Raw genomic sequence first — 117718 nt, forward strand, 5'->3', positions numbered from 1 at the left:
TAAGATTCACTTAGAAATCATTCAGGGTGACCCTTATTTACACTGCTGTTGAGATTGCAACATACAAATTTACAAGAGTAACAAACAAAATCAGTTAGATAGTTAACATGGGACATACAAACATAGAATTCCCCAAAAAAATCAGTTAAAACACTCACAGGCAGGTTTTGGATGATTATTAAGTACATTCCTAAAGTGTCTAAGAGGTATGAGAGTGTTCACTTTTAGACCATGATTCTATTACACTGCTATTAAAAGCAGTCCCTCCAAAGGTTAGTCCTAGAATGAGGTACCTGGAGAACCAGGAGCAAGTTAAAAGCGAACCAAGGTTCCAGTGCAACATATTTGTTATGTATGATGGCAACCAGGACTTTATAGATACAGACATAAGTGCTTATTGTGTTTCTCGACGAGGGACGACCAATCAAGCTTATAGAGGATAAAATGGTGAGTGTTGCAGCTATCACCAGTAATAACCCTCAAGGCTGAATGGTAAACAGAATCTAAGTGCCTAAGTGTGGAGGGAGCAACATGTCTGTAGATTGCATCCTTGTAGTCCTAAGCAGGTACGAAAATTGTTTCAACAATCCTTCTCTTTCAAAGGAAAAAGCCAATCGTTTGTTGTAGTTTGCCAACAAGGTTCCTGACATTTAAATGTAAATTTGTCATCAAGCCAAATGTCAAGATACTTGTATTCTGTAGCCCTTTCGTTTTTTTAACTGTTGACAATAGAGACTTACTGTCCCCTACCAAATTCTACACCCTTGCATTGGTGCTGTAGACGCAGATAAGTGTAGTTCCACTTAAACATTTAATTTTTCTTCTGCCTCAAGCAAAGGGGATGGTCACACAAATAGCCAAACAAACTGAATGTAAACATAAATACATTATTTTGATATTGATTACTTATATATATGTATATGTATATATTATATATATTATATATATATATATATATATATATATAATTATAGCACTATAAATAAATAATGAGGATAGATTCTGGATCAGCACTTTGGCTATGGAGCAAGCATGTGGCTCTGTATATTCTCCTGCTTTTTTTGTCCTTTGCCAATCACTTACCTGAGTATTAGAGTTAACACAAAAGCATCCCCTTCAAATAGTGCATCAGTTGTGCAACAAAAGTTTAAAAGTGGTGCTAGTAAATAGTTAGGTTAAATAAATAGTTAAATTGTAGGCAATAATTCTCTGGTTGTTTTAGGTGATGATCAACAGTATAGTATGATGTGGTTTGTTGTAGGATTCTGGTGAGTATGGGTTGCTATAATTATCAGGTTATGCTGTAAATTATGTTGGTGTATGGTGTTGTAAAATGATCCATGTGGCCTTTTTAACTTTGAGCACCAAAAGTATCTGCACGGGTCTGCTCTGTCTTTATGTGAGGTCAAAACGGTGTGGTTTCTGTGTAAATTCCTAAATAATCTACTGCACTGGATGGAAAGAGGGGGGAATTGAATACACCATACACTAGTTTTAATTGAGATAAAGTGATGAACTTTGTTGTTGAATATGGTTACAGGGAGTTTTGGTTTGTTCCAAGTGGCTCTGATTCGCACCACGCACTGTTGTGACCATAGCAACGGCCGCTGAGGCTCATAGGTACCGTAGTTTTTAGAGCGCGATTGCATTATTCAGTCTGCGTGATGAAAACGGGATCCACCTGTACAATCCACGGAATGTTAGTATAGTATCACTATATGTCCATGATAGTAGGTCTACTATATTGACATGTGAATTCTGAGTGTAAAAACCGTGTACCAGTCTACAAACGGTCTACAATTTTCATAAGTATGTATATCTGTGGTGAATGACGAAAGACATTCAACTTTTAGAAAACATCTGAATAAATAACAGACATCCTTAAGAATTTTATGTAAATTAAACGTATAAATACAAATCAAAGCGACACTTTGAGTATGATTACAACTTTTAGGATGTGTTTACAGTGCTCACAGTGGACTTCCGATGTGTATTCTGAGACAGTATTGTAGAGGTAACAACGGTTCAGTAAATAGTGGGATTTAATTGAAAAATGAAAGGTCTCTGAGCGTCAATTGTATGCCGAAGGTTTAGTCTAAACCCCAGATGAAAACGCTTTGTGGAAAAATGAGACAACTTTAAATGTTGACATTTTATTAATGTAGTTTAGCAGATTCTTTGCATAAAGCAGAATGGTGTGCTTCATGCTGAATTATTGTTTAACAATACAATAATTCACATCAAGAGCAATTTGTGTTCATAAATCAATTTTTGTCACTAATGTTTGATATTCCGTCTCTCTCTTCATGTTCTACACAGCGCTCTCACTCCACAGACCGGTCATACACTGACGCCTGGTGGTGAGTATGGGGAACTGCAGTTTAATTTTACGAATGGAGACAAAAGCAGCAGGAAGAGTATTGTATTTATTTTGTTTTTGCAATCATCAAAAAACAAATGTGAAAATAAAGAACAGAATGCAATTGCTTGGATAAGAAAATGTTTGTGTTGGATTTTTAAATGCACTGGTAGTTTGACTGTAAATAAATGAGAGCAGTCACCCTGGTTACTCTCTTGTCCCGACAAGGTTCGGTAAAAACCTGGTCAGGGCTGAAACTGTATAACTGCTAGAAAAGCCCCGTGTAACTTCCACCCATGGACTTCACAAACTACTTCCTGCAACAAGATGACGACAGTGAGCATGACGCTACAGCTGTATTCCCCACATGGCGTCCAGCCTGAAATTGGTGTTTGTGTCCCCCACGCCAACCCTATGTGGATTGCCGGTGGTCACGAACGGGGTTTCCCATCAGCCCTGTGAACTCCTGAGCAGGGCAAACTGGACTTAGACCTTGCCAAACCGCGTTACGGTAAGTCACGTGGTTACCGGATTCGTAACAGTGCACCGAGAATTCTGGATAATGGTGTTTTTTTTGTTTTTTTTTACCTGGGAAAAGTCACGTGGACGCGACTTTACTTCCTTAAAGCTATAGCGTAACTGGCACCGTGAATAAGGTTCAGGGAGAGAGGGAGGGAGGGAGCCTATCTATACAGGTCAATGTGCAAGATAATTTCGTGTTATTTTGATAACATAATAAAATTGGAACGATACAGAGAAGATTAACCAAGTGAAAGGATGACACGCAAATTCGTGAAGCGCTCCTCATTTTGAAAAATAATTTTTTAACTTTGAAAAATTCATGATGTCTGGGGTGAAACATCACCCCCACGGCCGGGAAACAGTTTACACCCTGCTTTGTCGCCAATTTTATTTATTCATCTGCCAGCGCAAGAAAAAGGTAAATGGCCATCAAATGTTTTTATTTTCGCCTTAATCAATCCAATACATTATATTTCCCTCTTATCAACTGTAATATATATCAATTATTCGACGGTCACTATACGCGGCAGAAAACATTGGTGTCTGTTTTAAATAGAACGTCAATAAAACCACTAAAAACTGATCTTTTATGTCTGCACTGGATCTTGGCAGATTAAACACATAAATACTAATCAAAGCGACACTTTGAGTATGATTACAACTTTTAGGGTGTGTTTACAGTGCTCACAGTGGACTTAAACTGTGTATTCTGATAAAGGATTGTAGGGCATACAGCGGTAACAACGGTTCCATAAATAGTGGGATTTAATTGAAATGAAAGGTTTCAGGGCGTTAGTTGTATGCCGAATTGCACTGGACTCAGCCATGGACCTAATGGATATATTAGAAGATTTTTGGTCACACGTGTGTTATGGATGATTTGTGTCGGAGAAAAGAACAGAGACTCGGGCTCTGTCTTCGAATTATCATATTAAATGACACCGTGCATGTGGAGTGAGGCCAGTTTAAAAGCTGCTTAACAATGAAAATCGGCGTGAGAGAAAGTCGGTAAAACTCCAGAGAGTTAATCAATAAAGTCAGCCTTGTGACTACAACAAAACAGTCGGGGCTTCACTCTGATTTAGCTGTTATTACTCACAGTGGCCCTTTAGGCTGCTGATGTGCTGGACCTGACACACTGGACCCACAGCGCCACCTACACCCCTGTACACTCTGAGGTAAATAGTAAAATCAACACACTATACCGCAAATATAAAAGTGACTTCCGGTGGCACACCTCTAAATAAAAGTTCCAGTGTGGCCATGTGCTGTTTAGTTCAACGTGGTGCAACTGTATTTTCATTGAAAATGTAGAAATTGATGCACTATATCATGTAATGGAACATTCTATTATCTCCTATTAATTGTTTAATTTGTATTGAGGCATGTAAAAAAAAAATTAAACCAAATATTTTGGCTGTGAAAGACTTGATACAGTTTCATACAAGCAGTCTTCATTTGTTTTACTGATCTTCAACCTCCACCATCACTAATAAATAACATCCCATCATACACAGGATCAACATGAGGTCCCAGCTGATAGTTCAAGTCCAGAGTCCTGATGGAATGTGCAGACAGATACAGCTGCTCTTTATCCTGAACACAGCCTATGCTGTTTAGAGGCGCTCCAAAACATGCAGGTAGAGATGCCTCCACAACCTCCTGGATTTCTGGATCATTGCATCTCTGGATCACTTGATCACTAACAGATAGACCAAAGTTAGTGTCTGAACAGGTGCTGAACAGCACAGGACACTGTTCTCTCAAGAGGGCTCTGTTAGGCCCTGAAAAGCATTATAAAGCAGTGAATTCAGTTTCAGAGAAAGACTAAGTTTAAATTTATAAAGGTCTTGAATGAAATGAATGATTTTAGATGTAGTTTTTGATTTTCAGGAGAACGTAAAGGTCTATAAACAAGATTATGGTGTAACAGTGGATTGTGAAGTTATGATGTATTATTTTTATTTACTATCACTGCTAACCACAGTATCCAGAAAGGAAAAGTACAATTTAGTACAATTTCCCATCCGCTACGCCCAAGTTTTTTCTTACCTGAAGACAGCGAAGAAGTCGCAAGTACAATTTTCATTCAATTCAATCAGATATTTTTTTACAAACTTGAATTTTTGACTGACATATTGGTCAAACCTTGTAAAGTAAAGTGTTTTTACGGCACTTTGTGAAAAGATGAGTGATCGGTATTGTGCATGCACCGTATATCCACGGCTTCACAGAGCGGTAAGGGTTCGAGTCCGGCCCGAGGCCCTTTGCTGCATGTCATCCCCCGACCTCCCTGTCTCTCTCTCTCACTGTAGCTATCGTATTAAGTCAAAACTAGCCAAAAATAACTTAAAATTTTAATTTGTGCTGACTTCACTGGAGTGAGAAGTGACAATAAATGTCGGTGTATTAAAACACTATTCATGTCAAGAAGAAGAGCAACTGTGGGACATTGAACAACATGAAGTTTGAAGCCGCTTGAGAACATCATATAAGCTACATCTCATTGTCTATGTAAGTGGTGGGGAGAAAGAGAGGTGAGGGGGTTCTGCTGCTGTGTATTTGGTGTGGAGCAGAAGTTCAGCGGTTGTTATAAAACTGGAGAAAAGGTGTAGGGGTTGTTGCATAGCGAGGTCTTTGTAAATAATGTGCAAGCCAAATAAATGTCAGAAACACCTCTCAGTGATGTATAATATACCAGACGGTGTCAAATAAAAGGAAAAAGTATAAAATATTTTAGCAAAGTTGTTGTTAAACTGGACTGAGATCTGGTAACTGTGAAGGCCACAGCATATGATTCATCATCATATCCATCCTCATCAAAGATCAGTGTTCCTCTACTCAGTCTTCAGATTTTAATTTGTCAGTCTGTATGTTCACATATGTTGTTTCCAAGGTCAGAGATAAACTGTCACTGTCATATCTGTAAATCCTTTATCTACCAACAGAATGTAGTGTATGTAATGCACACTGTATGCATATGTGTGAATTTAATGTTTCTGTAAAGCATAAGAATAAGATGCTAAAGTGATGGTTCTGAGCAGTATTTGTGATGCACGTGTGATCAGCTTATGCAGCTGTCATTGTCGCCTCAGATTGAGGCTGCAGATTGGTCCAGCAGCAGCAACGCCAGCATCAGCCAACGCACCATGTGCCAAACATCTCCTGGTTACAGCAATAATTCAAACGTCCACTGCATTTACAGGAGCTTCAGCTGAGTGTATGTGTAGAACGACAAACAGCTGAGGGCAGATTATTGTACTTTTGGTGTAATTCATACAAGCTGATTATTATTCACATTAATAATTGCTCTCATATTTGTGTTGAGTTTTTATTGTTTTGACATTTGACCACTGACAGTATGACTGGTATGAGTAATCCATGTCATGTTGTTAGTATTGCAATTGCATGTTATTGCCCTCATGTTTACATGTCACATAACATCTGCATTATGTGACATGTACATAAATACATGACATAATCATAAATAATGAAGCTTTCAAACAAAGTGCAGACTGAACAATTTTCTTTATTTACAAATATTTTCATAGAAATTACATATTTACATATATATATATATATGGACTGGCAAAAATACAATAAAAATAAAATAATAAATAATGAAAAATAAAGATTAAAAAACAGTAAAAATGTCCTTCAGTCCCTGTTAGTCCTCCCTCCACTCTTCCACAGTCTTTCTGCTGACAGGCACACAGTAGGACACACCTGCTATGCAAGTGTGGCTGCCGGTGGGGTTTTCCTTCAGGCAGTGGCCCCTTGTCCGCCATACTCTTCTTGAAGGCTGTGGTCCAGGAAGAGGAGGGCGCTGTAGAGAAGAGGGGTTAGTACTGGGGTGAGAGGAGGACCAACAGCAACAGACAAGGGGCCAGGCTTCTTGTCGTCTGGAGGTGTAGGAGGAGGCAGACCCTTGCTAGAGGGCCCAGGTTGCTCCTTGGGGGGATCGAAGTGAAAAGCACCAAGAACAGCCCCTTTGCTGGGGGGAGAGGCTGGCCAGCAAAAGCTGGAACAGGGACGACACCACTTCCCTGCCCTCCTCCATTTTTTCTGGCATTGAAAGAACCTGGAACACACAGACCAACAGAGACTATTTTAGACTCTTCAGCTTTCATTAAAAGAGAAATCACAGTACAGATTACAACACACCAGCACAGCTTTATGTCAGACTCTTATCACTTGGACAGGGTCCTCTTGTTTAGCTCAAAGAGGTGGATGTTGGTCTGAGCCATCAACCTCGAGCTGGCCATCCTAACCCTGCCCATGTAGTTCTTGATTCAGACTGAAAGACTCTATCTTGTTGGCCATCAGTGGGGACTGAGAACTTGTTGGGAAATTAACATCAGCAGAGTAGTTTACTGCAGTCATATAGAAAATGAGAATAAGAGAGGTTCATGACTATGAATAAATGTCATGTAGTTATTATATTAATGCTACTAGTGCATGGAAACTTGCATTTGTCTTTTTGAAGCAGGCAGAATCTGTAACAGAGCAGAGGAGGAAATGAGATGAAGGTATTTGTGCTCAGTTCTCTCTGCATCATGTTCCCACAGATGTTCTGACATGTTTTACATGATTCCACTGCTTGAACAGCATGAGCATTGATAACGTGCCAAATCAAATATCTGTTAGCAGCTGACTTCAGAGCTGCTGGACTGTTCAATTACATATGTATGAATAACAAAAGCCATTTTTTTCCCGCCTCAACATGAAAAATGAATGTAAAAGCAGCAAATAGCATTAGCACTATGAACTGAACTTACAGTGGTATGTTAGCCACATATTTTTAGCCTTAAAAACGGTTTGAACATCATGAATGTTAGCTGGGTAACACAAAACAACGACAACCACTGTGTATCATGAATTCAATCAAGTAAAATTAAATTAAATAATAAAAAATTGACATTTTGATAATTAGAAAGCCCCAGATATAAGTACCGTATAACACTTCGGTTAACAAAGTTTGACTAATAAGTCAGCCAGAAACACGAGTTTGTACAAGTTTTTTTCCCAAATAGCTGATTAAAATGAAAGAATGTTGTACTTACGACTTCGGCGCTGTTTTCTCAATAGAAAAATCTTCGCCTTGACCGTGGGCGTCGCGGATGGCAAAATGGAACAAATCCGGCATTCCCATTGGATGGCAAAAGTTTGATTCTCGAAATTGGAACAAATCGAGCCATCTGATTGGCTGCCTGTTCCTTCGCTCCTTCCTTGTTGAGCAGTACACTGCAGAATGGATGAGGTCAGGCACTCACTTCCTGAGAGGATGCAGGAAGCTCGAGATATTTGTGTGGCTGCTCAGAATGGCGGCAGGCGTGAGCTCAGAGAATCACCGCCTCTGTCCTGAGTTCATGCGGCGGCTCTTTTGCTGCATATTCGCGTAGGATGGGGAGGACGTGTCTCGGCCAAGGAGGAGGAACACCATGCGCATCAGGGAGATGTCTCGGCACTGTCGCCGCCGCACGCATGGGGTGCAGGAGACCAAGTGTCTCATCAATGAGATGATGGAGACCTTCTTGGTGGACATGGGGGAATCCCACTGCTGGACATCTGGGCCACCGAGAGGAACCATGTGGCCTGTATCCAGGTATGGCTGCTTCTCCTCTGACCCTATGAAGTTATAGATTTTAGTCTAAAATATTTATTTGTCTCATCTCATCAAAGACTCCTGAACAACAGTTAACCTTCATCTCTGTACTAACTTCCTGCTTGTCACCACATCCAGGAGCCACCTGATGTACGTCTGTACACCAGGACAGGCCAGGTGACCAAGCGGTGGGTATGTCTGCCCATGTACCGCTGTGCCCGGTGGGCATTCCACCTGCACAGGTTCATCCCAGCTGAGAAGTCAGAACAAACACAACAAATGCTTGAGTGTAAAAGAGTGAAAAAGCTATCTGGGTCTCGCCCATTAAACTGCAGCACCAAACGCAAATCAGCCACAACATCAACACCACTCGGTGCAGAACCAGCAGAAATCTCTGTACAAGACCGCCTGGGGGAAAGTTTTACTCTTTCGGATTAACTGCAGTTTGGATAGCTCTAACATTTTTTCAGTGCTCTGCCCAAATCCTCTCCACCTCAAGCCTTGTTTTTATTTTTGAATCTGTTTATTGTATTTAGCTGAATGAATTATCATTATTGAACTGTATTATCCCTGTCAGTATTGTTCAGATGACATTCATGCCAACAAAGCTTACTGAGATGAAGAACTGAATTTAAATAGACTCCTCTGTTTGGACAGAGGAACAAAGGCTGAGGATTGAACTCCAGTCTTAAGGAACGGTGTGGATGGTTGTTTGATAACATAATGGAAAGCTCTGGAGGGAAACATGGAAGAGGCCATTGACGAGGGATCTGATGGATAGCAGCAGGATTATTTGGATCCCTCACAGCAGCTTCCACCACTGCCTCAGCCCCTGCCTGCCTCCCAGCGCCATGCTGCCAGCAGCTCTTCGGTTTGTACTGTTCAGACTTTGTGACAATGCATTCTACCATCAATCAGGTTGTTATTGTTTGATCCTAAAGTTATGAACTGATGTGTAATGTTTTATTTTCTGTTCATTACGGGACAGTGTTGGTCCTGACGGCTCTCCTGGACACCAACTCGTAACCCGTGTGGCCCAGAGTCTGGTGGAGCTCTGCACAGAGGGCTACATCACCCAGGCAGAGGTGGAGGAGATTGTGGGGCTCTGGGATGCCAGTCATAGAGACCATGGAATGGTACGTTTGCAGAAACCTGTCCCATTCGCTGTTTAGCTGTCACTATATTTTCTGTCTACTTTTCTGTCCTTTGTCTGGTTACAGCTGTATCGTGGGAACGGGCAGCAGACCTGCAATTTGGCCTAACGCCAGCCGGCTGGTGGAAGCAATCTTCATCCAGCTGTGTGTCTGCCATCCTGGCAGCAAGAGGGTGATGGGCTGCCTTATGATCCTGGTTCTTTGGGACTACATCATCTGAAACTAGGTAACCATGCACCTAGCCCTCAGAACCAGAACAACTCTTCAGTTGTTCTGGTTCTGGTTCATAAGCTGCTGCTGACACACCATCAGTGCCCAGTCCCCTGCCCACGCAGGCCTTTGTTAAGGCCCCAGAGCCCCTCTTTACAGTGAGGGAGAGGGCAGAGGAGAGTCAGCTCCCTACTGCCAGCACCCGCATCTGTACAAACCTGCCTCACTTGACCAGTTCATATCTCACCTCAAGAGGGGTCAGTCCGCTCTCACACTGTCAAGTGTTTAAAGCCCTCTTTATGACACCCACAAAACTTTTAAGAAAATTATATTTAAACCAGCCACAAGGGTGTGGCTATGGAGAACACAAGACACATTACATGTACTGATGTGTAAACACTATAATGCCATAGTATGTTCGCATTCTGTGTCAAATATGCACTACATTTGGACCGTCACATTCTTTTTTAGATTTTATATAGTTTATTGAGTTTTTAGAACAGACAGAGAACACTGAACACACACCACAGAAATGGCAGGTATGAGCAAATCACATATACCAAATGAGATAAGAAAAAGAAGAAAAGACACAGATAGATAGATAGATATTCTGTGTGTTGCAGAGCTCAACCTCTGTTTCAGTTGCTGCTCTTAAAATGTTCACTGTTTTTTTCTTCAAACACTTGCCTTTTATTGAGCTGACACTTCAATAAATTGTATTTTATAAACATGACTTTCTGTTTTCTTTCTTAATGCCACACATTATTCATGTTATACCACTAACCTTTTAAAACATGTACATGTAATAACATTTTAGCACATTAATTTAAATTTTACATTTGCACAAATGCAGTGGGTACAACGGTTTACACAGATCTATGGGCAGATGGGCCGCTACACCTGAAACATCGTTCAACTTTAAACTAGGAATGTGTACTGAACGGCCACAATCATGGTAAATACAAGCGACTGAGGGCTCCACGGGGGAGGCGACCATTTTTGTAAACCACATGCAAAGGCAAAAGCACTGTTGACTTGTCACAGCACCATATAAATTCAATCACAATGTTTTTGCCATCACAGACATCAAGACAGACCACACGTGGAACCACACCGAAAAATGGAGTGTGAGAATTTGAGCGTAACCCTTCAAATGAAGGGCTAACGTTAGCTAACGTTAGCTGGAAGTCAAGGAAGCTAACAAACGGAAGCTAATGCCAGCTAATCACCACTGTACTGCAGATAGATGTGTGCAGCCATAGCTAGTAGGAATGTGGATTTGCAGCGAGCTCACTAATCAAATGATCAAGCTGAAGTGAAGGCACTTTATTAGTAGTGCTATATTGCCACCCTTTAGCGTCAGTACTTTGTGGTTATAATGACTGGGTTTATCTGCATGGGTTAAACTGGGGTCAAAATAATTGTGGGGGTGGGGGGGGCAGATCATGTTCAGCAATGAACGTAAACACACGTATTGTTTGATCTCACACACGGTCAATCATTGATTACTGAGTGTCAACCGTAACTGTCGCTCCCGGTAACGTAGTTGTATGTTGAAGGGCGCGGACAGCAGCTTTATTTCCGGGGTCCAAGTCATGACGAGAGAGCACTTTTTTTTTTTTTTTTTTACCGCTCATGGTGCAGAAACAAGCGCCCGGTTCCGTCACGCCGCTGGATCCTTCACTGTTGCCCAAGACCGGCCCTGGTCAGAAGAAAGGAAAGAAGAAAAGATTCCGCGTTATTATTTCATCTCTTGGAGTTGGGCGAAGACCCGCCCCTGCGCCCCCTGTGATTGGATGAGGTAGCTCAGGCTATGCGAAAGTACTGATTAGCTAATCCTTTCCAGGCTGCCAAGCCACCAACCTGTAACGTTAACCTAGCCATGATGCCAACCACAAACCTGTCATGGCCAGGAGGAGAGCAATTCAGCCCCGGCAGCCCAGGTTGTTCCTGCTTGTTGTAGTTACTGGAGGTAAGTTAATGTGTAACGCCGAAGCAAAACGCTAGTGCAATATCAGTCAGTTGTTTGTTGTTGAGATTATACCACCCAGGTATTGTCAAACCGAATCGCACGTGCATAGCGAAACGCGTTAGCTTTGCAAAAAACAATACGGAGGAATTAAGCTAAATGCTAACTCAAGTGTCTAGGCCGTGCCAATACATGCATTAGAGCTGGACACAGGTGAAGTAGCTAATATTAATTCCACTTACAAACCGGACAGGAAACCTGCAAAGCCCCCAGCATCGCTGAATGGTTTCCCTGCTACGAGTCTGGACCAACACTGAATTATTGGTAAGTGCCATGAGTTGTCCTATGATGTAGCCCATATACATAAATATCTTGCTTATTTTGTAAGATATATATATATATTTACAAATGTTTCCATAGAAAATAAAATATTATATGATATAACATATGACTGATATAATAAAGAGTTATAAAAGTATGACATAATATGACTCAGATATTTCCCTCAGGATAGAGAGGGAACACTGGACTTGCTAAAATAATGTCAATGAAAATAGATTGTTAAAAATAAAGATTAAAAAATGTCCCTCTGGTCCTCTTGTCCTCTCTCTCCTCTTCATTTCCTCACTCCACAGCTCCACAGACTTTATGCGGATAGCCGCAAAAGTTTGGCACACCTGCGGCCAGTCTCGATTTGGCTGGCCACACTGCTCCAGTGCAACGCTCCCCCAGTTTCTCTGGCGTTGAAACAACCTGCAACACACAGACTAACACTGACTGTTTTAGACTCTTTGGCTTCCATTAAAAGAGAAATCACAGTCCAGATTACAACACAGCTTTATGTCAGACTCATACCACTTGGACAGGGTCCTCTTATTTAGCTTGAAGAGCTGAATGCTGGTCTGAGCCATCAACCTCTGGCTGGACAGCACTACCTCTTTAAAGGCCACGTAGTCCTGCAGGATGAGGTTCCACCGAGTCCTCATGATCCCTTTGGACCACGGACGGCAGAGCTGGCTGCAAATGGCATCCACCAGGCGGCTGGCGCTGGGCCATGTTGTAGGGCCCGAGTTCAGTCCGACAAGACAGCTGAAAGGTAATCGTAGAGAGCAGAGTGTGTTGTGATTAAATCCCTGTTTATCCAGAATCATATAAAATATTAACCATTTGTGTGAAATTTTGTTATAATTACTGTGTGAAGTGTTGAGTTATGGCTAATAAGTGTTTTGTGCGGTCACTGTGACCGTGACCGTGATTTTGACTTTTAACTATCAAAATCTAATCAGTTCGTCAAATTTGAAGAAATTCCCGCATGGTGTTACAATATTGCGTTCACAAGTCCAAAACCATGTTTGGTGAGGTCACCAGTCCTGAGTTGGCTAGTCCACTGTCTGCTCCTGCTCCCAAGCTGTCTAGCCTCCCCTCTGTTCCTGACCTAGAAGACCTAAAGCAGTCCCATTTCTGGGGGACTTGTCTGGCTATCGGTTGGAGCCCTTAGAAGGAAGCATGAGTAACAAAGGCATAGATTCCTCAAGCTGCCCAGCCAGCCCAAGCCTCAGCTTAAGGGTTGCTACCAGCCCAAGCACTAACCCCCAGGTTCCCAGCTACTAGCCCAAGCCTAAGTCCCAGGTTCCCACCTATCAGGCGGAGCCTCAGGTGCCCAGCTATCCAGAGCCTCCGCAGCCCAGCACCCCAATCGAGGCCACCTTCTGACCCACTGCAACCTGGTTCTGAGGACCTACATTTTCACCATGCACCGGGCCCTGAGATTCAGAACAAATCTCGAGTTGTTTGTGGTGAACCAGCTCATCCTTTCTCAATGGTGAGACTCTCTTCCTTATTTACAGTTTATTCACAGCTGACTCACTGATTATAACCTTCGCTATCTTCAAAAACTGCTGCTGACGCACCAACGTGACATATCTAATGTTCAACATTAACAGCTCTGTTCACTCTGCAGGCACAGCCACCCAGGAGAGGACCACACTGTCTGCCGTTGGAAATGGCTGTAGGAAAAGCAGGCGGAGGCTGAAAATAGGACTGGCCACAGACAGCAGAGAAAGGTGAGCAGGGAGAGGGTGAGCTACTGTTGTGTGGCAGTTTAAGGACAGAACCCACAGGAGTGGCTGGCTGGCTTCTTTGAACTGACCACTACATGGTCCTACTTGTATATAGTGTACATATTGTAAAGTTGGTTTGTTGCATGGACTTCTACTTCTACAACTAACCAACCAGAACTAATTTGACAGCAGTTTCATTGTGCACGTCCTGTTTTGCTGTTGTGTCTCTGAACAGTTTATATCTCACCTCAACAGTTGTCAATCCTCTCACACTGTCAAGTGTCTGAAGCCTTCTTTAGGACACCTACAAGACTTTTTAGAAAATTATATTAAAATCAGCTGTAAGGGTGCTGATATGCACAACACAGACACATTACATGAACTGGTTTGTAAACGCAATAATGCCACATTGTATGTGCATATTGGACACTTTGCTAAGATCAGAGATTCCCCTGGAGCTGAAGAAATGTAGAACACACTTAAAACACAAACTTACAACCAAATCCTTGTGCTAAAGAAATTTTGCCCTCTCTTTGGCTGTTTGATTTTCATATGTAGAAGTACAAGAATGCACACACATTAACAACATACAGGTTTGAATGGACAGCAGCTGTAAGAACAATCATATTGAAGTGATGTTTAGCTGACATGGCTCAACTACTAACACAATACCTTTAGTATTTGTTTCTTTTAAGGAAAAGGAATTTTGGTCGGAATTTCTTTTTTCATTATTTCATTTGTCAAGCAAGTTGAGTGTTTTTATATCCTAGTGAGGAATCTAAACCTGAATACACAATAATAGGGACTCACCATCTCGTGTGTGCCAAAGTTGAGGACCCCACAGGTTTTTGAGGGTTAAGACTTGGTTGCTAGGGATCAGGTTAGAATTATGTTTAGGTTAGGGTAAGGGGCAAGGGAATGCATTAGTTCAATGAGTTGCCCCCATGGGGATCTAGAAACGTGTGTATGTGTGTGCTCTGTGTATATTTTTCAGGTCAGTTGAGCTGTCTGATTCTTGTGTTTATTGATTCCTGGTTTCTTTATGATTGATGCATTGTTTGCCATAACGAAAATATTTTGTGTTTTATAAATGCTCTTATATTCGCTTAATCCATTACGTATTTTTATTTGATTGCAATCATTAGTGAAAAAGTCCCATTGCTCCATCAAAGCACTTTGGTTAGTGTTGGATGTTTTTACCCTCATAGGTGTGAATTTGGTAGACAGAAAAATGGGAACATCTGTCAACATAATGCAATACAGCTCAACAAAACCACAGAATACATCCTCCAAAATGATCACACAGTTGAATCAACATGTCTTTAACAGCAAAATTTCAACATGACTGTTGAATTAGACCGTATTAGTTTTAACTAGGTGTTCGTAATAAAATAACTGACTTTATGTGCTCTATAAGAACACACTACGCTCATTTATTTGATGGAACTAAGAAAAGCTGTTTCACCCTGATGGTAGAAACAGTGTTTGTAGCTAGAAGTCTACACTGATTAAGTCCACCCTGTGAAATTGAAAGCTGAAATGTCAGCCCTGTTGGCACTGTCAAATATACACTCTCAGATATTTGGACTTTTACATTCTGTGTCACCTTGATATCAACTTCTGTTTCTGTTGCTCTTCTTAAAATGGTCTGTTCACAATTACATTATTTATACACTGTTTTTCAAACACTTTCCTTTCATTGATCAGTGAGTTCACACTTGATTAAATAGCATTTACACCTCTTTCTTTTCTTCTTTTTTTTCATAATGGCTCACATTTGATTTGAATACAGTGGTCTGTTAGCAGGTGTCAGAGAGTAAGCTACATGGCATGGTGTAATTTTTAGCCTTGTGTAAAGCCGTAGCTAGTGGGAATGTGGAGTAATTGCAACTGCAACACTTGTAGTCAAATCAACAATTTCTACAGTGACCAGTGAGCTTACTAGCCAAATAATGTAGCTGTGTAGGTATCTGCATTACAGCTCATGGGTTAAAGCGAAATAAGAGGGAGTTCAGTCAATCTGTTTAAGTACATTGACTGGACTGTGCTCTTTTGCAACTTAGAGCAATACAATTTCACATATTTATGTCCTCAAATGAATTATGTTCAACTTGCTGTGTGTGTTGTTAGTTTTGTTAATTTGCACCAACCTTTTAATTAATTTAACACCATTTTACACCACAGTTCACTGAAATGCAGTCATTTATCTTATGACATACAGTAAATTATTATCTGTGATGTAAATTCAGTGAGTAGTTGTCCAGCTGTTGATGAATATTGAATTTCAAACTATGACATGGTTAGGTTCTTTTGTTTGTATTATGTGTGAAAGAATTCCACCACTTAGCAAAAAAAATATGTAGAAAAAAATGCCAGAATTTAGCACATGTATATTACAATACAAACGCGTGGCACATTTTTCGCACAAATGTTACAACTTTGAAATATTGATTTACCTGTCAGCCAGTGTATATCTGATATTATTCTCCTAAAAAATATTGCGTAAATATAACATTCGAGTTGAGCTGTTTTTTTGTGTTTATTTTGAGATTCGGTTATAATTCCAACACGTCCGCCAGTACTTGAAGGCATCACAGCTCCATCCCGTCTGGCCAATCAAAACGCTTATGAGAGGTCATGTGATAAACAAACTAGTAAATTACAATTGACTTGAGAGTTTGCCGATAGTCGGCCACTTCTCGATGTACAGTGACTCACAGCGGACAACTTTTTGCCTTTTGTTGGCGTTTGTTTTCTCAACGGAAATGCTTGTGGGTTTTTAAAGGAACTATTGAGCACAGTGTTGTTTGGTTACCGTGGCCATTATGTCAGTAACCCGCCGAGCAGGTGAGCTAAAAAAATCGTTTTTCTGGCAGTGCCAGCAAAGCAGTTTATGACCCAGGGTCGACTTTTTGCCGGGGTAGCAGCATCACTTTTCATTGTAAACTGTCCGAAAAAGAAATGTTGAGGTCGTGTAGTTTTCGTCGTTGTTAGAGTTTTGTAAATACCGTCCGTGCTTTTACTTTTGTTTTGGTCTCGATAATGCGTTCTTTTTTTAGTATTTTGTTTTATGAAGATGTATGACATTGTTTTGATGTATTGACAGATACTGTTATTTCTCAAATATAGCGTTTAAGCTAAGTTAGCTAAAAGCAAATCGTTCAACTTTACAACAGTTTTAATTGAGGAAAAAAAACAAACAAATCCTATCCTGACATAGTAGAGATCATTTAAAGACATTAAAGAACTTCCGTGGGAGTTGACAGTTATGCTTACTGTAAAGTCAATACTTAATATCAGACGAAGAATCTGTATAGATAAAAACGTTGACATTTCATGACATTAGATGCTGGTTTACATCATCATCATCATCATCATTCTGTCTTTCAGCCTTCCAGGGACCAGGGCTGTACCCCCTTTAAAGGGCGGCAGCTGCACTGGCTGCTGGGATGCTACGGAAGAGCAGCAGCAGTAGCGGTGGCAGTGGGACAAAGCACACCCAGGGTCTGCCACGACACCTCTCCAAAACCCTCACAGGATCTCTGTCAGCCGGATCCACCAAGACCTTGGATATGGGCCGCAGCTCGAAGAACCCCAACCCTCTGAGCAGCATGGGGCTATCGTCTCAGCTGGTGGGGGCACCAGGAGTGGACCCGGAGTATGTAATGCAGCTGGTGAATGATGTGCGGTGGTTCGCCGATGTGCTGCTCAACCTCAAGGATGCTTTCCAGTGTAAAGGTGAGTTCAGGGGTGCTGGAATGTGGGGGAGTTTATGGAGGGGCTCTGGGGGTCAGGGAAGTGGAACACAATAAAATGGCATACTTGAAAACAGAAAATCTATCTTTGGATACTTGTTATTCATAATCAGTGTTGCATATTCAGTGCAATCTAGGGGTTTTATTCTAGCAAAGTTTTCTAAATATATTTTTTTGTGTGTCATTTCCCAGTTGCCCACTTCTACTTCAGTTGGGAATGTTTCTTAGATATCCCAAAAAGACTTTGAACAAACCTCAGATAGTGGAGGGGAATGTGTTGCATTCAGGTGATGGTTGAGGGAGCAATATCCAAGCATGATAAGAGCATGAAAGTTAGACTTTTTTTGTTGTGTTTGAAAGAACATTAGTCTTCTATAATGCATTTCTTCTTCTCCTATTTGCTGACCATTTCTCTTGAAAGGAACCCTTGCTCTTTGTACTGAGGTATTGACATTAAAACCTGATGTTTACTGATGATACTATAGATAGTTGAAATTCTTTACCACCAAATTCCATCATAGATAAACTGGGAATGTACTGACAAGAAGTCATGTTGTGTTTGTTTGACCAGTGGCCCACAGGAATAATGAATAATGTGTAAACACACCTTAAGCATTTTAAACACTGTTAAATGAATGGTCTTACAAACAGTATGAACATTTTTCTTGACTCATAGGTAGTACATCACACCAATACTGTAATTGTTCTGCTTTGATGCCTTCTGTGCCAAAAACAAAACAAAAAATAGAGTTGCACTTATTGCACTAAGTGCTTTTAGATAAAATGTCCAGGAAGACTCCTTTTGATTTTGTTATGTTACAGATAAGTTTGTGGTTGTGACAGACGGCCAGAACCACCTGTGGAGTGTTAGTGCATAGTGTGATAACAGCTTTGCTGCTAACATACTGGAGTGCTTGCTGTGTTGTTAGTGTCTTAACAACCGCACTCAACCACACACTGCCACACATAAGTACACGTGTAGAGCAGACGCAGGTTACTGACTTGCTTTTTGTTTTTCTCACTTGGTTTTGATGGCTTGGCACTTGTTTGGAGACATGCACAAAACACTCTGCCCACACAAATGCACACACAGTGTTAAACAAGGCAGCATAGACACTGGTGATAACTTACTGTATTGTTATTGTGAGGTTTTTTCACTGCCAGTCAATCTGTGTGTTACTTGTTTTGATTGATTATAAAATGTGTTTAAAAATAAGGATCTCAACCCCCAAGAGCCCAAAGTGACATCATGACATTGCATGTTTTGCCCGATCAATTTACTGATCGATTTATCAACTTACTGTTTAAGCACTAATGTTATATGTTTGTCATGTATGATAGCAGTACAGTCCATTTTGTGAGCAGATCTGTGAATTTGCATTGTGGTGTCTGTTTTATTAATTAACTAAAGACATTTACTTCTCTGGAATTAATACAGTAAGACTGCCACGGTTGCAGCTCCTACTGCTCCTACTGTACTGCTAAAAGACACATACCTTCACACAAACGCACACACTGGGGTCCAACTGAAGCTCTGGCAGTGGGAGTGAGTTGTTTAGCAATTCCTCTGGCTGGAGGAGTGAGGCCTCTGTGAGTGAGCTTTGGCTTGCGTCATGCTGAGTGTTGTTCTGAGCCATCACAAAAACATTTGGGATATTTGCCTCCCTGTTTTACAACGGCTCTTATTCAGCAGGTGGGGATGAAATCATACCATATGACCCTATAATGTCACTCAGCTATTTGTCAGTTAGATTAGTGGTTTATTTTTGTTTTTGTTTTCTCTGAGACATTGACTTGTTGAAATAACTTGTGCAAGATGCTACTATAATGTGGTTTGCAGTCCAGTCAAAAGTAAATACTGAGTCATTTTCATTACTAACGGGTAACAAAGAGTGGTGGAAGATGGCCACAGTTTAAGTAAATGTGTTTTGTTAAGTCCTCCCGGCTTTAAATACACACTGATCCGAGACAGGCAATAACACCAAACAAGCAAACAGGGAACCAACACTTATATCATCTTTGAACTGAAAAGTGATTTAGAGGCCGACAGTTTGGAGCTTTTGACCATTTGTTCTTAACTTTTTAAGGAGGTTCCCGTTTCCAATATACTTTACATCCTGAGTCCTGTTGGTGTTCAGTCTGGTTCCTGTCTGCTGGCACTGGTACATTCCTGAAGATTGTCTCTTAAAGACAGACACTGATTATCACCTTAAAATGTTTTTCTTTAGCAGGGAGTTTTTTTATGGACATGTTCATGTGATCTTCATGTCCAAAGACACAGGTATTCACTTCCTTATAGAAAATATTTAAATAATCTCAATGTTTTTGGCGTTAAGCATTTGCTTGATTTACAGTAAAAAAACAAACAAACAAAAAAAAACATTCTACTTAATAGTGATTTGATCTGTCTCAGTATGGCTGCATCTTGTCGTGTGTGTGTGTGTGTGTGTGTGTGTGTGTGTGTGTGTGTGTGTGTGTGTGTGTGTGCGCACATCCATAATTAGATTGGATTGATGACTTGCCTATTTTTGTCTGAGGGGTCAGGGAGGTTACACAGTCTGGAAAAAGCCACAGTCAAAGGCCTGATTTTGAAATAAGGCTACATCTTTGTTTTATATGTGGTATCAGCACATTACATGCACAAACATAAGGAGCTATCCATTACAGTTTACTGCATAGTCCAAATTACTAACCTTAAAGGAATTTTAAAGTGTACTGTAAAATACAAATTCAAAAAAATTCAACTAAATAAGTGAGCAATGCTTTTTCTTTGCAAAGTAATATTTGATTAGTTTTTTTCACAAATGGATGGTAATCACAGGTGGAGGTGCATTAGAATTTATCATGTCATCATTTGTCACATCATCACAAAAGACACATACCTACACACACCTACACGTTTAACTTTTTTTGTATAGCACCCCTCTTACGTAGACATAGAATCAACATAATAATGTAAAATTAGATGAAATAATAAATAATTACATTGGGAAAAAAAAACAGCCCTTTGCTTGAAAAGACCAAATCCAGGTCTCAATGTAGCTGAGGGAAGCTGCAGAAACAAGGCAGTGAGGGAAATGGGGAGGAGGTTAGCGAGGCACATGCCAGCTCTCGTGTTGTTCTTTTCATACTTGGAAAGCCCTGTCACTGGAGCACTGTGAGAAACCGACATAATGCTTTTTTTGCTGATAGGCAAGCTCCTTGCTGAGATCTGGCAGGCTTGCAGAGAGGCAGGTTTGACTCGGTGTGTGTCACATAGCTTCTCATACAGAGAGGACTTTGTGGAGGCTTTAGCTGGGAAGATGCTTATTGTTCCTCCCAAGGGAACCTGCCAGTTTTTAGCTGGAGGCAGCGCATGCATGCAGCATGTTTGGCTGGTGGAAACCCACAGGGGAACTCCATCAGTGACTGTAAGCTTGGGTTAACAGACCCACTGCGTTCACACCCACAGCTTTACACCTTTAGATTCCCCAGGGTCAGATTGAGGTGTAGGTTTTCACTTTCTCTCATAATAGTCACAGCGCTTGCGGGAATCATTGCTCAACAATAGTCAAGCTGTCAAAGAATGTAACCCAGGAGAAGAATGTGAGGCTGTATGAGTTTTGACTGAGCAGGTGACCCCTGTCCCTACGTCCCTGTTGGTCTGAGACGATCTTTGTCCACTTACACGTGGCATCATCACACATCAGTAAACCTTACGCTGTCACTTCTGTACATCAGACTGAAATGAAAGAAAACCCATCATATGATTGTGCAACAAACCACTTAGCACATTCTTGTGGGATCAGTATCTAATTGTTGTTTACATTTAAGTCAAACATTATCTTAAGTTGGAATATCTCCAACTCCAGCACACTCATTGTGGCTTAAATTCCCATAATGTAAATATTAAAAGCATTTAATAGTCGTAATTGCACAGCACTTCAGGGCCAGTATAATAATAAAAGAAAAAAGAAATGCAATAAAAATGTCAGTATATTTTCCTCATCCTAAAGTTTTCATTTGAGTCTGTAGCAGAAGACAACTTGGTTAATAGTTTTAATCAGGATGAAAAAGGAGTCCTCTACACACAGCCGAGCTGCTGTCCCCCTCCCATCCCCCCACTCTCCTGCATACTCGGCATTCCTTTAGAACAAATGTTCACTTGTAGCTATAGTGCCTTCAATAGACTAATGGTAGGTGTGAGGCCGATTGACTATGAAAACTCTCCTAAAATAAATTCAGTTTGGATTTGTGGTCATATCTTTAAAAAAAAAAAAAAACCCTTAAACGATTATCTGCTCAAAGCTGTCTTTCATTTAGAAATGTCAGGCTAGGAAAATGGAAAAATGATTCCTGTTTCTATGGAATTCAAGGAAAATATCTCAGGGGAACAGCTGCAGTACTTGAAACAGATTAAACATGCCAGTGTAGTTTTATGAGTAAATACACTGACTGCATGTTCCCTGAGGGAATTACAACCTATGTGTGGTGGTCATCTGATGTAGGACTAAACTGTCACTTTCTTTTTTACAAAATGCCACTGTTGCACAAGCTCATATACTAATCACAAGTCCTGTTACTTCACCACATCTTTGTTTTGCTTTTATTTTGGTGACCACACAGGAACAAAACAGCAAATTTCCCCATAAAATGTCATTTTCTTTTTCCAAAATTTGTTTAAAAAATGTCCACATAGTTGCAAGTAGCTCAGTACTTTGCCTTTTATTATTAAGCCAAAAAAAAAAAGTCTAGGAATGTGTGTTGAGAAATGTGTGGTCGAAGTTATGGATACTGTACAGGCCAACAGGGCTGAACAGGGTGAGGTTTTAACTTTAAATGGAGATAGCTACCAGGACACCGACTGAAATTCTATTTCCTCAAGCGTTTCGTTGCTCAAGAAAGTCCAGGTTACTTTGTTTTTTCCTTTTAGCCACAGGTGGAAAAGAAAAACAAAAGTGTTTCATACCGACACTTTTACAGTTCCACTTCAGGGTAGAACAAACATCTCACAGCGTAGTTGTAGAGCATGAAGTTGAAAACTTATTTACTCAATGTATGGTGTACATTGTACAGCTTGTTTGACCACATATAAACTCGGGAACATGTTACTTCCCATTGTTCTACAGAAAATTTTCATACACTGTAGTGTTGTGAGACAAGACATCAAATGCCTGTAAAGGAGGAGGAACATGTCTAGCTGACTCAGTGGTCCATTTTTCAATATAAAAAAAAATGGTTTTCTTCAACAGTTGGTGTTATCATGACACTCTTATAAGATTTGGCTGTACTCTAGCTAAAATGCATTGTTCAGTGTTTCACAGTGTCAGTAAGTGTGTTGATTTTAGAAGGGCTGACTCCTCTTTTAGAGTAGTATAAGATAACAATGTTCGGAAACTGTTTGGTTGTAGTTTTACAGAGACTCATTTAGTTGTTTATTCATGGACTTGTTTTCCTCTCTGCTCAGGAGACTTTGAATTGCACTTGTATGGTAATTGGAAATGTTAGTTGCATTGAGCCAATTTAAAGAGACTGAATTTATGTCCTTTAATTGGCTTATTAGAGTTAATGTCAGAATTGACTTGCTTCTAACCTCATCATGCAGAATGAGGCCAATTTTCAGGTTTGAACCAGTTTAAAGTCCCAGTTTACTGGCCATAAAAGCCACCACTACCCTGTACAAAATATATCCAGCAATAGCTACCACAAATATCTACCACATCCCTTCTCACACAAGTGCCCCTGTGCCAACTGAAGTGGCCACTTGCGGGTGGTGCCTTCAATCAAGAGAAAAGCCGAATTCTAGCACATAATAGTTTAATGGCCTGCTGCTCTTAGGAGAAAGAAAGGAGAGATTTGTTGGGCAGTAACTTTCCCCTGTGATGCTGAAGGATGTTTTTGTGCAAGCTTGTGGTTGGGGTGTGTTTCCTGGGGTGGGATTTATGGTTATGGGCTCTAGATGTTTGTGTAGGAGATTGGTCATGGAGAGGGGTGGATTGGCCAGTGGAGCTCCTGCTAGCAGGGGGATGTCACTCGCTGGCGATTGGGCAGACCTGCTGAAATTTACAACTGTGCATCAGGCCTGTGCAGGATGGGGGCCGAGGCTTATGATCCTGTGTTGTGAGTCAGACTGTTGGATTTTTTTTTTTTTTTTTTTTTTTTTTGTAGAAAATCAAAAACAGTGTCTGCTCAGCTTTGAATTAAGAGACACAACAAAAACACACTTATGCCTGTCCCGACAAATCCTTAGATCCTTGATTCACGTGTCTGAAAGAATCATTTACCCTCGCCAAATACAGTTGTCTCTTACAAATTCCTATGCTGTATTAGGGGACATCATTAATTGAGGTAGGTGGAGATTTATTGCAAAACCTTGTGCTGCCAACCTCTTGAGGTGAAGTCATTCTCAGATGAGTATGTCTGGGTACTAGTGGAATAAAACTGGCTAACAATGCCAGCCTTTCTTTGTTCCTGGTAGCATTACAAATCATTTTTGAGTAATTTTTCAGGCCACACTGTCTGTTTCCAGCTTGTCAAATGTTAGGTTTTGCTGTTTTTCTTTGTCTTATATGCTTTATATGTTTTTTTTCTGATGTTTTATAAACAAATTGACTAATGGTGAAAATAATTGTAGTCCATTAAATGAATTAGTTAATTCTGTTTTGGAAAATGAAAACAAGAATACAAAGTAGATTTGCTTCTTAATGGTCTAAAAGTCTATGGTTTGGATTGAAATCTTTAAGTCGGGGTTAACATGTAGTGGCCTCTATTTCTTGTTTTCCTTTACTGGTTTTCCTCATCTCCTCGTGTAGCTGATTGACTGCGTTGATTCAGGAATGCCGTCTTGTTTTGCACCTGCTCTGAAGTCCCCAAAACATGTAATCAAGTGTTTGAAGAATTAGCCTTACTGTGAAGCCCAGACCCCACAGAGTGTAGTTCACTAATAGGCCAAGAGCAGGTAGCTGTTTATGGAGTGCCTGCTGTTTACTGTCTGTATGATGTCTGGGGCCTGCTCTGTCTCCAAACAAGGCATGGGAAAGACAGAGAGTCGCCCAGCAATGCAGCGTTTGTTTGGACAGAGGGGGAAATTAGTGTTTGGAGATGGAATCCTGACAAAACAATTCCACCTGTCGCAGATCAGGTTACAGTCAACTCTGCAATGCAAGCAGAGCCTGTTACAGTGAGTGTTTAATGTTTTCTAGCCTCGTGGTTTGTAATTGTAGAGAGTTGTGAATAATCCGAGCTTAGTTTATTTAGTCCGGGTTTCTCTTTTGGAAAAGGCAAAAAGTGTCAGTTTCCATTTGGTGCATTTGGGGTCATGACTGAGTCAGCACAGAGAGAAACGTGTCACCATCCAGGAATGAGGTAGACTGATACACATCTAAAAGAAATTCTGAAAATCATCTGCCTCTGTGGGTGTAAATCAGTCACCCTCCCTCCTTCTAGCAAAAAGAAGCGGGGGAGGGATGCTGCCAGAGAAATGTAGCCTCCTTGGCCTCTCCGTAAAGCCCTGCGGCTGTTTCCCAAGCAGCACTGTGTCACCAGAGCTGCTGAGGCTTGTTTCATGTCGAGCAGATCGCGTGTCCAGACAGGCCAGTTGATTGCCTGTTATCAGTGGGGGGAGCAGAGGCTGTAACCTCTGTCAGGCCACCTGAAGACTTGGATTAGATTGGTCCTTCTTTGCGCTAGACACACAATGAGCTTTGTTAGACACAATGGCACCCCGCACTCACACACAACAATCTACGGGGTGACATTCATTTAAAAGCCAAATGTTTGAGTTACTGTATTGTGCTAAAGGTGAGTCACCGCTTGAGTCACCTGCAAATTTTTGGCAAAGACATTGGTATTTGCAACATACTGTGCATACAGATTGACAGCAGACAAGTTTCTGATGAGGTTGGTTTCCATCATTTTCCTGGCCACTTGTGAAATTCATTGCAATTGACATTACTTGACGCTAATAACCTTTTGCAGCCACGTTTCAAGTTACAGGGGCTGAATATTGATGTTTTTGGGTGATGTTTGTCTTTAATGACCTTACTTAAAAACCATAGATATTATGTAAAGAACAAAGAGGCTCTTACATATACAGTTAAGAGAATCATTTCCCTTAGGAAATAGGGTAAAAAAAAATGCAATACAATATACTTTAGTGTTTGTTGCTTGAATTTTGATAGTTGTATGGGCTTTTTCTGTTTTTTTTTTGTTTTGTTTTTTTTGTTTTTTTGTTTTGTTTTTTTTAATCTGTGGAAATACTGAGCAACAGACAGATGAAAGTTCAAATGGTAATTGAATGAAAATGACACAGGCAGCACATACTGTGTGTAGAAGCATCCTACAAACAGTGCTGTACACTCATGAGCATTTCAACCTTTGTGCTATGGGCTTGTTGTAGTTACAGTACATCATGAAAGACCGATGGAAACCTCCACTGAAAGAAAGTAAACTCAGGAAGCCTGGTGACTTTTTAATTGTAAATTAAAGTTATCTGTACAGTTAGAGCTAAATCCACTTACCATAATTGTATTTTTAACACACGGCTGTCAGGAGTTGTGTGCTGCATCCCAGGTGAAACTCTGATGTAGAGCTGAATAGTCAATCGACAGAAAATTAATTAGAAATAAGCTTTTCCTTGTCTTACATTATAGATAACAGAATATCTTTGGGTTTTGGACAGTTGGGTAGTTCTCAGTGTAGTTTCAAGTTTAAGAGAAAAATTCATAGTTCAAGTTTGGTCATTTTATTTTTGTTATAATACTGTGTATTATTAGGTGGAAGTCAACTACTCAAACTATCTGTTTGTAGTTATTTTTTTTCCCTAAAAGGGAGGGAGGTCTTGATCTTGTAGAAAATAAATGAAGCAGACTGAGCGTGAAGCGTGGCTGGGACACCGGCTCATCCCACCACTGTAAAGAAAGACAAGGTGGCCTTGAGCTGCGTTGGTGTTGGCAGGGGGTCTTCCTTTAAACAATACGGCCCAGCTCTATGCTTCAGTGCTGTTATCTCTACCAAAACAATGGCATGGTCCCCACAATCAGCCACAAATTTCCAGTGCGCTTTTTGATGCCATTGTTGTGACAAAACCACTCACCACTGATTCTTACCAGCTTTCTCTCAGCTGTCTCACGCTGCACTGAGCACAGATCCCCTCACATAATTCAGAGGGCAACACTGGTGGCGATCAGTATGAGCTGTCACACAAAATTTGACCTTGTTTTGATAACTCTATTCCCATTGCTGATTGTTAAGTGGAATTCTTTTGTTAGAATTTTTTAATCTGGGGTTTTAGGGTGAAGAATTAACAATGATCTGAGTAGCCTAATTGACATCTGGAGGGTTCAGTCATGTGCACACTTGTATTTTGCAAAAAAAAGTAATCTACTTTTTAACCATCTGTTTTTACTATCTTTGAATAAAAAAACCTATTAAGGTTTACTTATTATAATTGTAATTGTAACAGTATAGTCTCAACTTTTTGGTTTGAAGTTTTTTGCCCTGGATCCAAATCTGACTCCAATTCAGCATCTGCTCATTTATGTCCTGATTCATTTTTATTTAGGAAATGAATACAGGATGAAGGCAGCCTATTTTCTCTGGCCCTTTTGAGGTGTGGTGTAAAATGTTGGTAGAGTACATGTAAAAAGCTCTGCTGTCATTAGTGTGGACATGGTCTTTGTTAGCTGAAGGTCACTGTCAGTGTATCATTAATTGAAATGGCTGGCTGATGTTTTTTTTTTTTTGTTTGTTTTTTTTTTGTGCCTCTCTATTACAGTGTTTTAACTCAGCACATTAGTGTGACAGCTGGCAGTGGGTGACAGTAAACAAAGGATACACCCACTACCAATCCATGAAAAAGAATACATGCCCTTTTTGGCTTCAACTCTGGTCCAGCAGATCGGCTCAGGACATCCTTCTGTCTTTGTTGCCACAACATCACAGCCATTGTTATTTCCTCACAATCTGTATCCCATTCGCCTCTCTGCAGAACAGATTAGTCTAATTAAATTCTTTTCTTTTCCAAGGAAAGGGAAATGGGTGATCTTAACCTAACCTACATTAATGCTGTGATTTCATAGCTTCACCCTCTGTCATGCTCCACTTTGTCATGCAAAGAGAAAATGCTCAGGTGTTCACCTCATTAGGACTAGCTCTCACATGCTAATGCATACACCACACACTTATCTTTGATAAAATCTTCAAACACCAGCTAGTGAGCTAACCAAAAATACCCCCGATGACCACAACTGAGAAGGAGGGTTAAAAGGAAGGGGAAGGTGCTTAATGAAGGCCCATTGTCAGCACCGGCAGGGTGGGTGACTTCAAAGTGTGTGTTGTGGGGTCAGGGACCTCTCGCCTTGGGGCAGGGGAGTAGGTGAGCCCTCTGCTCTACAGGATGCTTTTTTCTCGTCCTGAAGGGTGGAAGGTGGGGACAAGGATTGCTTAGCTTTTGACCAGCAAGATGGATGCTGTTATATTTGTGATATTTAAGTTTTGTCTATTTGTATGTTTGGAGAGTGTCCTCAAGAAACACCCTATGCCTATTTCTCCTGTCTTTCATGAAATAGCGTCACCTATGGCCTTGGTTTATGTGTCAACTCTGGATTATGTCTCTTCAGTTTTTTACACCAGCCAATTCAATTAGTGCATGTGTGTATGAAGCAGAGAGGGCAGCACACACACCCAGCCTCTCATTTTCATCCCCTCTGTAATTCCTTTTAACGTTCCAATAAATTCAGTCTCTCATCTCACCCTGCTGCCTGGTGGAATGGCCTTGATGAAAAACAGATGGCTTTTCTGTTTCCAGCCGGTGCCCTTGCTTCTTCCAAAACAGTGAGTAAGACATGAACTCACCTATTGTCTGGTGCCAACTTGCGGTGCCTCTGCTGATTATCCCGCATCAGACCCTGACACAGGCTGTCTTCCTGTTGACTGGAGACAATTCATCATGTCTCTGTTTGCATTTTCCTTCTTGTTGGCTTTTATTTTGCCCAAAGAGCTTAACTCTCTGTACAAGACATTGTGACACTGTTTTGGGAAGTGCTGCAGGGATTATCTTGAAAAAATTAATGTAGAGGAGCTTTGAAGTTGTGAAGAGGAGTACAGAGTCAGGAAAACCCTTGGTTAAATACAAAAAAAAAAATAGTAAATGTGGTACTATTCTTCACTCCTTTGCCTGGTTCTACAGGAACGGCATGCCTTTCATAGCAGAATTACTGAAAGTATCTGATATGGTCAAAAAACTAAAGGGAGAGGAGTGATCTGAATGCATTTTGTACATTCTTTTCCACTTCAAGTGTCATCTTCTGAAACCTCACTTGTAACGGAGAAAAATCCAAGATATTCCTCAACTTTTCTTGCGACTCACGCTGTCTGCCGCTGATTGCTGCAGGGAAATTATGATTGCATAATAGTTTCCATGTGTGCCACGTTAGTCGCCTCTAAAATTTAATTTCTTCATCTTTAGCACGACTGCCTTTTTCTCGTTATGCAGTTTACAAACTGTACTGTATACAGACACAGACCCAGCCTCTAGTATTTACTCGGTGCTTAAGCAGTAAGTAGTCAAATAAATATGACATTTAACTGTGTTTTAACTCTACCGGGACCACAGACTCAGAAATGTCGACAGGCACTGTGGCTGTTGTGTAGATAAAATCTGTGTCTGTTCATGTTAAGCCTCTCCTGTGACCACAAAAGCACAAAAAGCACGTAATCATTTCTGCACTCATCTTCACCTGTGTGGGGTTGTGATAACTGTGAGTGCGACATAGCATGTTTGTAATAATGCAGGCCTCTTCCGTTGTACACGGTGTCACTCTCTGCCTGGAGGAAGCAGAAAAGAAGTTGCATCACAGTAGTTTCATACAACTGAGTTTGTCACTGTCTCTCAACTACAACCGTCTCCGTCTTCCACAACGACACACACTGATAACACAAAACAGTGCATGTATTGTTTTTTGTTTGCCCTGTGCGGAATTGTCTAGATGAAACAAAAGGTGACAGCATGGTTTCATAGTTTCAAAATGACAGTGTTTGCCAAGTAATGTGTGTGGCAATGACGAAAGGAATGCCAAGAATCAATTTGACGCTGGCTAACCTGTGACTCAAAGCTCAGCGTGACGGTGGTGACTTTGACTAATAGATAAAAATGCATGAGTGCAACAACTGTCTATGGTAGTTGCGTTTCTGATTACTGAAGCTTTTGTCATGTCTTGATACTTATGACTTAACTCAAGTGACATTCTTGTGCTTTCTCTCCTTTTTTTTTTTTCTGTCCAGAAAATCTGGAAGGTCTTCAGCAAGTTGTGCAGGAACGTTTGGCAGAGTTACTCCGCGTCCTCAAGGCTGTTATTGGCAAACACCAGACCCTGAACTCTGTGGACATCCTGGGAGCGGCCGGCACGGTCATTGCCAAGGTCAAAGGTCAGTACTTCTTCACTAGCATGCACACAGACATATAGGTAAACACACGGGCGCCCAGATGATGCTCAAATGTCTTGGCACCAAATCTTGCTTTACTGGTTCAGGTTAAGGGTCTACGTCAGTCTTTCAAACCAGTGTGGGAAATACCTTGCAGGAATATTTTATTGATTTCTGCTTGGTTAGAGTTGGCTTGAAGATGTTTTTAAAAGGTCACTGTGTGAGAGGTTATTATTCCTTCAACAGCAGATCCATTTCCCTTCCCTTCAATGAATACAAACAAAAGGAATCTCAACTCATAGGTTGATCTGCTAGAAATGTGATCCACTGCAAGGGTAATTCTTCACTTGACTTGCATACAAGAATCTCTACAGCAGAGACTACATGGCTGTAATTTGCATTCCATATTTCAGCGGGTGCAGAGGCCCCTCGGCAGGCTGCTCGTCAGCCAAGCACATCCACGTTTCTTCATTCTTTTCCTCATGTCGCGAGGTGATGGTTGTCTGATGGCTCACCTGCCCTGTCTCAATATCTGAGTTGTGACCTACTCCTTAAGAATGCTTCAGAATGCATGTCGGCAATCTTCAGCCCACTGAGTGGTGCATTGACAATGTCTAGAATGCAAAAAGGAAACAAAGAGATCCAGTTTTAGATCAGCCAAAGGAATTATGGTTGAGACAAACTTAAATAACAAAGACCGTAATGTTAATTTATTTTTTGAACAAAGTCTTACCAATTTCTGAAGGTTCTTATCATTTATACACATTTAAATAGCATGTTGAAGACTGCAGTTTACTATGCGGTTCCTATAAATGTCATTTTTTATTATGAAGTAATAAAACAATACTTTTTGATATTACAAACAGTGATGTATATTAAACAATTATTTTGTCAATGTAGTTATGTGATTTATAAAATTCAGTTTCTGCTATCAATTACATTCATTCAGTTACAGCTGGCTGTCATATAATTTTCACCCAGGTGTCAAATTAACACATGAAATGTATTCTAATGAGGTCTGTGCAGTGAGGTTTTAAATTTGGGGAAAAGGAGAACACCTTTATCCAATCGGTGCTCGGTATCAGCTGAGGTGGAGTTCAGGTATTGAAATCAGTATTGCGAAGGAAAAAGTTGGATTGGTACTTCTCTAAATACAAAAATCACATCACTCAGTCAACGTTTTCCCCAATAAAGTGTATATGTGTAATGGGACATTATTACTTTCAGATAAGGGTATTATCAAGATATTTAGTATATTGCATCCTAAAATTTCCTGAAAATCTGCATAAATACCCTAACACATATGAAATGATGATGATGATGATGATGATGATGATGGGACAGTATGGTGCGGCAGTGGACCATTGTTCTTGTTCTATAAGGAAAGCTCTGTCCTTTAGTCCTGCTGTAAAAACACTGGTTGCGTACTGAATCCAGTTGACAAATGGAACCTTGGGAATTTGCCTGTCCACAAGGGGGTGCTTTACATCACCTCACTCCCTGGCTGGACTGTCCCTAATGGCTAGTAGGTAACACAGTACTGGGACAGCCAGAGAGCCAGAGGAAGACTGAAAAGGAGACTGAAAGAGGAATGAATCAGTGAGACGTCAGAGATGAAGACTCAAAGGTTTGGATGATAACAGGTCTTGAACGCCTCTCTGTCTTCAGAGTGTGTTGTCTTTTCATTCATGTTGCTCTTTGATGCTTGGTCATGACACTTGAGGCATTTGGACAGCTGCCAGATTTTACGGGGAAAAAAATCCCTCCCCCCCTCCTCCAAACACATGGTTGCCTAACCAGTTTCAAATACCATTTACTGTACATGTAGGTGTTATCCACTCAAGCTGTTTTCCTTCTGTTGTTCTTAATTTGACACAGTTGACACATTTCAATAAACCTCAAAATACCAAGAACATGTTCAGCCCCACTCAGCTGTATAATGCACAGGGTTTTGTTCTAGACAGAGACAACTACTGTTGTATCGCCCATCCTCCTTCTGTTTGTGTGTCATCAAAGATAAGATCTTTGCAAAGGCTCTCGTTGGCCCAAACCAGACACAGACGAGGTTTCTTTCCTGGTCACATTTTAAGGAAATGTTCGTTCTCCCCTCTTCTTACAGGAAAAACTGCACGGCACTGCAATAAAAGTGTCAACCTCCTCGACTTGATTGAAATTCTTTCCCTGCTCTCTGTCCCCCTTTGTCTGGAGAAGTGAACTAACAAAGTGTATTTGTTTACTGCAATCAATCTTGTATGTGCATGCAAAAGAGTTTTTCTTTCTCTATGCAGAAAAACATTGTAGGTTTATTTAATTGATCTTTTCTGCATTTTAATATTGTTTGTTTTTTTTAGTTTGCTACTAACAAACCTATAACATTTAAGTAGACTTTGATAATGGCCTATCACACCAGAAAAATCATGTAGTATAACAACAGAAAATGATCAGAACTTACTCGAGGTATTTTTCAGGGGTTAGTTGTCCCAGTTTTGGCTCAGCCGTGAGAAAACAATGGCCCCTGTACTTGAATGATGCAGTTTCCATATTTCAATTGTGACAAGGGGGGCAGAGCTCTGGAATCATTGTTATGAGACCCACAGGATGTCCTGAGGAAGAAGTCAGTGCAGAGTTGTACGCGAGCATTCAGGGCCAGGGAGGTGCATGGCAGGGAGGCTCGCACCACTGCATCTCCTCTCTTTTGGTGTCTCCCTGGAAAGTGGGGTTGCCTCCCCAACCCAGGATGCCATGACCTTTCTGCGTTTCTTCATAGGTGGGGAATTTACAATTACCCAGCCACCACTGATACGGATTGATTTTGCTCTCATGAAGAGAAAATGGAAGCACAAAAGCTAGAAAAGTAGTCTCGAAACTGGAACTGGTTAGTTTTTTTTTTTCTTTCCACCAACTGATTGATATTGTTGACATTTTCTAGTCTTATCTACAAGACAGTGGTGACAGGGAGAAAAGGTAAGTCAGCTGTCTATAATGTTACACGTCACAGAACTCAAGCTGTGTGAGTGTTTCCTGTTGTGGGGCAGATAGGAAGTAGTCGGATTTCACTGCCTGTGTCTTTGGTTCCTCTGACTACTTTCTGCAAATGTCCTCTTGCTGAGTAAACTGTTTTCTGACTAGGAAAGCGCCATGCACACATTTACAGAGATTTGTCGAGCTTCAGTGGCCTTATGGTTCTGAAATCGCCGGACGTCTTGCTTTCAATAGATCTCAAAGCAAAGGATGTGTACGGTTGATTGTGTATAATCAACATGAAAGATGACCAATGGAATTATACCTCATTGGAATGACGGAGAGAAAATTTGGGATTGTTTCTGAGTATTCCTTGAATATCCATCCTTGAAGATCCTTGAAGCTATTCCAGAAGACATTTTGGTAGGAAGACATACAGTTGTCATTGACTTAAACTACTTGCCTAACGGATGTGGTTTTTAAGCTGTTTTCATAGCCTTTGCTTTAAAACCCCTTGACCCTGTGTAACTGCCCAGGGGGGTTGCCTTTTGGTCTGTCATCGAGGAGCATGTTAACACTTGCTTGAAACAACTTTAGCCTTTGTAGAGATGATGAACCACTCACCACAGAAGTCAGACGGTTAAGTATGGTCTCAATTGATTGATAGCAGCAAAGACTGATTAAGGCTACAATATGGGGCAAATTAAATGCATTCAACTGCATATAATGCATTGTTGGAAGTTTGATAATTAAATGTAGCTTTTTGTTTCCCTTGCGTGACATTACTTTGCTCCATTGACCCTGTGTTTATGACATCTGTGGTTGAAACGTCATTGCCCACCAACATACAGGCCTAGTTGTGTAAATACCTTTGTTGAATGATTGAGTATACATAAACTGGTTTGTAATACTGTTTTATTCTGGTTGACAGTCTTGTGTACTTTATCACTCTCCACAGGCGTTAACTTCAAGGAAGTGAACCCTGAAAACAAAACGGCTATATTTGGCGAGATACACACATCCATTGACACTTTGGCTTTCACATTCGGCAATGTGTAAGTACAGTGTTTGTTTGCCTTTTCAACACTTCTAGTTTTTTTTATTATTGTTTTGTCTGACGGTCAAAAAAAGTGTTCTCGTCCTATATCTGTGTTTTGAGTCATTTCCTTTGTCTGAATAATCAGTTTGAGTAACACAATACTTAAGAGTTACATATCTGAGAGGCCCTCTTTACTGAATAGGTTGCAATTTTTACCAAAAAGACTGTACTTTTGACATACAGAGTTTCTGACTTCCTTATGGGAGATGTGGACAGCGGCACAGGGTTGGGGATCCCCCAGACCAGGAGAAGCAGGGTGAGACACCATCTTTCTTTTCCCAGCTTTCAATACAGCCTTCTTTTTTCAAAGCTTTATTTTGAAACATGACAGTTTTCAAAAGGGTGCACTTAAAGGAGCAATTTTACCATGCCTCCATTTTAAAAAAAAAAAAAAAAGCATCAAAGACTTGCTTTCTGTACTTAATTGGGGTGTTGAGAGCCCTGCTGCGTCTGATGTCTGACTTTGATTGTATGTCTGCTATTCCCTCCTTTTTAATCTAAAATGTCTTTTTCACAGTCTTATGACAACCTCTCTGTGGATCCTGAGGGATATGTTTCAGAGAAAAGTGACCTTGTGGGTAAGTGTTATTCACATTTTTTCTCAATTACCTCTGAGCAAAGTGGCTGTAAAATAAATTAATTCTGAAATGTAATAGCTATTAATGTTTTGTTTTGTTTTGTTTTTTTTTTTGTTTTTTTTACAAAACATGTAATGGTTGCTTTGTAGCCCAGGGCAGCCCGGAGTGTCAGTTTGCGAGTTAGCTGAGTGATTTAGGCTTTGGACTCTTGAATGCCTGAGGTAGACCCGCCCTAAACCTCTGCTTCCACCCCTGTTATTTCTGCTGCTTTTTTCATACTAGCTGCTCGTTTTCTCCCTCTCCGTCCACATATCTGACATTCCTTGCCTGTTAAGCTGTAGTTCCATCTGGGATGGGAAACACATGGGGCTTGTGTTGAATCAGATGGTGGGCTGCTGGGAGAGGTGTATCACAGTTTAACCAATAAAAACAAAATAATGCTGTTGGACTATTTTTGAAGATACCCAGCACTTTTACATCCTCCTACACTGTCAACTTCAATTACCTCAATGTTTTTTTTCTTTTGCCGCCCACACACATCTGTGCGGATAGTAGAACTGGGACACATCAGTCCAGTACTTGGCAATTTTGTCGATACCATGTGTTTCGATTCACCTTGTTTTGATATGTGTGTCTCCTCTGCTGACTCCACAGGCCCAGAGGTGCCGTTGTCACGGGAGGAGGAAGTTGACTTGACCCTGCTGAAGAATGACAGCGGGGTGGAGTCCGCTCTTCTCTACGCCAAGGCCTGGTCCAAGTATATCAAAGACCTTTTGGTCTGGATGGAGAAAAGAATGGCCATGGGTGAGACATTGAGACTATTGACAGTGCATAGGGTTGCAAACAGACGGTTACTGCATTCGGACATTACACTAGATATTATGAGGAATAACTTCTGAACTGTAATTTTGGGGTCAAAAATTCATCCCATCTCCTGTTGCCTTGCAGTTAAAATACAACAGTTATCTGTAAATTCATTTGACCCAGGGCTGAAGCAACACTTTGTAAAACCTTGAGTCATTATAAGCCTTGGCTTTAGCTGATTATAGTAACAGGCAGACTATGTAGCTTAACATGCCTGTAGAGTGTTGCAACTTAACTGGGCTCTCACATGCCCTGCTCACATGCATTCATTAAGAGTCCATAGTTATTTTACTGTCCCTGCTAAAACCATTTTCCTGTTTGCCTTGCTTCTTTATCTTGTTCAGTGTGATATATACTGTAATGCGTATAATGTAATCACCATAATGAGTTCCCATAATGCCTGAAGTTCATGAATGTGAATTTTGTGTTTATTTGGGGCCAACGTTGTGCAGTTAAGTAAAATACACTAAACGTGCTTGTATCCAAAAATAATAGTTGACAGTGATTAGAGACATTAATAATTTTTTTTCTTTTTCAGATATTGAATATGCTAAAAGTTATGCCAAAATGGCTGAGTCTGCAAAGACACTGGCCAGTCAACAGGTAACCAAAGAACAATATTGACTTCGTTGGTGTCATGCGATTCTTATATAATCGATACCTTTTATTAAAATAAGTATATACGATAAATTATAATGTAGACACCATTTCCTTTATTTCATTCATCCAAGGATTACATGCCATTCAGTGATATCTACGTTTCCACATTCAAGAAGGACATTGAATACAACCAGCTGCTTATTCAAACTGCAATGGCTCTTCAAACCAACAAATTCATACAGGTAAGAGTCAGAAGAAGAAGTAGACTATAGGCCACATAGGGCATCAAGAGTCTCAAAACATCTAATGTATAGCTCATTGGGAAAAACTGTTAGCACGGTTGCCTCCTGGCTAAGATGTAACACAATAAAAGGCGCAACCTCTACCATGATGAAGCTTCATTCAAATTAGTAATTTATTTCTTATACTACACATCTTTCTTATTCCTAGCCCATTATTTATCCTATCATTTCTAACCAGAAATTTGTCCACACCCAAAACCTGTAGCAACAGGGGTTGTCTTTCATCATTTGGAGTCTCTTGGCTTCCCTGAAAGCATTTAGTCGACAGAAATATTCTGTATTATTACCAACTGATCAGGACATATGCATTTCCAAGACAGTTAACATCCACGTTTTGTCCTTTGAGTAAAGCTTTCGAGAATACACTTGGTCAGAAAAAGGCTGTTTTGAAATACCTCATTGTGATTGTCGACCTTCCGTTCTCAGCCTCTTCTGGCTCGCAAGAATGAACTGGACAAGCTGAGGAAAGACATCAAGGAGCAGTGGCAGAGGGAACAAAAGAAAATGGTATGTAAAAAGTCCCTGTGTAGTTACATACCATTAGACTATTATTCTTTGTTGTGTATCCGAGTAATCAGCATTCCACAATAAATGTTGTAATGTTGTTAGCCAGTCAGGAGATTATCTGATACATAAATGTCAACATAGTTAAAATCATGCCAATCTGGCAAAAGAAAAAGAAATGAGACGTTTTTTTTTCGGCTTAACTCTTTTCTCTAAGAAATATTTGTTTAATGTACTAATGTATAATGATAGTTTCTCAGTGGCGTGGCTGTCACATGCAAGGTTCACCCAGAAAGGTGTGTCTGATTGTATTTTAGATAACTGTTGCACACTCATGTCACAATTTAATCACATGGTCTTATGTAGCTGATCTTTGTGGTTTTGGCAGCAAGAGGCAGATGCAACCTTGCGTAAGGCACGAGCCTTGAAGGCCCAGAGGAGAGAGGAGTACCAGAAAGCCCACTCATCTACCAACCGCTCCCAGGAAGAGCAGTCTAATAATACCGCTAACAAACAGCTGGAGAAGAAGAGGAGGCTGGAGGAGGAGGCTCTGCAGAAGGTAGGCAGGGAAGAAGATAAAGGCGGGAAAATGGTCGGTATCACTATCTGTCTTTACAGTACAACATTGCAGTTGAATTCATTCCTGCGCATGTATTTTCTCACACTGTTCTCCATGTCCATTATTTTGGTCAGGCGGAGGAGGCCCAGGACCAGTACCAGAGCTGTATGGCTGACGCAGGCGTCAGGAGGCTGGACATAGCTAACACGAAGAGCACCATCCTCACACAGATCCGAGAGATGGTCTTTCAGTGTGACCTCACACTCAAAGCTGTGAGTAGACAGTACATAATATTACACATCTAACAACCCAATGAACCTAGAAAGGAAATTGGATTTTCCAATAATATTTTATTTTATATAAATATTTTAAAGGTGCAGTGCATGATATAGTTGTAAGGGAATCAGTCGTCCCACAACCAGAAATAGAAACACAAGACTAAAACTTGCTATACTTTACTACAAGGTTTTCATATGATTTTAAATGATTTGTTTACATTATGTAAAGCAGCCCTGTATTTAAAATTGTCATGATTTAAGACACACACATTTTTGTAACTCTTTAAAGTTTTCCATGATGAATGTGAATGTACCTAAAATGTATATTTTCAAAAAATTGTAGTGTTGTGCCACTAGTCGAATGTGCTACTTGTACTAAGTGCTGTGCTTTTTCTAGAAGGTCAAGTTCAAAAATTGTTTCAATAATCTAATTTGAAGGCATATATAGGCTGAAAAAAGCATAGCAATGCTATATAATGGCATAACAAGCCATTCACTGTTGCTCAACTTCAGCACATATCTTTAAGATGGGAGTGGGTAACAATTGGATCCACAGAATGGATTTGAACTGATTTTAAATTGTCATTTAAGAAGAAGAATAGAAAGTACAGTACATGCAAGAATGCTATCTGCCTGTGTTTCTGTTTAAATCTATCTATTTACAATCATTTTAATGAGTCATTCACTCACTCACACCTTCAACCTTTAATCTGTCATCCTTCAGGTGACCGTGAACTGGTTTCAGATGCAGCAGGCGCAGACTGTGTCGCTCCCTCCCCACTACCAGGCCCAGAGTGACAGTGCCAAGTTGTACGAACCGGGTGAATGCTATGCTGAATTTGTCCGGAACCTGCCCAAAAATCTGCCCAAAGAGCGCCTGCACTCTGACTCCATCTCCTCTGACAACACCAGGTACCAAAGACTGTGGCTTTGAAACTGCTATGCAAAGCATGAAATTAACATTTCCAAGGTCAAGCGAGTTAAGCTCCTCAGTTTTGTGCAAGTGTTATGAAACCTGCTTGCTACACTCCGTTTACAGCAGTTTAAACACTTTGGTCATAGGGCAGATTGTTGCAAATGCAGCCATAATATAAGACAGTCCGTGTTGTCCGAGGTCACATATTTGTATCTGTTCAGCTGTTGTGTAGCTTTAGGTCATTTTGGATTAAAATTCAGTTTTAGAGAACAGTGTTTCTAAGTATCTTGAAGTTGCTCCCGCCCATTTACAAGTTACTTAGTTCTTCTTTCAGCAAAGGTAACAGTGAGTCAGAGGGAGAGGAAGCGAGAGAGAGGGAACCAAGGAGAGACAGAGTGCGTGTTGAATTTGTTGCCCTTCCTCAGGAAATATCTGTGGCGCAGGCTGAATGCAGCAGGGGAGATTGTGAGCGTGAGACTTTGGCTCTGGTTAAAGCTGTCCCTAAGACTCAGATTGTCAAAGCAGTATCAGCTACACACACACACACAGTACAACAGTATATTAGAGCACAGTATTACTACAGTAGTACTGTAGTATACAGATATCGGATACAAATTTGGTTCTAAATTCGTCATTCATAAAACTGTGCTCCATCTGTAAGTAGATTGCTTGTCGTCTTGGTGTTAGGTGTTGGCAAAACAGATTACACGCTAGAAAATAAAAGCCAAAAACCTCACTAGTGGAGTGAAGCAATGGCTGAGTCACTGGTGTTGATCAACGATCCTCTCAAACTGCAGCAGAAACACTGTGTAATATAATGATACTGATTTTCGAGGCAGTTGGGACGATAGAAATCTTGCTTAACAGTAAAATTCATCACATGTAACCATGAATGCTGACTTTGTATCCCCCAGGTTTGTGTTCAAAAGGTCAGTGGGCAGCACTCATTCCTCCCATGGCAACCTGTCGCAGGCATCTATCACCTCCTGTGATGTGCTGAGCGGAGACGAAGTGGATGTTCCCTTACACCGGCCAGCAAAGATCAGCGAGCGGAGGTCCAACAGTAGCACAGACATACAAGGTGCATATTCAGACATACATGAGTTTCAGTGAAGGTAGTCATGTGGCATGATCACAAGCCAAACAAGGAGAGCCTTGTGTTTGCGGGTGCTATGAATATCAGCAGACTTAAGAGAAGCTGCCTTTGATACCTACTTTTACAAAATGAGTAATAACATATATGCACAAGTATTTAAGCAAATTAAGTGATTCTTTTTCCAATATGGATATTTACTATTTAGGTACTGTTGCTGGATGTCACTGGTCTGTGGGTCAGATCAGCCTGCAAACCTGCCTGTCTCTTTATATGATTCTCTTAGGGACTTAACCTTTAAATCTGAGTCATGGAAATTTTCTCAGGATTAAAGTCAAAACAGTTCAAGTTGTGTGTTACTTACTCATCATAAGTCTGGAATATCTGTGTGACCACTCTTCTCTGACAATAACTGAAACACTTGCTAAGAATATCACTAAGCGGGTAGCTGACATATAGCTATATTCCTCTGTTTGTGTGTGACTGGTGGTCTGTATTTTTTTTTTTCTTGCAGCGCTGAGAAGTCAGGCCCCGCTGAGATCCTGGGCCTCCAGCAGTCAGGGAAGCCAGGGCGGGATGTGCAGTGACTCGGAGAGTGCCGGAGGCAGCAGCGAGTCGAGGTCCATGGACTCCCCCACCGCCAGTCCAGGTATGAGAATTTTACAACAATCTTTTCTTACAGTAGTTTAAAATAGTTTGCTCATGAAAATATTGAAACACTGAAAGAGGGGGGAAAGGACACAATATTTGTGCAGATGAGATCAAGAAATTATACTGGAAAAACACCCAAATCATATCAGCTTTGACTTTGATATCCAAATCACAACAAAGCTAAAGGAGGATGAAGTCGCTCATGAAAAGGTTTATATTAGTCTTTTGTGTAACTTCCTCATTGTACACCTGACCCACAAACTACTCGTCTCACACGCCTCTACAACTGAAACCACTTACCACACATGAAATATTCAACAGTAAATGTACACACATGTAAAGCATCATCATAGCTTATGTGTTCTTGGTAGAGCACTGCAATGTTGTCCTTGTGCAAGTCTACAGTAAAACTGTATATTAGTGCTCTTCACAATTATGTTGGTAGTTTTGTAAAAAATCATGACTTTACCTTATTTGTGAAGGTGACTTCAAGCGACGGCTGCCCAGGACTCCCTCTACCGGAACAATGTCGTCTGCTGATGACTTGGATGAGAGGGAGCCACCATCACCCTCAGACAATGGTTAGACGTGTGTGTGTGTGTGTGTGTGTGTGTGTGTGTGTGTGTGTGTGTGTGTGTGTGTGTTGTTGTTTTCATGATCATGTTTATGCGTAGCCATCTCCTCAGGAAGATGCATGCTAATGTGTGTACCAATTCTGGGCTTCTGTCTGCAGTAACACAGCCAGTCAGTGGGTCTATTTATGAGAAGTTGAGGAAGGAGGGGGCGGGGAAAAATAGTGAGAGATCACTGCACATCTTGCAAATATATAGCACTAATGTACACGCCTGACTCTGTGGTGAATTTCACACTCATCAAATGATTTTTTTCACTTGACAGAGCTCCACAGAAGGGGGTTGTGTTAGTTTTGGCATTTAGCCTCAGCTTACACTTCCTGTATCTATGCTGAACTCTTCCAACTGCAGTGCATGTTTTTATTTTCTCATTGTTAATTGAAGCAGCAGACCAGCTCTTTTATTTGACATTTGACACAACATTTTTCAAATTTACAGCAGAATTAAAATGTAATTGTGTGTGACGTACCAAAATAATAGCAACAGAATATGATCATTCAACTAACTATATGCCTTCTGAGATTGTGAAGGGGCCCTTACACCATTCCATTGTTAATTAAATCTTATCTGATGTGGCTAATTGTGTTAACAACTAGAAGCTAGAAAAAAAACTACTCCGAGCTACTGTTTGTATAATGACTTGACATTAACAAAGTCTCATCACTTCTCTAATTCCTGTCATAGAGCTTCAGTTTTTGTTACTCTGAACTAACGCTAGTCGCCCAACTGACAAGAACTCAGCATGAGGTTACCTGTCTATTTAGTTCCTTCATCAGCTGATCTGATTTTTAGGTCTGGCAGAGATGGTGACAGAGACTGCCAGTTCTCCGGGTCCTTTCCGAAATGCTCAGATGTCCAAAGCTGCTCAAACCCACAAGCTGAGAAAACTGCGAGCGCCTTCTAAATGCAGGGAGTGTGACAGTCTGGTCGTTTTCCATGGAGCTGAGTGTGAGGAGGTACAGTACATGTACTTTTTGTGCCACATGTTTATTTATTATAAATATGAGCAGATGATGAAACTTATTCAGTCACTAATCTTAAGTATTTGTCAATCAACCACTAAATATTTGGGTTATCTGACTGTCTCTGTCTTGTTTCCCTTACCAGTGCTCCCTGGCCTGCCATAAGAAGTGTCTAGAGACTCTTGCTATCCAGTGTGGCCATAAAAAGCTGCAAGGCAGACTACACCTGTTTGGTATTGACTTTACCCAAGCAGCAAAAAACAGCTCAGATGGTATCCCCTTTATCATCAAGAAGTGCACGTCTGAGATAGAGAGTCGAGCCCTCAACATCAAGGTAAATCCCATTTCTATTATGTTTAGTGGAGTTGTTTATATTTATCACCTGATATCTTGGTTTATCTCTGGTTAATCTTCTCTGTGTTTTTGTGTCATTGTAAATTGTACTAAATCTGTGTATCTGTTTTTTTCCCCACAGGGGATTTATCGTGTAAATGGAGCCAAATCACGTGTTGAGAAGCTCTGTCAAGCATTTGAAAATGGGAAGGACTTGGTTGAACTTTCTGAACTCTCACCTCACGACATCAGCAATGTCCTCAAACTCTACCTGAGACAGGTAGGTCTCCAATGCTGACTGAACAGTTGGAATGTTATTAAAATGTAGTCGGTCACTTACGTTAGTTTAGATGTAATGTCAGTATAAATGGTTAGGTATTTTGCTTTTGCAAAAGTTAAATTTGTCATTGTAAAGTGAGACTTTTCAGCAAAGCAGCAAATCAAAGATGCTTTTAGTCTTATTCCTTAATTTGATCTCAAACTTTGGATCTTGTTGGCCATCTTTTGGGTTTAATTCTTATGTATTTATACTTATTTTAAAAAAAAAAACAAAAAAAAAAAACATTCAGTCAGCATAAATGCACTGGTAATTTCTTAACACATTTTCCACTGCTAAGAGAACATCACTGTTCCCCTCAAACAGTTACCAGAGCCATTGATCCTGTATCGATACTACAACGACGTCATTGGCTTGTCCAAAGAGTGTCAGAGAGTGATAGTGGAGGAGGCTGATAAACGACAGACCACGCAGACAGAAGAGAAAGTCGGTCCAAGCATACAGCTCAACAGAGTCATTTTCAAGATCCGAGATCTGCTCCGCCAGTTGCCCACAGCCAACTATAGGACTCTGCGCTACCTTATAGCACACCTGAACAGGTAAGGGCTCTGAACAGAGACCTACGGCTAGTCCACTCTAAGGATTTCTGTCTTTTACTCTCTGCACACATACACTGATACACAAACTTCCCCAAAAGACACAGTTACGTGGACACTTCCTTATAGCACAGAGGAACTTTTCCAGAGAACATAAAAGTCATGCTCTATTTATAATGATATAATTTTTTTATTTCTTGTTGTTTTTTTTTTTTTGTTTTTTTTCTAGAGGGCGAGGGGATTCAAATCTGACACAACCACAGATATTTTTTAAAACAAATACTCTGTGCTTATGTCCTTTCAATAAATTAACTCTTCTCAAAATTACTGTCATTATTTGGTATTTGATGTTCTTATTCTTGATATTTTTGAATGCCTATTTTCACAATTTTAGAGATGACAGAAAAGTGTTATTGATTGTTGGCAGCTGTTTGAGGCAGGTCAACCTTTACAGATAAATATGTGTGTTATAAATGAAACTAATGATCCCTCTTTACTACCGCAGAGTGACAGAGCAGGCGGAAGAGAACAAGATGACTGCGAGTAACCTGGGCATTATCTTTGGCCCCACGCTGGTGAAGCCACGGCAGACAGATGCAGAGGTGTCCTTGTCCTCCCTGGTGGACTACCCCTACCAGGCCCTGATGGTGGAGCTGCTGGTGCGAAACTTCCAAACGGTGTTTGACGTCTCGACTCTGCCTGGCTCCGACATCGCCACCGCTGGCCAAGGGTCCCCCAGACTCACCCCTCAAGAGAAGCTGCAGCGGCTCAGCAGACACTCCACATCTCTGATGGACATCAAAGAGGTGAGGAGGGATTCAGGGTGTGGGTAATGCTGCTCTCACAGTTGTTAGTTGTGTTAGACTGTATGTGGAAGCAATTGTGTTTGCTAAGTAATAAATTTATAAAATGGAGAAGTGAATGAGACATAAACAGTTCTTGTCCTAGGTAACCATTTAATTGTCAATTTTTTTTAAGAAATCTGAAATTAATTACCTATATGATATGTTATGTTATGTAATAATGGACATCAGCGTAATTAAAATTCACTTCCTTAGCTAGAGATGGCTACATGATGTTCAGACAACTGTTTATTATGTCCCTCCAGAGTGCCAAAGCGTACAAAAGATACTCATCAGTGATCCCATCCTCACACATCCTGGACGAGGTGCAGGAGGTCCAGCCAGGAACAGACAGAACAGGGGTCTCGGTCGTGGATGGACTCAATGGGATCCAGACATCTAGTGGAGGAGATGTCCAGAGGTCAACCTTAGTGTTTGGCCGTCCCAGCACCACCATACCTCCCACTACCAACGTGGCACCAAAGGTCCAGCTACGCACGCAGCGCACCAGAAACGTGTCTCGGCCGATCAGCATGCCACTGGAACGTCTCCCCAACCCCGCTCAGATCAGCGAGAGGAATAATCGAAACACTGCTGCTAATGTTGCCGCAACCTCTTCTGACCGGGACGTCGTGGCCGAAACTATACAGGAGATTCCAGAACCAGAAAGGGCACGCCAGTGTGGCTCATCCAGAGTAAGCACCTACTACATCACGCCTTTCATTGACACACAGACAATGCAGAGGAGAACGTGGGACAGGAAGTACAAGCACTATGATGTTACACCCAGGACTGCTATGATTGTGGCCAACCTGCCGTCTGCCAGCTCTGGAGTGCAACCTATAAAGGCAACGGTGCCTGTCACTCTTAACCCAACTGTAACCACTGCCTCTGTGGTCTCAACCACATCTAGTTTGAGCACCGTATTCTCCACCAACCCCTACACGGTGTCGGTCAAGCCTGTCTGGACTTCTAAAAGGGAAAATGACACAGATAATTCAGTCAGTGAATCTAGCTGCTCACCAAACCTTCCACTAACACTCAGGGCACCGAGGACTCTGCAGCCTCCTCCTGGAACTTTCTACAAGCCCCCCGTTTCCATTAACAGCAGAGCTAGGACGCTACCAAACTGGACTACTACTGTTACGACCATTACCACCACCACCACCACCCCCTCCCTTGCCCCGATCAACCCTGGACACGTAGTCACCCCGTCCCCTGCCCTTACAAGCCCCCCACAGACACGGCTCCAGACGCAGGACTCCACCGACAGTGCCATTGACCCTGAGGGCTCGACCTCAGCTACCCTTTCACCCCCCCAGTCCCCACCCCCAAGCAGCCCTGACGACCTCAGCCCCAGTGAGACTAAACCCGTCTACCAAAGACTGCGACCTCGGCGGCTGCAGGAGCTTGAGCACAGAGAGGCTCATTTTGTCTGATGCCAAAAAAAAAAACAAACATATATCTGTAAATATTAATGTATCTGTGCCATAGTGTAAACTGGGGGAACATTTTTATCAATGAGCTGAGAGTGGGAAAATATAAAGGCCTGTGAAAATAAACCATGAAAGTGTTATACGTACTAATATATTCTATTTTACACATTGAAGTCGTAGTGTCAAGAAGACGAGAAGAGTGGGATCAACATGAATGTTTAGTCTCATGTTCTTAAATAACAAATATGTGAATAGTCTGTTTTTATGTCAAAGAAAATTTACCAACCACAAAATGGATTTCTGTCTGTAAAGAATTGTAAGCCTATCATTTTCTTTGTTGTTTGTTTTATTTGATTTGTTCCAAAATTATATTTTATTGTAATCACACAATGCACTTAATACAGGTTCAAATTCTAATGTTGCCTTTATCGTTAAAATTTGCTCAATTTTTGTATTTTATTCCACAAGGAGTAGATTGAAGTATTTTTAACATGAGGTTCTTTATTATAAAGAATTCAGCTTTTTTACCTTTTTGAATTTTCCATCGTAGCCTGTGATTGGTACATTTTTTCTCAGTATGTAAGCCTTATGTATCTGTTTACGTTTTTTATATCTATACTTACATACTGCATGTTCGTCACGGTAACTTTGTCTCATCGCAATATCGTGACTATACAGCAGAAAAATGACATGCAACAGTTGCAAATTGCTGCAAATTAAAAAATATATATAGTTTAAACTGTTACTTCTGCTCCAGTTGAGTGTTTTTTAACATCTCTCTGTTTGGTGCTTCATAGAACAAGAGTTATAGTTTAAACTTTTGATGTGTTTTCTTGAAGCCTTGTGTTTACATTGTTTGTGTTATTTATACTTACCAACAATTCCCTGTGCCTCTTCCCCATGTGTGTTTCACCCAAGTATCCAATCAGATTATCAGCTTTATTTTGCTGTATTGGACAAAATGGAGAAAGATGGAATGGTTTGAGGGCTGCAACTTGCAACGATTTTCTTGTTGAATTGTTTCGTCCATAAAATGTCAGATCGTGGTGAAAAAAAAAAAAATCATCACAATCTAAGTGAGCCCAAGGTCACACTAATTGATTATTCAACTCAGCTCTATTCTAGTGTTTGTTCAGTGCCTCAGAGAACCACGGTTATATCGGTTATATTTTGACAGATCCTTCTGTAGCCCTGTAGATGTACTGTAAGTTTACTTTCTTTGTATTATTTATGCTATGTGTTACACTGCAGCTTATAATGTATTTCTGTGTTTTGCTGTGTTTGTTAACGAAAACAACAAGGCAGCTACCTGAGCCGCCAGCACTCGTTGCACAGAGTTAAGCCTCGAATTCCCCTCCGTGTCAGAGTAAGCTGTGTCTGTTGTATGCATCGTTCACAGCAGGTTCATGTGGTTTTACAGTGCTTCTGTCAAGGCCTCACATTCTCCAAACCTAATGACCCGTGTCACCTGTTCCACCTTGTCGAGCTGCTCAGAGCGGTGACTCACCTCAGACGTGTGAGACACAAAACCTGCAAAACACCCCATCGTCTCTGAGTGTGGGTCAGCTCCTGCTGTGTTACAGATTCATAGTTGATTTATTTTGTGTGCGTTCGGCTGAAGACTCGCATGCAGAGTGACTCACAATGACTGCAGGTAAATCTTGCACATGGACAAACGTATGGCTGCTGTGTCGACACAAAACACTGCCCCCCACCCCCACCCCCCCCCACCCCACTCCAGGATAGCCTTTCTCTCCACCAGGATTCCACCCATCATCTCAGGCAGATATCCCCCTAATTCTACCTCAAAATGGATGACTGTTGTCTTTTTCTGCCTGCCCATGTTGAGCTGGGAGATTAGAGCAATCAGATTAGGAGTGCTGCTGACCTGCAGGCAGGAGGAGAGAGAGAGAGAGAGAGAGAGAGTGGGCAGCAAGGAGTCACACGGAGCTCTTCTACCTTGCTTAATGTTTTCCATTACTTCAGCTTGTTTGTGAACCTCTTTCTCCTAGATGTCGAACAACTTTTATATCATTCCATAAGAGGTAAGGATCTGAATTTACTCTTTTATACCTGTTGACAAAATTAGATTTGCTGGCAGAGCTGACAGTTACATGGTTGCTAATTACTCTTTCAGTAGATTCTAACATAATGTTATGACAGATCCTGGTGGGTTGTTTTCTTTTTTCATGTATCTTTTGCTCCCAGTTACTTAAACATGCAGCATTTTCGTTTTTCTTTTTTCTTTTTTCTTTTTTTTTTTTGTAATGAGGTACGTTGGCCACAAAATTTCTACACATTTCCATCAATCTTGCACAAGGAAGTCCCGTCGGGTGTAATCACCTTCTTACTGTTTGAGTAATAAGGTGATTTCAGAGAAGTCAGACACCTTAATGATAGCCTTTACTCTCCTGGTTTTGGTTTCACAGTCTGTGTCGTCTTGTTTTTCTAGACAAGTGTTTATGTCCCTGCATCCTCAGTCTGGCGGTCTGCAGTAATCTATTGGACATGTCACTCTGAACAAATTACACTTCATGTCTGACATTCTCTGAGGCCATCTGCACATAACCTGCAGATGTGATTGGCATTTGAGGTTCTTTATTTTTTTTAATTTATTTTTTCTTGAACTCCAAAATGAATTTTGTCTTTTGGAATAAGTCTGCATGATAGTGAATATACCAAATTGCATTTACCAAGCAGGTCTACAGTTTCATGTGTATACATAAACCAACTCATGTTTCTATGTTGATAATAACTAGTTTTAATAATGTTATAGGAAATTATATTTTCTTTTAGAGAAATTCCCTCCTTTCGTTAGTATGACTATACAATAACCTTTAAAGCTGGTAGTGTTTTTGCTTAGGAGCACTTCAGCAGGGTGTTTGCTTTCCAAAAAGTGGTCAGTCCAAGGATGTAGTCAAGTCCACCTTAAATAAATCCAAGTTATTCCTAAAGCCAGACACAGTCAAGTTTGACTAAATGTCAGGTCAAAGCCAAGACCAGGGCAAATCCAATCCATTTCAAGGCCAAGAATAAATGTCAGTGTCTGTCCTGTGGTAAAAACTTTGAGAAAGTTTTAAGAGAGATAAATAGATTTCTCTTTACTGTCCAACTTTTACATCCCGCAAAATCCTTTGTATTATGTCTCAGCACCATTACACTGTACATTTTACTACGCTCAAGTCCTTTTGGAGATGGAAAATAAACAAAATAATGGACAGTGCACCATTAACGACAAATTATGTTTTTGAAAATGCTTTGTAAAATCATGAAAAGTTAAAGTCTCATTTAAAATTGGCACAAAACTCCAAGACAGGTGATCTCAAAACAAGACTCAAGTACCATAGTCCTGGGTCTGTCTGACCGCCAGGCTCATTTATATTATCTAATTTGTCCAATGTCTATATAACAACTGTATTTCATCACTAATGGTGTTGTGTATCAGTAGGTTTGTCACAGTCTGATGACCCCGTCCAGGGGTTAAGGTGTGGAGCAATGAATACAGGCTCTCAAATCCGCCTGTTACTGTGGAAAAACTGGATTCTCCGCAAGAGACAGAAGGTACAATCATTTATGTGAATGAGGTTGGACAAAACCTTAGAATCTATTCAGCATAATGCAGTCCAATGCAATAACACCACGAACTACAATCGTCGACACCTCTCTGATAAACTCTAAGAACATAAAGTTTTGTAGGTTTATTTCTAGGACTGTTGTGCTGGAACTATTTTTCTTTTTTTCACTGACTTACACTTCACCTGCGTCTGTCCAGATCCGCTTCCTGGTGGAGATCTTCTGGCCAGTGTTGTTATTCATTGGTCTGGTGTGGCTGAGGAAGGCCAACCCACTGTACCAACAGCATGAATGTAAGAATAAATTCCCGACTAACAATTACCATAGCAATCTTTCATAGAAAGCGCACGTAAACCCTTTGGCTGTGTTGTCTGTTCCTTCAGGTCATTTCCCCAACAAGGCCATGCCCTCGGCAGGGATTCTGCCCTGGCTCCAGGGCATCTTCTGCAACGCCAACAACCCCTGCTTCAGATATTCAACCAGAGGAGAGTCTCCAGGAGTTGTCTCTAACTACAACAACTCAGTGTAAGCCTAATCATAGCACACTCAAACCCTGCAAACTGGACCCATTATCCAAACTTTCAGGATTTGGTTTCTCTGAGTGTTTACCTGAAATCTGCTTTATCTTTATTTGATTGCTCAGAAAACAGTCAGCCAATCAGAAAAGAGGCTCAGAACCTCTTCTCCTCTGATTGGCTTACGAACCTGTTGTTACTAGAGCTCCAGAGACAAGCCTGAGAAAGGAGATACAAAACTAAATTGAGATGGTTTTTGGGTCTTAAAACCACAAATATATCTTCTTATGGATCAACACTTCAAATAAGAAACCAGAAGAGTGTAAAATATGCGACCTTTAAATCTTTAAAACAAAAAAAATACAGGTTCACATTTCACACAACATTCTGTAGAATCTAGAATAACAAATTAAGTAAACTAATAAATTATTTTTGTTTTGTTTTTTTCCCCAGATTGGCACGGTTTTATGTTGATGTCCAGGAGCTTCTGCTCAGTGAGACAGAGGTCCAGCAGTATGGCCGTCTTTGGCATGAAATGTCATCCTTCTCAAACTTCATGGACACGTTACGTAACAACCCATCTCTGCTGTCAGGTAAGGGGAAAATGTGAGAAATGATTCAGACAGTGGCACTTCCCTTAGGAATAAAACAGTTGGCTCTTTATTTTTTCAACTCTAACATTAACCTGAATACAGTTGAGACAAAAGCAAGCCAGTTATAATATCAACAATAATTATTATGATAATTGTATTTATAGCATTTTTCAAGCTTCCCATTGCAGGGGATAGCATAAAAGACAACATAAAAGACAGTTAGTATAAAATCCACAAGGTAAAAACATTCAACGAGTAAAAATAAAAATAAAACCATGGATGGTTGTTATTTTCTGAACAAACTGTAAAATCAGAGCTGGAAATAATTTGAAAGGTCTCTTCTTAACCTTACTAGAGACATTGCCTACCAGACAATCGTAATGTTGGCATCCTGTTGTCTTTACATCCTCTTTTTGTTCATGTTTCATGGCCTCTTATTTCTATCAAAGCACTCCTCACTTTCACTTTTGTTTTTCAAATGCCGTCTGTCTCTCTCCTTGAGTATCATTTTTGTAAATTAATTTGTTCACATTCAGTGATTCAAAACCATTAGATTACACATTTTCACTGTTGTATTTAAACTGTATAAGACATTGTTCAGTTGCTTCAGTAACAGTTGCACTGTGATTATCTAGGATAAAGGTGCCCTATTCTAATTCCTCCTATTTTGATTAATTGCTCATATATTCACTTGGTCATTCATATACACAGGATTAATCATGACGCCACACATAAAAAGGTTATTCTTAATGTTACTTCAGTTGAGATTAACCTTAATGTTTTCCCCTTTAACAAATCCCTGCCAATCTGTCTTGCTGTGAATCATTTCCTCTGAGCAGTCCAGTGCTGGTCGGGTCAATACCGTTTTTAGTAGTTCTGACCTTTCACCATCTCTGCTTCTCATTTTCCATCTAGGCCGTGGGCTCAAGATAGGTGACATTCTGAAAGACGACGAGGTACTCACAGCCTTCCTGTTGCGAGACGCCAGCCTCTCGGACTCAATAGTCTACCAGCTCGTCAATGCAGAAATAAGACTAGAGCAGGTGCGTCTGCAGCCTAAATTGATATAAAGTTGTTTTCCCTCAGTGTAAAAACATAACCACATCTTCTAACTATTCTGTCTCTCTCCTTGAGTATAATTTCTGCAAATGAATTTCAGTTTTTTTCTTTCTCTTCCACCATCTCTAGTTTGCCTTTGGTATCCCAGACCTGCAGCTGAAACACATTGCGTGCAGTCAGGCCTTGCTGGAACGCTTCATCATCTTCCCCAGTCGAATGGGACTCCACGGGGTCCGCAATGCTATGTGTGCCCTCAGCCAGCAAAGGCTGCAGAAGATAGAGGATGTCCTCTACGCTAATCTGGATTTTTTCAAGATCTTCAAACTGGTTAGTGGCTTGTTTGAAATTACTTTTTTAATATTTTCTAAAATGCGTTAGCGGTATGTCATATCCAGTAATCCTCATCGCTTCCTGTTGTGTAGAGCTGGTGTTCCTTACATCCTTTCCTCCTTGTTCTAATCCCTTGGTGATGAATTTTTGTTTGCTTACCGTCACTGAAAATGAGAAACATTTTGTAAATGTGTGTTTTTCATTGACATGCTAGTCATGATTTCCACTGAAATCCTCTGGAAGGCTGTGCTTGTTGGAAAAAATTATGTCCCTCTTCCTGTCCTGACAGTGAAGGCCATGGCAGCTTCCAGTCCTCCTGCTGAATGGTTGTCTGTATTTCTTATTGTCCAAAATGCCATAAAAAAGAAATCACCACACAAATATACAGTTTCTTTTTTTTTGTTGATAAAGTTTGATTCAAAATAAACAAAAATGGCTCTGTTTGTGGAAATGAGGGAAGGTCTGTGGCACAAAAAAATCCATCCATTTACTAAAACCTGTTTTTTGTGCAGTGCAGCCACTCTGTTAATACTGTTGGCACTGAACCCTGAACAGTTGCAAATTTAGAAGAGTGCTTAACTAGAGGTAGCTGATGTAGGGAGAGACATTCCCAACTCCCCTTAATAGACCTGCACCTGGATCAGCAAAGTTGATATGCTGGTATAGTATCTGGATTTATATAGGATGTTGTACATGTAACAGTGCTATTTGTGTTATGTGAATTGTGGCATGATGATTAGTTCTATATAGAGTTGGTAGTTATTCCTGCTCTGCATGTGAGGCCAAGTGGCTGATACTAGTTTGCAGGTGACTCTGCCAAACCTGTTCACCCAGTCAGTGGCTTTATTAAAGGCTTAGAATAAACAATGGGATCTGTTTCAAACTGTTTACACATGTATTTACCAAAAGCAAGAAACATGGAGAGAATTTTTGTCTGAATGGCACAAGTCACTTTTTATCAGAACAAAAAGCCATTTTATTTGTTTTTTATTTGAATGTATTTGTAAAATCTATCAGCTTTTGGATAAATCTCAGAAAACTTTACATAAGAATAAAGAAAAAAAGTATCATTACAGCACCAAACTGTAGTATATTTAAACAATTTCTTTTGACACCCTCCATTTTCTTTACTACCTGTGTATGTTCAGGTTCAGCCAGAGTGAGTCAGGTGATTGGCTCAGGGAGCGGGCATGGCATTATCCCTCTTGGCCTGTTTTTCTAATGGGCTTAGCGAGGCCCCGCCCCCAGCCTGCGAAGTAGTCTGTAAGACCATGATGCTGTGTCTCATATAAATACATTACCAGCATGTGCCATGTGCCATGTGTCCAGCATTGCTGCATAGCTGCCAACACACCTGGTTATCTGATTGCTAGAAAACTTGACTGTAGGACTGTAGGGGGAGAAGTTTGAGTAGATGTTTGGACATGACATCCATAATTAAATAGCACTGAAGGGCAGATGGACTTGAACAGTTGTAGTTGTTAGATGAAAGACCCTTGATAAAGATAATGGATGTGGTATTTATGGACAAAAACAGGTTGGTTATTTAATTACCTTGGCTATAAAATCATCAAACTAATTTTGTCCATTTTGTTTGTTCATTTTATTATTTATAAATAAACATATATACAAACATCATCCCATCACCCACAAGAGGCTGATAAAGGAAATATGCTTTTAGGGCCTTTAAAGCAAAACAGATACAGTACTCAGCATCTTGAGTGCTTGAGGCTTGGATTGATGTTGTTATTCCTCCTCGTACATTTACTGTGCAAATGTACATATTGGAAACATTTTCGTTAAATGTTGGAGCAATATGACAAACAATCAGTTTCATGACACATATGTGTTTGTCTTAGTGGCACAGTAGCATCTTAGTGGTGATCTGTGCATTTAACCCATCAGCTCTATTAAGCTTAAAGCCCATTACCACAGTGACCTCTGCCTTGTAACAACTTTCCTCCCCTCATTACGCTCCTGACTCCCTTCTCCCATCAACCTCTCTACACCCTCCCTTCCTATTCCCTCGCTTTCTCTCTTTCCCCCCAGCACTGTACCGCCTCCCTCCTTCCTTCGTTCATTGAAATGCAGGCACGAGGAATGCGAGAGGAAGGATATCTCATGTGTTTTTCTTGGCATTCAGGGTTTCCGTAGCCCTCAGCACCCTGACCAGTCGTTTTCTAACACCTACTGCTAATGGTGTTTCAAGAAGATAAAGTCACTTAAGGAGGTTCAGGAATAAAGTTAGCGTGTTTCCATGTAAAATAATTGATGGATTTCAAGTTTGATACAGGTTCAGTAAAGCACCTCAGCTCCTTTATAAATACATGTTAGATACTTTATTTATCCCCAAGGGGAAATTCATGATGCAGATTGTGTGACAAAAAAACAAGGCAAAATAGATGTAGGTTGCTGGCTTTAATGACTTTAAAGTCTGCGTAGAGAAAGTGGGATGGGAAAAAATGTTTCCTCTTCTTAATAAAAAACATTACTTGGAAGTTTCCAATCATTTAAGGTTGTTGTTTAACTGGAAATGAATGTGTTTATCTGTCCAAGGTCATCACAGGACATGGAAAGTAGCAATGGTTTTACAAAAGAACGAATGGTGGTCTCATTTTATCTGTGTTCATCTTCATTTGCAAAACACTTGAATGTCAGTCACCTGACTGATGCCTCCTGTGACTTTGTATCCCCAGATGCCTCAGGTTATGGACAGTAGCTCCCAGGGGATTGACCTGCACTTCTGGGGTCAGGTTCTTAAGGCGGCGTCGGAGAAGACCCAAGTTGTAAGTGCTCCAAAGTCGATCAATTCCTTCCACTCCTGCTCCTGCTCCTCTCTTCTTCTCCTCAGTCCTGCAGGATCAGAGGCCCTGGTATTTTTAGCCCTGCAGGAAACTCGCCTCTTCCGCTACTCCCTGGTTGAGATTGTCTCACACAGGAGGCTGAGTGATGGCCTCAACAATGTTTGGTGTACATGTGTGTTAACAATCTACATGTGTACTCTCATATGTTTCTTTAAGCTCACGTGATATGCGTGTGAGAGTGTGTGCATGTGCGTTTGTGTCTGCGCACAATTGTATGTGTGTGTGCATGTGCATACAGATTGTGTCTCAGTTGGCATGTGCAAGTAGAGATGTGCATGTGCCTTTTTCACTCTATTAATTGAATGCATATTGAATACAAATAGGAAGTGGAATATAATTGAAGAGTATACAGTAGACATTGTGGAAAGAAGAGAATAGGAAAGAACAGATAGAATAGAAGAAAATAAAATAGAATAGAATTGAAATATACAGTAATAGAATAGAACAGAACAGATATGCAGAATAAATATTCTAGGAAAATATGATAGAACAGATAGATATTGTAGAGAAATAGAATAGAAAATAACAGAACAGATACTTTGTCATATAAAAACAATAATAAATAGAATAAAGACAAAAGAAAAATAGAGAGAAAAGTAACAACATACCACAACATAAGATAATAGAATGTATAGAATAGAATGGGTATTAAAGAGAAATATAAGGTGACATAAAATAGTATAGACACACACACACAGACAAATGCAGTTGAATGAGTGTTTCTGCACGTTCGCGCTGGGTCCCGGGGGGAGTGTATCCCATCATCACCTTAGCCGTGGGTGAGAGAGAGTAAGATAGGGGTGGGGCGTAGAGAGAGAGAGAGACAGAGAGACATTCCTGTGAGGTGACACATCCTGTAGGTGGGACCGTTGTATCACCGTGGTGACAGAAAGGCGAGCCAAACGCTCTCATTACCCACCTCTCCTTCCTTTCAGTTTAGTGGTGAGTTTGTGTGAAATAATAAATAAGAAAAGGGAGGAAAAGGGAGTGAGAGCGAAATAAATCCAGGGGTCTGTTTTAGCATGTGTGAGTGTACGTGTGCATGTTCACACGTAGTAGTTAGCTCTGAGTGGGGGACATAGAAGGGGGGGGGTTACAGAGCCAGGTGGATAAATAGGAAGGATTATGAACAAATATTCCTGGAAGAACTGAACTCCACCTAAAATCTGATCCCCTCTGATATCATCAGATTTGAAAGGGAAATTTCTCTGATTCAATTACATTCTAGGTTGATTTCATTATTGCCTGATTACATCTTTGGAGCACGGTGTTACTATCACATTATTGTTACAAATTATTGGACACCTCCTCCCTATATTTCTTCAGAAAGGAAAAGATACACACCGGGGAGAAATGCACTTGGATGAAGCTATTTTAGTTCCATCAATTGGAGGATATTTAGTCCACCCTCCAACTTTCCCCGTCATGTGAGGAGAGGCGTCCGTCCAACATGTTTGCTTATCTTTCAAGCTATTGTTTTCTAGCCAGGGTTTACACTATGAAATTCGCACGGTATAAATGAATGTGGTGAATATAAATATCCCTACCTTGTATATAATTATCTGATAAAAAGGTCAAATTGCTCAAAGCTAATTATTTATACTTCCTAGCAATACTCAACAGTCACTCATCCTGTTGGAGGCAGCATGAAATCTGGCTCTGCTTGGCATCTCTGATGACCAGATATGGGTCAAAGTGTAAGGGTGTGTGTGTGTGTGTGTGTGTGTGTGTGTGTGTGTGTGTGTGTGTGTGTGTGTGTGTGTGTGTGTGTGGGGTGTTGTGTGTGTGTGTGTGTGTGTGTGTGTCTGTCTACACTACATGAGACTTATGTCAAATAAATTTTGGGTGTAACTGAGCTAGTTTTAAAGTATTGTAGCACCTGTTGTTTTTGTGCTTCCACATCAGGGGGCAGGGACTCTCTCTATCACAGGATTACGTTTAAATGACATGATATTTTACTGTCACTATTTCTACAGTATAGTTCTGAGTAACTAAAACCCATTCATCCTGTAAATCTAGTAAACACAAGGAACTAGTTTAAGGGTCATTTCGATGCCAACTCACTGAGAATTGGGAGAGAAGATCACACCAGACTTTTTTATTGTTTTCTAATGGTGCTGGTTGATGATGTCAAAAATCATTCAGAAAAGTTTGAAATTGTAAAATAATACATGCATTGAGCTGAGGACCTCCACAACATGACACTATCCAGTGTGCAACAAACCATGTCAGTACGAGTTTTAGAGACAGAAATCCTTGAAGTCAGCACAGTACAAATACCTGAACTGAAACCACTGAATGTAAAATAACAGCCAATGAAAAGTCCAAAAAATGGTAAAAACAAATATTAAATGAAAAAGTTTTTTATACATCAGATATGAATATCAGCACTATCTAATAACAAAAGTTTCAAGTAAATTAAAATAATATATACAGTCAAAACATCTTAAAGTGGGTTTTTCAGCTAGATAAATTTAGATAGATTAGATATATATTTGGCAAGATCTGTGTCACTCAGGTTTAACTTCTGGAATTATATTAATACCACACAGAAGTGGAGATATTCATTTTTGAAAATTATGATAAAAAATTATTTATTTTGAATAATTTGATCACTGTCAAATATGTAGCAAGTGTGAAAAACCAGTGAAAAAGAAGCTGATGTCGACAACTGAGGAAATCTCTTCCAACCGTCCCTCTGTATCTCCTGTACAGCTGATGGAGCGGGACGGCTCTCAGGAGCTCCTGAAGGCAGTTTCCTCCCTCTTCCAAGCCGGGGGTCCCCCCTCCTTCACCAAGCTGATGTCCAGTGTGTCGAGCCTCTTCTGTGGATACCCCGAGGGAGGCGGCTCCAGGGTCCTGTCCTTCAACTGGTACGAGGACAACAACTACAAGGTGTTTCTGGGCGTCAATGGCACCAAGAATCAAAACTATGTCTATGATGACACTGCCAGTAAGTGAAGAGATTGAAATGTTCTTTTAATGTAGTATATTATATAGTATTAATAAGTTACAAACAATTTATAGTATACTGTTTTTGCTGCTAATATACAAGAAATAAATGCATTTAAAAAATATATAACACAAAATATGTGCTATTATACAAAACAGAGTTTGAGACAACACTCACCACAAGTTTGATTTACCCACACTTTTTCTAATCCATAGTTGCTTAAAAGCTGAGGTTCAAAATTCATTCTTGGCCTTGTAAACAGCAGCTGAGAAAACAACATTTCTCTATTAAGTAGCTTCTTTGGAGCTTTTGATCACATCAAATGATCTTCATCAGCAGAGGTGGGCCAGTAGTCATGGATGAGAAATGATGATGAGGCAGAAATTAATTAAACTGTGATTTTATTTTTAAAGCTCCTGTCATTTAAACTAATTAAACAAAAAGGAGCAAAAGGTTTTTCTAAAGATATAATACTTGAATAATTAATTTACGACTTCAGGGCAGTTCCTGCGTGTATCTCTTCCATTTTCACTGCGACTGTATTATGGCAATGGTCTCCAACAACAGCACAATCAAAAATGAATCACATTTAGTCTGTGTATGACATCTCTGAGTACAATTTTTTTTAATCACTTTTCTACACCACATATTTCAACACCCAGCTGGAATTAGTTTGCAGTATGAAACACAGCTGTGGTGTTACACATTCTCTTAAATCAAGCTTTTCATACTTTACTGTTGCCAATACTTCACTGTATTTATCATACTGTTCTTTTTAATTATTTAATTTACATTATCTGAACGTATCTGAATATAAATGAAATGGTGGGGGATATGAAAAAGTGTCTGTGTTCTCTGACTCAATCTATATGATGGCCCTGTATTTGTGTTTCTTTTCTTCTCTTCATTCTTTGTCTTCAAATTTATTTGCAATTTTTTCTGCCCGTAGCTCCCTTCTGCAACGCCCTCATGCAGACCCTGGAGTCCAACCCTGTCACAAAAATTGTGTGGAATTCAGTCAAGCCCCTGCTGATGGGAAAGATCCTGTACACCCCCGACTCCCCTGCCGTCCGCAAGATATTAAAGAGTGTAAGAGAGACCACCTCCAGCCCGACCCCTCACCTCTCTCACTCTCGACTCACTCTTTCGCTCCTTCCCCATTTCTTTCAACGCCCTCAGAATCTGTTTATATGCGTCCAAACCCCCACCCCTCTTTGGAATGAGCTGACTACCAAAGCAAAGGGGTTGAGGGGTGGGGGGCAATCTACTGCAGTGTGAGGAAAGAGAAGAGAAGAGGAGGGGAGGATTAAACAATAAATTGCAAGTGAGGCTGCAGCAATGGAAGGAAAAACAGAATATTTTGCATTCTGTCACGTCGTATTCATTGCTCCTCACAAAACAAATCTCAGCTGGGCTTCACAGATCTCATCTATGTCGTCTGTTCTCATAAAAAACAAAGCTCTTCATCACTCATCATAGACATTAATATTACTAGCAGAGAACAACGGTGCTATATGTCGCCTCTTCGTTGCTGGTGTACTAATCCGGCATAATTGAGAACTTTGTATCAGTGTGCTTTGACTTTAAATTGTGTTAATGTGTTTATCTGGTTTATTTGTGTGTGTCCAGGCCAACACAACCTTCGAGGAGCTAGAGAGGCTCCAGCACATGGCCAAGGCCTGGGAGGAGGTGGGACCTCAGCTGTGGGCTTTTTTCCACAACAGCGTCCAAATGAATATGATCAGGGTACGAAGCGTTACATTCTACAGATGCGCAAACACAGACATTGCATGTTCTCATACCCAGAGGAACTGCCAAGCTTTTTCACAATTTCATGCGTACCTAATTCAGCTTGAAAAGAAAAGCAAAAGAGGAACCGTCATCACTTTATATACAAAAGAAAAGGTGCCAACATCAATATTTGAAGGTGTTGTATAATCCGCATATCCAATGTGGGCTGAGTGCAATAAGCTTCGTTTCCAAGATGAACAACATCCCAAGCGACTAGGCGGAGGTGTTGATTTGTGAGTTTGTCTTGAAGTTTAATGACTTTGATGCAACTTTACAAAATCATATGACCTGAAAGTTTAGGAATTTAAGCACTTTGACCTAAAATGACTTCAGTTACAAGGCCTGAGACCACAGCACTACAAATTTTATTCTAAGAAAAGACAATACAGTATGTAGATTTTGATGAGATGACAGTAACAAAAAATTGTGTTTCTATGTCCCCTTGCTTCAAAAAATTACATGTACTGAGATATAACAATTCGATGACCCTGATGAACAACCTGACAATATGAATCTATATGGGTCACTTGTAGTGATGAACCTACTGAGAATTATCATAGAGCTTTATGTTAAGTTTCAGCTCATTGTTTAGCTGTCCGGCCACAACTTCACTGCTTTGGTTCAGTCTCACCGTGTCGTTCTCGGTCAGAACAGGCAGCTGTACACGACCTGCTCAACACCAAACAGCAGACAGACATGGTGACTGACAAGCTGGTGAACACAGTGGAGAATTTAGCGACTAAAGAGCCAGACATTGCCCTCAGGAGTTGGTAGAGACCAAAAACAGAGCTAAAAGAGAGTGAAAATTTAACTTACGGTAGATACTCTGATTAAGTCCACCATATCAGCTTAAAAGATTGCTATTTCCAAGTGGGCAAGATAATTATAAAAACAACACTTAAACAGCATATTTAATGCATTTTTTATTACATACAGTAACTCTACTTCTGTCCCCATCACTGCAGGACACTCTGAGAAACCCGACAGTGACGCACTTCATGGACGAGAGTCTTGAGGACACTGACTTCACCACCAAAGACATTCTCAACTTCCTGTACAATGGTCCTGAGGATCAGAGGCAGGCGGGGATGCCAAACTTTGACTGGAGGAACATTTTTAACATCACTGACCAGCTCATACGCATGTTCAACCAGTACGGAGAGGTAAGAAACCTATCCATCTCCATGCTTCACTCTCTTTGCTTCCCTGCCCCAGGCACTATATGCCAAATCTTGCGCATTCCCAGGACTGTGGTTTCAGCTTATTTGTGAGACCCACTCTCAGTTCTCCAGACAGGAGCATCAGTCTTCCAAGTCTGCCCTCATGAGATTGCAGCCAGGCCCCTTTGAAACATAGCAGGCCACTTAGCACGGCTATAGTGCCGCTCTCCCGTCCAGTGGGCTGAAAGGTGGGGAGAACAAGCCTGCTGTCACCCCCCACCCTTTCTTCCATTGTGGAGCCAGTGATAAAGTACAGAGTAGGTGGCAGTGAGTCACCCCCCCTATGAGCTCAATGCTGTTTTAGTGTATGGCTCTGCATTGAAAACAGACCCTTGCGCCCGTGGAAAATAAAATAGGGCAAATCACTCTATCCATCCTTCACGCCTTCCCTCTCTCCTCTGATTTAAAGGGGGGCAGGGGATGTGCTTTTGGAGAGAGCCCTATCAGTGCAGGCATCTCAATCTGTCCTTTGTTTCCAGGTTCAGTGCCAAGACCCTTCAGAGCCCCACAAACAAACCCAGGCGATTTAGCCAATTAGATATAGCTGTCTGTTAGCATTGGGTCATAGGTAGTTAGCATTGGGTTGTCTCACTCTGTCAGGGGCATGTTTCTCACACTGAAGTCCCACTGGAACATGTGTATCAGTGAGGATCTGTCTTCCCGGCCCATCTCTGAGTGAACATTATTGTGCTGTGAATGTATGGTCCCCTGAAGATGAATGGAAAGTGGTCTCTCGTCTTTCTTTGAGCACTCTCAGGGTATTATACAGTAATGTGAATGGAGACATTAGACACGGTGTATATAGAGGTGTGTGTGGGGGGGGGTAGAGAGCAGTGTGTTTGTGTTTGTATGCATGTATGTGTGTGTGGGATGGGAGTTTCACATGGCTTTTACGCGTTTTACAGAGAGAGAGAGAGTGTGTGTGTGTGTGTGTGTGTGTGTGTGTGTGTGTGTGTGTGTGTGTGTGTGTGTGTGTGTGTGTGTGTGTGAGAAAATTACAATGTGAGCTCCAGGGATGGGGTTGTGTGTTCAAATATGTGTGTGCACATTTATGCATGTATGTGTGCATGCATTTGCTTTCCTGTGTGTGTGTGTGTGTGTGTGTGTGTGTGTGTTTGTGTGCAGATTGAATATAGTAGCTATTTTCCCATGTCACAAGATCACTTCAGTGAAAGACATAATGAATGCTAATTCACACAACTACCCACACTCTGCTGATGGTGGATGTTGTACTGGATCCACTACAATAACATTTTGAGTTTTATTACAGACTCAAAATGATTTTTGACTTCTTACTGTACTTTAGTTTCTTTGTATTTATGTCAGTGTATTTTGTTTGTATCTATGTCCAGGATTTTGGTACTAATTACTGTGTCAGTACAATACAGGTATTTCCTCTAATATTAACTCAGTGTGTGTAAAATGTAAAGATTCATTCATTCATGTACATGTATTCTTGGTAATCATTAATTGTTTACTTTGATACATTATGATCACAAAAACACAAGCTGCCATACTAGAACTAAATAAAATGTAAATAGAAGTAGACTTAAATGATTATATGATTTTAAATAAGGGAATATCTGATTGTGGAATAAGTAAACAAGACTAAGGATCTGACCTCGTATTCAAGGTTGTATTTCAGTACTCGACAGGGTTTGATACTAAATGATAGAGACCACGTTACAGTCAGGACTGAAAAAGTACTGAGGTTCAACACACAGCTTTAGTAGTCAGTTGTTTCTAAATAGAGCAAATGCCACATGCACTTAATCCAGTGTACAATTAAATTGCACCTAAAGACTTACTCATTTAGACACACACACACACTGGTATAGTTACATGCACTTTGTATAGAATATAGCAGGATCCTATTTGTTCTTTGCTCACTCAGCGCCTCCAAGAACATCTCCGTTCAAAAGATGTGTATAACTAAGAATACATAAAACACACAAACAATCGCTGTGTGAATACTTACAATCTAAATGCTAAACCATATCTTCCCAGTTTCCCAATTCCTTTTGAAAGCTAAACCATCAAACCCACAGCACTCCTTTCTCCTCTGATTGTAGTGCATCACTCTGGATAAGTTTGTGGCCCACATAGATGAGTCCCAGATGACCCACCAGGCCTTGTACCTGCTGGAAGAGAACAAGTTCTGGGCTGGCGTGGTCTTCATGGACATGTACCCCTGGACCACAAGTGTACCGCCGCATGTCAAGTATAAGATCCGCATGGACATTGACGCGGTGGAGCGCACCAACAAGATCAAGGACAGGTCAGTGAGAGCCGATGTTTAGCTTTTTAGCCTTGTGACCCCTTATAATGAAGCTAAATGTCCACTTGTGCCTGTGATTTGTAGATTTCCACAGAAGGCTTTTCTCCTTTCATTTGAGTTCATGTTTGAAGCGTGAAAAGCAGCCAAAAACAGTTTTTTATTTCACAGGTTAAAAAAAGTACGTCATTTTTTATTTCCTATCCAGGTCCATCATCCTGTAAACCCTCAGATTTATCTTGCAACCACTTGAAGGGATCCTGATCCCCAATCCCTCGGGGGTGTAGTGCAAAGAAATATGATATAAATGTTTTATTAGCAAAGAAAAAGAGGTTAATCACAGGTACTTTCCAATACACTTCACTGCAGCTGACTGGTATTTTAACACACAGGGGATAACTAGGAACCAACCAGCAACTTCTAACTCTCAAACAACCCTGACAACCTGCCGTTCCAACATTTTTTTTATGTTGTTAGTGTCGTATTACTGAGGCAGTGTATATGGATTTGTCACATTCCTCAAAGGAGGAAAAGAAAGACCTCTCCAGCTGGCCCTATTGTGTTTTCCAGAAATTCTTGGTAGCTCTATATTAACTTGATACCTGCCCTTTCATCCTCCCATGTGAGGCTCTTACATGCATTTTGCTTTCCCTTTGATCTCCCATTCATAAACACACAGTTTGTCAATAGCCCTCGGGGTGAACAAGCACTTTCAGCTGTTTGCAGCGCACCAACAGGGTGTAATGGACCCAGTGGGAGCCCTGCCTCTACACAATTGAATAATCAGATTGTAAGAGGGCTTTGCTTTGGTCTTATCCGCTTAAATAAAAGCAGTGTACATGTGGAGTGTTTGCAGCTTTGGAGACTTTGGCTTTGTGATGTTTTATTATGACAATGTTTTGAATAGACAACAACAAAAATGCTTCAATAACTCCGTTGTATAAATTCTTATGTGGTGACAGTAAAATCCTCCAGACGCCTGTGTCGTTCACTCCTTGTGTCCTCCCTCAGGTACTGGGACCCCGGCCCCCGAGCAGACCCCATGGAGGACCAGAGGTACATCTGGGGGGGCTTTGCCTACCTCCAGGACATGATTGAACACGGCATCATCAAGCTTCACACAGGCAACGACTGGCCACTCGGGGTCTACATCCAGCAGATGCCCTATCCATGTTATGTAGACGACCTGTGAGTGAATCGGTCACTTGCATTGCAGTGGTTAATTACAATGACTTTCAAGGATTTAAAAAATATCAGCCCTAATGCTTTTCATCAGAATATATATTTCCGCACACCTAAATGTGTGATGGGTTTGTGAGAGGGCATCTACTACAACATATTTTGGTGTGAACAGTCTTCTATAATCCAATGAAATAGATAAACCAGAGGTAAACAAGACTATGTGCAGGGTTTTTCAATTATATTCAAGCCATGATGTTTTTAAAATTTCAAATTCATCAGCACTATTTCTTCCACCCTCTTCAGACTGAACCAAAACTGTATATGCTAATTTGTTTGTGTGGGTATTGGGTTGGGTGAATATCCAGGGCATATTTTCTGAGAAATGATCTTTTAATGTGAAGATATAATTTGTTTATAGACACTGACTTAATGATCAACTGCCTGACTGATTGACTGGTTGCTTGTGTGTGAGTGATTACATTTTCGTGTCATTCACTCAAAATGCCAGCGCAGTCGAGACGCACATCGGTGCATCCTGAAAGAAATTAAGCCTGTTGTGTGTTTCTTTTAGGCTCTTCACCAGCAGCTGAAATGAAAATCCTTTTTGAAGCCTCTACAAACTGAATATTAATGCTGAGGATAACAGCAGCACAGAATCAAACACAAGCTCTTCTCAAGGGGTTAATGAGTTCTCTCTGTCCTCCTCCAGCTTTATGATCACACTGAACCGCTGCTTCCCGATGTTCATGGTCCTGGCCTGGATCTACTCTGTGTCCATGACTGTGAAGAGCATTGTGCTGGAGAAAGAGCTGCGCCTCAAGGAGACCCTCAAAACCATGGGGGTCGAAAACAGTGCCATTTGGTACACGTGGTTCATCGACAGCTTCGTCGTGATGACTGTGAGCACTGCGCTGCTCACCTCCATCATCATGGTGAGAAAACAGGAGGAGTAGGATAGAGAGGCAGAGGAGGAAGAAGGAGGCAATGCTGACAGTAAAAATTAGGGTCAGGTTTTGTATGCAGGTCTGGAGTGTTCATATTTTCTGGTGTGCAATGGTGCCCTCTAGTGGATTATTTAAAACAACTCTATAAAACATTCAATGGTTGCATCGGCTCTGTGTGTGCATGTCCTCTCATTACACACCTCCTGTCTTTTTTTTTCCTGTCAGGGCGGGAAGGTGCTGAATTACAGCGACCCCGTCCTCGTCTTCTTCTTTCTGCTGACTTTCACCATCACCACCATCATGCAGTGTTTCCTCATGAGTGTGTTCTTCAACCAGGCCAACCTGGCAGCTGCCTGCAGCGGCATCATCTACTTCACCCTCTACCTGCCTCACATCCTCTGCTTTGCCTGGCAGGACCGCATCACAAAAAACATGAAGATGGCTGCTGTAGGTCCTCCTTTTTTTTTTTTTTTTTTCCTTTTTTAAAAACAGGCAAACACACAGATACTGTTTGAACACGAACAAGTGTATGCAAGTGTAAATACAAATAGAATTGCGTCTGTTAGAGGAATGTATATGTTAAGTTGTTTCTATCACAGACATTAATGAGCCTCATTGCTGGTGTATATGTAGATATTCTACACTATTTGTAAGTAAATTAAGATTCTGTCTGCAACCCTCTTGCGCCTTTAGAGCTTGTTGTCTCCAGTGGCCTTTGGCTTCGGGACAGAATACCTGTCACGGTACGAAGAGCAGGGTTTGGGTCTACAGTGGGACAACATCCGGACCAGCCCGTTAGAGAAGGACAGCTACTCCTTCCTCACCTCCATCTTCATGATGATGTTTGATGCCGTCCTATACGCTGTCCTGGCCTGGTATCTGGATAATGTCTTCCCAGGTTGGGCTGCTAATATACTGTGTGACAACGTTTCACGGGTTCTTAAGAGTTTCTTGCGATTTTATCTAATTTCTCCTCCACAGGACAGTACGGCATTGGTCAGCCATTCTACTTCCCATTCCAGCCCTCATACTGGCAAAGATCTGCACCCTCCCATGCAGAAATGGCTGATTCAGGTTAGTAGCGCTGCCTCTGATATAGCACATGCCCCTTACCTGTGTTTGTTTATTCTGAGTCATCGTGTGACTGGAGGGTTGCTGCTCCACTCAGATTGGCAACTAAAACCTGAGACAGAGAGGTGAAAATTGTTTTTATCCTTTGTTTCAAAACGAATACCTCCTAGAAAATGCAAATAATGTGCACTGATGACAAGTTATACTGGTTCTGAATCGAGGCCCCATAAGAAAAATACGCTCCCTTACACCTTTTTGCACTCACAGATCAGGAACGAAATCAGTGTCTTGGTAAAAGACAGTTTAGTCGGGAGCCTCTTGCCAGCACATGATCTGAAACCAAGTCCTATCTTTAAAGAATTGTCCTTTTCCCGATGATGTCATCTTTAAGATATATGGCCGTCTCCTCTGCCAAGATAAGACAATTAAGAGTGGACACGTGTACACCACACAGGAGGTGACAGGTAAACTCTACTATCTGTCACCTTCAGATCCTGAGAAACCTGAACCTGAGAAAATGGAGAAGGATGTAGAGAGCAGGGGCACACCGGAGACATACACCTGCAATGGCTCAGCCAGCAGGAAAGCCTGCAAGCACCAAAGAAAGAGGGACCAACTGGAGAGAGAGAAGGAGCTGCTGAGACGACAACAGGAAACTCCAAATCAGGAGGAGGAGTGTCATGACTCAGGGAAAGAAGGTGAGGACACAAATTCAGCACCACAGCCTCGGATTACCTGAAGCGTTAACTGAAAGGAGGACTGATCGGAGACTGACATCTGGATCTGCAGGACAGATAGAGAATAAGAGATGGGAATAGAGAGATGAGAGAACACTTGAGGGAAAAAGAAAGAGGCTGCATCCATACTAAAGATGAATAAGAAGTGTAACCGTCAAGTATGGCTTTGATTATTGATTTGATTGATGACATGATATTCCAGGGGTAAAATATTTTTTAAGCAGTTTTTGAAGCTTTCTTTCACACTGGTTGACATCTCACAAAACTATTCAAGAGTAAGTGTTCATTACTCTTTTTGTATCGGTTTTCCAACACAGGTCAGTTGTTCTTTGAGCCTGACCCAGTGAGCCTGGTGATGGGAGTGCAGATCCAGGACCTGGTGAAGGTGTTCGATGGACGCTCTCATCCAGCTGTCAACTGTCTCAACATCAATTTCTATGAGGGCCAGATCACGTCCTTCTTAGGACACAACGGGGCGGGAAAAACCACAACTATGTAAGTTGAAATCAGATTTCACAAATTCTGACTCTGATACATTTTTAAATGCAGGGAAGGTACACAGAGATGTTGTTTAAAGAAATCAGACTGAAACCATCTGAAAAGATGTTTTTGTTTCACAGCTTTTTCCACAGGTGTTGGAGAGCTACTGGCAATAATTTTCTTTTTGAACATGACAATCAGATCTCATTATACTCTTTTTAAACAGGCTATTTAAAAGCCTCACACTCAGATTGAATGTGGGTGGTGAATCTGAGATTTTGCCTGTGTCATGGATCTGATCCTTTTTTTTTCCAGGTCCATCCTGACTGGCCTCTTCCCTCCTACATCTGGCACAGCCTACATCAATGGAAGAGACATTAGGACTGACATGGACGTCATCCGTTCCTCTTTGGGGATGTGTCCCCAATACAACATCCTCTTCAAACAGTAAGTTACATTGCGGATATTCAAATCAGATCAGTGTGACTAAGTCACAAAAATTACTTGCACACATTTTTTCCAAACTTTAGCAACACAGCAAAATAGAATGAAAGAAGAAAGAGACACTATTTATTGTGAAGATTATAATTTATTTGTTAAGACTTAATAACTGACCTTTGAAAGTTTAGACTGTATTCAGCTGTGATAAAGTGAGGAACAGGCTTTGCTAAAATCAGTACACATTCTGTAAAAAACAAAAACAGTGGCTTTGACAGCAGTTAAAAGTTGAAAGCCAGATTTACGGATTTACTTCCCCATCCAAACTTTTGTGGCTTTTTTTTTTTTTTAAACATTCACATGGTGAAAAAACTGTCAAAACCTACAATGTCACACTCTTCCTCTGTAAAAGTCTTCATTACCGCTGCGCTGTTTTTGTTCCAGTCTCACAGTGGAAGAGCACATCCTGTTCTACTCACTGCTGAAGGGTCGGACTCAGGCGGAGGCAGAGAGGGAGGTCGAGGACATGCTGGTGGACCTGGGGCTGCCTCACAAGAGAGACGACGAGGCTCAGAACCTCTCAGGTCAACCTCTTGTTTCCCTGTGTGTGTACAAGAGAGATAATTGCATTTATTATTATATATATTTACAGTATGTTCCCATATTTTCATGTATTCATTATTGTACAGGTGGTATGCAGAGGAAACTGTCTGTTGCTATGGCATTTGTTGGAGGGTCAAAGGTCGTCATTCTGGATGAGCCCACCTCAGGAGTGGACCCCTATTCCAGGAGATCTATTTGGGACCTCCTACTGAAATACAGAACTGGTAAAAAAAACATTTTTGCCCTTAAGCTCCATGCTCCATCTTTCTAAATGCATATTTTACACCTGCAGGACACATCCCATCCCACGGTCCATGTTTTTACTGTTACACTAAAGACACTGAAGAATGAAACCAAATCTTTTGCATCTTCTTACGTCTCCTGAGGCACTTGAATTAAGTAGTGAAATGATCAAACGGAAAAATTCAGCTACACAGTTACAACAAAAGCAAAAAAATGTCATCAGAAAATCAATATGGCTCAGAATCTGTTGACAAAAGCACTTGAAAGCTGCGGTTAATTATATTTTTTTGACAATTAGAACAAATTGAAATTTCCCTTTGATTCAGCAAAAGAGCCTCATTGAAAGTTTCACCCCCTGTGCAGGCCGCACAGTGATTCTGTCCACCCATCACATGGACGAGGCCGACCTGCTGAGCGACCGCATCGCCATCATCTCCAAAGGACAGCTGCACTGTTGTGGATCCCCCCTCTTCCTCAAGAACTGTTTCGGAGTGGGTTTCTATCTGACACTGGTGCGCCGCATGAAGGACCTGAGGAAGAGGGAGGTGAGGTTTACCTTTTACACAAAATCAACCCACCTGCAGTGTTTTCTTTTCCCCCGCCTGTTCATTCTGCATGAGAAATTGTATCTGTTTCTAATACAGACACACAAAAGAGAACGCTTGCTTTTCTTCCACTGAGGAAAGGTTCACTTTCCTGGCAGGATTTTTTTTTTTTTTTGCCTTTGTTAAAGGTGCTCTTATTTCTGTCAGAATGACTGCGACTGTGCCTCCGACTGCTCCTGTTCCTGCTCCATATGTACCAGATACAAAGATCAGTCTCAGAACCAGTCCCAGCATCTAGACAGAGTACTAGATGGTAAGTCTACACTGTATATCTCTTTTACTGTAACTGCATACTGATGAGCTGCTCCTCTGTTTGCATGCATGTGTTCTCTTGCTTCTCTTTATTACTGAGGACCAAATTGAGATTTAGAGCTTGTGGGTGAAGGACATGTTGGAGAGTCCTCACTTCTTCAAAGGGCTGGTGTTCGGGTTAATGTTGAATTCAGGTTTAGGTTAAGCTTAGGATAAAGGTTGGGGTTAAGCATGTAGTTGGTTTCACTGATGAGGTATTTTTCAGGATCATTAATTATTCATGAGTAAATAAACAACACAGAAAGTTTAACACAGAAACTTGGCTAATCTAGGGTTAGCTTTAGGGGTTAGGGTTATCTGCCCAATTGCTAATAGTAAGAAGTTTAATTGAAAATTATTTTCAAGGCCCCAAGTCAATGAAGGTCCTGACAAACAAAGCAGTACACATGTGTGTGTGTGTGTGTGTGTGTGTGTCACCTGCAGGGATGTGTGTGTGTGCAATGAAGTTGTAAAAACAGCTACAGAAACAGTGTTTCTTTCTCACTACTTATAATTTAGTGGCGATATTGACCCAGGAGTCGTTTCCTCCTAATTCTGCCTGAGGACAAAGTGCTTGAGATGCAACACCATGAAGTTGTCTAAGCACAAATTGCTCATGCATTTTAGTGCTTGAATAATAGTGTTTGTTTTTTTGGGGCATAATAAGCAGTTTCCCTTCTTTTGCCGTTGCTTTGGTTTCACTTTATTCTTCAATGCCTCCTCCAAAAGTGATTTTCTGTCTTCTTCCCAGGGGATATAGACAGCATCACCAGCCTCATCCACCACCACGTCCCAGAGGCCAAACTGATTGAGACGATAGGACAGGAGCTGACCTATCTGCTCCCCAATAAAGGGTTCAAGCATCGGGCCTATGCCAGTCTGTTCAGGGAGCTGGAGGAGACTCTTGCTGACATGGGCCTCAGCAGCTTTGGCATCTCTGATACATCACTAGAGGAGGTGGGGACATCTCTCATTGCAGGGGTGGAGCAGTGAAAGTACATTTAGTAATTTTTTTTTACACTTCATTAGAGAGAGAAATATTTTACTTTTTTTTTTACTCCACTACATTTATCTAACAGCTGTACAGACTAGTTACTTCTCCAATTAAGATTTTCACATAAAAACATACAATAAGCTTTTAAAATTCAAAGTATTACGAAACATTAAGTCTCTGTTTGTCTTCTGACCTCTACAAAAAAGCAGTGCCGTGTATATATCAGTATTAACAATCAGTAATGTAATATTTTATCATATTATATCACAGTGGACTTCTTACTGCAGAACAACTACTTGTACTTTGCTGACTTAAAGTACGTTTTGTTGATAGAAGGATTTTAAATGCAGGACTCTGTGATGTAATGGAGTGTTTTGACACTGTTGTATTGTTACATTTACTTAAGTACAAGGTTTGAATACTTCTTCCACTGCTGCTAAATTGTTAATCAGTGTCGTATTTTATTTCTGCATTTGCTGCTTCTATCATGAATGTCCCATCAACCTTCAAGTGGTAAACACCCCAATTTTTTGCAAATTCTGCCATCATCCACGAGAACAATGCCTGTAGTCAGGTCTGGAATGATTTACTTGAAACTCTTATAATGGAGGATACAAAGATACAAATACTTCTTGACTATCGCTTCAGTGGTTGATACTACAGTCTTTACTTTTGCTGCTAAAAATCGTCTTATCAAGTATTTTTTGTCTAAACGTCTTGCTCGTGAAAGAATCTGCCAGCACAAAACAATATTTCAACGTTTGGCCAGATAAATTTGCTTCAAATACTTGGGAAAAATTTGTCACATTGTCTTGAAACAATAAAAAGTAAGGCAGGAAAATGACTTAATTATATGAAATCCTTGAAACACCTGAGTGCATATTGAATGTGATGGCACGTGTGTGTCTTTTTCCTATCCACATCTGAATACATCACTGGTTGTGTTCTGTTTTTCTAATAGAAACCTCAAGTTTAATAAAGTAATATGAAAATCCTGTTTTTCTGATCTTAAAGGAGGAACTTTTATTTAATGTGTGGAAAGTTTTCAAAGTTTTTCTTGATTTTCAGATATTCATAAAGGTCACTGCGGATGGAGAAGCAGCGAATAATGCCACCACTCCTGGTAAATACCACCACTGATCTTCTACACGGCCTTTTCCTGAAATTGAATTTCTCACCCTTTGCCCTGTCTCTCTACCGTGCTGTTAAGCTGTTTGCCCCTCACCTGTTTTTATTATGCTGTTATTGTCATATATCCCCTAACTGTCACTTGACCAGTAACTACAGTACCTCTTTAAATTTCACATGTGGTGTGGTGCATCATTTGTCAGTTTTTCACCCTTAGTTTTGTGTGTGTGTGTGTTCGTGTGTGTGTAGATGTTTTGTGTCTCACTTTTGTGTCGCACTCCCACTTCTAGAGCAGTGGATGTTACAGCGGAGAAAAAACGGCATTGTTGGTGTAGAGGGAGATGAAGGTCAGAGTCTCGAGAGCTACTCAACAGAACTGTGGCAATATAAAAGCTGCTTTCTTTTTTTGGAGAATCTACTGGACCTGGGTCAATCAGAAGGAATTTCATCGGCTACATTTCATGTTTTTATGTGGGGTTCATCACATCAGCACAGTTTGGATCTCATAATGTAAGGGATCCATAACAGATACGATAGTCTGACAAATAAAAACCATTTCTGTGACCGTGCGAATTATTAAGTGTCAGTCATTTTGCTCTCCATGCAGTTTGACTGATCCAGGTCTGGGAAGATGCAGTAAACAAGACAGCGGGAAGCTTTGAGAAAAGCTTTGCTGCTTCCATGCTCTTTTCTTGCCCAGCACTGCTTCACATTTATACATTTACTCTGATTTCCTCGAGACCTGCCCAGAGCAAAAGTCAGAAACCTCCGATGAGCTTAGGTGCTCTGCTCAGTCAGATTTCAGCTGCTGATCCCAACCCTGCCTCTCCAGCCTGCTGCAAATGTTTTGTCCTCCATAGACATTTCAATTACATTACTCACTGTATGTTTTCTTTTTGACCACAGAACAAAACGGCGTCAATGGCACTACCCATGGTGCATCAGACAGCAGTGAAGGAAAGGCCTCCCGGCAGGTGAAAGGTGCCGCGCTGATCCTGAAGCAGTTCCATGCGCTGCTGGTGAAGAGGTTTCACCACGCCATAAGAAGCCAGAAAGACTTCCTGGCACAGGTTTGTGCTGTTGACAGTCTGGACTGAGAGTCGACTTGGGAGCTGTGAATGGTTTTCATCCACTGTGGCAGCAGATGAGTAGATATAGTTGCCAAAGAAACAACACATGTGAATGTCTTTGTCAAAACCATGTGGAAAAACAATGATGTTAATTTCTAACAGAGAGTAATTTATTCCTGTGTGATTTCAGATCGTGCTTCCTGCCAGTTTCGTGCTTATAGCTCTGATCTTCACCATGATCGTCCCTCCGTTCGGAGAGTATCCCAGTCTGACTTTGACACCCTGGATGTATGGACAACAATTCACCTTCTTCAGGTCAGACCTCGTGACAGACACAGTGAAGTGGCAGCCGCTGCCTGCTAATGAAGTTCACTTTTATAAAGTATCCGTAAATAGGTAAATGCGCAGGACACAAGCTGATTTTTTTTCTTTGCATTTTCTCTCCTCTCTGTTTAGTAACGAGCAGCCATTTGACCCCAAAATGAAGTGCTTCGCAGAGCGTTTGTTTAACCCACCAGGCCTGGGGACACGCTGCATGGAGGGAGAACCGCTGGGGTGAGCATCAGGACTATTAGATAGGATAAGACAGGATAGGACAGGACAGCACAGGGTTGGAAAGGATGAGATCGTTACACAAGCGCATATTGCTCCTATTACTCAAAATAAGTGGTGCAGGCATCTTGGACCATTAAGAGATAATGAGGAAAAGACCTTGTCTTCCATGCCTGGAAAACATAGTGACTTTATAAGAGTTACCAGTGCAGAGAGATTTAACATAAACCAAGAATCTAGCTGTAGTAACAAAAAAGATACACACAAATACACACGTAGTTATTTCTAGGATCTCACTTTAAATTCAGAAGGAGTGGACGGAGACAAAGCGTGAAGTAGATGATCTAGTGGCCAAATCATATAAGCAGATACATATTACGTCTAAATGCTCATTGATTTTACCTTTTGCACTTCCGCCGCTTATTTCCCTCCAGAATGTCCTGCAGTAACAGCACATCAGAGTGGGAGTTTCCTGACGTCTCCCCCGTGGTCAGCAACATCTTACAGAGTCCTGAATGGAACCAGAGAAACCCGTCTCCCTCCTGCCAGTGCAGCACCAGTAAGAAGCTGACCATGATGCCCATCTGTCCCATCGGCGCAGGAGGCCTCCCCCCTCGCCAGCGAGTCGAGGCCAACGGGGACACGATGCTGGATCTGACGGAGAGGAACATCTCTGACTACCTGGTCAAAACCTACCCGAGTCTCATCAGAACCAGGCAGGTTAACGTGCGCGTTCAGATGGTCAAACCTGGAAATGCAACATAAGAATTACAATGAAAATGAAAATGCTTGAATCATTTTGTTTGACCTCTTATTTAACCCATTTTTTAATACCTCTCTGCTTGATCAAATTAATTTTCATTCCACAGCTTGAAGAGCAAATACTGGGTGAATGAACAAAGGTAATAATTTGCACTTTATTGCTGTAAGTCTCTTCACATACCCATCAGTCTCAGTCTCCCTCTTGTGTATATTATTTATGACAACACTTTAAAGACAAGTCACCGTGGAGTGATGAGAGTAAATCTTCTGCCGTCTCTCTTACCAGATACGGAGGTCTGTCAGTTGGGGGAAAACTTCCCATCCTCAATGTGAACCCCACAGACATCCAGAGTGTTTTCCACCAGCTGGGGCAAATGCTCAACATCACAGGGGTAATTATTGGTTTGCTGTTCATTTACAGACATGAGGGTAGAAGTCCATTAAGTGAGTTTACGGTGACTGTTGTCTTTCACAGGGTTACAACTCTGGACTTGCGCTGAGGGAGATCGGTCCTTTCTTGCGATACATGGAAAGTGAATTCAATATAAAGGTGAGTGTGGGTGGGATAGAAGTAGTTACTCAGTGAAAGATTCTTTGCCTACAGAGGTAGATGTCTACCTCTGGCGCTTTGCTTTCATATTACAAACTTTTCAATTTATAAAGTCTGTCATATCACAAGGACGCTGACTGATGGCTGTAAGTGCTGGCTTTAATAGCTTTGCTTCCCACTTAAAGTAATGAAGGTTTTATGTAAGGAAGGTCAGCTAGAGAGTCCATGTAGCGTAGATCAGGACTGTAATTACTGAGTCAGAAGGCTGTGAGATGTATTCAATTAACTCTGCTCTCTGCTGTCAGGTTTGGTATAATAATAAAGGCTGGCACGCCGTGGTCGCCTTCATGAATGTGGCCAATAACGCCATCCTGCGGGCCTTCCTGCCCCCATCTGCCAAACCTGTCGAGTTTGGCATCACTGCCATCAACCACCCTCTGAACCTCACCAAAGAGCAGCTCTCCGAAGTCACTGTGTGAGTGTTACTTTTATATTTATTTGTTATTTATTTCATTTATTTGTTTGTGCATTAAAAATAGATATAATATAAAGTATATATACACAAAATCCAGACATATATACCGCACTATTACTAACATGTACCTGGATATTCTGTACGTGAAATTAAACAAAGGCTTGTGCAGGGGAGGAAAAGCTTTTACCTCTCCTAAAAACTCAAGGAAAGTAAATGGACTGCACTTAAACTCTTTTCTAGTCTTATCGACTGCTCAAAGTGCTTCACAATACAAGACACATTCACCCATTCACACACATGTTCATACAGCGCATTTTCTATCACACACACTTACACACCGATGATACGTCACCAGCAATTTGGAGTTCAGTATCTTGCCCAAGAACACTTCGACATCCATATTGGAGGAGGCAGGAATCAAACCACCGACTCTCTGTGTAGTGGATGTCCCGCTCTACCTCCTGGGCCACAGCCGCCCCCCAAACAGAAAAATGAACAGTATTATATTAAATAAAAATAATGACGGGATAGAAAGCCTACGACAGAGTAAAGAAAATTAAACTGTACATTTAACGCTTTTTTGTTGTTGTATTGTCCTGGTTTATTGCTGTAAAGAGACATCTACATTATGCTGACATTTAATTAGTTTTATTGATTTTTTGCTACATTGAGCAGCTACAAGACCTGCTGCTCTGACTCTGACATTTTAACACCAGTTTCCCACTAATTAAAAAAAACAATGATAAATAAATCACATCATTATTTGAATGACCTGACTTTATTTTAAGATCTAATTAACTAAATTATAGATATAGTATATCATTCATATTTATTATTTTTATATTATAATCATTATTATATTTTTATATTTATTATTATTTTATTTCTATTGGCACAAAGTTCCACCTGAGCCTACATGTACATCAAGTGTTGTTTGGCTTTAGGTTTAAAGGCTTTATATGGATTTGCTTATTTTTCTATTTATTAATTTTATTTTTTTGGAATTGTAATGTGGCATTTACAAATATATGATGAATTACACAATTTAATTTATTTCAATTTTCATTAACTGACTATTGGATCCTTTTAGTAACTCAGTAAACACCTCTTTTAGTCAAACAGTCATTTTTAACTTTGCCTCTTAAATATTTTCCGTGCAGTTGTGAGTTTGCATATCAGCCTTTTTGAAAATACTGTGACATTTCTTGTATTTGATGTCATACTCCCAGACCAGAGTGCACAGTACTGACTCTATCGACCTCCTTCCCTCAGGTTGACCACCTCAGTAGACGCCGTAGTCGCGATCTGTGTTATTTTCGCCATGTCCTTCATCCCCGCCAGCTTCGTCCTCTACCTCATCCAGGAGCGTGTCACCAAGGCCAAGCACCTGCAGTTTGTCAGTGGGGTCAGCCCTTTAGTTTACTGGGTGGCCAACTTCTTCTGGGACATGGTGAGTCAATCAATATAAAATCAGTATAAAATATAAACTCAATAAGGGGTTGGAAACTTTTAGTGTTTATTCACACGTCACATCCATAGATTGATATTGTGGATTTGAGTGAATTTATCTCACATCTTGTTGCTTTTGTATAATGATATATGATATATGATATATATTAAAGGTGAAATGATATATGCATTTTCTCTCCTAGATTAACTACTCTCTGAGCACTGCGATGGTGGTCGGCATTTTCATGGCTTTTGACAAAAAGTGTTACACATCACCGTCCAACCTGCCAGCACTAGTAACACTGCTTCTACTATATGGGTAAGGCTTTGCTTAGTTTCATTTATCTTTTGCACGTATGTGAAAGGGAAGCACAGATTGTGCAGGTGAGGTAGCGGTTTACTGTAAGAGCACCCAAAGGGCTTCATTAGGATGTCACACCTTTAAACAAAAAACAAATGTGTGACTGAATGAGAGGGAGAGGAAGTGGATAACAAGCCGGTTCACCAACAAAGAAATCCATAGAGAAGGAACAAAATGCATAAAAGACATGAAAGGGAGGTGAAATAAACTATGAAAACTCTGACGACTGGAATTTATTTTGAAATATTTTGTCTTTTCTCTGGCTCCCTTGCATCATAGATGGTCGGTGACGCCCATGATGTATCCCATGTCCTACATATTCAACATCCCGAGTACTGCATACGTCTCTCTGTCCTGCATCAACCTGTTCATAGGCATCAACAGCAGCGCCATCACCTTCATCCTGGAGCTGTTCGAAAACAATCGGGTAAGAGCATAAAATATTGCAAACAAAGACACAATTAATTTCAAATGTAATGACCAAATGTCTTTCATGAAATAGAGACAAATATATATTGTGGTGCAGCTGGGGAAGCAGATGAGTCACAGGTGTGCAGGGTAGGGGAACACATCGTTTACCTGATCGACCAGTGAGGAATGAACATGTAAGACAATGATGACACCTGCCAAGAGACTCTCAGTCAAGTCTTTGAACAAACCAGGTCCAGTTACTGTGTGGCACCGGTGTTTTTTAAGGAGAAAAAAATACCCTAGGAGGAAACAGGAGTGGGGGAAAAAGGCCCCGGATGCTGCTGACACTGTGACAGGTGACTTCCTGCTCCGTCAAAAAAATGTTCTTCCCACCAGATGGTTCTCTCCACTGTACATCTGTGCTCCTCCTCTTCAACTGTCACTGGTTTCATAGCAGATGAGTCAAGAGACCCACATTTTTGTTATGTTGCAGTAAATCACAACTTTATGCACCTGTTTGATTATTTAATTCCACAGTGATTATTTGAGTAAAGCTTCTGTTTTAAATGAAAGGCTGCATTTTTCCTCTACAAACAAGGTCTCTAACTTTGCAAACATCTCCAACATTTAGGACGTGATAACTGATCTCTTTTCAAATGTGTCATTAAAATAGGAAAAGCAATATTACCCCAGTTTCATTCAACATTGATGAGCAGGAGATACAAATCATGTGACTTAAAAATGACTGGCTGGTGGTTGTGTACACTTGACCACAGCTCCGATGACCTAGGAAACTAGTTTCATAAACTTTCATAAAGTTTTTAAAGTTAAATAGTGTGTAAAACAGTTTTAGAAGTCCAACTTTAACCACAAACTTAATCATGTTAAATTCAACAGAAGTTCTTTTAGTGCATTCGTTTGTCTAACTTTTTGTTAGATATGACTTAAATGTTTAATGAGAACTAATTGAGATGATGATCATGCAGTGATGTCAGACATTTAGTGGACTACTTCAAGTTTAATGTAGACCTATATATTTCTCCCACAACATTGACTGACCACATTTAGTCTGATATTATTGTAAAGTGTTCACTTCTGCTCTTCAGGGAAATGTGAATTGGATGTGTGTTGTTGTGTTTCCAGTCTTTGCTGATGTTCAATGAGTGGCTGAAGAAAGGCCTGCTGGTGTTCCCTCACTTCTGCCTGGGGCGAGGACTGATAGACATGGCCATGAATCAGGCTGTCACTGATGTTTACGCCAGGTTTGGTAAGGACTGTATACTTAGTGGTCATAAAACATAAAAGGTTTGGTTAGGAGTTTTGTTTGACTTTTAAATAATTACTTACATGTCATCAGAAAAAGCTGCTACTTGAATTATTGTTTTTAAACTGTGAGATACACACCTGGAGAGAAAAGCCCATTTTGCAGTTTCCAATGGAAACAAAGTATACATTTACAAAACTGAACCTTTACTCATCAAAATTGTAGTCGTTCAGTAGGTAGTTGTGTATAACTGCTCCTCAGTCGTGTCAGATGTCATCCATCCTACACACTCTGCAGTATGGATGACTTATAACTGTCCTCTCTATCTGGAAAAGTAATGTTTGTACAGCCTGTGAGATGTATAAAATAAAATCTTGTGGGGTTTTCTTTTTACTCAATGAACAAAGGGTTCATTTTGAGCACAGATCTCGTCTCTTTTTCCAGGTGAGGAGTACACAGCGGACCCTTTCCGGTGGGACTTTGTGGGGAAAAATGTTGCTTTCATGGCGGTGGAAGGCTTTGTCTACTTTATTCTCAATCTTCTCATCCAGTACCGCTTCTTCTTGGACCGCTGGTGAGGAACTGGCTTAACACAGATCAGCGTACAGGTTTAAATACACAGCATCTTAACCTTATTACACCAGTACTCTTCACCTTTCCATTGAAACTTAACCAGGAAACATGCATTCACACAGGGTCACGCCTCTGGCCAAGCCATTAACAGATAAAGTTCAGCTCTGTTGTACAACATGTGATTTTTTTTTTGTTCTGTACTCTTCAGGTTATCAGAATACAAGGAAACGGCAACACTAGATGAAGATGATGATGTTGCATCAGAGCGGCAGAGAATTTATGATGGACGGAGCAAGACAGACATCCTGCAGATCAGAGACCTGTCAAAGGTAAACTCACTCGAACACGTCTGTGACTAAACTTGACTTCATGTAATCTTAATTCTATAATCATACTTTACACTGTAATAGATACTGTATTATAAAATTTAATAAGCTCCTTTTCTATTTGGTCATCCTGAAATCCAACAGAATTTGTTAGTTTTAGTTTACCTTTGTTTTCATTCATCCTTACTCATATAGTTGAATGAAATGTCATTCCTCCCAAAGGGCCAAGGAGCAGAATGAAGTTAGAGTAGTTATGTACATCCACAAAACCTCAGTGAGTTAGGTGCTGGATACAAAAAAAAGAAAAAAAGGAAAGAAAAATGTATAAAATTGAAATATAACCACACATTAGAATTACAATTCCTTTTTAATTTGAAATGATTTTGTTTGTATTGTTTCAATGTTTTGACCAACCTCAGGTTTTATACCTAAAAAGACGCTCTGGCCAAAAAACATGCACAAAAAATGGACACAACAATACAGACAAAACGATGGGAAAATAACAATTCAGCAAGTTCTTAACAATCCTGACAGCACATTATATTACATAGATGGATTAGATAATTAAATATCAAAAACATTGTTGATTTTGTTTAGTAGAATTGAATTCATAAAAAAAACTGCAGCATTAACAGCAAATAACAGCAGATAAAGAAAGAGACAAAGGGAATACATTTATAATATATAAATATATAAGACACACTAGGTATGATACAAAACAAATACTAAAGATGATACAGTATATACATTCATATTAATGCATTATAAAAAAGAAATTGGCACATTGTATTGATTATACAATAGTACATAATAAAATGTACACAAACATAACGACGCAAATAAACTGAGTTATTATTGTTTCCCTGGTTTCTCTGCACAGACGTATGTGGGCAGGAAGAGGGCAGCTGTGGACCGGATTTGTGTGGGAGTCCCTGCAGGAGAGGTAAAGTCACTGAGTTCATTGAGAACTACTAATCCTTTCTTTTAAATTCTGATTCTTAAGTTTTGTCTCCTTGTATTTGCTCAAGTAAACCCACACACCGACTAAGCTTTTAGCCACACACTTAGAGATGCAGATGCATTTCATCAGCAGGCAGCATAATGAAGTATATTTATCTATGGTCTTATTTTTGTCTGGGTGTGTTTGTTATATTTCTATTATACATGGACATTTCCAGACATGTTATGAAAACAAATGGAATATTAGAGATTCATAAGGAAATCAGTAGTCATATGTTAAGTGATTTACTTTCAGTATCTCAGCTGAATGTGTGCTTGTATTGACACTGTGACTGTCTTTTGTCCTGTTAGTGCTTTGGTCTCTTGGGAGTCAATGGAGCTGGAAAGACGACGACCTTCAAAATGCTGACTGGTGACACTGATGTCAGCTCTGGGGAGGCTACTGTGGCTGGTTACAGGTACATAAAGATCAGTCAAAGCTGTCCCTGCACGATGCAACACAAACCCTTTTCAGGAGAGGATTGGGTGTTTATGAAAAAAAAGAAAAAAAAAAAATCTGGTTGGTTTTGATTTATCCTGCACGCAGTTCCAGATGGGAAGCTGCTGGAGACAGTCCAATTAGTTAGAAAGTTTAGAGACCCAGAAGGTCATTCAAACATAATCTACATCCTGTGACTAAAACCCACATTTCGCAAAGAAAGGGGTTTGATTGACAATTAAGTTTTTGAAGTCCCAAATCTAATTATGTCATTGAGCAGTGGTTTTGGTGCCAGTATTGTTTAATAAAAAATATTTTCATGCCAACTATTTGAAAGTACACAGTTCTCCCCTCAGAGCTCGTCAGGGTTGGAAAAGCTCTCAAACAGCATTTAAGACACTTAAACTCTACTGGATCCCTGATTAATGAAAGTCCAGATTAGCTATTATCATTATTTGCTTTTTACAGCTATTTAAATGAACTATGAATTACAGTGACCCCTGACCTTTCTGGCAAGGAACCACCCCCCTTAAAATACAGCAATATTATTCACTTCTCCTCAAGGGCCATGGCCTCAATGTGGATGTAAGTTACATTTACTTTTTCCTTCTCTTCCTGTATTTGACGGATGAGGAGGTGAGAGTATCGTCTTGTTCTTGTTGTTATATCATGGTGGGTACTTTGACCAGAATGATCACTAAACCATTGAGACATGTCTCACCATGGGAACATAAATTGAGGTCCCACTCCACACGGGTAGAGACTGCTTTTTGAGCCTTGATGCTAGAGTTAGGCATTTATTTACGATGGTTAAAGTTAGGTTAAGGCGATAGAGACTGCATTATGTGTGTCCCCACAGGGATAGTGGAATGCCCACAAACATACACACATTGCTTTTTGTGAAAAACTGATTAATTGGCAGTAATTTATGACAAAAACAAATTTGTTCATTAAATGAATAAATACAGTCGATAAGAAAATAAATTTGTCATGTTTTATTTATTCAGACTATTGACTAAATTTTGCTCACAGTAATCAGAATACTCTCAGCCCAGAATGACATGTTTTAAATAACAACATTATCAGTATAACACACACTCAGAATTGATTGATATTTTGTTATTCCTAATATGTTATGAGCTCTGATGGCTCATTCCTTGTGTCTTGTTTTCCAGCATTGTGACAGAGATTCTGGACGTGCACCAGAACATGGGCTACTGCCCTCAGTTTGATGCCATCGATGAGCTTCTTACTGGCAGGGAGCATCTCTACCTCTATGCTCGTCTCAGAGGGGTTCCGGAGTCAGAGATCCCCAGAGTGAGTAGGACTCCAGCTGCTTCACACCTTTAGCTGTCTCAGGGCATCTCATGCTGCTACCTAACTGAAGCTACTATTTGGCTACGCACTAAACAAAGAGCTCATCTGTTTTGTTAATTTTGTTTTGTGCATCTTCCCTTTACTGTTGCTCAGTGTTTGCTAATGTTTGTTTTGTCCTTTTAATTTTGCAGTAGTGTTGTTATGAAGCGCTCAGTCAACAGTAGGGGCTCCCCATCCTGAGATGTATGCAGTAATGCACTTTGGGTAAAAGTATCCTCCAAACACTTGTCCACTTTCCCTTGTAGGTGGCAGAGTGGGGCATCCAGAAGCTGGGTCTAACAGAGTACGCCGGCTGCTGTGCAGGGACCTACAGTGGAGGCAACAAACGTAAACTTTCCACAGCAATCGCAATGATTGGCTGCCCAGCGCTGGTGCTGCTGGTGAGTCAGCCAATGACAAGGAGCTCATGAGCCCATTATTTGGGTTTTTGGGTTTTATGCAGGGATTTGTCACTAAAATGGTATATGGATCCAGATGGGAAGCCATATGGGTTCAGTCAAGCCTGGCCTCGAATGTTTTATACATTGGCAGGCAACAGCTCGGTTCAATTCAAGTTGGCATAAATCTAAGATCTTTGCCATATGCTGATAGAGATAAGGATTTGGTCTCTGCTCACATGTGCTCAGAGTCAAGTTTGCTGTTTGTTTGTGTCTGTGTGTGTGTGTGTGTTTAGGACGAGCCCACAACGGGGATGGACCCGCACTCTCGGCGCTTTCTGTGGAACGCCATCATGAGTGTCATTCAGGACGGCAGGGCTGTAGTGCTGACATCACACAGGTTCAGTATCTAATAATGAAATTAATCCACTGCACACATCTGCTGCAGCAGCTGACCAAACACAATTAACTGTTTTGCCAAGAATTGTTGATGAAATCATGACTAGATGGGTGTTTGCTTCATTTTACTATAGAGACTTGTGAAATTATGATTTATTGCTCACAGACATGTAACAGCAGCAATAAAATATGGATTATTGTTGTTTTTCCTCCAGTATGGAGGAGTGTGAGGCCCTCTGCACTCGACTGGCCATCATGGTCAATGGGACCTTTAAGTGTTTGGGTACCATCCAGCACCTCAAATACAAGTAAGAGATTTTGAGTGGTTACGAGTTCAGCACATTACGAGTTCAGCATCAAATTTCATTCATTAACTCGCAGTCTCTAGGTGGAAAGCAACACCAATGTTAACTCTTGTCTCTATAACGTCTTTTTTTCTACTCCAGTTAGCATGCTAACCAGCTAGCCCCAGCCTGTCTCATCACTGTCCGATAGCAACTCACTATAGCCTCTGATCTGCCCTGAAGATGTAGCGCTGCTCAGAGGGCATATTATAACCTCTTGTCTTGTAAACGCAACAATGGCTGACGCTCTTGTCAAGCAACAATCACCACCACCGATTCCCAGCAAGAAACCAAGTTCGACGGCAGAGAAATCTTACAAACCCCTTTTAATAAATGAAGAAAGATACAGTTTTAACATGAAGTTACATCTTTAGAAACTAAAAATACATCTACTGTAGCATTGGTTAAAATATTTGGTCTTCAATGAAGTAACCACAAGACATAAAAGCACTTCCAATGTAGTAAAAGCTGTAGATCTTTATATAAAGTATGAAAAAATATACAGTATATCCTTAAAGATGTCTAATTTTTATACACTGTTTCCCTTTTCCAGATTTGGTGACGGCTACGTAGTGACCATGAAAATCAAGGCAGCTAAAGTTGGCTTGTCCCCAGAGCTGGAGCCAGTCGAGAGCTTCATGGAGAGCTGCTTCCCTGGCTGCGTTCAGCGGGAGAAGCACTACAACACACTGCAGTATGAGATTGCTTCCTCCTCCCTAGCCAGGATATTTCAGCTGGTGGTGGCCAATAAAGAAAGGCTCAGCATTGAAGACTACTCCGTTTCTCAGACAACACTGGACCAGGTACGTCAGAAACTAAAAAAAAAAAAATGTTTAAAGAAAACTGTTTAATTTGCTATTTTAAACATGGCTCAAAAACTATGCTGGAAATCACTAAATCATGACCACCACACCTGAGCAGATGCAGTACATTTTGCTCCTTTGGTGCCAGAGGCCAATAAAACAAAACTTCTTATTGCTCCTTTAACGAGATCAGTTCACAGAATTTACTTCCTGTCGTTCAGGTGTTTGTCAACTTTGCCAAGCAACAGACAGGAGAGGACGAGGATGTTACATTACACAGACGAATGGCAGGAGGAAGAAAAGACATCAAGATTTCACCGGTGAAGAGGAAAACATGAAAAAGTCACCTGTAAAAAATACAGACACACAAATGTAGAGGTGTTATTCTGCAGGGCAGTAAACTAACTTCATAACACCTTTCATATTTCACTAGCCAAATTTGCTTTTTAGGACAGGGATGAGCCTGAGGTCACTGGTAGAGCAGTCTGTCAAAAACCAAACGTCTGACACATTACTTGAAATCATGTGTGTTCATGTTAGTTCCTCATCTGAAAGAAAGATATTTCTGTTTATATTGACTGACTTGTATAAATATGTACATATTGTATGTGTAATTAATACTTAAGCACCTTAGCAGTATTTTTAAAATGTCTACATTGACACACACACCTCAATTTTATTTACCGTCTTCAAATGAAGTGTCATTTCATGTTGTTTGTCTCGACTGTCTGAATACAAAACATGTTTACTATAACTTCTGTTCTTTTCAGTCACTTACTGTTGTAAATGTAAGTATTTCTTTGTCTGCTGTGTTTCATACATTGCTGTGTCAGTACAAAATAGCATGAGATGTTCCTCTTAAAGGATTACATTTGAGGATAAGAAAGCTTTTAGATGTAAATAAAGAGGAATTCTATTTTGTATCTGGCCAAATAAACCTTAAACATGCTTTCTACTTTATGCTCTGTGCAGTCTTGCCTAGCTGATTGTTACTGCATCATCAAACCCAAATAAAACAATCCAACCTTTAGGTATATGTGAAGTGCAGTATTTGTCATCAATATATTTCAGTCCATCCTTGCTTCTGTTATATAAAGAATTAAGCCACTGGATGCCACTGTGGGTTCTTCAGAGTTGAAAGGCTGACCTACAGTACATCTTCTGAAAGCCACTGCAGGTCAGTGGACTGGCTCAGAGATAGCTTTGCATTGGGGCCAAGGCAACACTGGGCTGAGTGGCCTGTCACAACCTGGATTTATGTGACACACAGTCCAATTACTGTTCTTCTGCCGCAAGTGGATGGTGTCATTGCCTCAGGCCGCCCACTAGCCTGAATCTCATTGGCTACCTCAAAGAAACAAGAGGGCTGATGGCACTGCGGCTGCTAATGAATTCTCTGGTGTGGATCTCATGCTCCTCTCCTACCCATATGGTCATCTGGATGGAGCTGATGAGCATGAATAGTACCGCTGTGGGAGGGCAAACAAGTCATACTGTAACAGGGTGTGAAATATGATTGCTTGTATATGGCTGAATACTGAAAAAGCCTTTTAGAGTATGCTGAGACAAAAAAATACCTGTTGTCTCTCTTGTCAGAACCAAAGTCAATTTAACAAATTCTTATTAAAAACACAGTGTAGAGCTGGAAACTAAACAAGTATGTTTACTCAAGTACAAGCGTGAGCTACATTAATTGTGTATTTCCATTTTATGCTACTATATTCTGCACTAGCTTTCAGAGGGAAAACACTAGTTTTTACTCCACTACATTTATGACTGACAGCTACAAATCAACACAACATAAACTTTAACATTTTTATGACATTTTATATGGCTTTTGGTACCTTACTAAACTATGACATTTGATGCCTTACTAAACTATGACATTTAATACCTTACTATACTATGGTGTTCTCACAACATTTTATGCCTTATTATACCCAGATGTTTTTATGCCTTACTATACTATGACATTCTTATGACTTTCGATACCTTACTATACTATGGTTTTTTTTTTAATGATATTTTATGCCTTACTATACTATGACTTTTGATACCTTACTAATAAACTATGATGTTTTTATGCCTTCCTATACTATGACGTTCTTAAGATATTTGATACCATGTTTTTTTTTAATGATATTTTATGCCTCACTATATTATGACGTTTTTATGTCTTACTAAACTATGACATTTTATGCCTTATGATACCCAGACGTTTTCATGCCTTAATTTTTAAGACATTTGATACTATGGTTTTTTAATGATATTTTATGCCTCACTATATTATGACGTTTTTATGTCTTATCATACCCAGACGTTTTCATGCCTTAATTTTTAAGACATTTGATACTATGGTTTTTTAATGATATTTTATGCCTTACTATACTATGACTTTTGATACCTTACTAATAAACTATGATGTTTTTATGCCTTCCTATACTATGACGTTCTTAAGATATTTGATACCATGTTTTTTTTTAATGATATTTTATGCCTTACTATACTATGACTTTTGATACCTTACTAATAAACTATGATGTTTTTATGCCTTCCTATACTATGACGTTCTTAAGATATTTGATACCATGTTTTTTTTTAATGATATTTTATGCCTCACTATATTATGACGTTTTTATGTCTTATCATACCCAGACGTTTTCATGCCTTTATTTTTAAGACATTTGATACTATGGTTTTTTAATGATATTTTATGCCTTACTATACTATGACTTTTGATACCTTACTAATAAACTATGATGTTTTTATGCCTTCCTATACTATGACGTTCTTAAGATATTTGATACCATGTTTTTTTTTAATGATATTTTATGCCTCACTATATTATGACGTTTTTATGTCTTATCATACCCAGACGTTTTCATGCCTTTATTTTTAAGACATTTGATACTATGGTTTTTTAATGATATTTTATGCCTTACTATACTATGACTTTTGATACCTTACTAATAAACTATGACGTTTTTATGCCTTACTATACTATCACGTTTTTATGACATTTGACACCTTACTATACTATGGCGTTCTCACTACATTTTATGCCTTATTATACCCATACGTTTTCATGCCTTACTATATTTTGACATTTTTAAGACATTTGATGCCTTACTATACTATGACATTTTTATGACATTTGATACCTTACTAACATATTACATTTTCATGACATGTAATACCTTACTATACTATGACATTTTTATGACATTTGATACCTTACTAACATATTACATTTTCATGACATGTAATACCTTACTATACTATGGTGTTATCACTACATTTCATGCCTTATTATACCCAGACGTTTTCATGCGTTACTATATTTTGACATTTTTAAGACATTTGATGCCTTACCTAACTATGCCTTAGTATACTATGACGTTTTTATGCCTCACTATACTATGACGTTTTTATGACATTTTATGCCTTACTATATTATGACATTTTAATGACACTTGATACCTTACCTAACTATGACATTTTTATGCCTTACTATACTATGATGTTTTTATGACATTTTATGCCTCACTATACTATGACGTTTTTATGACATTTTATGCCTCATTATACTATGACGTTTTTATGCCTTACTAAACTATGACATTCTTATGACATATTATGCCTTACTATACCATGACATTCTTATGACTTTTGATACCTTACTAAACTATGACGTTTTTATGCCTTCCTATACTATGACGTTTTTATGACATTTGATGCCTTACTATACTATGGTGTTATCACTACATTTTATGCCTTAGTATACTATGACGTTTTTATGCCTCACTATACTATGACATTTTTATGACATTTTATGCCTTACTATATTATGACATTTTAATGACACTTGATACCTTACCTAACTATGACATTTTTATGCCTTACTATACTATGACGTTTTTATGACATTTTATGCCTCACTATACTATGACGTTTTTATAACATTTTATGCCTCATTATACGATGACGTTTTTATGCCTTACTAAACTATGACATTCTTACGACTTTTGATACCTTACTAAACTATGACGTTTTTATGCCTTCCTATACTATGACGTTCTTAAGACATTTGATACTAAGTTTTTTTTTTATGATATTTTATGCCTTACTATATTATGACATTTTAATGACACTTGATACCATACCTAACTATGATATTTTTATGCCTTACTATACTATGACGTTTTTATGACATTTGATACCTTACCTAACTATGACGTTTTTATGACATTTTATGCCTTACTATACTATGGCTTTTGATACCTTACTAATAAACTATGACGTTCTTATGCCTTACTATACTATGAGATTTTTATGACATTTGATACCTTACTAAACTATGACATTTTTATGACATTTTATGCCTTACTATACTATGGTGTTCTCACGACATTTTATGCCTCATTATACCATGATGTTTTTATGTCTTACTAAACTATGACATTTTTATGACATTTTATGCCTTACTATACTATGACATTCTTATGACTTTTGATACCTTACTAAACTATGATGTTTTTCTGACATTTGATGCCTTACTATTACTATGGTGTTCTCACTACATTTTATGCCTTATTATACCCAGATGTTTTCCTGCCTTACTATATTTTGACATTTTTAAGACATTTGATGCCTTACCTAACTATGGTTTTTTTATGATATTTTATGCCTTACTATATTATGACATTTTAGTGACACTTGATACCTTACCTAACTATGACATTTTTATGTCTTATTATACTATGACATTCTTATGACTTTGATACCTTACTAAACTATGACATTTTTATGACATTTTATGCCTCACTATACTATGGTGTTCTCACGACATTTTATGCCTTATCATACCCAGACGTTTTCATGCCTCAATATATTTTGACATTTTTAAGACATTTGATACTATGGTTTTTTAATGATATTTTATGCCTCACTATACTATGACGTTTTTATGACATTTTATGCCTTAGTATACTATGACGTTTTTATGCCTTACAATAGTATGAATTTTTTATGACATTTTATGCCTTACTATGACATTTTTATGACATTTAATACCTTACTAAACTATGACGTTTTTATGACATTTGATACCTTACTATACAATGATGTTTTTATATTTTATGCCTTACTTATGTTTTTATGACAATTTTATGCCTTACTATACTATGACATTCTTATGACATTCGATACCTTACTAAACCATGACATTTTTATGACATTTTATGCCATAGTATACTTTGACGTTTTTATGACATTTTATGCCTTACTAAATTCTGACACTTTTGACATTTTATGCCTTACTAAACTATGACATTTTTATGACATTTTAAGTCTGACTATACTATGATGTTTTTATGCCTTAGTTTACAATGATATTTTTATGTCTTGCTATACTTACTTTTTCATGTCTCACTATATTATTTAGTTTTTATGCCTTCCTATGCTATGACTTTTTAATGCCTTAGTATACTATGTTGTTTTAATGCCTTACTATACAATGACTTTTTATGTTTTACTATACTGTTACTTTTTTATGCCATTTTATTCCTTGCTATACTATGACTTTTCTATGCCCTTTAATGCCTCACTATACTATGATGTTTTTATGCCTTAGTATACAATGATATTTTTATGACTTAATATACTATGTCTTACTATACTTGCTTTTTCATGCCTTACTATACTAAAATAATTGTATGCCTTCCTATACTTTGACCTCCTCGGCCTGGCATCTTTCTGTGTGGGGTTGATACCTTACTATAATATGACATTAGTATACAATGATATTTCTATGTCTTACTATACTTACTTTTTCATGCCTTACTATACTATTTAGTTTTTATGCCTTACTATACTGTTACTTGTTTATGCCCTTTAAGGCCTCACTATACTATGATCTTTTTATGCCTTAGTATACGATGATATTTTTATGACTTATATGTCTTTATATGTCTTACTTTACTCACTTTTTCATGCCTTACTATACTACAATTTCTTTATGCCTTGCTATACTATAATATTTGTATGCCTTCCTATACTTTGACTTCCCCAACTTGTTGTCTTTCATGTGTGCAATGACTTTTTATGACTTACTATACTGTGACTTTTTTATGCCCTTTAATGCCTTACTATTTTTGTTTTCATTCCTTACTATACTATTTGTATAGTAAGGCATAAAAAACTATTACTTTTTATGCCATTTCTATACTATGGAGTTTTTTTATGACTTACCATACTAGTATGTTTTTATGCCTCACTATACTATGACTTTTTTATGACATCCTATACTGTGATTTTTTTATTGCTTACTAAACTATGACGTCTTTAATATTTTAATATAATATATAAAAAGTAGTAAAATGTCATCAAGCAAAAAGCATTCTAAAATTCTTATAATGCAGATGACTACTCAGAGTGCCAGTTGATGATAGACAACTATAATTTTAAAGGTGATTGCTATTACAGATACATTAGCAAGAAAGCAGCATTTGACTGAGCTAAGTAGTTTACCCTTTCTTTTGTATGTAAATCTTTACCTGTAAATTAACTAGTCTGCTGTCAAATAAATGTAATGGAGTAAAAAATATAGTATATAATGAAATAGGACAAATGAAGTAGTATAAAAATGGATATACTCAAGTTGCTAAAGTACAAGTCAGAAATAGTTTTTCTGCAGACTGCCTGTTGCCATGACACAACTGTGAGACAATATTAAATGAAGGAAATATCTTCCTTGTGTGACAGGAGATGAGAAGTGTCATTAACATGTTTTGGATCAGGTCAATGATCAAGTTGTGCCACATCATTGCACAGCTGTTCCTCTCATTAAAGCCTTTCTGTGGCAAGTAGTCAATCTGCTGGAACTGAAGTCAACAATGAATCTACAAAATCACAGCTGACTTCAGTCTCCTCAGCTCTTACTGTTTTAATTTGACACGTCTCTGTCACGTCTGGGAAAGTGAAGAGAATTTGATCTGTAACTATTATACACGCAAATAGAAGAATAATAATTCATTTACTGGTGCAGCCTTAATTATTGAGACTTAAATTAATACAAAAATGTGTGACTCAAATTAATTTAATTAACCATATTAAAAAAAACTGTCCAAAATATGAAATAAATATTATTATAAACCATGGAAAACAATAATTTTTTGCTCATGTACTGAAACGCTTCTTTTAGATGAAAGATTTCATGGTCAGACTCACCTGGTGGTGTGCACAGCGGGTGATCGGTGCAGCTGCAAACCCCAAGTGATATGATGCTTCTGAAAAGAAGAATATGAAATGTTTTTCTTTTAATATTGTGATCATATCAAAACCTTCAGCCCACATGTTGCTTTCATTCTCTGACTGACAGATATTCTCTTGTTTTGCAGATGCCATATGGCTTCTAATGCAATCTGACTGCTGTAGAGCTTCTGTCAAAGTCAGACAAACTTCATCACTAGTATTACTGTACAGTGCAGAGAGAACAAACTGACCCCGGGGGACTTGACAAGACCAGTGGCTACCAGCTTAATAAACACTGCTCAGCCTCAGTAGTACATCAGTCTCTCCTAATCACATACATACCATGTATTGATCCAAGGCATCCTCCCTTGAATCAATACATATGAAGTTAATTATGTGATGAACTGCATTTATTACAAAATCCATTCTACATTGCAGTGATTCCAATACTAATAAAACTGTCCTGACCTTTATAAGTCTCTGTCTCTCTGCCTTGATGTAGAGTACTTGGTGCCTTCCAATTAAAATGTTCTAGCACTTTCATGTAAAACACACTGAATTTTCCTGTGTATTAAATGCGTGATATGAACAAAACTGACATGACTTAATACCTGGTATTGATTTCTGCTTACAGTTAAGCATCAGACAAACACCTTATAAAGAACTCACTCTACTGGAGGTCTTTAAAGGCACCATTAAATTACTGTATGTAAAAACAACATGTATAGATGATGTCAAGCCTTTTGTTGTGACGAGTGGCACTCACAGGCGTCCACTGTATGTTAAAGGGCTATTCCTCCAATTTTACATGTCAATTTACTGACCACAGGGAGTATTACTTAGCCTAAGAAAACAGCTGTATAACATCCTGTGGGGCCCTGGAGGAGCTTTGTCAACAAAGTTTAGTTCCATACTATTAGTTTGGACACTGCACATTTTTAACAAAAAGCCTATGTTACACACCGTCGATGTGGACTCTGTGGCTGGAGCGGTCAATTAAAAGATGCTACAGTAGCAGATAACATTATGGAAAATGTAGGACCCAATTGTTTTGGAGTTTGACCCATACAATGGAGTGAAAGTCTCATTCTAATTTGTCTCTTTAAAATTTCCTCAACTCTATGAAACTACAAAACTAAATCACTGGAGTAACTCTTCAAGGTTTCAAGACATACCTGTGTTGATTGTTAATTATCTTAACTTAATTATGGTATGTTAATTATTGATATTGTTGATATTTTGTTAATTATATGCTTCGTCAGTCTCAGAAAATATCAAAGAAGGAGAACAAACTCTGAAAATCAGATTACAAGTAAGCATGATGAAGACACCCTGTCATTTATGGTTTGGAGGGAGAAAATTCCAACACTTATTGCCACATAGAAAGGTTAACAGATCAACACTGTGACTATAATAACAAACTGGTAAAGTATAGTAAGGTATTCTTAATACTCAAACACAAAGTTACTCTGGGTAAAAAGCAAGGAAATTTCTTTCTGGTCAAAGCCACAATTATTTGAGTCTTTCTGAGGATTTGAAGGTTTATCTGTCACAAACCAGGTCTGACTGATGATCATGTTTAAGACCAGATTTAGAACTATAAAATCACTATGACATAAAGACTAGATGAAAATTAGGGGCAATGATAGGGTGCCAAGTTTGTAAGATTACTGGAAGCTGTAATGACAGTAAACGTTGGATCGTGGTGAAGGATGTGAATTAGTCTCTTTCATGCTTTGGAATAGATTAGAGATCCTTATTTTATTGTTTGCAAGTTTTAGTTTGCATAGACAGCCTAGTTCAACTGCTGAGGCATGATGTGAAGGCTTCTTGCAGGCAGAATATGTCTGCCTTTTTTTTTTTTTTTTTTTTAAACTATAGCATTTAATGCTTTTTAAGCCCCTTTTTTTAGCTTGTGAACCAGAGCGGTGGATATTTTGGGTCATGAGTTTAATTGAGGGCATGGTTGAAGGATGGACTCAGAAAAGATTATAAGTGTATCTATGTAGAGACTATGCAAAAAAAAAAAAAAAATTATATATATATATATATATATATATAAGTAAACTCCTGAATGAAAGACAAAGTTGCTGCCTGAGTAGAAGCCAAAAGGTGGAGAATTGTGCGTCAAGGTCGGTGTGTGTTATACTCTGTCTCTATACTGTCTTGTGTTGTGTGAGAGACAGTGACACAGAGATGGACAAAGAAAGAGAGATTCACATGTACAATAAGAGGAAAAGATCTTGATTGCACGGCATTAATGGACCAGACGACAACTGTCACTCTCTGACTCCACATTCAGCTTTTCAATCACCGTGCATTCAGGCAGCTTTCAATATGGATGTCATCAGCATTATCTATAAGTGTCCAGCAGCACAATCCTCTAATGCACCATGAGACAGCTGATGAGAGAGAAAGGTGAAAAGCATGTAAAGAAGAACAGTACTCAAACCTATAAATAAAATAAAATTGTTTATTTCACCTAGTTCTGCAATACATACATCCTATTTCCTACTGTCTTACTTTTATTATTATTCTAGGACGCAAAGTCTATAGTATATCAAGACTACAGAAAATAGTTTGATAGTCAATTGTATTGGTATGATTACTAAATATATTGAGACAAATCCTTTCAGTGAGCCATCTGAACCTCACAGGTCTACACTGTTACAGAATCAGATAGGTTAGAGAGAAACACGCCCGTCGATAAAGTCAGCACTGAGCAAAAGCTCAGCTGTTTCCTAAATTACCCTAATCATGGCATTTTCCCAGAGAAGGCTGGGATCATCAATCATTTGTTGGTAATCGATCCATGCTGACTGAATCAAAGTTAGGGTTGTACATAGTTTAACAGTAGGAGAGCTGCAGGACTATTGTTTTATTTTCCAATATACTGCAGGATTCAGCGGATGATGAGCATTCTGCGCTTTATTTCTGAGAACTCAATGACTGACGTCAAAGCTTTATGTTGTTTTTAAAAATGTTTTTGTCCTGTTTGTGACCTGAAACTAACCACATAAGGGGCAGCACATTTATAAAAAAATACCCCAATAAATGTCTTATGTCAACAAAATAAGGTGCCTCTGCTGAGGCATCCCTCTGTGATCTACTCAGCTCTGTGCCCCCAACCTTCAGAAGGTGTCTTTTGAAGTCTGAGGGATGTGTGGGCTCATAGAAGGAATTGCTGATCAAGTGTGCTTTTAAAGTGCATCAGAAGCATGCAGCCAGCCTGCGTCTTCCTGACTCGTACTTGTGTGTGTGTTCTTGTCTCCACAGAGGCTGCAGGAGCCGCCCTTGAGAAATCTTTAGCAAATACTTCTCACACCCACACACCATTATTCACGCTACATAAAATGTTGCTTGTGAAACTCACAAACAGACAAATGAAATACGCCGCTGGCTCAAACTTTCACTGTTCACGCTTCAACACTCATACTAGAGTCAATCAACAAGTGAGGAATAACTTCTGTCCTTCGGTAATTTGAGGTAAACTGATCACAGAAGGAGCTGTGGAAAATAGCAATTTATGGACTAATTACTTTCATTTCTTAAATCAATGTTAATATATTTCTTATGATTGTGAACACTTCTCTGTCGCCTTCTTCAGCTGTGCTCCGTACTTGCCACAACCAGAGACACTTGGTCATTTGCATTTAGAGTGCATACTATAGATAAAAAAAAATACAGCCTCAAAATGAAGTCACTTGGGACTTAATGGAAGAAGATGAAGTTCAGCTGGTGTGTAAGATTTGTGAAGCAAAAAAGGGACAGTGAGAGAAAGTTTCTGGAGTTGATATCTGTAAAGACATCTCAGTATAACTTTAGAGTAAGCTGATATTGTTGCTCTGGGTATATGGGCTTGTGTGGGCCTCGGGGACTGAAATAAGCTTGCTCTAATCAATAGTAGAATTGACTCATCATTAGTTTGCCATTCTTGCACTCTTGCTGTTGTGAATACCAACTTCCCCACTCTGTGTTTATCATTTATCATGGCACACTGTCAACGTTTTCACAAGTTTGGCTCAGAAAAGACTCCGGTGCCGTCAATTTAATGTTCTCCCACAGTGTCTCATCAGTGCAGCCACGAGCACAAAAACTGAAAATCCTACGACAGACTGCATTTGCATTTGCCATAAATCTCAAGCCAAGGTGCTGTGGTGATATAGTGAGCCATTAGAGATATGACAAATACATTCATTAGCTTCCTCACAGCACCTCAACTCTATGCTCTTACTCCCCTGGGGAGAATTGTGAATAAGTTTGTTCCTGCCTCTAAAGGCAGTGGTATCGACCCCAGGGGTAATAGAGGAAAAGACGATTGAGAAGGATGGATCGACATAGCTCACCTTCAACTGCTATTCTTGGCCTATTGATTATGATTATGAAAAATGTCAGGCAGGGGTTGTTTTGCCTCAGCTACAGGTCACAAAAATAAAGAAAGAACAGCTGTGAAGACTTTTCTAATGGAAATCTCAAAGCTTCTGTGTCTGCAGTGTGCCACAGTCTGCACAGAGACTTTTGAATGAAAAACTTAGAGCAGAATAATTAATCTTTACTGCAGGTCTTAGAAGTTGCCTTAGCTATTTTAAAAGGTGCTCTGCAATAAACTGAAGAACTTGTATGTATTCTTTAATGAGTTGTTAGGTCAGTGCTAATGATTCAGTCTGATCTCTTGGGAAGAACCATCAAATGGAAGCAAATGAGAAAAATTGATTTAAAAAAAGAAAAAAAAGAAGAGAGAGACATCTTTTATCTCTGAGAAATCATTCCAGCTATAACAGCTATGGCCTTAACATCCAGCTTCACACTTTTATTCCCACAAAAAGTCACACTGAACAGAAGTGTTGCTTTGTTTCCTGCTCCAACAGATCTGCTCTGTAAGTCACATTTCCTTTGAGAAATAATCTGAATAAAAAGGGAGAAATTCATATTTTATATTTTTTGGTCTTATGATGACACCTATTGAAGAGTACATGAGTCATTATTATATTAATACAGACTATTAAATAGATAAATGAATAAATTGACAATCAACTCAGTTTCTAATTGACCAGACCAATGGCTAAATACAATCTATTAACTTTAATTGTCTGCTCCTTGATTGTCATCATAAATAAAAAAGGCCACATTGATATTTGAATAGAGCTGGAATTATATAGTTTTATTTATCTGACTGGATAATGGATTATTTATATACACAACACTGTGCAAAGGTTTTGGGCACTTTAGATGTTTAGATTGTTGTCCATCACACAATATCAGTGAGGCATCTGATCAGTCCCAAATTCATTCTGAAACATGATGATGACCCAATACATACAGCCAGAGTCATAAAGAGCAGTCTTCGGCAACAAAACGAACAAAGAGTCCTGCTACATCTGGAGTCACAACAGAGTCCTGATCTCAACATCATGGAGTCAGTCTGGGATCACATGAAGAGACACTGAGACAGAACAGGTTCATGCTGTTTACAGGTCTTTGTTAACCAATAACAGAAAACTATTAATGGCATTGTTTTTCACTTTACTTTTAGTGCCTAAAACCTTTGCACAGTGCTGGATATTTTGTTGCTAATTGCATTGCCTACTGATGGATTTAACTTAGGGGGAGGTATTTATATTTTTCATTTAATTAGTGTTTATTTAATTTCTTATCACTACATTTCATCACACATTAATTTATTTCACTGCCAATTAATTACTTAATCAAATTGTTTATTTTATTAATATAAATATTACCCATTTAACCTTGGACAGGCGCCTGCTGTCTCTGCATTAATTCAAGCAATCAGATCGCTTCAATTAAAACAACATTTGCAAAAAGCAATAAACTCATTACATATCAGAAACAGATGCAACAACTTTCAGCAAGAACAACCACATTAGCTTTCCTGCTAAAGTTTCCTTCTTATCTAACTGACAACCATGAACTCACATCTTGCACCTTCAGTTGCTGAACAAACCACCAAACAAACACTCACAGGGGAAAAGTGCGCTGGTGACTCAGTCTGCAGGCCAGTAGCTGCTGAACTGCAGTACATTAAACAGCTCGTCAGTTTACCTGCAATTATCACTTTGGTCCCTTTTTGATGCTGATGTGGTCTCTAATCTTCTAAGAACACACTGTCTGCTAGTGTCTTGAAAGCCAGAGTAGCAAGTTTGTTAAGTTTTCCTCTCATTCCCAGCCGCACACCAACAGCCTCTCCACCCTCTGAGACAAGAAGACCAGGCGGGAAGGACCTTTTTTTCCTCATGGTAAGAAAAAATAAAACTATTGCAAAAAAATGATGACTAAATGGATTTCAGTTGGACAAAGTTTAAGGTTGGGGAAAATCTTAATCATTACTGTCTGACAATATCTTCTCCAAACATTTCATACGCATTTTATACACATCTTTCAAATTCAGCTTGGCATATTTGGTATTTTTGAACACGTTAGGGATCGCCACTAGAATTTAAAATAAGGTTCTACAGGTTTGAAAAATGTTTCATGAGCTTGTAATGACTGATTCACCTGGGAGCTGCTGTGTGAGGGAGGTTGTAAACAATGCAAATGGAAACTTAGCAAAGCAGTGTTAACAAAGAACTACCACACTGACTTCTACTAGATATTACCAAGCAGGCAAATCAAGACAGTGATGGTTAGTTGACCAGATTAGCTACCTACTATCTACTATCCTGTCTATCTACTGTGTTATCCAGACATGTAATGGTTTTTTCAGTGGTGGAACAATCACAACAAAGATGAACTTTCTGTATCTAGTTCTATTGGGGTTAGAGCCAAGGCATACAATTTGAAAGATAACCACAATTTACTACTGTTGCTCAACATCTGCGGATCAATGTATATGCCCAAATCTGCACTATAATCGACTACAATCCTGTTCTTAATATTAAAAAAAACAGTAGATTGTGTTGTCACCTTACACTATCTCAAACGTCTTGATATTGTAAGCCCTATTTAACACATTTAGGAAATGCACAATAGATTGGCTGAACCATAGAGGCACTTGTGGAAACTGAACTATGAATAGTTTCGTTTTAGAAAAGGTCAGTCATGCCTCGTTTACAGAACATAATTGAATCATTTGCCTGGGAAATACATATAATTATCTCATGAATGTCTAATTGATTTAATTTTAGACCATTAAAAAGGAGAAAGTCAGAACAAGTTGCATTTAGTTGAAAATGTGCACATCTACAGTGCCAAGGCACCAAGTATTCACATGTTCACTACATCACACAGCTTGATTACAGAGTTTCTGAGACAACAACAGTCAAACAAAATCTACGATAGTTTTTTATATAAATAGCTGATGTACATATCCACTGTCTGCTTCCATCCCTTCTAATATAAAGCAGGCTGACGGCAAATTTTTCCCAGATAATCTGCTGCAGGAGCTGAGTATAATGGAAGTGATGCCATCCCCCTGTTATTCCATTAATGTCAAAGACAATAAGGAGGACTGTCTTCAGTCACACCTATTGCATCTTATTGCAAGTCACTGTAAACTTCTACTCTTTCCATGACTAACACAGAAAATGATTTCCCTGGTTACTATACAATGCTAACAATATAGTGAAAGAAATAAACTGTATACTGAAATTTTGGGAAATAGGGTTTCTTGGTAAGAGTTAGGTTAAATAAGAAGACATCACCCCCATGCCTGTGTGAAGCTGGAGCAAGGAGGTCATTATCTTAGCTTAGCTGAGGATGAGAAGCAGAGGCAAAGAGCTAGCTGCTCTGTCAAAAGTTGAAATATATGCCTAAAACTGGCAAATTATTGTGCTTACATTGTGTTTGTGTATGGATTAAATTGAAGCAGTATAAAGTGTTATTCAGTGAGCCTCCGAGGTGGATTTTTGAAAACAGATGAGACTTTTGAGATAAAGAGCTAAGACACCTGCTGCCCCCTTCTTCCAGTCTAATCTAAGCTGTAGCTCCATGCGCACAGAGAAAGTGAAAAAGCATTTCCTAAAATTTCTAACTATTCCTTTAAGGCCTGCGAAACAGAGCTCAAACAGCAAATCTGCTAATGATTAAAGACAATCACACAAACACAAATGTATCTGCAAATGCCAACACTGTACAATCAGCGTGAAAGCTCACTCAAAAGAACAAGAGACAATGATGACAGATGTCAGATTTAAAAAGGTTTTGAGCTGTGTTCATGCAATTCATAAAAATAAATAAATAAAAAAACAGCAATTTTCCTGCTTGAGGGTATCTTAGTATATTTTATCTGGTGAGATAAAATTCAAATTGTGCACAATAACTTATTCAGGTTTTTTAATTTTACAAGAAATTGACTATATCAAAAGAAAGTGGAGTGACCCTGAAAGTGTGTGATTCTGTGTGTGCGTGTGTGTATGAGCACATCCCCGGCAATGATCGTAAGTGATTTAATAAAAGTGCCATATTTCTTTTATCATGCTCTTTCTCTCACAACCTTGGGAGCTCTTTCCTTGAAAGAACAGATCCAATCTCCTTTTACAATACCCACACCAAGGCTTTGCCAGTCCTTGGCACAGATCAATCTCTGAGGCTTGAGCAGTGGAAAGTTAATCTGGAAGAGGGGCCTGTTCGTCTATGCCTCGACATGCTCGGCTGTCAGTCAAAAATCCCAGTGTGCACCTGCTCTGACAGCAGGAGAAGCTAACATCCCGATTGTCCCTCCCAGGACCCGACGACCGTCATCTCTTTATCATCTGTCAACCCCATTAAAAATTCTTGAGAAAAACAGGGAGGTTGAAAAAATATGTGACTCCTACTCTTCTGTAGATTTTCCATTCATATTGTAGGCCTTCAACTGACACTCACATCCTGAGCAACTTAAAGTATGTACTATGGAGCGTGAAATTTACTTAAGTATCTGCCCGCATATATGATATTCCACCTCACAGATGATCTGTTTCCTTAACTTTAACATTTACTTTCCATTTTGTGATCTCTCCTTATATTAAAGACATGTACGCAGTGTGCCTACAAAAAAAGCGAAGCCCAATCCACAGAGCAGCAACAGGAGCTCTTTAGTCTGTTGTTATGTGTTGGGGTCAGACTCCATATTAGTGCAGTTACATCACTGTTGAAAACAACCTATATAGTACTGTACAATACACTGCATAGTGTAAAGTTCAAAGCCATGATAATGTGCTGTGACAATACTGTCACCAAAAGATGATGTAGGAGAAACGCACTGGAAAAAAAACTACACTAAAGAGAATTGACATAGTATGGTATGTTAGGAAGGAGCTTTTTAAAGGGCCATTTCATATTTTTTGACAAGATACATTTGTGAGAAAGAGAAAAGTTAATTAAGAGTTAAGTCAACCAATTTGTTGAAAATATAATTTTGTGCTTACATTGACTACGTATACTAATATTTCACACCATCTAAAAAGATTTTCTTGTTTGGTTTTAGGCATTTATCCAACATCCTCATCCTAAGCAAATTAAGCAAATATGTACCAAAGTTTCATGAGCTTAAAAAACAAACAAATAAATTCCCTGCATTACAAGCATTTAATAATATAATGCAAAGTTCAGAAATATAATGATGTGCAGTGACAATAATATATTGACACCAAATGATTATGAAGCAATGACATGTAACAGAACAACTGAATTTTTTTTTTTTTTTTTTTTTTTTTAAAAAAAAAGGGCCAATTCATAAGTTTCTACATTTTAGGTAAATTAAAATACTGAATGTATTATGAGTTTGTTTTATTGATGGGAAAATGTATTGACTGTGGGTATGCTAGTATTTTACACGATATGAAAATATTTCAATAATTGTTATGCTATAGCATCTTGTTTTACAGAGCTGCCAGCCCAAGGTACTGAAAGCAACAACAACTGAGCAGAACAACAAACAGGGGAATTATATTAAGTGACTTGATGTTTTCATGGCAGTGTCAGGTGTGAGCAGAATGTCACGTTGTAAATCCGTAGCCAAACTGGAGCCAATAAAAAGGATGGATCCCCGTAACCTGAGTCAGTACAGAGTCAACAAGTCTGGGCTGTGACAGGTTTATTGAGCCCATTCATTCACAGAGACGCACCCTTAGCTGCTGTGCACACAGATAAGGGATGATTGCAGAGGAATGCAGCCAAATACAGAAATGCAAACCTGAGGACAAGTGACATTCAAAATGAACACATTTGAGGAGGAGCAACGGCACGAAAGACAAAAAATGTCCCTCTATCTTTGTATCTATGACTATCCGTCTCTGTTTCTACCTATTGACAGAATCTCAGTCGCCAAGGAAGTTATGGTCTCACAAAACTAAAATAAATTCAGGAGAAGTAAGTTATCCCTTTTCCTCTACTTTATCTTCATCCATGAAATATCTACAAATCTCAGATGGTAATTCTCGCCTCGGGGCTCAGTAATTTGGTCTGGTGGACAGACCAGAGTTTACAGTAGCTTTGATCCTCCAAAACAGCTTGGAGGGATGTGACACTTTCCCTGCTCATGATACCATGGTTTTTTGTCAATAATTGCTGTTGGAGGAATTATAGAGCACTGTTGTGGAGAAATGAGGGGAGGTGCTGTTGCTGTTATTTATCTTTTAATGTGTATCTTATTTGTTGAGGAAGTGTTTCTTCTTGTATTATATATCTGAAACTTTAAAGACAGGCTAGTGAGCTCATTCCAACTGTGGTGACTCATGTATTAAAAGTTAGAGACTCTTTGCTCTGCGAGGATATAACTGTCTCCAACTGTTATAATTCCATTAAAGTAAGGTCTGTGAAGAATTTTGCTGCTGACATTTATAATCTAATCATTGTTTATACAAATGGACTGGCCTGTGGTGTTTAAAAACAGATACAGACAAGGCATTATCATTTTAAAGCAGCATTACTATTTCCAGAGGTTGTAGTCGAGCTTGCTCAGAAAAGACAGTTTGAATTAGGGTTAGGACTGAACAACTGATAAACAAATTTTGTAGAGAACCAAGATAAGTATTGCCCTCTGTTCTGAATTTAGGATTTCCAGAGCATCATCAGAGTAAAAGAAAGAATCAAACACATGATAAACACAGACTGAAGAGCAGAATGCCACAAAGAAATACTTTTTACAGTGAGACTACGCAAGTTTTCTACGCAAATTTCACTGTGGGACTTTGCCACTACAGCCTTACTTGTTGTGGAATGGCGATCTTATGGAAGCTAAGGTTAACTAATGTTACAAAACTTAGGTTATTGCTACCAGATAGTACTGAGTAACATGACTTCACTAGCACGACTGTACCTGCGTTACTGTTATGCTATATTTTTAGCATGTCACAGATAGACATTTCTTAGCTTACCTCACAACAAGTTTCTTTTCCACTTGCTCTCAGTCTGAGTGCCTAATAATTATGCATTTAAAGCAAAGGAATTCCACTTATCTGACCCAAAGAAAAGATCCATAAAATCTGTGTTTCTTCATGCCATTTGATATAGTCCCCATTAACATATTACTGTTCGGGTTAGAAGCACTGAGATTTAACAACGTAGACGTAAACTGTTTCAGTTTATAAGCAGTAAGAGGTTGTGGAAAGGGTCCTAGCCAAACCACAATCAGGCAAATCCTCTCAGCCCTGTCCTTTTTGAAAAAGACATCAAGCACAACATCAAGCGAGAAACAAGCATCTGCCAGCTGGTATATATATTATTATTTTTTTGATTGTGAAGTCATTTGAAGGAAATTTAGGTATCAGAATCTGCACTCACTTAAGCAGTTGCTCTTGTACAGTTCCACTTTGATCATTTGTACCTTTCTTGGAATAGCAATGTCCCTATTACCCTCAAAAAGTAGTTGAACATATAGTAGTAAATGTAGCATAGCTGATTTTAAAACTTCCATCCAGATCACATCGCATGCAGCTTTTTAATTACACTTTAAATTGTATCTAGTCTGCAGGATTTTTGCTTACATTGTCTCAGGTTACCTCTGTACTGCTTTTCCTTGAGGTATGCTTATAAAAGTCATAACTAAACCACAAGAGGGAGGCCCACTAATTTGTTCCCCTTTGATTTGAAGGCTGTATGTCTAAAGAGGGACATCTTCCTTTCCTCAGTGGCAGGTATTTTTCAATGGTTGAGTGGCAGATTACCACATTAAATGAACCTCGAGAACTATTGTTTGTGATCTGAAGACCGTGAGACCAGTACATTATTTTTTCAGTCATTTGGGTTTGTATTGTCTTTGTGGCTGAATATTTATAGATGATGTTTGAGCAATTTAACACACAACTTTAAACACTTAAATGTGACAGATTTTTCATTACAAATAAGAGTATGTCAGCAAGAAAATTAAGACTACAGATGAAAATTTGTGTTTTGGCTGAATATGACATATTTACATCATATTGTTGTTTATTAATTTGTGTTGTCCCTAAATGTCCATGATAACATGATACAAATTAACATAATTACTAGTACATAATTGTGATTGGCCCCAGTGTTTTTGACACACACAACCACCGCAGACAATTGGTACGTCACCATGGAGATGCTCACCGTGAAGCTCACATCCTGCAAACTAGTCTTTGATCAGCATATCGCAGCAGCTGTCATATTCATAAGCTCTACTCTAACTGCCTGCCCTGGACTCAGACCACTACTTCCTGATTTCTCCATCTATCAAACATCCGGCAAATGGCTTTAGCCAACCGACACTAACAAATCAACAAAAAGTTAGCTTAGACAGTGTGTCAGTCAGTAAGCAATCAAACAGCCATCAAGAAAAGCGCAACAACTCAATATAGGTCTACAAAGTATTCATGAATGGACGACGGCCCCCGATCACATAATAACTTTTTAATATAGAATTCATTTAAGCATTGTGCGACCTCGTATCTATAACCGAATCATAGCCGTGCTGATATTCAGTACATCACTCCCTCTCGTGTGATATTGCTTTTCTACAACAGTTCTACGAGCGCCATATTAGTTAAATAAGCAACAACAGATTATGATTTTTTTGTTAATTTCATTATTTATTTGGCAACGCCAACACAAATAGTTCCGCAACGGGACTGGTACTGGACTCTTGCTAAGCAACACACAAACATTTTCCTGAGCTGCACTGTGCACACTAGCATGCTACTTTGTCTACACCTTACCTCAGGTATGCGCTGAAGTATCCAGGCTTCTTTCCTTCCCTTCATCCTCTTCTGACGACCATAAAGGATTTGAGTCAAACGTTATTTCTGGAAGTATATTCATCTTTGCAAAGTTTGTTACAATCTAAGATAGACAACGACCGGTGATGTAGCGCTGATTATTGGTTAATAGAACACCTGTGAAGCGGAGTGATACATGTGGTTAAAAGTCCCAGTGCTGTATATAAGGGCTTTGTCTGTATCTGCCTATCAGCACTCATGGAATGCCTCTCGTCCAATCAAATTACTTCGGTCGGAACTAACTGTTGTATAACATTCATCATCAATGACACAGGGGTCAAATGTTATCACACACACAGATCACAGTAACTACGCATTTTCCAACATATGAGAGATTACAATAACATTGCTATATCTTTAAATCCCTGATCCCGCTCCACAAACAGAGAAACGTGTACTACTCACCACTCAGAAGTTCATCCGCCGGCCCTCGCGTCGCGCTCAACAACATCAATATCAACACTGCTCAAGTCCACATTCCTGGCTCCGCTGTTCGCTAGTCCAGCTAACGTTAGCCCCCAGTTGCACGTCAACATTGCTAGCATTCAATGAATTTGAGGTATAGTGAGTAGAACTTAACTAATGTCGTCAGTTGAGCAGTAAACTCGTTCTTTTTTTTAATCCTTACTCTTCTGAGCGCCGTTTTTTTGTTTGGGCTTGCTAAACATTTTACTGCTAACGTTGTCAATTTGCTGAAGAACACTCGCTTCTTGCTAAACGGCTGAGAAAAAAATTGACGTACATTCACGCAAGTTATGTCAAATGACAGGGAGCATGCTCATTGGTCGAATTGGGATTTCCCAGCAAGCCTTACTTCATATCTTTTGAGAAGAAAGTAACCAAATGAAATAAGCGGTGTGAGAAATAATAGCTATTTTCAATAAAACATACAGTTTTGGAACATTTAAAAAAGGGCAATAAAAGACTCAAAACCATGAGTTTGATGGGCCCTTGACAGTTACTGGGCCCCGGTGTAATGCCCTTCTATTAGCCAGATCATTCATACACAATTATCTGCCAGAAGATATTGTAATGGATATGACAAATGTGTGAATCTGGTAGGATTTTTACTATCTAAAACAACATAGAGATTTGGTTCATTCTCACACTTGAAAACAACAATGTCATTTGTTAAGGTATCACAGTAAGTACAATACAATTTCCACTTTTACTCAGGCCTTTGATGGAGACTAAATTTTGTCTTGTTATAGTCCTGCTTTAAATGTAAAGTCTAAGTGTTCTCTTCCGCCAATAGCTGTTAACTTTAATGACTTCAATCACCACAGTTGACTTGTTTTAGAGACATCAGTCTGCAGCTCTATCTTGAGCACAAACTGTTTTCCACTGCCCTCAAACGTGCCTCGATTGCATAAGAAAACACCTGACACAATTGAAACTGAATTATGTTTTCTTCCCTCACCCTGGTTGGAAATTGGCACAGGAACTGAAAAACTGCTTTTCAAAAAATACTATTGAATGTCAATTTTTCTGTTTGTCTTTTTTTCCAATTTTTTGTTGTAAACACAGTCACATCCAATCTTAAAGTGGAAATATCTGCCTGCTTTTACCCACTTCTGTGTTTCCTGGTGCCATGCCAGTCTCTCGTGGTTTTGTAAATCCAGCAATGAATATGTGAATATGATTTTTACACACAGAGATAAGCTGACACAACTTGATCTCCCACTCTCAAGGTATTATTTCTCAGCTGTCAGAATGATTTGTAGAATCACGTTATCATTTATAATCATATATAGACGTTGTAATTCAGCTTAAGCACAGTAAAAGGACATCTCCTGTAGTGCTACACATTTGATTTTATTCTAATCCTTTTTTGCTGGCAAAGCTGAGCTGACAGCTAAAGTCATCCACACTTTTGGTCAACAGATGTTAATGTTTATACTGTAATAATGATAAATAAGGGCTCCCAGTGGACGGCATCAAATGGACCACAGTAATTACATTTGGGTGATGGGTTGGCTCGCAAGAGAAAAGTTGCAGTGCTTGTTAAGTACGGCCTCTGTTTCATTTCTTTAGACTGCTTCACGTTCAGTAGCCTAATTTGAATCTGCTTTTATTTCCTGTTACAGTGTTTGTTAATATCAAAAGCTGACAGGAAATAAAATGAAACCCCAAGCTGTTACCTAGCAACACAAATCCAATGAACAGGAGAAGGATTATCCTTAATGTTAACACCCCATCACTACAGTTTTATAGTTTTTTTTGTCAGCTTTGAACTTGTCACTAGCATCCTCTTTAGATGTTTAATTCAAGTGATTTCATTTGCTATGCTACACATTCTGTTAACACATCCATGACATGCTGTTTTGTGTTAGATGACAACCACAGTACCATACCCATCACATTTAACTACACTGATTTGATAATCCCTTTACAAGCAGAATATATGCCGATGTGTGGATTGAAGATACTATACTAAAAGAGGTTTCTCCACCCCAGTCCAAACAGGTTTAGGTTTGAAGGAAGAGGCCCTCTTCATCAACTGATAGGAAACATGGTTGCAATAGGGACTGAACCAAGGCAAAAAAAAACTCAAAAATATATAAATATATGAATAAAGCTGTAAAAATCATCCAATTATAGCAAGAATATCCACTTTGGTTCAACATTTGCGAGTTGGAGTTTTGATTAATACTAGCAGCAGCTGGTTGACATTAGAGTGTTACAGCCTCACGGTGCATGGGCCCCATTGTGCTGTTTCAAGTCTTGGCACTAATGAGACATTTTCAAAAAGATACTCTAAGAAATATGATGTAGCTGTATTGTATTTTCTTGGCAGAATTGCGCTCCAGATGTGGTAGATCAGTTATTTAAAATTAAAAACATGGGAGTAACTATAGACACCAAGTACACAGTGTTTTGTGTAGCACAGCCTTGTAAATATGTGTTTGTGGGTCCACATAAAAACTGTTCCCTGTATCAGTGAGAGGGAAAAGTCAACTGAATAAGAGTGTGTTGGACAAAAGCAATCACTTGAATAAAGAAGTGAAACATGAGTGAACATGAGTGTGCTCCACTGAATCAAGTAGACTAATAATAGAAAAACTGAAATTTTGGCCACTTGCAGAGTCAGTGGGTTGGCAGGGTTGTGGTTCATAGTGCTCTTGCTTGAAGGAGACGGTACTCTAACATGTTCGACATACAGTATCGGTTTCATCTCCCCTCAAGATTTACCAGAATTCTGACATCTACTGTTCAACTGCCATGCTGTACAAGACTTGAAGTTATAGTAATTCAAGAATTCAATGCTGCACAATGCTGACAGAATCATTCGAGTTGCTACATGGGGAAGTGCTTAACATCGGCACTCTCCAGGGATCAATATCTCAGGAGATCCATACTGTGTTTCCTAAAGGCATGGAGTTGGTGTGAGTGCCTCTCTGACCTTTGAGATGCTTCCTGTCTGGCTGACCTGCATTGATCTGACCTGGAGGAGAGTTTCAGCACGGAGCCTGTCAGTTGGATATCTGTGCGTCCTTAAAGTGTGTGTGTGCATGCATACGTGTGTGTACTACAGCAGTGGATGGCTAAAAAAGTCCTCAAGGCCATGACACACACATGCGCACACACACACATGCACACACACACGCACGCTGTGAAATCACACCTCCTCACGACAGAAAATGAGTCAACATTCACATGAGTCAACAGAGCGGCACTGCAAAAAGTGTGAATCTTAACACGGTTAGTCTGTTTGGAGTCATAAAATTCTGTTTTTCTTTTAACAATCCACAGATATAGTTGGCTTATTTTTGATGTCATCCCACTTTTTTATTTATACATTAGTCAGTATCTTATTATAAGCAACATCACTTGTCACAAGCCATAGTTTACAATATAATGATCTTGGGAGCAAAGATTTATTTTCAGACTCACTGTGACATTAAATTGCTTGGAAACTTGCTCATTTTTTACACTGTAAAAAGATCTGCCTCCCTCATTAACCTCACAAGAAGACATGGGTCAAATCTGGCTGCTCGACAGTTGTGTTTGCTTTATAATTAACTTCTATTCTTGGATTTCACTGTATCTACTAAATGCTATTTGAAGATCTTATTGTTTACCAGTGAATTTTTGTCAGATTCTTATCTTACCAATCTCTTCTTCTTGCACTAATTATCATGTTTATTTCAGAACAAGTAGATTCTGACAGGATGTGAAACTTTGAGTTACTTATATTCTGTCCTCTTGCTGTATTTTATTCACCCACACATTCAGTTTTCATCCGAGTGAGGAGGTTAGTCAGTCGTTAACAGGCTGCCAATTAAAGGTGTAACTCATACTTTTGAGCTTGACTGCCTGCGGTTAATGGTCCTCGTATTATTAGTAAGATGGGTTTATTATCTAGTATATGAGTTTGCACCCATTTAGGTCTCCTCTTATATCTTATGATGGACTTTTTTTTTGTCAATCCTTATATTATCAGTGTAACTCTTAATTGATCTCTGCACTGGCTTTCAGAATTATGTAAGTTTAAATGACATGTAAAGTAGCGCAGAGTCAGTACAATAGAAGTTAGATAAGGAATGTCACATCACTTTTAAAGTTAATGTCATCTGCCTAAAGAAAAATGTAATAGCTCATTTTACACAGCTCTGATCCCTAATGTCATCTGTATTCATGTCCCACTCACTTCCAAAGAGGAAAGAAAACACCGTCACATTTAGTGTAGCATGATGATACTATTAATCTACCATTTTAGATAAAAAAAAACAGTTTTGTGTAACTGCATGAGATCACTGATATTTGTTCACAAACTTATGAATCAACTTTTGTTCACAATTAGCACCACAAATGCGCTCAGCTTTTCTGATAATTGTGCCAATATTTTTAGTTAGTATAACAGGCTACATCCACCAGCTGTTCTCATAAACGTCTAACACCTCTCAGTTGACACTAAGTCACAGTGTCATTTCCTCCAAACTACTGAAACATATTATTTTTCAAATAAAGAGGCTTAATCAGTTTCACGTGACAAATATGATATCAACACAGTTTTCTCTGTGTCCATTTGTCATTTCATTATGTGATGCATGAAAGTTTATTTTACGCGGTGTTATCGATAGAGTCCAAGGTGTAAACAATGTGTTTTTTTCTATTTTGCGCCTTAACAAAGATCATTTTGAAGTTGAAACCAGTCGGTGTTTTAAACCAATATACCTGACTAAATAAAGCCTTCTAATATCACTTCTCTACTTCTCTCCTTGCTCTGCTTAACACTGGCTGATTAACTGCTAATGAAGTGCACTGTCAACATTACAACATCGTGAATACTTCATAGCCTTACTGCACAAGGAATATCACGTCACTTTTAAAGTTATAGTAGTGGACTGTTGATTGTAACTCGCTATAGTCAAAACCCAGTAAAGCCAACACATAAACCAAAGCATGAAGCTCTCATGAGCTGTTGTCAGCGAGCGTACAAGGATGCTGTCCCTTGCTGAGAGTTATCAGGGAAAAAAAGCACATATCTTTTAATGTGATTAAAGCTCTGACAAACAGTAACAGTGATGTAGAATGGGTAGAGCAGGAAATGAGAAAAAAAAGTCATGTTGGCCTTATAGAGGACAATGAAGTAAATCTTTTCTGGCACTGTTGCACTCACATCTATGAGCTGAAGTGACCTCACATGAAATTATAGTGTGATGTTACCTCACTTTTGACGTATTTCAGTGTTTCCTTTTGGCTGCAGAGGAGAGAAATTAACCAATCTGTCATCCTGCAACCACAAATACACAGAACATTGCTTTTAATGAAAACAATACTTTTATTTAGCTTATGTATAACTTCTTATTTACACAAACAAATGCTTATTAAAGTTATCTACTGCTGTCAGTATAAATGGATCTTTACTATTACTATAACTAGAGAGGAGGAGAATGGGAAGCTGTGCAAATACAAAATACACAGATGTACAGTTACAGTAAAAATGCTATTAGGATAGCCAACATTCATGCACGAGAGCTGTTATCCTTGGGCATACAGAACGTACTGCACTGAGTAAGGCATACAAACTGTTGCTGATGTTACAAAAAAGCTAATATCTCAAAGTACTAAGTTAAAGGCAACCACATTTGCTGTTCGCTAAAGTACTTTGACTTAGTACTTGCAGATATTCTATGACCTGGATGACTGAGAATCTTCATAGACACAAAAAAGCCAAGTGCAATAACTATACAGGTTCATTATGGTTCACCACATTTCTCATTGTCTTGTACAAGGTCAAACTTTTGAAAGGAAAAGTACAAAGACAAATTGAAAGCTAAGTGGAGTTAGTGAAAGGCAGGAATAAATTAGCAGATGATGATGAATAAATGGCAAGGAAAGAATGGAAACAAAACGAACAATTAGTGAACACAGTCAAAATATGAATAAATTAGGGGGGCATGAATAAATGCAATACTGGAAGAGGAAATCATTATAAATATGAAGACTTCATTTCGAAAAAGCTTTCATTTCGGAGAGAAAAGAGAACTGCAGAAATTACTCGCAGTTCATTGTTCAGGATTTCGGAAAGTTGCAAAGTAAAAGTGCCATTATTTAGTCCAAAATGTGCGTCTGCAGTGTATTCCATAATGCAATGAACTTGTTTTAATTTGTGCTGTCATTTATTTTTATGGAGAGTGTCACATTCCCACATGGAGAATATCTTGATGAATCAGCAGGCAAAATAACGAGATGCCATTAAATAAATTTATATAAAATGCACAAAACTAATCAGGGAAATGAAATAAATAAATAAATAAATAGAATTCAAAAGAACATTCAGGTGAAACCATCCATTTAATCCATTTTTTCATAATTTCCCTTTTGTTCCTCCGCCTAAGAGGTGTCCTCAGTTTTAATGATGTGGAAAAGTGTAACGTTGAAGAGGACCTGGTGGCCGTTGTTCCAGCCGTAGAGGGTGCGGTCCCTGGCGTTGTAGTCCAGCATAGACATGTGGAAGTACTGGTTATGAAAGGGAATGTCTGTATACTCGTAGGTGGAGGTTTTAGTGGAGTAAGCGTAGTAAACCTTGGCGCCAGTAAGGTGGGAGTTAGTGATGTAGAGTGTCCCACAGATCATAAAAGACTCGCCGGCGTTCCTCTTTGAGTATTCTGTGTTCCACGTGTTGAGGATTTGGAGCGTGTCAGGGTTCAGCTGGCTGATGACGATGTTTCCCGCGTTCTGGTTGGTTGCGTACACGGCCCACAGGCCCAGCTCGTCCGCCATCAGGTCGATGTCTGAAAAGCCTCCCCAGGTGTAGGGGTACACATTGTGGAAGCCTGCCGACTCCAGAGCTCTCTGTGTGACCACGCGGCCCGTTTCGAAGCTATACCTCACTATGATGTTGCTCTGCATCTTGTTGTAGTACAGAGAGCCGTTGTACACCACGTGGTTAGTTCCAGCCCATTTGAAAGGAAGGTTGTACGTTCTCGACTCGACTCCTGCCACAAAATCAGCGATGGATTTATACTCTTTTACAATCTTGTTGTTGGTGTAGCTGTCCATGTACCAGACCTGGAGACAAATGAATACAAAAACACAACAATCCTGTGATTTTCAGGTACAAGAAGCTCCAGGTGGTTGGTCCAAGGTGTCTGTAAATTTGCAAGAATCTCTGACATCTTTAATATGTGCATGAAAAAAGTATAAGAAACAGGGCATTCACTAAAAAAGAGAATGTCACAGCACAGGAGCTCCATCAAAGGGGATATAAAAACACCCAGTGACTGAAGATGTCTTGGAGGCCAAACCATTAATGATGGATTTTATTCTCTTGAAACTGAGGGAGGGCAACTTGGAAACAGAAAGAGACTTTTTGAAATCATAATCTCAGATTTCAGCGTCCAAGTGGAATGAATGAGGATTTTAATATTTGAGGGGTTTTATTATTTATTTATTATTTAATAAAAGAGAGAAATGATTTTTTGACCACTAGTGGTGCTATAGAGAAAGGTTTTGAAAATGAGGCCTGGAGCCTGTACCATGAAGCACGATTAGTGGGTCATCCAGCTGCTTAACTCAGGTTTTCTGGTAGCACAAGGCTGGCTTACTTTTAGGTGGAATAGATCGCTATGGCGACCTCTGCTGCACTGCTAACCTGCACTGCAGCAGAGGACAAGATTAAAAACTGTCAACTGACCAATCAGATGACTGGAAACATGGAATAATCACTCATACAGCATCCTGACATTGACAAAGAGTTTATAATAAGGTGTCAAGTAATAAAGAGCAGTCTATTTTCTTATAGATCAGTAGGATTGTTTTGCTGTTTCAGGCTTTTCCATTTGAACAAAATGACGATTGTAGTTGCATGATTCTTCCATTACTGTCACGACTCCTGACAGTGTTGATGCTTTTACATTCCTATTCCATCACTGAAGCTCAGATTAACATGAGAAGACACTGTGATGATAATTGGAAATAAAAACTTTGCCCTCTGTAGTCTTTTATTGGAAAAATAATTCACACGCAGTTAAATATTTCCCATGATCATAAATGCAACATCTCAGTCAAACAGAACTCATCAGACATGAACTACTGTTCTTCTCCTCTCCTCTCTGCTTTGGCAGCAGAAACAATATCTGTTTTTTATGTGCATCAAATATTCATACAAACAAATACTCAATTTATAGCAAAGACATTTATGATAATTCCCTGAACTTCTTTATGGCCTTAACCATGCTTTAATATTTGAATATTATTTGTAGTTATAATATAAATCACTTCATTTATGGTTCTGATTAAGCTCACTTGTAATTAATTCGACCTTCAAGTGAACGTGCTCATAGCTGGATAGGTAAATCCAGAGGTCTGAGTCAGTTGATAACCAGTTTCGTTATAACAGACAACCAAAGTTCAGTGAAACCAGGTATAACCCCAAGTGAACCAGGCTAAGCTTGCTTTATGGTACGGGAACCAGACCTCTGTTTGTTTGTATCTGTTTATATCTGTATATGTTTGCGTACCAGCAGGCAGATGAGACCGTAAAAATTTCTGCCTCATGGTATGACACCAAATGACAGTTGGTGGTGGTAACTATTTTATTTTATTTTATTTATCCTTTATTGAACCAGGAAGGTCCCGCTGAGATACAATATCTCTTCTGCCAGGGAGTCCTGGACACGAAAAAAAAAAAAGAAGGTTTCATATAAAACTACAAAAGGAAAAAGAGATTACATCACAAGAATATACCAAAAGAGATAAAAAAAAATATATAAAACATACAGAGATCAGGGGCTGAAAAGAATCGTGGCAAATAATGGCACATGTTAAAAGCAATGACATTGTTCTATAAAAACAAGATGAATTAGTTAGAGAGCAGACATGCATGTGAACAAAGGCATTTCCAAAACAAACAATGTTCAAAGCAAATAGAAAAGTTATGTAGCCCTGCATAATGTCTGTGATGTTTTCCCTGACTAAATAAAGGCTTTTTCTTTTCTGTGACTCTGTTTTTTTCAACATGAAGAGCAACTTGTTTGTGGATTTACTGCATGGGAAACTGCCATTTGGCCTCTGCAGTATAAGTGTATTAAAAAAATGGCTTTGCAAATGCTTTTATGGGGAAGCAAACACATTTAACAAGTTTGTTCAGTCTCAAGGATCTACACAGTTTATTTTGATGAGTAACCCTGAATGCACTGTAAACAAAATGTCTTTCTTTCCACACTTTTTAATTGACAAAGTGCCAGACATCTTATGCAGTATGCACTGGCTTTTACAGGTTCTGTAAAGCACTATGTTGAAGGCCCTGTGGCAAGTAGAAAACAAAGTGCAGACTCTTCCAGTGAATTTGGTTATTTTCCACAAGTGATATCATGTTTTATGTTTGAACTCAGCATCTAAATGCATGAAAAACTTTTATGGAGTATGATGTTGTAATTCAACAACATCTTTTCCCCTGCTGAACAACAGGAGGGAAGCAGTTGTATGTAAATTATTAAACCGCTCAGTGTTGCTTCAAAGCGTTGCAACATAAAGAAAAGCACATTAAATGGGCTCACCCGGTTGTTTTTGGGAGACGCCTGTGGGTCGGTCATCCAGGCTCCAAATCTGGTCCCTGATGTTTTCACTGTCAGCGGCCCAGTGATCTTCATCAGCTTGCCACATGCTGCAAACACATCACACGGATCTAGTACACAAACAGCACAAAACTTCTCTCGCTCCACATGATAAAACTACAGCCAATGTTATGGTTGGAATAAACTGGAATAGATCTCAAAGCGCTGGACTGCTTAAATCTGGTAGTGGCTCATTTTTCAATCAAAAAGGTTTTGGTTGTTGATGTTCTGTGGGCAGCATCCGTGCACCACCGCATGCTTCTTCTGCTCTTATAGAAATACAGCGGATAACCAGAGGAAATGCCACAATACAACAACTTGTAAAACCCCTGAACATTTATCCCACATGGTTTGATATTTGAAGTAGTTTGAGCTGTACTTTATTCATCTTGCCAGACACTTTAATTGTGCCAAATGACGGTCGGCTATCACCTGCACTTAAGCTTGCAAGTTCCCTATCAAGTGTTTAACTGCTATTTTACTCAATCAAAGCTCAAGCACAATGAATGCTTGAGTAATCATCGCCAGCTCAGACAGATTTTCAGCCACATCCTATTAACATTCACGCTAGCTATTTAGGTTGACACTTTGACAGGCCCCATCAATGTTGATAACCTGGCAGTTGGCAAATTGGGGCTTTAGTTATGCAAACCTCTATCAGAGGCAAAGCTGCTCTGGAGGCAGAATTGATCTTATTAGCTTTGAGTTTGACTTAAATGAATGGACCAAAGAAACCACAGCCTTTTAGTGTCCGACTGCAAATGGCTATAAAGCAACCAGAAGGAATCAAAAGGGAAAAAACAAACATATGAAATAATCTTGATGCTACCACTTTTCACCTTTAGCTCGGGAAAATTTTATGTGGTTCTGTAAATAAACATTTTCACAAAGCAGTTCTACTCTGTCCCTTATTCTGTATCTAAAGTACCTATCTGCTGTTAGCTGCAAGAAATGTGCCTAATGATCCCTTTGACATAGACTAATCTTGGGTGACCATGCCGACTTACTGAGTTTACTCATACAGTTGCGGAGCCGATTTTCCAGGTTTAAGACCCTCTGTTGCAGCTCCTCATAGTCGTAGGCTCCCATCTCCTCCTGGATGCCCATCAACACACCAGACAGGTTTCTGATCTCCTCTTTGAACTGGGAGATGAGCTTGGCGTCTGTCTTGTACTGCTCCAGGACAGGGATGAGCGGCTGCAGGGACTCCATCTTTCCCTTTAGCTCCTAGAAATCACCAAGAATACCCCACTGCAAAAATACCTGTCTTAACAACTCTCGCAATCTGGCAGAACAATTCAGTTCGTTTTCAATGCAGCATATTCAGGATGTTTTATGCTAACAGGGCCGACATCTTTAACTGAGGCAGAATATAATATTCAGGGAAACTGAAGCATGCTATCTCCTCACCTCTGGGACTTGTTTTCACTTGTGTAAGAAAATTAAGTTTGTAAGACTTAGTATCTAGAGATAGGTGGCTCAATGTCAAATATATAGATACTGCGATACCCGCATCTTCTTATAGTAGTGGGTCAATACCTGATAAAACTAAAGAACAGGGTTCCACCATTGGGTTGCACAAATGCAGACTTCTTCTGCTTCTTACTAATTCATTATTATAAAAAAATACCACCGCTTGAGGGAAAACAGCATAATTTTGTTTTCTTGCATGGTAACACAAAAAAAACATTACACTTACCATAATATTTACTGGAAAAAAATATCTATACCAAAAGTCTATCACGAGAAAGAGCACACAGTGTTGTAACAAGAGAGAGGAGGAGGGAGAGGGTCTAGTGAGAATGAACACACTTCACTGATGGATAATATTAGCGATAATTATTATTGTAATTGCTCTATTTATTATTGTTATGTAAACGCAATGTCGATTATACAATGTCAGATTATACAGAGGTCCTATCGCCTCTATAGAAATACGTTCACAATGAAAATTATCTTTGTATGAAATCCAAATCTAAATTTTTTGAACTGGCCATCACTGTCAACTTTTATGATTTTTTTAAATTTTTTTTTACAGTGGAATTAAGAAGCATAATATCCGAACTGGAATTTTTAATAAACCTAACAGATGATATTGGCTGTGACAGAAAACTACTCTTACTGTCACAACAGTGCTGTTGAAGTTTCTAGCCCATGTAACTTTTCTGCTTGGTCACATCTTTAAAAACATCTCTTTCCTTTAAACAAATGGATAATGAATATACTTCACTAAGCAATCAGGAAGTGTGTTGTCACTCTCACTGTTTTTATATGCTGGACACTCCCCTCACATCCTGTCTGGCTCTTAAGACAACCTTGTCCTTGGCTGGCCAGTAGGAGACCTGCATTGGTCTCATCAGGAATTATCAGTTCAGATGGTTCTCAGGCATCTTTAGAAGAGATCCTTACCCTGGCTCTCCTGTGAGGTTTCTCGCAGGCGTGAACATAAAACAAAAATTATACCTGAAAGTTTTTGTTGACGAGTGTCTTCCTGTCCGATTCGATCTGTCGGAACTTTGACCGCAGGCCTTTGATCTGGCTCTCCATTCTCATGATATACTGAAAGTCCCTCTGCGTCCGAAGGTTCAGCACCTCGATTGACTGCGACATGTTCTGCACCTTTTGAAAAGAATGAAACAGCGTTGCATTGATTTTTCCGTCCACCACGGGATTAAAATGTCCTCTATGTTCAGCCGTTCAGTAGCCTGCCATGCTCCAGCATCCCAAGGAATAAATCAACATTCTGACCTCCAACGTGATTGTCTTTTACCCATCCATATGTGAGCTGAATAGAGCTTTGAATAAATTTTAAATGGAGTTGCTCTGTTTTCTCTCATTATTTAAACATACATATCACTTTATCAGTTATAATTTAAAACAAACTATTGAATCTGCTGGGTTTGATGACATATTTCAGTGCATTTAGTTGACACAGAAACCTTACAGTGTCTCTCTCTGGTTTAACAAAAGCTCAGTAGGTTCATGGGGCGTCTGAGCAAGAAGAAATATGGCCCTTTCTCTCCTCTCTCTCTTTGACTATAATTGCAACCAACCAACATTACTGGAGCACATCACTAGCAAAGTGGCACAACACTCACACATTGTGTGTTCTGCATACTTTTCTGGCTGTGGTGGAGGGATCCTAAAATGGCCTCACTGAAGCCCTGCGGCAGCTTAGTACATTAGTGTCAACGGCCCCAATGAATGACAGAGAACACCCTTTGGCATACAACATTAAAATGTAGGCTACAGCAATGTTTCCTTATATGGTATACTAATTTAGGAAAGTGAC

General features: G+C 39.5%; 3 protein-coding genes across 8 annotated transcripts; 2 read left to right on the forward strand and 1 right to left on the reverse strand.

The window, feature by feature from the left end:
• The first annotated feature begins 16613 nt into the window (after positions 1–16613).
• On the forward strand, positions 16614–46264 carry LOC111231134 (rho GTPase-activating protein 29-like). Of its 4 annotated transcripts, none has more exons than XM_022758141.1 (22): positions 16614–16726; positions 17270–17617; positions 29896–30039; positions 33956–34052; positions 34280–34352; positions 34614–34674; positions 35329–35478; positions 36077–36141; positions 36270–36380; positions 36867–36947; positions 37333–37536; positions 37638–37775; positions 38506–38693; positions 39612–39778; positions 40305–40439; positions 40924–41022; positions 41866–42029; positions 42181–42369; positions 42511–42648; positions 43012–43244; positions 43747–44047; positions 44350–46264. In XM_022758141.1, the coding sequence occupies exons 2-22, from the start codon at positions 17329–17331 to the stop codon at positions 45520–45522; spliced, it is 4200 nt and encodes a 1399-aa protein (XP_022613862.1). In that variant the 5' UTR covers positions 16614–16726; positions 17270–17328; the 3' UTR covers positions 45523–46264. The 4 variants fall into 4 exon arrangements, with proteins under 4 accessions (XP_022613862.1, XP_022613863.1, XP_022613865.1 ...); XM_022758142.1 differs by having other exon boundaries at positions 37333–37503; XM_022758144.1 differs by lacking the exons at positions 16614–16726; positions 17270–17617; positions 29896–30039 and adding an exon at positions 32692–33000.
• Positions 46265–47458: 1194 nt separating this feature from the next.
• On the forward strand, positions 47459–84928 carry LOC111231132 (retinal-specific ATP-binding cassette transporter-like). 3 transcript variants are annotated; one of them, XM_022758138.1, is made up of 50 exons: positions 47459–47564; positions 48965–49080; positions 49292–49385; positions 49476–49617; positions 50061–50200; positions 51116–51243; positions 51389–51586; positions 54286–54375; positions 57169–57406; positions 58356–58495; positions 59036–59152; positions 60163–60360; positions 62490–62695; positions 63704–63880; positions 64584–64806; positions 65044–65265; positions 65512–65716; positions 65800–65892; positions 66381–66587; positions 66944–67121; positions 67422–67553; positions 67989–68128; positions 68234–68371; positions 68754–68935; positions 69143–69248; positions 70038–70243; positions 71349–71403; positions 71699–71755; positions 72315–72478; positions 72669–72793; positions 72935–73033; positions 73465–73746; positions 73900–73932; positions 74079–74184; positions 74268–74342; positions 74648–74817; positions 76090–76267; positions 76470–76585; positions 76907–77054; positions 78182–78305; positions 78747–78876; positions 79084–79204; positions 80082–80144; positions 80513–80619; positions 81815–81956; positions 82262–82396; positions 82690–82793; positions 83008–83100; positions 83690–83939; positions 84161–84928. In XM_022758138.1, exons 2-50 carry the CDS (start codon positions 49015–49017, stop codon positions 84275–84277), a joined length of 6960 nt encoding a protein of 2319 aa, XP_022613859.1. In that variant the 5' UTR covers positions 47459–47564; positions 48965–49014; the 3' UTR covers positions 84278–84928. The 3 variants fall into 3 exon arrangements, with proteins under 3 accessions (XP_022613859.1, XP_022613860.1, XP_022613861.1); XM_022758139.1 differs by having other exon boundaries at positions 48968–49080; XM_022758140.1 differs by lacking the exon at positions 71699–71755.
• A 25958-nt stretch (positions 84929–110886) lies between these two features.
• Positions 110887–117045, reverse strand: LOC111231085 (noelin-3). The gene is made up of 4 exons (XM_022758069.1): positions 116890–117045; positions 115434–115653; positions 114370–114476; positions 110887–111880 (listed from the first exon to the last, which is right to left on the reverse strand). The coding sequence occupies exons 1-4, from the start codon at positions 117034–117036 to the stop codon at positions 111203–111205; spliced, it is 1152 nt and encodes a 383-aa protein (XP_022613790.1). The 5' UTR covers positions 117037–117045; the 3' UTR covers positions 110887–111202.
• Positions 117046–117718: the final 673 nt, after the last annotated feature.

Source organism: Seriola dumerili, unplaced genomic scaffold (assembly GCF_002260705.1).
Source record: "Seriola dumerili isolate Sdu_G_001 unplaced genomic scaffold, Sdu_1.0 BDQW01000291.1, whole genome shotgun sequence".
Classification (NCBI taxonomy): Eukaryota; Metazoa; Chordata; class Actinopteri; order Carangiformes; family Carangidae; genus Seriola; species Seriola dumerili.

What these genes read in the sequence shown, in the direction of transcription:
- LOC111231132 (XM_022758138.1), top strand. Translation starts at nt 49,015, where the DNA reads ATGAATACAGGCTCTCAAATCCGCCTGTTACTGTGGAAAAACTGGATT. An exon ending in CAACAATTCACCTTCTTCAG is followed by an intron (nt 72,794 to 72,934) that starts GTCAGACCTCGT and finishes CTCTCTGTTTAG; the next exon opens with TAACGAGCAGCCATTTGACC. An exon ending in AAATGCTCAACATCACAGGG is followed by an intron (nt 74,185 to 74,267) that starts GTAATTATTGGT and finishes TGTCTTTCACAG; the next exon opens with GGTTACAACTCTGGACTTGC.
- LOC111231085 (XM_022758069.1), bottom strand. Translation starts at nt 117,036, where the DNA reads ATGTCGCAGTCAATCGAGGTGCTGAACCTTCGGACGCAGAGGGACTTT. An exon ending in CAACTGTATGAGTAAACTCA is followed by an intron (nt 114,477 to 115,433) that starts GTAAGTCGGCAT and finishes ATGTGTTTGCAG; the next exon opens with CATGTGGCAAGCTGATGAAG. An exon ending in CGTCTCCCAAAAACAACCGG is followed by an intron (nt 111,881 to 114,369) that starts GTGAGCCCATTT and finishes ATTTGTCTCCAG; the next exon opens with GTCTGGTACATGGACAGCTA.
- LOC111231134 (XM_022758141.1), top strand. Translation starts at nt 17,329, where the DNA reads ATGCTACGGAAGAGCAGCAGCAGTAGCGGTGGCAGTGGGACAAAGCAC. An exon ending in GGAGAAAAGAATGGCCATGG is followed by an intron (nt 35,479 to 36,076) that starts GTGAGACATTGA and finishes TTTCTTTTTCAG; the next exon opens with ATATTGAATATGCTAAAAGT. An exon ending in GTCGAGCCCTCAACATCAAG is followed by an intron (nt 42,370 to 42,510) that starts GTAAATCCCATT and finishes TTTTCCCCACAG; the next exon opens with GGGATTTATCGTGTAAATGG.